Genomic DNA, 103,974 nt, shown 5'->3' with positions numbered 1-103,974 from the left:
TTGAAACAGAGCACAACAGGGAGCCTAGGAAGGGGCAAGGAGGAGAGAAGCTCCATAGATACAACCATAGGTGGACCAAAAAAAAAAAAACACCAAAAAACCCCACAACCAAACTGCTCCTTCCAGGGCTCCCTAGACCCCATGGTCTCTGCTGTGTTGATGCTTCCTTCCCAGCACCTCTAAGAGAGTGAAGTGAGGAGGGGACGTGGCAGTGAAAGGGGAAAGAGGTATGTGTCATAACAGAATTGGCTCACCTTGTAAAGCAAATAAGGAGGAAGAAGGTCTTGCACATGGCTTTCCTGTGCAGTTTGTGCGGTCCTGATCAAACATTAACCCACTGCTTGCAGCCATTTCATCATGGGGATGAAGTCCAAAGGTGCCTGCAGGAGAAAGGATTGACATTCCTGGTGGAATTCTGGTCTTTCTGAGGAATGGCAGGGGGGCAGCAAGGGAGTGGATATGTCCTTCTTGGAAAGCCAGGAGAGATTTCTCTGGGGGCCCTCATACAGGGGACATAGGTCTGTGAGCTTCACCACAGCTCAGCACCAAATCCACAGCCCTGGGGAGCTGATGAAGTTTCTCACCCTGTGCACTGGGAGAAGCAGCCCAGGAGAGCAGGAATCACACCTGCTCCTATGTCCGCTGGATGGAGAGCTGTCTGAGCAAAACAGCCCTTAAACTGTGAGCAAAACTCTACCCTCCCAGCCCTTCAGTGGGCCTTGCAGTGAGCTAGGAGGTGCCTTCCTTACTTAGGATCCAAGGTCCTTTAACCTGGAGCCTGCTGGCAAAGGTCCACATGGCAGCCATGCAGTGGGGAGCAGCCTTCCCCCAGCTCCTACATGCCTCCTGGGAGCTCCGTACCCAAAAGTGCCTGACAACAACAGCTCCTAAAAAGCTCTCCTGGGAACTGTTGGGGCTCAGCACCTTCAAAAATCTGGACATTTGTGGCTATCAAATACACCTAACAGATTTAACTGTGAATCCAAACATGCAAAGCTTGATGCAGTCATTGACAGCATTTCCAGAGACCTCCTGGCTCAGAACCGAGAAAAGTATCACAATTTGCTTAGATTTGGAAGACTTTCACCAATGGATTAGTATTTATAAGAAAACTAGCACTCTTTCAAAACTTGTCCTACACATGGTGCAGTAACAGCAGAAGGCAAATTAAAAAGGACGAGTAATTTTTTTGTAGTGTTTATTGACAGTTGCCTTTATACAGAAGGGACTGGTGCTCTGATGGTGTCACAAGTGAACCCAAATAAACCCTGCTCAAGTGTCAACAGGCAATTCAACTTATGGAATTTAAATTATAAATTTATTACATATCAATAATAAATTAAGACTATTGCCTAGTAGGTGCAGATAATTTAAGAAAATCCTTGTCAAAAGTAAAAAACAAACAACCCCCCCCCCAAAAAAAAAAACGCTCAAAAAAACAAAACCAAAAAAAATAACACAAAACAAATACAAGAACAATGACATGCACATAAGTTAACAGACAGAGTAGCACACGCACATACTAGTTTCCAAAAAACTCAGGGTGCGCTACCACTAATACTAAAATCCACTGCAAGTGCTGCAGGAGAGCTGCTGCTCTGCTGGGAAGGGAAGCCTGGGCTGCCAGGGACAGCGCCAGACCCCGTGCTCTGCTGATCACACCCGGCTTACCCCAGCCTCAAACTGCCTCGACTCAACTAATGTTGATTTGGAAGCTGCCTTTATCACTTCAAGCCCTTCCAACACCCATTTTGCTCATGAATTCTTACTTCCGACAAGTACAGAAGGGACTGGTGTAAGTCAACCTGGTATCACAGGTATCAGTGCCACTCAAAATCAGTCTGAAAACACTTCGGTTAAAGCAAGATTGACTTTGTTGACAAGTACGTAAGCAAAACTGAAACAAATCCTTTTTCCACCAAAACAGCACTAACTACTCAAGGATTTACATTGGTTTAACGCACAGTTGGATACAAATAAGTAATTGAGCCACTGACAATTGTGTATGTAGACAGAGCCTACTACACTTTGGTCCTAGGCAGTTAATTGCCTTCCAGGCCTGAACTTCTCCAATGCTGCCCACAAGTGGCATCTCTAATTTAGATCAATGCCTTAGGGGATCCGGAGGAAACTTGCATTATAAGAAAAGACCCAAGGGAGTGTGTACACACCAGAGCTTTCAAGTAAAGGACTTTGCACATTATTTATTGTCCAGGCTGTCTGCTCACTACACTATTAAAGTGCAGCGAAAGCTCTGCTGTTGTCATATAGGGTTCCTGCTACTTGGGGACAAAAATGGACTTAAAAGATTCCAGTCAGCATGGACATGTGCCCAAAACTGACAGACACAGGAAGGGTTAGCTGCAGGCATTAGCAAATAATGCTAAAAATTAAGCAGGCTAACCCTCTCTAACGTAATGTTGACCAAACCCCAGTGGGTTAGCCTTCAGGGAACCAGGCTGTGTTGAAATCAAACTTTGAGGAAAAGCCTTCACTGCCACAGCCCTGGATCCAGCTTTACTGTGTGGGACTCCCTCACCACATGGCACAGGCTGGCCACTGGTTCCAGGAGGAGCAAAGCTGCACATGACCTGATCCTGCTTTAATGTCCAGTGCTTGCCATTGTTACAGATCCACAGCTTCTGAAGCTCTCACTTAAGAGCAACCTCATTTCTGTCTGAAAAGAAGCTCAGTTAGTCTCCAAAGCGTAGGTAATAAAAAACAATGCTGTCTCCATGCAATCCTTTCTCATATTTCCCTTTCAAAGCACAGATCGTCAACAAATTTTATGGTCATCACTCCTGGCAAGATGGAAACTGCCATGAGCAAGGGTTTAGAGCTCCAATGCCAAACACGTTGCAGCATGGCAGAGCATTCCTGACAAAATTCTACACTTTTGAAAATTTAAGGCACCAAATTAAGCAAAAGTGAGGGATTTCCATGCACCTTGGCATCTTCAGAGCTGGTATATGCAGCCTGTAGAGCCCACTTCATGGGGACAGAACAAGCAAACTGATTTACTAAGCTGCTCCTGCAAAAGAGCATGTGCAGCCACAGGATAATTTCAGTTTGAGCCTACAAGTTAATCAAACAGCAGATTCAATCAGGAAATCCAAAACAGGAAGATAGACACTAATATACAGTACTGTAAGGCACTCCTACTGGGAAGGGAAAATTGGAAGGCAAATTATGAAGGAGAGAATGATCAGACTCAACTGGTTCAAAAGCAACACGATCAGCTATGAAGCTCAAAGCCTAGCTGTAGGCTCAGCACTGTGAGCCAAGACAGGGACAGAGAGAGCGAGAAAAGAGAGAGGACTGGCTTGCAGCTGAGCAACAGAAAACAAGAGATAAGATTATGATGATTACTCAATTACATTTCTTTTACACAGATCAACAGTCGGCTGCAATCCAGACCATGACCTTGGAAAGCCCAGGAAACTCAATGGCTTCTGTTGCCACAGGGAAAAAGCAAAATACAACTGGGCAGCTTCCCCATTTCATTGTAACCAGACATCCTCTTTTTTGTTGTTGCTTTTTGTTTTTTTTTTAAAGCCTTTCAGGACATTATCATCCACCCATTACAATGCACACAGTATCCCTGTACTAATTATTAAGAGAAGTCTTGACAAGAGCAGCTCTTGAGGTACGCTGATGATTCACTCCTAGCAGGGCTATCACGGTATTGTGAAGAATTCTTCACCAAAAAGTGTGTTTTCTCACTTATTTAAGAAACCTTCACAACTGCCAGTTGCTATCAACCCAGCAATGAGCTCCTATGTGCATGTTGGTACGTGCCAACCCGGACATTGCATCACACCACAAGACCATTTTTCACCACCTAAGAAAGACGAAGAAAAGAAAGATTTCTGCATAAGAGATCCAAATTTCTCTTTCTGTAGGTTGATAATATCAAAAAGCTGCATTTTGCATCCCCTAGGTAGGTCCTTATCTACATAAAAGAAAAGCTAGAGGGTTTGGGTAGAGAGGAAAAGAAGAATTGAATTAGTTTATCTACAGTATCCTGGGTTAAATAATCTCAGACTAACTAAACTGAGAAGATTCTAAGTAGTTGTAAAGTCAGGCTACAGTCCCTTGCAGTGAAGCATCCTATTTCTATAGTGATTATAAGTTCTGTACAAGCAAGTAAGAGCAGTAACTGGACCTACAGATCTATTCCTCCTCCATAAGTAAAGAAAGCACCTTCTTTGTGAAGGAGACAAACCGCATTTTATTTTTGATTCACAACGAAACATTATTGTTCAAACTTACTTCATATTTATATCATTTTTGTGTAGGATGGGACTAGAAGTACTACTACACAAATTCTACTGGGGGGGGTGGGGGTGGGGGCAGGCATGGAGGAGAGATGTGCGCAGTCTGGAAAGACCCCAGGTACTTTTCCAGCTGGTGCCCACCCAGCCATCTGCAGAGCAGGGCACGCGCAGGCTACAGGCTGCAGAATGGGAAAACAGTAGCTCTGCGGACCAGTGTGCGGCACTATGTTAGTACAGCAGAGACAACCACACAAGGGTACAGTGCTGTCCAAAACCCAAACCACCTCCAGAAGTATGAGCTGTGTCTCCTACTAGCAGCTGGCTCTTGCATGAAAACCATCCTTTTAGAGTTGGGTCTTTTGAGAGTTAGTAACATGAGCAGTAGTTTCTGTTTATTCTTCTATCTTGCAGTGCTAAAAAATGATCAGGGCTCGTTCCTACTGCACCCACAATTCCTGAGGGCAGGACTAGACCTTGAATTATGTTTTTGAAAGGCAGAGATAGAAGACTGCACCCTACCCATCCATATGGAATAACTTTTTTTGGACAGGAGCTAGGCATCCCTGAGAGGAAAACATCTTCCACATTACAGCCAGCTCCTGTAGCTACAAGAAGAAGCTATATTACTTTTTCAAGGCGGAAAAATCACATCTGATTTAGGAACTGGCTTACTTACAGCTACACTGGATTAAAAAAAAAAAAAAAGAAAAAAAAAGAATCTGATCTGTATTGTACATTATCCCTTCACAAAAAGCTTTGGATGCTGCCAGCATATTGTAAAAACATGCTTTTGCTCTTTGCCTTTAGCAATGGCAGTGGTTCCAGACTCACCACTAATTCCAACAGGTCTGTTGACAACATATTCTTTTTTTCCTGTAAATCTCAGTTAATAAAGAAACTCTGTTCTGTAATACCTGCACAAATCTAGAATAACTCCAAACTTGTCTGTTGTTATTCCAGAATTTAACTAGAATACCTAACTACCCACATCACTGGCATTTTGGAGATCAGGGCATCTGACAAAGTTACCAATACCTTGCAACGCCTGAACCTTGATTTCTTGATGCCACAGGGTACTCAACAGTACACACAAGCACCTCTCTCTAAACTGGGCTGGATGTGAACTAATGCCATAAAATATCTTAAATTCAAAAGCATTATGATATGGAAAATGTCACTTCTTTTTTCTTTCATGACCCACCATTACGTCTAGAGCTAATTCAAAATAGTACCTGCCAGATTCTGACAGTTTCAGAGCTACTGGCTTTGCCACAGGGCTGGTTGTAGTGACACATGCTGAAAAATATGGGAGTGTACTGTTTATTCAGCCAGTACCACTGCAGTTCCTGTTTGCATGACTAATTCCACAAGACTTCCCCTGTGTTTGCATATGTGAACGTGCAGGGAGTTCTTTGCATGGGAATGGACTTTAAAGGAACATTATATCCTTAAGGATGATAGCTGAAAGCAACTCATTTCATATGAAGAACAGTGAGCTGAATGAAACAAAGATGCCTCTGTGTAGGGGAAATACTAATTTTAGTGACAAAGGTGCATGATTCACCAAGTTCATTAAATATGGGAATCCCTATACTACTTTGCCAAGAACATGGAAAACCCCCTACTTTCTTCCAAAGAATCCCAATGGGAGGAGGACTTCTGAAAAAGAAAGGCACTGGTTGTCTAATGAATACAGATATAAACATGCTTCTATATATATATACACACATAAAGTTGCGCTCAAATTTGGGAAAGCTCAGATTCAGCTACTTTCTTCAACTGGAGGCTGGAAAAGGCAAACATTTGTACTCCAATACAAGTCCATTGTGTAACTTTCTGCCCTTTAATGCAAGCATGATGTACCCCATTCTTTTATTTAAAATACTTAGCAATTAGTGAGCTGCTTCAATGATCAAGACTGCTTTCTGCCTTGAATATAATAACAGCCTGCATATTATATAGAAAGCAAAGATCAGTAGTCTGCATTTTAACAAACCTACATGAGAGAAGGAAAATGCACATGCGACTGGCTTTTTTCTTCTGAAATCATATTTGCTTGCTGTATATATATATGTGTATATAAATATGAATGTATTCATATGCATCTAATACACATATTACTGCAGGGTCTGGAGAAAAAGTTAAAAATGTGGACTGGAGTGAGGAGTATCCCTAAGTGTTCACTGACAGTGAAAACACAATGAACTGAACACTGTTAGTGAAGACACACATCTCTCCAGTCAAATCTTTCACAATATATGTAATTTACCATGTTTAGTACTTCCCTATGTTCCAGGTTTGCAAGGCAGAACCATACCTTGAGAAGTTCGCTCTCCACCACACGAATCACCAGAGATGTATAGAATCCTCTAGTGCTCCCAGAGAACTCAGGACACAAATTGCACATGAACACAGCAAACTAATGTTTCACAATTTTGAGGGTATTTTCTAGCAAAATTGGGCAAGTTCACTTTCCCAACTATTGGTCTACCAGGATCAGGTTAGAAAAACATGTAAAGTAAACTTCACACGACAAAAACACAACCAATGTAGACAGTTGAAATGTCTTCAAGCCTAGCAGGAGATTTGAAAGTCACGTTACTGGAGTTGAGGATGTGGCCCCACATAGATCAAGAATAAGTAGCATAAAGCAGAATGGACTTCAGTGACGGAGCTTGACAGATATACCCAGCCTGAATAAGAACAGCAGCAAGTACCCTGCTTATCTGCTTATGTAATATTCCACTGGGGTGGTTATAAATAAGCACAGCTAAAGGAATTATTCTGCATCTTATGCTTGCAAACATCCTGAATAAGGTTTGATGGGAGATACTTTTCTTTCCTCGGGGAGGAATGACATGTAAATGTGCTGATTCTTTAGAAATAGCTCTCTGGAAACATGAGGAAATGGAAACATGTCCATGTCAAAAGTAGCAGGTAGGCTTAATATCATTTCTGCCTTATGAGGTTCTGTGAAACAAACACCTTACCAGAACCTCTGCCAAGGCTAATAATAAATAATACACATAAATAAGTAGATGATTCATCAATTCTAAATGAACAACATCAAAAATAATGTGTTCATGGCAGCAAATATTTTCTGTCTTGAGGAAAAGTCTTCTCCAGAGGTGGAAAAGAAAAAGTTAGGTGCTCAATTAGCTAGACCTAAAGCATTTCAAGTAAATCACATTTTGTATAAGAGCTAGCGGCTGGACTTCAATGCAAAATGCAGTTGAGCCATTGGTATTTCAAAGCCAACAAGGCTTTATGGCCACTTTGGCAGCTGCTATTCACAGATGAAGAAGATCAGGTACTATTTTGCAAAAAGATTTCTGCCTGGCTAAGCTGAGAGGTTGCTTGACCTGGCAGCTGGGGAAGAGGCTCTCTTCAGGCTGGCCACTGCCTTAAGGAACTCATGTGTTCTGATACGACAACTCAAACATGTTGCAAGACTCTTCGAAGTTTTCATCCATATTCAGTCGCCTCCAGAAGGATTTCTGCTTCTTCTGCAATTCTTTACGCACGCACCTGGGGCATGGTACGGCCTTCACTTTGCATTCAGAGTGGAAGACAGCACCACAGCTTTCACACCTGCAAACACAAATTAGCGTCAAAATTGAATGACAAAATTGGACCAGAGCATGCAATGGACTTCACATGGATTGTGGACATCCTTCAAACAGTTCTGGTAGCTCAAAGTGCTACATTTCAAAAGAGTGGAATATCAAAAGGCAGTGGCTTGTCCACACCTCTGCTGGTGTAAAGCTACTCAGGACTAGCAAAATCTTGCATCCTTATGCACTTGCTGAGAATCTATCACAGTGCTTCTGCTTCAAAGACAGACATTGTTACAAGGATTAATAGTTATGTCTTCTTACTAATTAGCTTTCAGGTCTATCACAGAATAGACATAATTTTTGTTTTATGAAAGACAAGTTTGCTACTTTGATCTGTAAATGAAGATTAATGGCATTCATTCCCATCAAGATATATTTCAGCATTTGGAACAGTCAAGATATGACAGTTTGGGCAATGAACTTCCAGTGGTGTGGTCAGCTGTTCTGGAAAGAGTAAAGCAGGAAAGCCAATTTCAAAAGCAGGAAAATAAGTAATTCCACAAAGTAAAAATGAAACGCAGAATGGTAGACAGACATTCTGTCCGTGGCCTGTGAAAGACCAGGCTAGATGGTGATGGATGTAATGTCATAGTAGATCAAGCATCCAATTCTAAATGGCTGTGGAGCAGTGAAACATCTGGTTATGATGGAGTGGGTTAGAGCTGAACATTCGGACATTCTCAGCCTTTCAATACAAATGACTGTATAGCAGACCAGTAAGTCACCGTCTTACTGCAGTTCTGTAACCAAATAGAAAAAAAAAAAAAAAAAAAATAGAAAAAAAAAAAATAGAAAAAAAAAATAGAAAAAAAAAAAAAAAAAAAAGGTCGACAGTGTCAGGAATATGAAGTCTTAGATTACAGTTGTGTAATCAAATAATGAAAGCAACAAAAAAACAAACTTCAGAGCAGCTTTTAAGCATAAATGAAGGGTGAGTTGGTGATTTTGTGGGAAGTCTTACAATGCCTCACACTTTCCTTATTTGCAGTTATTGTAGTCCCATGACCACATGAGAATCCTAGCGTCCATTGTTATCCTTACTTTTTGTTTCTTTGGGTGTTTTTCCTTTCTCTTTCTTTCCTTTCTTTTTTTTTTTTTTGGTTAGAAATAAGGTTACAGTCTTCAAGATTGTGAAGAAAAACTGAAATCATGAAGCAAGAAGCCCTAAACCCTGAGAAGCCATAAGGCAAATAAAAGCCACCTTTAAAACAAATTGTAGTATTTGGCATGCAGTCTGGCAACACTGAGAGAAGTCCATAACACAACGTGTTTCATTAACTATGTTAGCTGCATCTGCATCTTACCTATAACTTTGAAAAAGCAGTTCTCGAGCTGGCTTTAGCTTTTATGCCTGGTTCTGAACAACCAAAGATGGTCTGAATTTTAATAACTTTGAGAAGGCTATGCAGAAGTTCAGGGGCAGATTTCTAGGTGGCAGAATTTGATAGAACTCAACAAGTATGAAAAGTACGGTTAAAGAAGCTAAGTTAAGCAAAATGCTCTGTTGGCTAACTGCTATGTTCTGTAGCACCAGAACTTGACACATTCTTCTTTTTTTTTTTTTTAATGTCCAGCTAGTGAGTCTGAAACTGTTTTTGAATCAAGAAACTGGCTCACAGAGATATTTATCATTGTGTGCTCAAAAAAAGAATTGGTATTATGGCCCTGATCCAGTGAAGCACATAAATACATACTTAGGACTAGTATCCCAGTGATTTCCTTGGGATTACTGATCTGCCTAAAATTAAACATGTGCTTACGTGCTTTGCTGGACTGGGATCTCTATGAACAGACGCATTAATGGATGAAGGAGAGACAGAGAGGACAGCCGTGTCTTTAAAACTTTACATCATTCGGACCTGACACTAATGGTGATTTTATCAAACTAATTCTCTCTTGTTAGTCAGCAATTTACAGTGCCCTGGAAGTTGCTAGAGGGTAATGATTGATGAGGAGTGTAATTTTGTGCTCTTGCACTGCCACTCCCTATGCTCACTCAATATTTCTCCACAGTACTCAATGAGGTGACAAAACTTATCAAAAATTGCTGCTGAAATGGATGCCAGCAGGATGAGAGAGGAGCCAGCACACCTGTTCCTCCCAGTGAAAGGCTATCAACAGAGAAAGCAAGGATTTATTGTGTTTAAGTTAATATGAATTCACGTTTCAGAAATAAGCTCATTGGAAAAAAAAATAAAATAATAAATTTCTCTCCTATTGCTCAAAGCCAAAAGAGAGAAAAAATGTCTGCACTGTTATTTATTAGTGGTGGTACAACAGCTGAAGCTCTGACTGGGATCCCACGCTGTGAGGCTCTAACCATAGCAATGCAAACAGCCAGCCCTGGATCTCACAGCCCACAGCACTGCTTCAATACGGGAACAGCCCTGGCAAAACTTGCAGCCATCAAGACCATAGTCAGTCCATTCTGGCGCCTCAGCTGCTGACTGCAGCTCTGAAAGATCTGTTTTCTCCTGTGAAGGAGGATGTACTCCCAGTCCCAGCCACGGTGTGCAGATGATGACAAAACAGCAGCCTAAAGACCACTGCTCTGAGTTGGAGTGCAAAGCTGCCTCTTGCTCTCTGCAGGGACAGGCAGAGAGGATGTCTGGGTCAGCCTTCACTACATGCTTGTATCTCCTCACTGCTAAAGGAACTCAGCCACATGTGGGCTAATGCTGATCCTGCTCTGTATTTGCGTAAATGGTAAGTTACTCCTTTTAACAGCGATGGAGCTATACTAGCTCAAGCCATCTATGCCATAGCTTTTCATTATATCGATACAATCAGTCTTAACTGATCCTGAAAATGTCAACTGGTTGACCATTCCTAATCTTATTGGCAGAAATTTTCCAGTGATAACAAACAAAAACCCACCAAAATTATATTCCATTTTAGAATATTGCAAACAGATTGCTTCTTATTTAATCCTGATGTATAATTTTATCTTCATTGTAGCATCACAAATGGAAGGGCTGTTAGTGCTAAGAACACCAGCCTACTGTTCCTGCTTCTTCATGTGTTCTGAAGTCGTTTCCTTGTCATTAAGAACTTGGACAGACAGACATGGCTCTTCAAATAATGCATTTGTGTATTTAACAGGACAAACATCTTTCTCCATATGATATGAAACAGAGACCAAAGGACAATGCAACCTAGAAAAGCTGCAATGAGGTCTCTCACCCAAATGATTTGATGTAAAATGCAAACTTCCAAGGTCAGATGGTTAAACATTGCCAGAATGTCCCTCTTGGTGCAGGAACCTGCACTCCAGAACAATTACCAGGCACTAAAGTGCACATTAGTGCTGTGCTTCAGGTGTTGATCCCATATTCAGTTCTGCATCGCCACCTTCGGAGCTGCAGATCTTATTCTTAAAGGCATTCTTGAGCTCTGTCTCTGTGATTAGACTGACTTTTCCTCACTGTATTTGAAGCTCCAAGTAAGCCCCTCTTTGATGCCGTTGGTGCCTTTAGCTATGTTAAATTCAAATAAGTGCAACAACTTAATTGCTTAAGTTGCCTTTCTGCTAAAATGCTATCAAGAAGCCATAGGTACAATGATGGGGAGAGCAACACAACAGTGAACAGAACTGATCTGAACTTGAACTGGGTTCTAAAAGTAAAACCCATCTTACAAATATTGGAAATTATAAGGCTCTGATTGATCCGTCAATGACAGCTGCATATATGTAACTCAGTCCATACCACAATACAGCCAAGACAATACAGTTGCCTTCCTCACTCAGTACATCTCTGTGGCAAAAACAGGCATCCATGAGCTGCATTAGCAGCAGCTGTGTTTTGTGAAGGCAACAGCAACACCTGTGTTAGGAAAAAGGGTGTTCCACGTGCACTTCTAAATTGATACTCCCTTTTGAAAACTGATCTCACAGAGCTATTTCTAAGGCTTTCTTCAGATCCTTTTGCAGAGCTTCTGACAAACAAAACAGCATGGTTTTTTGTTCTGACAAACAAAAAAATACAAGAACTACCTTTGCTACTTTTCAAGAAAGTGGAGAACAAAATATTTATTTTTTTAAAAAACATGTTTTTTGCAGGCTGCCAAACTGGGTATCTAAGCAACTGTGTAGATGCACGTATATAGCTGAATGCTTTCCTGCTGAAGGATGGAGGAGAACATCAATCTTTCTGCCTGTAACTGCTAGCCAGTTGTTTTGTCTTCCTTGATAGGATCCATCACAATGCCTTACAGAGGCCACTACCAAGAACTGTTCTCTAAAACCGGTCTCCAACTAGCTCTCCACATGTGAGTTTCAGAGTTTTCTTTACTGCTGTTTTCATGCCTCAGTATTCCCAAATGTTTTTCTTTCCATAGGAAAAAAAATTACATTTTGTAGTCTACAAAAGGCTCATGTAAATTACTACACTTAGACATTTTTTCCTTAAATCTCATTGTCATAGGTAATTTACGGTTCAGGTACTACTTCTGAATCCCAACATCTTTGGCTATAGGCCAGGAAGTCTCTGGATCTTTTGTGAGATTTCTATATATCATTGTTAATAAGCTCATGAGTCCATAGCCATTCAGGCTTTTCAGGTTTCCTTCTGTAATGAATGATGCTGTGATATAGCATATTAACAGCACCTTGCTATTTTTCAAACCTTATTTGAAGAAGAACACCACATGTTGTTTTCCTACTGGCTTTCAGCCTTCTCAGATGGTGTCTGAAATAGCATCCTCTATTTTGGTGTTTTCTCTATTTTTTCTTTCTTGACCAACTCAATTTCTCTTAAGATTAAAGAGGGTGTTTCACGTTTTAAGGATGTTTTACATGGTTGAAAACTGGAGTAACAGAAATACAGAGAATTATTCAATACTCTAAATAATTTCTATTGCATTGAAAAGTGTGTGAGAGAAAGGCCAAAGCTCTCCACAGCCTGACAGCCTAGACAGGCGTTACAGTGCTCTTATTACTTTTATTACTAGTTACAAAAGAAAAGTCTTTCTACAATAAAAGCACAAAACCACTCATTATCTGCTGAAGAAATGCCAACATAACTATCTCTCACCAAGTCTGGGCATTTGAAAAATATGCATGTCAGTACTTGGTAAACTCTAAATTCTGGTAAACAGGTTGGCAGGCTGACCAGAGTGACTGTGCTGGGATGAAGCTGCTGGCACCACAAAGGTTTATTAGGACAGCTTCAGTACCACACACATGGGTTGCACCTGTCTGGCTTCCAAACACCAAGCTGGGAATCGAAGTGGACCATGGCTATGCTGATCATCCCTGGAATGAACAAACAGTGTATGACAGATATACCACAATTCCTGCTTCACAAATGGGAAATGAGGTGAACTGACTTGCTCAAGGTCAGCCAGAAGCAATGAGAAGAGATGAGAAGGGTAAAGAGCTCTCTCTTGTCTCACTGCAGTGCCATATTCACCTGCCATCATTTCTTTTGTAGTTTTATATACTAACTCTTTTTTTTTTTTTCACAAGAGAACCACTTCCTCTGTGCCAGGCCTTGCACACATTTGCTCAAGTAAGTAATCCCTTCAAAAGGAATGTCAATAAGGATTTGATGTAGGACCTAGCCCTTCATTACCTAAAACTCTTCAGATTATTATTTTTCTTCCCTCCTGCAGAGTAAAAACAAAGAAAAACAGTGTTGTTCATTATACTTTCTTTAGATAATGCTATACATTCATTAAGCACCTAAAATACTAATCCACCTGTAACTTGGTTACTAAAAAACAGCCCAGGGAACAAACCACAGTAGCTTAAGGAAGGCTTGCCTAGGGATTTCAGCATGATCACCATCCCATGCTATGCACACGTGCATGTCTACAAGTATTTCTGAATTACTCAGCTGTGAGTATCACAGATGTGCCCTTCAAAACTATGAGAGACTTTAGCAGAACACAAAGAAAAAAGAAAACGGACTGGCTTGTGTTCACTTACAAAACAAAAAAAGCCTCAAAGGCAATCAATGCCTGACACATGCGTGCAGCAATATTATTACAGTTGCCTAGGAACCAACGCATGGAGCCTGCCTAGGGCCGGACACTTACGTAGTAAATGAATGGAAGAAAGTTGGCACTGATATGGCATTGATTTGTCCCTATAAGGAGCTTGCTAGGATAATTCCTTTTATGACACACTTACAGTCTACCCAGTCCCTGAAATCACTACACGTCTGGAAATTCACTCTAAACAATTAATTCAGTGCTTAGGGAGCTGGCATGAGTGGAAATGGTAATTCAAAGCATAATCATAGTTTTCTTTTCTAAATACCTCCTTGTCAGAGGGTTACTCTTGGCATGCTAACAGAGCCTGAAGGTGCTCCTCATTTATAAAGGAATGGCTGGGTCCTAGGCTGGCTCAGGAGCACACAGAAAGAGCATCAACAACTGTAACTGCCAACCATCAGCTCAGTTCGTGTGTTGTGGGAGCCAGTGCTGGTTACAGGCAGCAGCTAGCAAGGGGTGTACAGCGATTGCAAGCCTGCACGGACAGGGCTCAACGAGGACGGCACCCATGCAACAGCTGCACAGACATCCCTGACCACAGCCTGACACAGTGTCTGTGCCCAACAGCGCTTCTGCTGCTCTAGTAATGCCATGCTGGGATGGCTGAAGGACATGCTACCCAGTGTCCCTGCATGAAAACTCTAAGACCAGTGTCGATGCTCCCTTATAGCCAGCATGGGTCAGACTCAGCCCCTGAAGGAGTGCCCCAAGCAGGGGGGAGAGTGAATGAGAGTGAATGAATACCTGGCTCCGCTGCCCAGGGCTCACCCTGGGTATCCCCATCCTGTCAGACCAGCACACACTACCAAGGACATCAACTTGCATGTCAAATACATCCAACTGATGTTCAAGATAGTCAGAAATATTAAAGCCCCATAAATTAGGGGAAAAGCAGACAGCTCACTGGAGGGGACAGAAAACCACCAGTGCTCCACTGGCAGTGTGGGGAGCTTCAGTGCCAACTTCTTTACCAGACCCAGAGAAATCACAGACAGGAGAGAAAATGCCAAGCAGGCCTTCATTTTGGGTGCTCACAGAACAATTTGCTACAGGCCACGTCTGAACAAGAACTGCTTGATTTAACCATCCACTATCCTCCCATGATAGTTGTGTACACAGGCTGAGTTACTGCAATGAAGCGCGGCAGTGGGGTCAAGCAGGAGCAAAGAGATCCTGCAGGTCTCAGACACCTCTCTGCAGAGCTCTGTCACTCCCGATTAAGGAGAGAAGTGTGTCCTCAGCTTGTCCTCTGCTGTGGCTGCAGGGATTTATACTACTTACCTATGTATATTTCCAGACTTGTGGCTAGCAGGAGAATTAAGGACTGACTGTCCACCTCAGCACCGCACTTCGTGAGTAGTCTAAATTCAAAGATCCTAAACCAAACAATGTGGCCTGTACACAGCAATTCACTAGAAATCTGTAAAATCAGACATTTAATCTGAAACTGTGATTACACTTTAGCCAGTGGAGGCAAGTCATCTTGGAAAGGAGAAAAGCCCTACACATGCACTACTTGCAAACCACTGAAGGGGCTGAGATGCCACAGCGATTTAAGTGTTTACATTGCTCGGCCCTATATACCCTCTGCCAGATGCCACGCCATGATCTGGAACCTCTCTACTTCTTCTATTATTAATGCATTGTATTCACAAAGTGGTGGTTGAAAGCCTAAAAGCAGAGTCAGGCAATACTATTAACAGTAATGACACACTGCCCTCAAACATTGTAATTTTACTATATGACTCTTCTATTTCGCATTTTTCTGTAAGTCTCGAGTCTTTGAATCCTGTGATTACGTTAGAACTTTTGCTTTTAATAAGAGGAAGGCAAATGCACTTAGATTTCATAGCTCTGCTGTAATGCTGAAGACATGCCTGCCTGGACCCTTGAAGGAAAAAAAAAGGAACTTAATGTTTAAAAAATAAAGTGCATAAATAACAAGATTCTTAAGGTAATCTTAGAATTTCTGACCACTTAAGAGTTGTAGTGTTGGCTTTCAGGGACATTTGAAAAGCTGATATCTAGTCTACAAGGAACTGTACTTGTGAGATGGTGAAGGTCCATCTTAAAAAGGGATTTTGCATGAGAAAGTAGTAGTAGGAAACTAAAAGGTCTTGACAGACAAGTGGGATACTTAGAGTGAAGAAGGCGGCACAGGAGGGAAGCCATAAAACAGAAACTGGAAGTGAGATGGCTGCCATGTTCAGCTAAGGGGAAAGTGCACAAGGCAGCACTGTAGAGACCTTCCAGCTTGAAATAAGTATCTGCCTTTATACAGAACCTTCTAATTAACACCAATCTGATATGAGGCAGTTAAAAATGATCTCTAAAGCTAATCCAGTTCCAAAATACAATGACTGATGAAAAGCCAGTATACTCTCTTCCTTTTTATGTGTTCTAGATGAAATTACTGCAATGACCTGCACAGACAAAAATCAGATTTGGTCCAGAAAATTTTGACCAGTTTTGACAGATTCAGGTGAAATTAGATCATCAAGAGAAGTTAGCTTCTATTTAGGTGTCTACATTTCTTTAAAGAAAGTGCTGAGCAGATCCCTTCAGGGTGCTTCGAATGAGCTTTTCAAACTATCAATATCCGATAAGCTTGGCTCTTTCAAAAATTAAGTACTAAAATACTAGCACAGCTCGGGGGAGCTGGGTCTGGGGAAGGGCTGTCTAACACAAAACAAACCAATCAAAGTGATAGGGAAAATCATGTACTTTGAGTGATGCCTTTCACTTCTGCCAAGGTATTTTCTGGAAATGCTTTATGCTATGTATTTCAGTCTCTCCACCTAGTATCTATCTTTAACATTCTCCCAAACGCTCTGAGCTGTTTTTGTCCAGTGACACACCATCTATAATACAGAGAGCTGTAATTTTGCGAAGACTTTGGCATGTGCATAAAGCTAAGCACAGCCTCAGAGCCCTTAGTAAAACTTCTTGCTATGTGTAAAGTTAAGTGCATTCATAGGTCTTATCAGGATGGTGGCCAAAGATTATAGAGGCATCCAAGCTGCTTGATATAGTCAAGCCTGTTCTGTGGCATGTCTATTTTAAACGTGCGTCTTCTGGTTTGTATCTTTAAAGGTCTACATGTCTTAACTGATCTGCAGAACAAATTAACTTCACAAAGTGAAAAGAGTTTAGCCTTGATAAATGAATACAAACACAAAAGAATTACTCTCCTTGGTTCACACACAACTACAGTCAAAACATAAAAGGCAAGGGATCAACTCTCCAGGCCTTAACCAAGAGAGTAAGTTTTACTAGAGAAACACAACAAATTATCTGTGAGGGTAGGTACTCGGATACCAACACTTGGGCAAGATCAAGACATTATTAACTGGGTAGCATGCAATAATCTTAACATTAACTATAATTACTTAACTATCCAATTAAACAAAATCATTTTAACGAGTAATTCCATTCTCTCTCCAGTGGTATTTTTCTCAGTACTCCTTAAGATTTAAAACTTGTTCGAAATTGTTCTAAATCATAAAACAAATGGGATCACATATCATGGATGACTGTATCACTACACAAAATCTCTTTCTCTTTTTTCACTTCTGCTATTATTTTTTATTTTGGGAGAAAAAAAAGCAAACTTTTCACCACGTTAATGAAGAACAAGCAATACCAGAACAACTCAAGGGGCAGTGCCTGGCTGCTAATAAGCAGGCAAGGATAGCTCTAACAAGCCAGTTGATAACCAGAGAGAGAGATTTAAGCTCATTTCACAACACTTGTAAAAATAAAATTAGCAATATAATAGGATAATTTTATATGTTTATTTGGTAAATTTAAGCCTGAGGCAAATTTAGTTCAAGAAATAAAACAGGAGGTTGATGTGCAGGTTGTTTAAGTTGCCAGAGCTCCAGTAAAAGCAGAGCTGTGAGAGTTTACATTAGCAGGCAATTTGCTCCCTGAAATGTGTAATTAACTCAGTAGGCTTTAAAAAGACTCTTCATGATTTAAAGACCTTCAAAAAGATGCAGAATTTGTGAAATTTAGATGAACCCATATAAATATGTTAAAGAAAGACATAAGGGAGAAAAACGGAGGACAGAGGAATCAGATCGGAAGAGGCATCCAAAAGGATGAGCCAATTAAAAAAAAAAAAGTTTACCTACTGAATCATGGCTTTCATTAAGCTCTGTGCAGAATAACCACCTCCCAAGAAAAGCCACAGAAAGGAAATATCATTAGAAAGCTTATGACTTTGTGAGCCCACCCTTACATTCAAGGCAGCAAACTGTTGCGCTGTATTGTTGAGCAGGATGTAAAGAGTCTGCCAAGCACAGCCCACAGACCCGCTAATTAAGTGAACTGATTGTGTTTGTTTTGGAACCGTTTGCCAACAAAGGAATGTGTCACGCTGATTAGTGAGAGAAGGGTATGTAATATATGTGTATTCAAACCCTGAGGAGCACATAACCCAGGTATTCACTCTGTTTGCTCAAGGACTGACGAAAATGACTCTTAAGCAAATAACCTGACCAAAGAGAAACTCCAGCCTTCAAGAGAGGCCCCCCTTTTCTCTCAGATAGATGTATCTGAAGACCACCCATCCTTCATAAATTCCTACTGAAGACTGCCCTAGAAGCTGCTGGGAAGATTTCAGAGAGAAACGACCTCTCAAAGCTGACCTAAGAGACCACAAGGACGGAAAGGTAACAGCCAGCTGAGAACCACACTGGAATTGTAACGGCCTCTCTGACAGATGTCACTCTTCTCTCCAAAGAGCAAGAAAGGTCAGGGAGGTAGCCAGAAAAACAAGTGCCAGCTCAACACAGACACACACACACAGCCCACACAAACAGACTTCACTTTTCAAACATTCAACAGAGAGGTGACGTTTGCAAAAGCTGCCATGCACCCACTTTCAAATATTCTCAACCTAAGAGCCCAGTTTGCTGGTAGAATTAATAGCATGCTCAAAAGTGAATGAGCAACACGTGAGAACAAGAAAAGACAGGAAGTGGTTTTCAGAGCTCGGCTCCTTTTCCTTCTTAACTCAGCAGCTACAGTCAGGGTACTTCAATGTCTAGGTGGCCCCAAGTATAAAATGGGAGTCCTGTGTTGTAGACATCAATTTCAGAAAACCAAGATGGAGAAATGGAGTTGTAGTCAATTCTCACTGCACACTTGTGGACTCAGAACAGTACAACTAAATCACAACTCGGAGCTAACTGTTTATCCAGAGCTCGGTACGATACTTAACTAATAGCAAAGCTGGACATATGTCATCAGAAATTTCAGGTATAATTGCAAGACTTCATATAAACATTTCGTGGTTTGCCATTCCATCTGCTACAGGTTACTCTGTACATGTGCCTATGTCTAAGTAGCTTCCTCACCTTATACCTGTCACTGTAGTGGTCAGAATACCTACTGCAGAATCCCTCTGATCTGTATTCGATAGCAACAAATGTCAAAAAACCTCTACCTGGCCTTTTCCCTCAGAGCTTTGCAGCTGATGGGAGTTGCTCAGTAAAACACACAAGTTCACCTATTGGCACGACTAGTCTCCAGCATGAAGATGGAAAAGAGTAAAAATATGGAACTGGAATAATCTGGTTAGCTTCACAGGTGCATGTGCCCACATGAGTAGTAACGAGATGAGAAAACTAACAAGAAAGGGAAATGGAAAATGCTGGTGACAAAAGCTACAATTAGTGATAAGGAATACAAAAGGAGCAAGCATAATGACCTCTGACAAAATAAGAGAGAAATACTGGAGAACTATTCATGCTGATTGTGTTTTCATTAAAATCGTTAACAAAGACCACTGTCTTTGGCATGACATCAACCACGACTTCACATTTGTGAAACATGAATAAAAGTCCTTTCTGGCTTCTAACTCACACAAAAACAGGAGCTAGAGCACCTTCTTTTGGCATTCACTGAACTACTGACAAATACTATTTGATTCCAGAAGCTTTTAAACTCTGTAATTGCAAGGTATGTCCGATCTCAGCTGAAGGGTAAGGGAACAATATACACCCAACAATGTTTTTGTGAACAAAATTCCCCCAGGGAAATCAAATGCACAGACCTTCAGGTAAACTTGTCTTCCCAATTGCTCATCAGTCTTTTGGGAAGATCTTCAATTGCCTTTTATACAATCTCAATAGCCATCTTAGGCTTCGTGTCATCTTTTTAACTCAGCCCACCTCACCACACACCCTACATACATTTTTTCTTGAAAACTGTTTATAGAGCTCAGCTGCACACCTTGTTTAGCTTATGTTCTCTGCTTTGTCAATGCACTTTCTAGAATAAGAATCTGGAGAAAGAATGTGCAAAACAGTCACTGAAAGCCAAGTTAGGCTGAAAAACCCCAAAGAAGAGTTCTTCGTTACTTGTACTTTAACATCTTTGTACACACAGGGGAATTGGATTCTTAACGAAGGTCTTTTAACAGGTTGCTCCTGATTGTTTCTAAAGGTGGCTCTTCAATTGTTTTCCTTTCAATGGAACTTTTTGGAGAAAAAATTAAAATGACTATATTTGAAACAGCCAAAAAGTATTTATCTGTGGAGGAATGCTGTGCTGTCAGATACACTGTCTTTCTGTTGAGTTTAAAAAAAAAAATCCCCTTTATTCAAAATCCAAGACATTTTGGTAAAAGTGTAGTAACACTGCTGTGTTGCCAAGTCTACTATGGTTTTCTGCATTTTGCTTTTAGGTTTTCCATGCAACTCCTATCCCTGATTTGGCACCCAGAACTCCATATAATAAGAAATAAATGTTCTTGAGTTTAACTCAGGGCTGGTCATATATTTATTACATAGCCACGTGAGAAAAACAGTCATTAAAAGAAGAAAAAAACCACCAAACTTGTATACATATGCAGAGGAGTATGCACAGAGAAAATGGAGAATTACCCATAGCATTCCATAGGGAAAAAAATTCAGAATAGATGGTTATTGCTTTACAACATACAGTCCCAGTACATCAAGGGTCAAGTGACATCAGATACTGGAAAGATGACCGTGATCACTCCAGAGAATCTGTCTGGCATTTTAGCACACTTTGCAAACTCAGAAAAACTTTGAATAAATCACATAATGGGATTCTACTAGGTACTTTTCCCATTTTAAGCAGCTGTTCTGAGACTTACAACTACTCTGGGAAGTAGCTCCTCTGGTCTACTTCCAAGCCTGCTCATGGTGGCCTCCCTGGGCCAGGAATCTAGTGTAGCGGCCCAGGAATACGTATTAGTCAGATCCAGTCTGCAGTTATTTAAATAATAAGAGGTCACGAGGCTGGGAATCCACCAAGATGTTGAATGAGTCAAATGTTAATTTCATTACAGTACCTGCTTGTAGAAATGTCCTCAAAGGGATAGAGGATTTCTCCATTGTTGCAAATCTCACAGATGAAACCCTTTTGACTACAAAGACTGCAGCTATACACATGAGAGGTGGCAAACTTGATCACCTTCCCCAAGAAAGGAGCCAACTTTCCTTCAATAACCTGAAATGAGAAAATGACATGGAATGAACCCATAAAAAATTACCAGAACTCCCTGAAAGACGGAAAAAATATAAATGCAGATATGCAGCTATGCACAGCTGGTTAAAACAACAGGAAATTAACTTCCCAACAGTTATAGCTCCATGAAATCACAAGTGATAATAGTGGCCATTGAACTGACAACAATCAAAATGTGAAAAAAAAACAGAAAACCTACAATTTCTATAAATCCCTAGTGACACACAAGATTGCGGTTCATTTAAAGTAAAATAATACATTCATATATTAAGGCACAGAAGAGCAAATAGGAAAAGAGTTTAGGGCATCTGTATTATCATTTAAACTAACAACTATGGATACTGCCTTACACTTACAGTTTTCATTTCTTTGTAATTTTTATGCACAAATTCACAAATCAGTTTTGTTTTTGTTCTTCTTCCTACAAAGCACAGGGTATTTTGTGTTGTGTTGGGTTTTTTTGTTTTTGTTTTTTTTTTTCATATTTTTCATGAACAGAATCCTGCCTTACCTGCTTTAGTAACATTGCATTTCCCATTAAAAACCATTAAAATACATTATTTCCCTCATTGCCAAAGTGAATAAATTCTCAGATAAACTCTTGAATAGGAATTGTGTTTTTTTCCTTCAGTGTCCAGCTCTCAAATCAAGAAGTCTCTTACTGCCAGACAACCTTGATAGACCATTAGAAGTGATTAGCACTGCCTGTGTTGGTGTGAAAAAACTGCCATGTAGTATAGATTAAACTGCCAGCCACAACACTCATCTAAATTTGTGATTCAGTGACAATGTCTCAATAAGGGGTGCTATTCAGGCAAAATACTTTCCATTCAGATTGAACTTTCAGAGACTTTAAGGAATTCTGCTGGTATATGGAATAATGAAGATGAAATAAGGCCCTAAGTGTATATTCTCTCCTGGACTTCCTGTGGTCTGAATGGCAGCCTGCCAGATTAGTGATAGAAATGTGTCATGAGATTTGATAGTGACCTCCCATAAAAAAGGAAAAAGAATGTAGTAATTGCTGTTTGAAGGTTTATACAGGGCTGTGCCCTGAAACCTAAGAGTGGGGAGATTTACACTTAAATGTGTGCCAGATTCAGTTCAGGCACCCCTTCCCTCCATATCCCGCTTGTAAATGGCTTTAGTGTAAACCAATCTAGAGAAAGCAAAGGTCAAGGCAGAGAAGAACAACTGAGGTTTCAGAAGCACTCCTTCCCTACGTAAAGCAGAAAGGAAATAAACTTGTGTTCCAGGGCAATGTCCTGTCCACTAGCTGAGATACCCACTGTTAAAGAAGAGAAAAAAGGATAGGTAGCAAATGCATAGGTAGCATTGATCTTGATGGCACTGAATGGCATGGGCTGAAATGGGCCTCCTCTGCTTTCAGCTCTAGTCTGCTAACAGCATCTGCAACAACAGGAAGCGGCAGTGTTATTGCTAGTACTGCAGATAGGACATCTGCTCATGTTAGAGGAAAAATGACGTTCCTATTACATCCTGGTATAGGAAGATCCCCTTCAAGCAGAATATAAACAGTGCAAAGAGGCTGCTGCAAATGAAGCCACAGTTCAAGGTAGTGATATTTCTAACCTTCTGCCAGATGGCCAGACACTAGTTTAGCTCCCCTTGGCTGGGTTTTGTTTTTCATTGAAAAGGAAGAAAATTTTTTGCTTGCAGACTTCAGGGCTACAGAGGGTCTGAAAACCAAACAAGCTAGGATTAGGGGAAAGACACAAAAGTTGATGGTGTTCAGGAAACAGGAGGAAAGGAACAGTGTAGTTGCCCAGCTCTTGACACTGCTACGACAACACATTTAGCAGTAATGGATGAAATATGCATACAATGATAACAAGTAAACCATGATACATACATATTTTCCATAGCACTTTCATGCTATAGCAACCACCTCTGACAGGCTGTAAAAGCTCCGTTAAAATGCCAGGCTGAAGACACAGCTGCAAACAAAATCTGTACATCTGTACTAATGTCACTGTCAGCAACGACTTAAGAGTTAAGTCTCTGAATTAAAAACACATTTTATACAATATGATGTACAAAATTAACATAATCTATTACCATCTTAAGCACCAGGGGTGAATTTAAGTCTGTACAAGGCACAAAAGATTTCCTGTGCTGAAGAGCTCACAAACTAACCAAGACAGATTGATAGCCCCCAAGGAGATGGTGTTATTCATCCCTATTTATTTATTTGTATGGCTCACCATAGCACTGTAGTGGGTTGACTTGTAACTCTGGCCACTGCAGACATACAATGAAGATTATATCTTCAAAGAACTATGCATGCCAATTTTGCAATGTGAATTACAGGCCATTTTACTGTATTACAGGAGGAAGACAAAATGCAACATCAAACTGATGTTATCACTATTTTTAGCATCTGCAAATTTTGTGTCATTTTACTTCATCAGAGACCTCAAGGCTGTGCACAGGAAACAACTTTTCTTGCAGCCTTCTCTCATTCGTTTTTCTACCTAATAAGAGTAAAATCCTCATCTCCATTTATCTCAGCAAGCAAAAGGGGATACTTCTGCTTGCTGTACCCAAGAGGAATTTTGTGGTAACACTTCCACAGTGATTATTTTATGGCTCAGGGAATGGGAGCTTGGGACATAATCTATGGTGTCAAAGCTTACCCTGTGACTAAACACTCTCATGACAGCTGGATGTCAGTCAGTTAAGACATCCCAGAACCACAATGACAGAGTTCCAGGATGTTCTCCCTGTTGATGCTAGAATCAGGTCTTGAGTTTCAAGGAAACACAAGTGACAAAGAATAAAAGTGTCTTACAGCTAGCTAGGTATCAGGAAAATCAAAAGGAAAAAAAAAACCTCAAAAGGCTGTCTTGGCAGATCCAGCAACTTCTGTCATTTTTTACAGCTAAATCTGTTACCAACGCCTTTCAGTGACAGAGACTCGACAGCCTCCTTACAGTGTACATCTGTTCTCAGTGTTGGGTCACTCCCAAGCTTTAACCTGAACATTTCAGTTTAGGAAAGTAGCTGAAATTTCAACCAACTTGTTCCAGAAGCAGAGCACAGAGAAAACCCTTCTAAATCCAAGGAAACAAGCAATGCTTTAAATGCCACACGTCAAACAAATCTCAAATCAGACCTGTGGACCTGCAGGAGGTAGGTAACATTCAGTTGTCCAGCGCTCATGCACATTCAGATAAATTGTGTCACTGTGGAGAAAACACAAGTGGCCCCCTGTAACTCAACTCAGTTCTCAGGTGGAGGCTGAGACCTGAAGACTCTTAATGCAACACGAGTCACTGGCAGGCCTAGCTGGCAGGTTCAGCAGTGGGAAAGTCTCTTCTATAGTATACAGCGGATCTGGAAAACATGTCCATTAGCCCAGGGTGTAGAGGGAGAAAAAGTGGTTGAATTTGGTCTTTGAAGACAGCAGCTGTTACATGGAGCACTGAAATTGCAGCTTCATGTTCACAACCTGCAGCCAGTACCAGTCTGTGGGGGCTACAAAGTAGTGTATATAATCCATTCTTTTCCTCCTCTCTGGTATGTTGGTAGTATTTGCACCCCATTAACAGATAAGTACATCAAGAGAAATGGTAAAAGATGGTGGTTTTTTTTCCATAAGACCACACTTAACCCAACTAGATAATCAAAGGCTTAAAAATAACAAAGTATCACATCATTGGGAAGTGCCTATGCACCTGGAAGACAACTGTGTTAAAAGGACCTTACCAAACTAGAAAACCTGTTGCTTCTTAAGCAGCAGAAATGAGGAAGCTTTTGTGATCTATGTCCTACTTATCTCCACCACCATGTGTTGCCATCCACACCTCTGAAATCCCACTGAAATATTCCATCTCTTTTCCACATCACCCATTTATCTGATACATTGAGAAAGAATCTGTGTCCTCAAAATTACCTAATTACCTTTAATCTAATGAGAAGCAAGTGTCCAAATCCTTTCAATATTTGAGCTACAAGAATCAGCTGGCTCCACAAATGAAGTCCCCCATAACTGCAGGTTATCCTGTTAAGTCTCCAGAATTTACACAACCTAGACAGCATTAAGTCTAGAGAAACTGTGAAACCACATACTATGAGCTGCAGACCAGTCTATCACATTTCATAAGAAATACGGAAATTTAGCACAAAACCTCCTAAATTAAGAGTACGCTAAAAGAATGGAAACTAAAAATTTCACCACTGACTTATCCCTGTATCATAATGCAGCTTCAAAATGAACCTGTAAAGGCTTGAAAGTAAATTCCTGTCTATAAAAGAAAAAAAAAAAAGAGCATCAAGCTTAAACCAAATTAAAATTCTGATGAGTTCAGATTCTCTCCCACCTACAGATGCTGCAGCACACATGAAGAGCAAGGTCTGTTTTCTAATCCTAATTCTTTGTAGTGCAAGCAACTGTTTCATTGTCCAAAATTAAGGGTGAAAGAGGATGACGGCATCCTGGTCAATCAATCAATGAAGGGTGCAGTGCAGCTTTCCCTCCCTAAACCGGTCAAGGAACCCATCCCAGAAGTATTCTGGACACAGGGCCATGCTCATACAGTTAGCTTACCACTGCTGCAACTGTCATATTTCTTGGTCTGCTGCTTGGTGACAATGGGTGGAGACTACTTGTGTTTGGAGGTCCAAAGCAGGCTGTCTCTGAAGAGCCTCAGTATTCAGATCAGAGTTACTGTCCACCTCTGTGGATCTGGAAAAAGCCTCTAAGCTATCACCGTGGCTTTGCATGTTGCAGCTCCCGACTGTCTCACGTGATATGAATTGTATGAAAATACACACCCACGTGTACATAAAAGACGGGCCCTGCCCTCAAAGCACTTACAATTTAACCAGCAAATGAGCACTGCTTTTTACACCAACTGCCACTTATATCTCACCCTAAATGGGACAACCTTCCAGAAGTAAATGAGACAACTTTCAGGAGTAGCAAGTGTTGCCCAGGTGACTCTCACCAGGATCCCTGTCCCCCACCTTCACAACACATTTCTGCGCACATGAGCCTGCCCTGCACCAGAGCAGAGGCAGTTACCTCACCCCCAGTACATGCTGAGCTACAGCTCTGTCCTGAACCCATCTCTCATCCAAGCTCTCCAGGATGAACACAACACCAGTAGAAATCTATCTCTGGAGGCGCCTGCTCCCCAAACCCTAGCTTTGTCCTTAACTCTCCTGCTGCCCTGCAGTACAGTAGAGGGGAGCCAAAAGAACAGCCCATTACACACAGCAGAGAGAAGTCAAGTCACTGTGTCTTCCCTTGTATGAGAACATACTTAGCAGCATGAAGGAGGGTTGCACAAACTAATCCCACAGGAGAGCAATGTAGAAAGCACAATGTTGCAATATATGAATGCTTTCATAGTCAAAAAGCGAACTGGAAAAGTAGATGGCCATGGTACGGTGGCAGATCTCATCTGTGTTTAGAGCCCTTCTAACTCAGAAAGATGGCAAACTAAACTTGCAGTTTTTGAACTTTGGAAAACAGAACAAGATAAAAAATACACTGAAAAAGGTCTATTGCAAAATTATTTGTAAGAGTTTGTTCTACTCCATGAGTGACAGTTATTCAAATTAGAAAAGACGTAATAGCAGCCTCTGACTGGGTGTCACAGGAAAGCAATCAAACACGGATTAGGTGAGATAAAGATGGAAGTCCCCTCCAAAGTCAGACTGTTTTATTCCCAAAGAGGTAATATTACAAGGCTTTAAGGGGAACTAGAGGTGGGGGGGAGAGAAGAAAGAAAAAGAACAAAGAAAAATCAGTCATCTCTAAGCTTAAATCGCTTAATCGCTTCAAGTAATGCCTCCATAGCATAGCCTTCTGCCCACTTACTAGTCCAGGACCATAGAAATACCCAACTCTTGCATCATCACCGCATAAATCGTCACTGAAATCTATCAGACATGTGATAAACTTTCCGGACAGGAGAGAAAAAAACAGTACAGTTTTCAGACATTTCTCAGGGAAGTATGTGTTTGCTTTGAGGGCAGGGCACCTTTCAGCTATGCTAGCTAAGAAGTAACAGGTAAGGAGGAAGACCTCCATCCCTGCAGGAGCCTGTATATTGTGCATTTCTGCAAGGGTCATCAAACCTCCTACCCTATCTGTGCATTTATCTACTAACTACTTTAAAAAAAAAATGCAGTGAATGCTTACACAGCACAGAGATCATAGGAATCTTCAATCACTTACATAAGGATTGTCAAGACAGGTGGTAAAGGGGATATAGCTTGCTGAGCTTTCAGATATACTGTTGTGCTTGGTATGTAACACTACCAAGGCCAAGAAGTCCAAATTCTGAAGTGTTATGGTACATTAGACCACATCAAGAGTTTCTGGATTAAAGTAACTGTTTTATTTTTTTAGTCTAAGTAATTTCCAACATATGATAATGAAATTAAAATCGTACATTGTTAAAAAGAAAACAAAACTTTTGTTAATATCCAAGTTAATGTGGAATCAACAAGTACAGGATATTTTAACAAAGGATTTCTACAGTGTTTGAGAAAGAAGGGAAACCACACATCTGTAATATTCTGTGAGCTTGGACACAAGGATCAGACAACATGTCACAGCATGTCTAGGAACATAGTCACTTCACTGTGGCTAAGTGGTCAGGGAGTAAGCACTGAAAAGGGAAGTGGAAATGCCCCCAACTCTCCTAAACTCTCAGAACTGGACCTGTAGTTTTCCAGTGTACAAGAAGCACAGGAGGAAACCCTGGCTATTATTCTTATACAAGAGTATCTGCTGCTACTGTGCTGCTTAAAGAGTCCTTCTACCAGGGTTAAGTATTCCAGGTAAAGTGGTGAAAACACTGTAAAACTCGGATCTCACTGCCACTGTGAGACAAGCTAAATTTGCCATAGGGCTTTGTGACCCCACCCTTGTAAATCAGCTCGTTAATCATTATTGTCATAGAGGTGATAAAGCTGCTTTATAAGCCTACGCTGAAGCAGTAACATTAACTACTTATGTAGAGGCTGGTGTATTTCTCTGCAGATAAGATTTATTGGAAGGCCCTCTCTTTAAAGACACAGGTTTGCCTTATAACCCTCCTCTGGAGCTCCAGCGATCCGTTCCACTTCTTCCTCCAGTCTGATTTACATGTCAGACACAAGTGATGCCTGGAGGGGATGGGTTAAGCGATATGAAATCCCTAGAACACCTTGAACTATAGGTTCAAATCTCAACTGGATTGTCCCAGCCTCTCTTCCTGACAGAATAAAATTTATGATTATTTCCCAAGGCCAGACACACTTGCCTCTGTCTGAGATACAGACAAAATTTGCTAGGAGGCACTTACGCAACTCAGGAGAGACATGAAAAGTCCAAGAGGCACTGAGAAAACAGAAGGGGTGGTAGACATGAAGTTCATTCACCACCCCCAGTTACATACATGGAGGGGTCAGAAAGTCCTTTTAACTACTGGGATTAGTGTCACAAACATGCCGGGAAGAAGGAAGCTATCTGAAGGAGCAGTCAACAACAGTACACATCTTTTCACCGTCTTCTGAATTCAAGGTTTCTGCCTCCTCCTGGTAGTTTTCTTTCTAATGCTCTAGAAACAGCTGGTTTGAATCAAGCCAAGCCAATCACTAACAAGCTCAGAGGTAAGCTTCAGCTATGCCTGGACTTTGGAGTATCACAGAGAATGTACTTCCTGCACTGAATGAAAAGGAAAAAAAAAATCTTCTGAACAGGCTGGCTTAGCTTCAGCACTGTGCCCACCACCCTCCAAGTTCCAGTGATGGGAGTTTTGTGGAGGAAGACCAAACACCCAGGAATCTTTCTTCACCTCCAGGACAGATGAGAAGTATTATTTTGAAAGAACTATTAATGATTTAAGAAAATAAGGCTGGATAAAACACCTCAAGAAACCTCCAGTTTAACCCTCAGCCTACAGCCCAACCAACTGACAGACTTGCTTAAAAACTTCTCACCACAAGGATCCCCCAACTCTCCAGTACTCACAACAGCTGGAAAGCTTTTCCTAATACCCCTCAGATCTCTTTTGCTGCAGTCAACTTTGTTTCACGCTCCATCTCCTATCCTTACGTTGTGCAATACGTTTCACAAAGCATTTTCTGCCGAAGTCACTTCTCTCACAAGTAATCTCTGTTGCACGTGTGGAAGAGCACAAGCAGAACAGGGTGCAGGAAGGCTACAACAGTTACCTAATCTATCTGCTAATTGCAGAACAGGCAGGTATTTTACACGTGGAGATCGGGCATTAAAATGCAAAGGGTAAAATGGAATCTCCACCCTGTGACGGATTTCAGCAGGGTCAGAATTTCTGGCGTGAAAACATTGACTTGGAGACAAGCGCTAAAATATGCTTAGCTAAGGATAATACAAACTGCAGAGCGGAGAAAGGGAAAACACATTCCCTGGCTGGGAAGTTCCTAGTCATTTACATCTAGAGAACAGACAATGCTCCTGGACTGTTCATTTCCTTGAGGATTTTTTCCCTTCCGTTCACCAGATTCTTAACTCTGTGAATTCTTGTTACAATTTCAATGCACAATTAATCTTCAGTTCAGAGGAAAGGGAAACGGAAGGAGGAAGGATGACCATGAGGTAAAAGCCCCAGAGAGGCAGTTATCAGATCTCAGCTCTGCCCCATCTTTTATGCAATATACTGGTCTGATCAGCTTTCCTTGCTCCACTCTGACTTCCAGCCACCTCTTTCGGATTGTTTGCCTTGTTTATTTAAATTGCAGGTGACTTAAGGGAAGAATGATTTCTTAATATTTGTGTGCACATACACCAGAGTCACTACATGCTGCTGTAAAAGAAATAAAAACAAAACACAACAATAACTTAGGAGACCACAGCTCTGTACTTAGGCCCTGCTTGTGTTTGTGCTGAACACAACAGGGGCTGGCCAGCTGCATGGGGAGGGGAAACACGGTGCTTTGGTTGAGAACAGACGCAGCTTGACTGATCTGGGCTAACTGAAAGCACATCTTCTTTCGTTATGGCCATGCTAAGGGCCACAACCCCAGCTCCCAACAGTAAGGGTGATTCCACCCTACCTTTTCTTTTCCCTTTGCAACCTTTGCAGATCCCTGGCTGTCCCAAGGGCCTGTTCAGCCAGTGGTACAAGTGGTAGCAAGGTGGATGGGAGCAGGTGAGGCCAGGGACTCTGTTTGCCAGCTGCTGACACCCGTGGTGCTGGCTCTGACACACATGCTGCCATTTTGCCATTGCTGGCCTTGACACAGACAAAGTGACATTGCGCAGCCACGTATTGTGCCGTGCTAACTCATCGCCCACACAGGGCAGAGAACATCCCGAAAGGAAACCTGGGGATAAACACTGCGAGGAAAAAAAACAAAAAACAAAACCCAAACAAATCAAACCACAGCAGAAATGAGTGAGAATGTGAATAAACAGAAATCACTGTCTCTTTTTGACCTCCCTGCACTGGCAGTCCACACTGAGGGCAGAGCCATTTGCTATTCACGGTCCTTCCAAAAGGGAACACTTGAAATGCTGCACTTTAATTTTGCATTAAAGTGATATTCCACAAGTAAGCCACTGTAACTCTTAGAGGCTCAAGAGGAAAATAATAACAAATTCAAGAGCAAATGCTGTTAATCTCTGGCAAGCACATCTAGAGACAGGGTACAAGCAAAGACGGATTTACATTGGCTGGGGGGGGGAGAACAAACTGGGTATATGTTCAGGGTTTATCCTTCAGTCCAAGTGAATTTATAGCAGGAGGCAGAGAGGATAACAAGGTCTCTCCAAGCGCTCCCCGACTCCTCTCATGGAAAGGAAGAAAAGCCTGAAAATTCAGTGGGTCTCTCGGTTCAAGCTGACACAAGTGGGAAAGATAGAATTGTCTCAGTATAAGCAACACACTGGAAAATCACTGATGTCAGCTCTACAACCAGCCCTGTAAAGAGACTTTGGCCCTGCAGATTCTGCCTTTGCACTCCTGGCATTTTAGTCCTCTTCCCTCCTTTCTCCTTCCCCCAAGGTTTCCAGGCAGCTACATGTCAATTGTGTCACACCCTGAGTTCTCCTAATCTTGTCGCAGGGATGAATTATAGGTTGTTTTAAGAAACAGGTATTCAAGCAAAGGTTAAAGGCTATTTTAATCAAACAAGGTTGAAAGAGTAGCAGGAATTTGGCTGGTAGAGAACAGAAAGCACTTTCCTCAGCTTAAAAACTGTATGTGACTCTGTATACTCACACAAGTAAATATGCATTCAGGCAGAGAGTGTATGTACTCCTTTCTCTCTCTCTCTCTCTCTCTCTCTCTGTTTTAAGACTAAGCAGGCAATTGCATGCTGAGACATTAACTTAATCTACATGCCTACTGAGTAAGACATTATTTCATGAGTGACATCACAAAGGTAGAAACGCTTCTGCCTTGCACAGGACTGGATCAGTGCATTTTAAGGAGGAGTCCGCTGAGGGCTTTAGAGCAAGAAAGCAACATACCAGGAAAATGGCTAGGGTTACTCTGAAAAAACTCTGTGAGTACAAAGTATATTTAGATTTTTTTAACCCTTTTTTCATCCAAGCAGGTAATCCTGAGACAGTATTTTGTTTCTTTGGGAAATTCTGTTCCTTGGGATGTTAAGTCCTGGGACATGGCCAGCTGCCTCTCCTGAACAGACATTGTATGGGAAGCGCAGCAATGAGGTTAGAGCCCAACTTTTCACACAGCTAACCCTAATCTCCAGTTCTCGGCCTTTCATGATGCACAACAGCAACAACAAAAAAAGAATCATGGTTAGCACAAAGTAGTAGAAAAGGAGTAGCTTATATTACTACTGAATATAGTAGCAATATTAATTTATGGGGCTCAAAAACTTTAGAAGATCTCTGCAGATCTCAGAAGCTCTTGTGACCCACTGGCACCACTGCTGAGCTGTTTTAAACAGTTTCACGCTAGAAAGCTACACCCACCAGAAGTGGCCCAGGTTTCATATTCATGTGGAAAAGCACCACATGTATTTAATAAGGCCTGTTGAAAACTCTGGTTTCGAGCAGATGCAAACCCTGTCCTGCTGTTAAAAGCATTTATTAACAAACTTGCTGTATCTCCACACTTCTCCTCCAAGACTTTAACACATCTAATTGAACTCAGATGAACTTGTCTTCCTGGCTGCCACCTGCCAAAACACTCCTGGCCGGCTCTGCCATGCTCTCCACATGACCATGAGCCATTCTCAATGACAACAACTCCTTTCCCCAGCAGAGCTGTGGTAAAAAGGAAACGCCAGTAAAATCCTTGCCATTACCACTATGTAAGCTGAGCTGTCAGCAGTTTGGGGAATTGTACACACACCTGGAATATCAGCTAACCTGAAGAGTTTCCTGTTCTGCTGAAAGACATCTCAGTGCTAGCATACTCCAGGGAGTGACAGAAATGAGTGATAAACGAGCCACAGCAAAGTATACAAACTGTTTAATTGCTCTTTTGGTATCAGACCTTTTAATGTTTATGAAAATACATGTTGTGTATCTTTTCCCATCCCAAAATTATTTTCATAGTTTTCTGCTAATGCAACTACCACAGTCGTAAATACACAGGTCTTAACAAAAGGATATAAAGATGGCTACTAACATTATGCTGTTATGGTCCCATCATAGAACGGCCTGGGTTGGAAAGGACCTTAAAGATCATCTAGTTCCAATCCCCCTGCCACAGGGGGGTCCAAGATGCATCCATTTGCACAGAACTAAGAGCCTCACAACCTTCACACATTTAAACTGCATAACGCATTTGCTGTAACGCCAACACCTGACTCTAAGACTTAAATCTGAGCTGACTGGTCACCCCCAGCCCCCTTCACTTGCAACAGAGAAGCAGGCTGCTTCCCTCCTAAAATACACTTAAAATAGGTGAGATGGACTATCCCTCCAAAATGCTGTTTTCCTTACTTTGACTTTTATCATGTCCTGGATGACTGTTTTAAACATACACATAGTAAAGTGGGACCCATTTTACCTTAGTCCCATTACAAATGACTTGTCCTCTGTCTCTGAGAAAGCCTGCAGGAGAACTGCAAAGAGAGTCCAGATCTCCTGTGCCTTAGGTTGAGAACTGGACTGATGTGCAGATGAACTTTACCAATGCGTATGTTTCTCACCTCCCCACACGAACACCTGTCTCTGTCTCCACGCAAGCAAATATTTAAGAGCAGGGGCTGTACCTGACACATCAATTAAAACCCATCACTGCTTTAAACCAGTTCTACTTTGAGGATTGTCTTCGTCCCAACCTGTGGTCAGCTGAATACTGGTAGTAACGCATCTCAGGACTCGCACCTGTCCCACATGACCGTGTCAACAGCTTGCCTGGGAGGCTGGAGATGTAAATCAATGTTTTCACTACCATGCTGGATGGTGAACTGTGGCAGCTATGACAAAGAGGTGCCTTGCATTTTGCTGCCCTTGCTGAGCTCAGTGAACTCCTGCAGAAAATTGTGACAGACAAATTTTCAGCCATCTCAGCAGGATTTCACAGCCAGGCCTGCCAAAACTCTAATTCTCCTTCTCATCTGCCACCTCCTGCCCCTCAAGCAAAATAAGGGCTTGTCTAAACTTAAAAGGATCTGCTAGTACAGCTACATGGGTAAACCTCTTTGGTAAATAAATGTTTAAGCTGATACAGCTTATATTGATTCACTGAATGAAACAAATGATGCCACCAAGACACTTTCTTATTTATGTAACTGAGTTTGCACTAATGCTTGTATAGGTACAGCTATATCCATTAAGAGTGCGGGTTGTTTTTTTTTGTCACGCACCTATGCCAGTAACACTTCTAACATTAGACCAAGTCCAAAGTATTTTAGCCAAAACCCAGCTTTGCCAGTCAATATAGCCACATGCACACCACTGGCTTTCACCAGCACAGGCACGTGGGTTAGATGCCACATCCCATCACTTCCCTGACAGACACTGCTGCGTTACCAGAAGTTTGTAGCACAGACCTGGCTCCTAACAAGCTAACAAACAGTGAGATATTTTTTTTTAGAATATATGTCCTAGCACAGTACTCTGTGATGAACTCACATCCTCAGTGAGAGTTAGTATCATTCGGAGTCCATTGAGAAAGGTCTCTGATTCTTTTATACCTCAGTGCTCATATGAGAAAGTAAAGAGAGGAGGAAGTTAGAAAGCCAATTATAATGCCAGCAGCACCTCGCATCAAATGAGGATCGTGCAGTTTGCATATCTACGTGGGGGAGTGTTTTTATGGGTAAAGAAAAGGATATTGCTGAGCAAGGACAACACCACTGATGGATCTGGAAGTCATCATGCAGTATGTTATAAATCAAAGCCAAGCATTTCCGAGTAATGGTACAAGGACCAAGTGATCAGAAAACAAGTTTTAATTCTGAAAAAAAAAAAAAAAACCCACCCAGGAAGTCAAGAGCAAAAAATTCCCATATCTCTTTGCAGTCTTTGATATTGATGGGGCTCATGAAACAAGTTGTCTAAATCAACCTGAACTTTTTGCACCTGCAAAAGTTTTTTGCACCTGCAAAAATGCTAGAAATATCATCTCCAATTGCCTCCATCTCAGCCTAGGAAAATACATGTAAAACACATATTTGCCACTAGAAAAGGAGGTATGAAAAAAGTACAAGACAGGTTAAAAGCTTGAAAAAGTGAAGCCGCCCTAACCACTTCTTTGTTTTTCTAAGGCTTCCTAATCCTGGTCTAACAATATAACAGGCTCAAATTAGGTGCAACTTATGCTTCACTTGAAGTTTATTCTTCTTTCCCCCATTTTTTTTAGGGAACACTACATGTGTAAATTAAGATTTTCAAATTGGGAATGCTTCTGTTAAACCAATTTTTCATGTAGTCAAAAATCCTATCAGATGCTGTAATCAGTACTAAATATGTTAGAGGAAGACGAAATCATTGATCTGTCTGTCAACAGGGAAGACATCTCCCTAATCCCCTCAGTAAGTAATGTGTCTATTCTGAAACCTTATAATCTCTTTATTTTGTGTAGTGTAACTGTGGACATTCTCATTATGGATACTTAATCCTCTCAAATATGATAAACTTCTGGCCTCAGTAATATTACTGTGGCATTAAGTTCATCATGTTCACTGTGTGTTCCTCAAAGAAGCATTTCCAATAAGGATTTTTATGTGTATCTCACATTCTCTATGTGACCTGTGCTATCGCACTGTGAGAATGGGGCTGTCCTGTTTATCCTTTCTCTCCATGGTTCTGCACGCTGTCTGTAGGTTCATCTACAGGTAGATAGTCGGGAAAGTTGATCTGAATTAAATGGATGCTTTAATTAAATGTTAATGGATTATTATCTACAATGTAAAAATGGATAAATTAAATCCATTTCATTACATCCCTGTAAGGATATAAAAATTCAGAATGAAAATGGCTTTAATACAATTTAGCTCACGTTGCTTCCAAAGTAAATGGACATAAACCAAAGAAAAAACACTTATATTTTGAATAACAGTATTTACAGCAGTTCAATATAGTTCAACTCATTATTTAAAATTCCCGTATTTTGTCTTTTCGAGCACTTTTTCCTGAGTGTTGGCATATAAACAAATCTTCAGACTGTCATCTTTTTAAATCTCCTTTCTCACTCAACATTCCCATCCTTGACATCCAGTCATTTTTGCTGTTACATTGATCATTTTTATTTTACCGTATCTTTTCAAGGTAGTGCAACAAGGATGAAATAATTTCCATAACTAAGAGTGTTTCTACAGTAAAGAACATCACTGCATTAATCTTTGCACACTTGTATAAATTGCTATTTAACATAAAATCCAGGCAAGATATTAATTATTCTGTGTGGATTAAGCACCTAAATTTCAAGCTTGTCACAATAGCCACTTCAAGTCTGTTACTTGTAAAGCTCCAATTAATCTAGAATCAAGTTAAGTAGCAAGAATATTTTTCCTACAAAATGCAAGATTCTTGTCTGAGTCAGCTTCTGTACAAACCAATGTTTACCAGCATAAAAGCTGTTAGTCTCACCAAAAGCAGCTCCACAGTCACAGAAAATTAATAGATACTTTTGAACTCCAACTTGCATGACCTGTGTCCACATGTCCACAGTGGACATTAGTAATAGCAGCAGAGAACAAGTTCACACCTCCACTAAGTTCATGGTGATGCTACCCTTGACTTTGACTGTATCATCAGGGACTATACAGCACATAAGTAAGAGGAATTGTTTTTTCCAGTGTACAATGTATGCTTAAAACAGTAATTTCAAGAGTGAATACTTGCTTCCTAACAAGTAGAGGTCGTATTTCTTAAAGCTTTAGTTGATTGGAATAGCTCTGGATAAACTGGCTAACAGAGAAGCAACACCATTTTAATGGAAGGCTCAGTGGTGATGCAGGACAGATTACTCACGTGAGCACTATTAGGAAAAGTACCTTCTCACTAAGAGTTTAGCAAGTTTCCACAACTAACGACATTTTGTCTAATTTTCCCCCCTTTGCTTTGAACCCCAGTGAAGGTCTTCTCCAACAGAGCCCTCTCCAAATTGATCCAAGTGACAACCATCCCTAGATCATCAGATACCTCAAATATGTGTTCAGCCACACCCATAAGGTCTAGGCATGGAGATCTGTTGAGCTTGGAAAGAGGTTTAAACTGGATTTCCTTTTACAATAGTATTGTACGCTGCTTCATCTTGTGGCAAACAGGCATTTCAACATTTTTTTTTCACCTGAGAAGAGACATTTATAGAACATTTCTAAAATCCAGTTGCTTGGTAGAAAATGATTCCTTGTTTTCCAGGATCTTTAAAGAGCACTTGGCTTGGAAACCAATCAGAATTGAGCTTTGACTAACCAGGGTAAAGGTTGCTTATATCTGCAGATTACCCCTCTCTGCTTTTCTAATTCACTCACCATGCCTTATCTTTCCATTAATCTTTAATAAAACCTTTTAGTTAATTCCCCAAACACACACAATATACATGACAGCAGGATACAGTGCAAAAGCAGCCCATGGATACGAAGAAATAGGCAGTAGAGGAATCAAAAGGAGGGGAAACTTTCAGGATTAAAAAAAACACCCAAACTGCAGGTCAGTGGAAAATGATGAGCAATCAGGAGAAAGCAGTGGTACCCAGCGAACTGGGGAGATGGCCGTGCCTTTTAAGGGAGCTAGTGTTTCTCTAGCTGTCGGATACATTTTCTTACCAGGGCCCTCCCGCCACTTCCAATCTGGTTACACTTTGACAAAAACAGGCAATCCAATCTCAAACTTGGAGCCTCTGAAATGTGGAAAACCCTCCCTAGGCTGACAACAAGGATATGGCTAGATTAAAAGGTAAATCCAATTTAACCAACCCCAGCAGAAATGGTAATCGAATTATACTGCCTCTAAATATGATAAATTTGGGGCTGGGGCCCTCAGGGGAAGAGAAGGTGTCTTGCAAACACACAAACACAAAGAAACATGCTAAATGGAACTGCTAAATCAATGGATGAATTGTGACTTCTACCCTCCCTTCTTCCCTCCCACAGAGTGCTTGATAAGCTGCTGATTGCTTCTGAAACATCTACTACCAATGTTAGGAACTGATTATGCAGCTTACAAAGCACTAGGGGCTAAGAGACAGGCCCACCAGGGAGACTGCAGCTCCTGAGTTAAGTAGCTTGCTATTTCATGGCTTGATTATTAGAGATGAGATAGCAGAACATGCTGAAAAGATGTGGAAACTGTTTTAGACCTCAGATATCTGGCCTTTTTATTCTATATATGGAATCATTTCCATTCTGTCACTTCACTAGCCAACAAAAGCCATTTTTTTTCCTGTGGTTCTGTAGCTTCCAGCTCTGAGGGAAATCTGAACTACCTCACCTTAAGGTGTCAACTGAACATCCTGAACTGACTATGCTGCCTGCTACACCCTGCAGAAAAGGCATGGTTGGACAAGGAAAACATCAGTGGAAGAAGCTTAAAATAGTGTTTTACTTATCATAGATAATGGCATGAGAGCATGAACACAGATGGTGCCTAGGTCAGCTAGCACATCTTACCTCCTTGCTTCCTTCGTTGTGCATCTAAGTACTACAGCACGTTCGCCCTGAATTCCCTTTCCTTTCTTTTCATCTCTTTTTGCCAAATTCTTCTTGTTTAATCTTGTATGCGATAAAACTCTGCTGTTCAGGCAGACACATTGCAAGTTGTTCACTTAGCTCAATCAACACCAACACAAAGAGACGTTTTTGCTCGCACACTCTCTCTTCCATGGCCATGTCTGTCACACCAACATTGTGTGGTATAACTTTGTGTAGCATGCTTGTAGAGGTTTTTAATTTTTTTGTTTTTGTATTGTGCTGATGCCTAACAGACTTAGTAAATAAGCATGTTGCACCAGGGACTGTACAAACCCAAATTCCTGAAGAACAACTCTTTCAAGCAAAAAAGTAAATACTACTTGTCACTACTTGTCTAAGGTCGAGCCTTAGACAAGCCTTCACTGCTCAGATAAACATTTCTCCCAGCAAAGTTCTCTTTGCAGCCTACAGTTTTCTTTCACAAGCTCTTTCCAGCCCCATTTCAACATTGCAGCTCTAGGTTTTTACTCTTTCAACACTAAGTGATGGCCCCATTAACCCATTTTTATACCAAACCATAAACCAGAGGTGGCTTGGAAGTAAGGCTACTTGCGTTTTGGTTAGCTAGAAGGAGGAATGTACAGTTAGCATTGAAGATCTTTAGTAAGAGAAAAGTAGAATTAGTTGAAGAAACTTACCTGCTGGAGGTCTGCCAGAGAATAAAGATGGATTTGCTGGAGAAGATACTCTCTGGGAAAGATCCTGAAAAAGAGAAGAATGGATGCATTGACATGCTTCCAAAGGATGGCTTTTTGAATTGGAAAGTCAAAAGGTTTCCTCTCTTCCCAAAAGACTGCAGAACAATATTAGAGAAGGAGCTTGTCAGAAACTGGAATTACATTCCTCTGTAAGCATCAGCAACTTTTCAACATTCCTGAAGGACACAACTCCACAAGTTCCACAATGAAAATTTATGCCATGCAGGGGCAACTGTAGGTAAGCACGTACCACAAGATTTCCAGTTGTCAAAAGGTCATCCAGAGCACAGAAGGTGTTTCTTTTAAAGAATTAACCCAGTAATTACAAGTAATTCAGGGTACACATTATAAATATTTCTGATGGGTTTTAGCCAAAGATTCCTGGCCTCTTAGAAAGCTGTAACTCAACTTCAAGTGCAATTTCTGTTTTGTGTTTTGGTTTTTTTTTAAAACTGAAATAAACATATTAGGAAACATGTAAGTGCAGATAATTTTAGTCCAATATCAAGTTTACCGATATCAATGCCATTTTGCATACAGAAAATCTGTATTGGTATTGACTTTACAATGACTTATGTGACAAAAAACAGTTTCAGGCAACACCAATATCTTCTGACGGACCTGTGCTGTAAAGCTAAATTATGGAAACTGGAATAGAGAAGAGATGCCCTTAGGGTGACTTGCAGTACAATTAACAACAGGGTTAAAGTAAAGTTACAGAGAAAAATGGACTTTGTAAAGTTAAATGGATATTAGCAAGAAAAGTTTATGAAAACCTATGCATCTGCCATAAAGATACTGGGAAGAGAGAAAGTGCATCTAACTAAAATGTCTATCTTTGTGTAAACACACAGAAACACAACCAGCCAAACAGGTTTTTTTTGTGGTGTTTTTTTTTTTTGTTGTTGTTGTAGTTTTTTTTTTCCATCTGCATAGAACAAACTTAACACCATGCTCTGGTATCCTACAGAGAAGAGAATCACATCAGTCCTGGGGAAAAAACAAACAAACAAACACAACCAAGTATGTGTAAAGATGATGAGCAACTATTTTACAATACATGTTGCTTAGAGAAGAAACTGTGAACTCAGTTTCTATGTTACCATCATGCAGTTTCAAGGTAAAACAGAAACAAAATTCATGATCTTACTAAACATATGAACAAAGCTTTGACAAAGATCAGTTTGTAAAGGTAGAACTGAATGAAAAGACAGACTACTGGACAGGTACAAAAACACCTCACGATACTGAAAGGTTGATATGAACTGACATGATGATAATATAAGATTAATAAGAAACTACAGAGGAACTCAAAAATTTTAGAAGCTGGGACAACATTAGTTAGCTAAACCACCAATCAGCAGGGCCAATAATATCAACTGCAATCATTAACAAATCACTGAATCTAAGAAATAATGGAAACAATCTGGTTCGTTCTGCTCTTAGCAGTTTTCTTAACTACTTTAAGCTGATGCTTTCAAAGTTGTCTCGGAGGGACTTTTCGCTGCTGTTAAAGTGAGTGGCGTGAAGCCCCATCCTCCTTTTTGTACTTTTGAAAAAAAACTAAGCTTTATCAGGCTGGGAGAGGAAGAGTCCTGCAAGCAAGGCACTGACAACTGGGTACTGCCAATTTCATGGCAATCTTCTGGAGCAACTATGCCCTTGCTCCTTCTGACTCACCAAGCACATCTGCCCTACCCACCCAATTCTCAGCTGTAGTCTCACTGGGATACTGGATTTTCCCCCTTCAGTTCTGTACGCTATGCCATTGCTCCATTAAAGATGATTGCGTTGCATTGGCTCTGCTGCATCACGCCTTCATAATGCATTTGGCACAATGTCAAAGACGGCTAGAAAACAGTCAAAATCCAGGTATCAGACAACATGTGACATTGAGCTTCCTCATTTGCACATAGAAAATTATTAAAATTGATTGCTAAGGAGTCAACTCTGAACAGCATTTTGAAGCTATTAGCATTTTTCAGCTCTGATAGAATTTCTCTCATTAAAATTTCCCCATCATTCTCCCCTGATCACACAGGCAGGCACTAAACAGCATGGTAGCTTTGCCAGGAACTCTATTATTTGCTGACGCCCTTACAGCACTATTAAGGAAAATAATTAGCTAATGAAAGATTTCCTTTTTCAGGCTACAGAAAGTCTGTAGCCTGAATAGCCTATAAGGCAGAAACTGTAAATGACTAATATCAATGACTAATATCACGTTCCCTTGCCTTCAAGGACTGCATTTTATTTCCTGCAAGTTCTAACTCCTAAAAAGTGTGCCGATGAAGAGCAAACCCACCTTTGTCAGGGAGGTCTCAGCCAGCACAGGCCCTGGTGAGTCTTGCTCTCCCTGTATCCACCCCTCTGGCCCTGAAACATGTTAGCTTGCAGTAGCAGTTCTGCAGACCCAGCATCCAATATTCCTCCTCCCTTCTAAATCTATTTCCAGGAAAAGAAGTCGACACCGCCTTCCCAGTCTTATGTAAGGCACAGGTACACGCACGGACGGATGGCACTCCAGTGAGAGGAGCACCTATTTGCATTGCTATGGAAACTGAGGCATGAAAAGACCCTCAGTAAGTAAGGCTGATGGGGCTTCAGATTTGCAGTCCTTTTATTGACTCAAAAATTACAATTCTTTGGTTGTGGTGGGCCACAGAAAAACAGCTGAGCAGCTAGAACTTGCATCAATACCAGCGTTTGCAAAATTTGTTATGAAGCAACTGGACTAGTCCCTGTGCAGAACTCGCGAAGCCACCTTCCCAAAATGGATCTGCTTATCACCAGTGTTATCAGCCTCTAGTGGGTGGGGAACAAGAGCACAAAAGGCACCAGCATATCAGGCTCAAATGCATATATATTAAAAAAAAAAAAAAAAAAAAAGCACACTATAAACCAGAAGTAAATCAGTTGGGGCAGGAAATCCATGCAGACTAAGCAGTCCAGTGAACAAGAAAATGAACACCACCTGGTTTCTACTGCCTTGCCTGTCCATACAGGTTTTCTGAAACTACTGCAGTGATGGTGTATATAAAATATTTTTCAGTAGGGGCACACAGGAATAATTCAATGTCTCTTGCTTCTTGACTCAAGACACCTTTTCTTATGCAGCTGGTAGGAACTTGAAGTCTTTACCATCTCCACCCTCTGCCAATAGCGATTGAAACTGGCCATAGGAAACCAAAGACAGAGCACAGCAGGTGAGACAGGGTTCTCACAACCACTGTGCTACTGCATTAGCATCTGGACAAAGTACTACATGGCAATCATATCAACTTAAAAACACTTTTTTATCTAAAAAAATTAACATAGACTGCGAGCAGGCTGGGATAACTACACTTATAAACAAATCACTAGAAAATATATCTTTACTTTTTGCATGAGAAGGAGCTTTGAACATGCTAGCATTAATTTAAGGCCTTTATCCAAAAAGACTAAAACATGTGCTTGCATTTGGTGCTCTGAGTTTTCCCCTTGATATAAAGGTCCTTTACAAACACCAAATGGGAAACCTCTGATAAGTCATTTAAAAGCAAAATAAAAGATGTCAGTTTTGTAAATCTTTTGATTGATGCTCTATAAGGAACTGGATTTTTTTTTAAGTTGGTCAATTAGAAGCATTCAATAAGCAGTGTCCTTTCAGTCAAATTTTAAAGCACAGAAAAAAACTGGAGTGAGTTAGGCAGAGGTCAAATGCAAGATGTTAGGACTCATCACAATAAAAACTCAAACTTGTGATGCTTCAGAATGTGACCTGTGACCCCTGAGAGGCAAATGGTATCGAGCACACGTCCCACTAAAAGCACCTCCTAAGCTTTCACGAGGTCTGGAAACTCCCAGCCCAGTTTCATCATTGATGCAAAACAGAACAGTTGTGAGTCACACGACTGCTGTGCTGTAAACGCTGGCTACCAGTCAGATTTAAGTCTGCAGTGAACAAACTAAGTTCAATGCTAACCAGCCCTTTAGCTTTGCCAACTCCCATAAACAATGAAATCCAAAGTCCTAATGGTTAAAGGTCTCTAAATTGCTTTACTGGAGTGTGCTAGAAACGAGAGCAATCTATGCAAGCAGGAAAGAAACTCACCATCTGAGACTCTGGGTCCAACTAAACAGAGAATTGAACATTCTCAGTTTGTGATTATTATTTCTTGTTTGATATACATTGTAGTCTAAAGCACAACCTTCAGGCAAGATAGAGCCAGAAATTTCATCCGTTCCCTTTCAGAGGATCTTATCAGGTAAGTATTTGCACAAACAAAGGTTATCTTTTAGTGTCCTCCTGCAAACAGAATCACTGATAAGACTTTGCTTTTTGCATTTGGACAAAGTGTGTAGTCATGGTGCTTTGTTAGCACTAAGTAATTGCTCTGCATTTAAAGCCTGTTTATCATCAGCTTGGGTAATTTTTCTCCAATGGGTTAAATACCCTGACAGCTCTGCTAAGGCTACAACCAATTAATCTGCCCGAGCCTGACACTATAACCAAAGTACAAACGCGATAAGCAAAGCGAACTCTTCTTTTTGCACCACAATCAAAAGAAAATCCAGTTAGCTGGCAGGTGGGCACAATCAAGTCTCTTGTACCACAAAGCCTGTTGAAAACGGTGACGGGGGCGGGGAGGGAAGGGGAAGCTGGCACCACGATTTCCATGTGCCAGCCAGGAGTGTCTTGTTTGACCAGGTTGAGAATTGTATGACTGAGCTCTGACTCACGGGAGATGCAGATGCACCGGTCTAGCACACAGCCACAGTCAGATGTCCTCTCCACCCCTTTGCAGGAAGCTGCTACACCCATAGCTGGCACAGCACCACAGATACCAAGTCCATTTCCTCAGCCAGCACAGTTCATACCCTGGCACTGCAACTTACACCACGAACAACTTACTTTTAAGCTACTGCACCAGCTGACAGGCAAACACATGCTGCTTTCCACTGTTCCCGCTAGACTGAACACATTTTTTTACCCCTGAACGAGAGGGAACAGAACCTCTCAAAGCCCTGCAGCGTGCACTGCCAACAGCTGTGGTTGTGTGTGTAGCACACAGGAGGAGCAGCACACGCTCTGATCTCGTTGACAGCATCTCAATTTTTTTGGAGTTACTATTTGATTTTTAAGAAGTAGAGAGGGCTGTAAGCAACTTGCCAGTAATGCCGAATATATGTGGCAGGGTAACAACATCTCTTGCTAGGTTTTCTCTTGCAATTCACTTGACATTAATTTCAGTTAGAGAACAGCAACACAGATGAGGGGAAAAAGGTAGAATTCTTTTCCAGTGTTTCTAATTCATATAGTTTGATTCAAGCTTTTGATATACCACATTTCCTTGGAAAACCCAGCTACTGAAAGGTGGGAGAGGAGAATTCCAACATTCCAGTCAAATCAAAAACTTACTCAGGGAAGTGGAGTCCTGGGAAACCTGGTGATTCAGAAGTCAAAAGGTAATAATACATTAATAAAATAAAAATAGTAATGCATTTTGAAAGGCACCGCTTATTTAATTCTTGAAGTGTTTACATCAGATGAATGATTTTTCCCCCTAATTATAGGCATTTGGTAAAAAAGCATTTGTGAACCATTTCAATTTTGTGAGGTATGAACACTCTTCTAGTTATGTTCTGGGAGCAGCCGTTCCCTGAATAACTTCAGCCCACACTAAGTGCTAGATTTATTGTCAAGCATGTCCAGGTAAAGTAGTGTTTCATGCCATTACGAAATGCCCAGTGAGCATCCCTAAAACAGTTACTCTCATCATTCATCAGCAATCCTGAACCAGGATATAAACTTCAAACTAAAATGCAGTGCACAAAGTCTCTCTCTATTCTGAAATTACTTCTGTAAGTTTGTGGTAACATTGTGAAAGGCAAGAATTACTACAAATCAAACTCAGGAATCAAGTACCACTGACACTAAAAGCAGGATGCATAAAATTAGTTAGAGGCACACAGTTTCATCTTGAAATCAAAATAGCTTAGATCCCTCCTCAATTAACTTGAAATGAAATGAAGATGAAGAAAATGTTCTCTGTTCTTGTCAGGTATATTTCTGAATCCTTGCAGTTTGCTGCTGCAAGTTCTGATATAAAAACACAGGAATGAAAATGGTAATATTTAATAGTAGCATCCATAGGTAATATTTTATGTGACATCCACAATTAACAGGAACTTTTTTAATCAGTGTACTATTTTTAAAAGTAACCCAGCCTCAAAAAAAGAATGAAAACTACCATTTTGACAGGTGTCTAATATTACTGATCTATTTGACAAGGAGGTGCAGATGTGCCCCTAGACCAGAAAATGCTAACACGAACCTGAAGACCCACTGGAAAACCTATCACATATGCCCTGGCATGCTCCTCAGCTGCATGCCTACCATGGTAGCACACTGACTTGTGTGCTTTAATCTACCCTTGGCTTAAACACACAGTAGAGTACTGCCTCCGCCCATGGCTGCTCTGTCACACCTCGTTGCTCCAGCTGTTACCTCTAGCTGAAATGAAAGCTCAAAGAGGGCTCCATTCTGAGCCCTCTATAGTTTTAGCTAAGTGCTTTTTATGATGTTAACTTGGAAGGAGCCTGAAAATGCAGTCACTTCTTCAAAAACACAAGAATTAAAGCAAAGAGGTGGTGTGTTTGTAAGAGCTCCACAAACAGGACATGCTTGATGTTAGCTAGTACAATGACCACACAGATGCAGTATCAATATAAAACAAGTGGCACATGCATACTTTTCTGCATTTGTTTTCTCAACTTTCTTCACTTCTAGATGTTGTTTGGTCTTAAGACCGGATCTTCTCAGGATATCCAGATATCCTCTTTAAATGCAATTCTTTCCCTCCTTTCCAATTACCTGTGCAAAACATTTTCTTTTCTTGTTGGTGGTGGTGGTCTCTCTTAACTCAAGAGCCCTGTGCTATTAAATCACATCATTCTTTTCCTCTCCTGCTCGAACTTTCTTTGTACAGTCTACTGCTTTCACAAGCTGTGTCTTTGTTCTCTTGCTTTGGGATTTTCCACTCTTCAAATGGCCTACCCATTGCAGAGAAAATGTACAAAAACACTCCTTTGACAGTCTGAATATGACTTAATGACCTTCTGTTGTCCTTGGCCTGAAAGATGACCTGCCATAGCCCCAGTTTCATGTATGTGAGGTATTTGGTGGTATAGTGATTGCATAAGATCAATCGGGAATCCTGTGATGTGTTTAGACAGGTTCCCCAATTGCCACACAAATATTTTGAAAGTAATCTACCCCTGTGTCAGAAGTGATATGTCTAAGGCCACACTGTAGGAAGTGACAGGACTCTATTGTTCAGCATGACTGAATTTGGGCTTGTTCTGCTTCGTTCTGACAGACCAGCAGGCTCAGCCAGGACCACATGTCTGCAGCACTAAAAGCGTACCTTTAACTTCCTCCTGCAACAGAAAGCTCTGATTTGGTCTTTTTTTAACACACTAAGAAATACATCCAGCACTGGAGTTCTGCTAGGCAGGACCAACACATTGCTGTTCTGGAGATGACAGGAGACAACAAGTAACGTCTATGGGAAGTTTTTCCATATAGTTTCTCATCACCGTACAGAATGTCTGCTTACAGAGAAAGGGCACTGGGATGAGCACTTATGTACAGGGGAATCTGTTGCAGAGAATCTTACCTCATGCCACTGCTATCTGTCTGTAATATCTGGGCTAGCAACACTTAGACTGCAAGTTTAGGCTGTAACTGAGAGAGCAGAGAGCCCAGACAGAGCTCCAAGGTTAACATAAGTTACCTTACACTACAGTAGACATGGAAATACCTTGAAGATTTCCCATAAAACCACTCTGGCAATACTTTGACCTGAAAAGCCTTCAACCATGGCAAGAACAGATGAAGACAGACTACGGCATAGGAACACATTGTTAGTGTGTATCATGCCTAGAGGCTAAAGGGAGAGAGCAAAACCAGAGTAAGACTTGCACCATTCTTCACAGCTTCATGGAATAACTTAATCAATCATTTAGTGGACGTGGTGATTCTTGCTCCCTTCCTAGCTATCAATTTTAACAACTCAATCTTGTTTCCTTGTGCCATTCAGTCATTATTCTTCAATCAGCAGGCTGAGGTGGGATTTGCACAGCTCCACTTGTATTAATTCTATGTTGGCTCTAGGTTTTGGTCTCGTATGCTTCAGTCTGAACAGCATCCACATAAGCAAGGCAACCAAAACAAGAGAGAACTTGTCGAGTAAAGACATTTGAGGCAAGTTATGTCTGTTGCAATGTTGAAGTGACAGCCACAGCAAACTAGGCATAACAACATCCCTTGTAAAACAGGGTGCTCACCAACAGGCTCAGAGTCTTAACTGGCTAATCTCTGCAAAATGCTGCCGATATGCACCGGTGGAGGGCCTTATTTCTCCTCTCAGCCAAGTCTGGTTTCCTTTATTTTTTGTAAATATAAAGAGTTTAGAATCCAGTGGAGCAGTAGGTGAAAACTAATCATTATAACTGATGAAGACCACTGTTACTGTAAGCCTTCCAGCTACTTTTAGGATTCCTTCCACTTCTTTTCCTTTCTTCCTTTTTTCTTCCTTTCTTTCTAGTCACTTGCTTCTTTGAAGTTCATGCTATGGTTCAGCCCCAAGTTCCCTGCTAGATGCCAAGTTTCATGAAGTTCCCAAAGTACCTATCTATGCACACCAGGCATTATAAATAACATTTCCACATTTAAACCAACTGGATCCTGAGCTAACCTGGTTTATAGCCATCTGGAATTCTTCAGAAAAAGGGACTTGTAAGCACTGTAAACAGTTTTGTCTTCCCAGAGGACACCAAGAGTTTCCAACTTCATTGCCATCTTCGTTTTGTGATCTGGGTTCAAGAGCAAGGTATAGATTTAAAGATGATGATAATGCAAATAGTATTAATAAAAGAAACCTCAGAGTGATCTGCTTTTCCCTAATAAGGCAGGCTCTATCAGTGTCCCAAAGGCAGCAAGGTGCCAATACAATTAATCAGTCTGTTTTTAGTTCTCCCTAGACAGCAATATTAACAGTTTGTTTCAGTCTGTTTATATGGGTCTGACAGGTCTTCAAGATGCTGTGTTCACTTGCTTGTGATTAATAGTCATTCACATACTAAGGTGAAGACCAAGCAGAAAAAGAATGTTTTTAGAGCTGGACAGATAACTGCATTCTCTCCCCCCGCCTTTCATTTCTAACTCGGAAACAGTACTAAATTTAGGAATGCTGTCTCACCATATTGTTTATAAACTCCTCCTTCTCTTGCAACTTGCCCATGTGAGAACCAAAGGGAATTTTAGGTCCTTTATTTTCTTCATTTACTTGTCAGTAGCCCTCTGCAAGGCCATTACATTTATAGTGAGGGTCTGCATGCTGTGATACTACACATATAAAGCGAAGCCATTGGGACCAGTCTAGAGCAAGGAATAATCGCTTCCTAGAAAAGGGCTTTTCTTCCCTTCCATCTCTGCAAACCTCTTTCAGGAGATCCGAGGAATCAACTGAGCACCAAAACTCACTCCAACAGAATTTACAGTCTGAGAAGGAGCTGGACTCTAAGGTGCGTTTTGTGCTTTTAAAACATTCCTTCATTGCCTTTTACAGCACTTTTAGCAAGTCCAACCAACGTGGAGATGCTTTCCTTGTACAAAATCAATGCCTCAACATTCTCACCCTTCTTGCGCTGGGGTCCTTCTCTCTACCACAGAGAGTTTTAATTTGAGACAGTGCAAAGGAACCCTTAGATAAGAAAAGGAAGAATCATCTTGCTTCATCTCCCCTCCTGACATTTTGGGTGTTTGTTTCTGATACAGAAAGCAAGCCTCCAGTAGCACCCAGCCAATACATCAGTAAATACAACCACCCAGCTACAGCCACCAAACAGGAGGAGGAGGAGGACTTGATGAACCTTGTTGGTCCCTTCCAACTTAGGATATTCTATGATTTTCACGCACAGGGCGGTGAGGCACTGGAACAGGTTGCCCAGAGAGGTTGTGGATGCCCCATCCCTGGAGGTGTTCAAGACCAGGTTAGATGATCCCCTAGCGTGTGGCATCCCTGCCCATGGCAGGGCGGTTGGAACTAGATGATCTTTAAAGTCCCTTCCAACCCAAACCACTGATTCTATGATATTTGCACACACTGATACTACTTCTCCCTTTTTTCCTAAGCAGAGGTGGTGTTAAATGCTTACCATAATATTTTAATGATTTTTCTCTCTCTCTCTCCACCGAGTCCACCACTTCAAGAAAAAAATCACACACAGATTTCTGTGTTAATTTTTGTCTGTTCTCCCTTCTGTCCATTTCCTGAGCATTTGTCATCTCTCCTTTTTGGAGGAAAATTTCTGGGCTCCTTCTTTGTCTTGGTTTCTTTATTAACTCTTCATTTCTTTATATCCTTTCCTATCATCTCCTTCCCTCAGCTCTAGCTCTTCAAGTCTCCTCCTTCTCCTGGCTTTCTGTCATCCCTTTGTCTCTAGTTCATTGATTTCTCTGTTTAGACCTCCTTTGATCTTTTTTCTTTCATTCTCATACCCAAGTCCCTTCAGTCTCTTCTGCCTCCTCCTGTCTATTTTAATCAGGGCATTCTTTTCTTCAGCATTAATCAGAAGGCATAATTCCCTTTCTGCCACTTTTCCTGAAGAGCAGCATTCACAAGTCTTGTTCCCCTTTTAGTTTTATTGCAGTCAAAGATGATGGCATAGGAAAAACTATTATAGCTGAAGAGCAAGACAGCTCTGCATGATAATACTATCTTCTTCACTAACAGAAAAAGCATCCTAATTTTTAAAATGCTGCAAGCTGCCCTATCAAGTAATAGGAACTGAGCAGTAAGACACACAAACACATACTGACGACCCAGCGGGTCTGCTACAAGAACTCAGTAGTGCTCTCTCCAGAAACCTGCTGCTACATCCTTCTCTTTGTTGTTTTTGAGGTAGTTACTCGAAGCAATGACACAGGTTATCTGCTGAATAGCAGACTTTACCTCACTCCTCACCTGGGATAATAGTTCAGTCTCCTGTTCCTCTCAGAGAATTCATGTCCCCCAACCCTAAAACATCATGCTCAAAACACAGTCACTGATGCCACCTGCTTTCTTGTCCTTTGACAGCTCATAATTTCAAAACACAGGCTTTCCTATTTGTGGATTTGTCTTACAAAAGCTTACAGATGCATTAACGACTGAGTCAGATGCTTGCACATGGAACCACTCACCTCACAGCACTGCATAGGCAGAGCTATCTCCCCAACTCTTCAGGAGAACCATGCAAAAGTGACTTGGCTTTTTTAAGGTCACAGTCATGGCATGATGGTCTTAAGAAGACTGTTCATTTTTATCTTGTTAGAGAAATGCTGCAGCAGCTGAACAGACTTCCAAAATGAAGTTCACTTTTTATGAAACTCCTGCTTCCACTGAGGAAAACTCAGAACTCAATAGGAAACACCTTCTGCTGTGTTGTGACCATGTTATTTTCCAGTAAAAAAAACACTCAGCACAGCCATGTAATGGATGGAAAAGATGGTGGCTGGGCAAGAACATGACTGCTCTAGTATCACATAATTCACAAGTTAGGTCACTTGCTAGGGGACTACATCTCCCTCTACGTTTCTGTGACATAATATCACAGAGGAGAGCAAAAGTGCTCAAAAGCTGTTTGATTCCAGCCTCTCTCATGCTCTGACATACCACGAGCTAGTTCAAAGGTGCTGACAGGGGCTACTATACTGTGAGTACTTGAAAGCCAGATGCTGTGGCAAGGAGCACGAGGTATCATATCTGACTAAAAATACGCAGGCACAGTCAAGAAGCCTGAGCATCAGTAAAGGATACTCACCATAATGTGTGACCTCTGAGGTAACAGTTGTCAAGAACAACTGTATAGACCCTATAAAATCTACTAGAACCATTTTTTTTGACAGTAGATATTCCAGCTGCCCAGGGAAGTCCACTACAAGCCATACATGCACATCTTTCTAAATGGGTAATGTCTTAAGGACTAGATCATGAGAACAAAAAAAAAGTGACAAGACAAGGAAACTACATCCTTGTACTGCATGTTTTCTGTGGTTCTGCGGTTCTTACCTTCTACGCAAATCTTCAGCCACTGCTGCTCTGCAGCTGAACAAATAGGCTCGCAGAGATTTTAGCTGCTGTCTCAGGCGGACAATGGTTGCCAGAGGTTCAGCATGCTTATACAACATGGGATTTTCCTGCTGAATATCAATCAATGGCTCCTCATACACATATTCCAAGAACTCTTTGGCTTGCTTTGATACCTGAAAAACAAAACAACCAATTTAGATGGGCGTTCCTCCCAAATCTTTTTAAGCGGATCTTCCCTTCTGTGATTTGTCAGCCATTCTCTGCATTTGCAATCTTATTCCATTACCAACTGCAGATGAAAACAGAGCTGAGAGAGAGACAACTGTCCCTGCTCATAGCCAATTCAAACTTCATCAAGCCCATCAAAGTTGAGTGCGTGAGATAATTGCTTACTTACCCAAAGTACAGTGATATTTGCAGCCACATTTTCACTGCAGGGTAACATAGCTTACTAGATTTTTATTTTTTTTATGTCTAAAAACTGTAATCATCAAGTTTCTTCCCTGTTAATATTTTTGTGTTTGTGTGCTGCTTTCTTTTTGGCAAGAAACAAGTGATTGAGTAAGTGCCAAGGCACAACACTGGAAAAGGAAACACGTACACTGCAAATCCAGTCATACTGTGCTGTCACAGGATACAGAATTCCAGTACAAATTTCTATACCCATTTGTTTCATGCTCAGCCAATATGGCTAAAATAATGTAAAAAGAAAATAATCGGAAGCACATCTATCAAGGTGTTTTTTTTTTTAATACAGATAAATACAGTTGGGTTTTACTGGTATTACTCATTTGCAATGTTTCATCTGCAATAAATTCTTCTTATGCCATTTTCATCATAATGCTCTGTTCTATCTCTACCTGTAAAGAGCTACCGTAATCCTGATAAACGAGTGGGGCTCTTATTCCCACTAGAAAAGATGCTCCTATTTGCTGAGGTGAGATGACGAAATTCCCACTCATTCCTAATTTCTGCATTTCATCACAGCTGGAAAAGAGATGGTGGGATTGCCTGAAATGAGCTGTAAATCACTTGAAACCGTGCTATGGAAATACTATGTGTTCCACAATTCAGTTAGTCCTCCTGGACCTTTAAACTAGTATTTATGCTGAGTTGAGGGAGGGATGAATTAGGTTAACTGTACTACTTTTTATGAAGTTAACGAAGAGAGAAAGGGCACATCATAGGCTCTTGAGATACAGGATGTCATTTCCTTTCTGGTGGTGTAAGGTAGGAAGTAGGCAAAAGAAATATGCATCCTTATAAATAGCACCACTTCCAGTAACAGCACGGGTTACTAACTATTCACAGGGGAAGCTAGCCCTAAATGTAACCTTTCCACAACACATAAATTAACATATAATAAAGAATGCCAAGGACAGCCTTACCACCAATAACTACACAGATAATAAGCTGCATAATTTTAAATACATCAGATCATAACCCCAGAGATTCCCCAGGTCCTGAAGCTATATTAAACAGCTCACTCCTTTCTATAAAATGTTCCACTTGTTTCTTTTTCTTTTTCCAAAACAACGCATATACAAGGAATTGTGCAGTCTGAATGGACACACAGGTGACATGCTGTGTAAGGAGCAGCACAGGCAACTTGGATTTTATAGACCCAAACCCCATAAACTCCAAATATGTCACATTTTTGAACACTGGCAATGTTGAAGTTTTATTAGACATGCTAATTGAAGTGTACAAGAGACCACAGTCAAACAACTACTTTCAAACTGCTTTTATAATCGTTAAAACTATTTTGCTGCAATATCTCAGCCACCTCCTGTTAACCATGGCATCTACAGTAAATATTATTCATCTTTCACTGATGAGAAAATTAAGCTACCTATGCAGTGATTCCCTAGGAGGCCCATGAAAGCTTGGTACAGCGAGTACCACCTCCCACCAGGAAGAGCAGGTGCTCAGCATAGCCTGGGTAGTCTTAGTGATGGGCTCTTCATGCACCTGCCCTGCTGCCTCAGGAGCCAGCGAGAGGGGATTACTGTCTCAGTGCTACATCCGTGCCTGTGCACACTGGTACCCTTGTACAGGGGAACTCTCCTGAGTCTGCATTGTACCAAAAAAAAAAAAAAAAAAGAAGCCAGAACTGCAGACACCTGAGTGACTCTGCAGTACATATGCACTACAATTTTTTTCCCTTCACAAGAGCTCTGCTTTATATTAGTGCAGAGGCTGGACAAAGAGCAGCTCCACTCCATCACTCAGTGTGTAGCCCCATGTGCTTTTTATTGGGCAAACAGAAATCCCAGAGGACAAAGTATTACTGTTCAGCTCTGGTGCTGCGTGACCTGAGGGAAGAGTAGAGAAGCGAACCTTTCTCCTTGTCAACACAATGTACCTGCAGAGTTTGATTACAGGAAAAGCAGCTTTGCCCAGCATCACTGGCTGACAGGTAGGTGTTGGCTTCACTCTGCAGGCCTGACAGAGGCACATAGCTCACGTAAAACATTAACTCACGCTACCAAGACTAGCAAAGTTACAAGATGCTGAAATGCAACCTTATAATGGGACTGGTCAGGCAGTCATAACAATGCAGGTTGCTATCAGCCAGTAACACTAGTATTTGTATTAGCATCCTCACACTCCCTCAGTTTTATTAGGCAGACTGACGACACTACTAAAAATGCCAACACGAATGAGAAGATGCAAACTGCAAGAGGGTTTTAGCTTTAAATGTCAAACAAGGATGGATGCTAACATTTCCAGACCTTTCTCTTCTAGAGGCTGTGAATTTACAGCTCAGAACTCAATTTACCAGAGTCAGCTTCCCTTGAAGCTTTTGGCACAGGGAGTTCATTTCCTGCTATGTTTGTCTGGCATTTTGCACAGGCTGGAATCTACCTGAACCAAACTGCAGAACTTACTGGGTTTTGTGTGTAACCAGGGAAAACAGTTGGCATAAGTAAAAGGAAGAAGGGATGTTCAAAAGATTACCTCCTTTCTTTTTTCTTCACACAAACATGAAAAACACGAATAGGAAAACAGTAGGGAGACAGGAGAAAAAAAAAACTACTTGGGAGTGAACAGCTGCTTTGGTTATGACAGAAGACCCACATTTAACCACCAAGTGCTTTCAAAGAGCTCTTATTGCAACCAAGGGGATTTTTGTTTTCTTATCCACATGCTTTCAGGTGTTAAGTGCATTGTTTTTCAACACAGTATGATAAGACAACTACAGATTTCTACTGCTTCTGTTTTTTCATGTCCTGTCTTGCCAAAAGCACACAAGAACCTCTCCATTTACAAAGCTTAATTGATGCAAGATACTACTCAGGTGTGCAGGACTTCACGAAACACAGCAGAGAAACATGCCCAATTACATTATATCACCATAAAAGTCCCTGTCCTAGAGTATGCTGTGGCGCTTGTTTTGCCTGAGACAGATATGACAGACCCCAGCAACCCCTGCAGAGGGGAAAGAAAAAGGCAGTGGGAAGACATGGGAAGAAGTGCAATTTTTCAAACTCTTCATTCACTTTTCTTCCATTTAGTGAACTGACAGGTACATTTTAGACTGTGCAAAATACACAAGTTTTTGAAGACTGAAGGTCTCTTTCAGCTCTGACCATCATACACTGTGTGTACCTAACACACTCACTTCCTGCAGGCCCTCTCTGGGGTATGCTACAAGGCTGTCTGGAGAGAGTCACCCACTGCAGCAGCTCCACTTTCAGACATCACTGCACCGCCTGAGAGCTGCAGGGCTGAGTGTTTAGGAGAAGCTCTGTTGCTTAGCTTCATTTTGGGACATTGCTGCATGGCTTTATGTAGGCACATTGGTCAATTACAGGAGGTGAAATGCTGATAAATTAAGTGACCTTCCTTTGAAAATGAGCCTAAAGGAAATTAATACTACCAAGATCACCTCAAGGAAGTGGGACAAGATATCTGTCTTTGCCAAATCAGCACATTTAATCAACACACTGCTAAGGAATCAAGGCAGTTTCATTACCAATATTAAATGTGGCAGCCAGCACTAAATTGCTTTTTAGACCATACAGAAGAAACGAATATCAAACCTTATCTCTGAATGGCAAAAGGAGATGTGAATGTAAAAGTGCAGGTAATGTGTGGCCTACCTCAGAAAAGCACTGCTCAGTTGACATGGGCATAGGGCAAGGACAAAATAAAAGCACACACGCAGAATTGAACAGAAAAAGAAAAAATGATTAAAAAAAAAAGATTTCATAAAAGTAACAAGAACTATTTGTTACTTTAGTCCTATACATGGATGGGATGGACTTGAGGAGATCCAACTGGTGATCTCAGCTCAGTTGCAACACTGCCGCTGTGGTACATGATGTCCCCTTGACCTTCCCTCCCTGTCTCAATTCCCACTTTAATAGGTGGGGATGCTGTACTGTTTTTCATACTAAGCAATGGTGTTCCTTACTTAAAACCACCTCTCTCAGTGCTTTGGCAGAGAGACTGGCACAGAATTTGGTGTGTTCCCATGCTACCTCACAACTGTTCTGCCTGTCAACAAAAAGTGAAAATTAATTTCTCACTGCAACAGTTTCAGTAGGTTAGATTTTCAATGAAAGCTTAAGCTTAAAAGTCCCATTTCATTTTTTCCCTCAGCTGTCTATACCTAAGACCACAGGAAACAGAGCATAGAGCAGTTTTTATCCCGCAGGCTTAGAAACCAAACCAGTTTATTTTCTTGGCAGTATCACTGACACCTTGATATGAAGTCTCTTCATCTTACCGTCCACTTGCTCCATATGAGAGCTACCTGTAATGCTCTGGAGTAGCAAGCTTAGTCCTTAGCAAAAGCGTCCAAAGAAAGAACTCTTAAATATTTATTCCTAGCTTCTAGGAAAGGGAGTCATTTTTTGTCTCCACATGTAGGAGCTTTGTAACTCTGAAAAAACTTGCATTTCACGGCTCAAGACTATCATTTTCCTGATGGCAGGCTCTGGCTACCTTTTAATAATCTCCTCTTCTGACAAATTTTCTTCCTCAAGAGAGCTGCTTTTCCTCTAATAGGGCACTTACTGGTTATTTTTTTCCTTTTCAAATAGCCCATAATAATAATATTCGCAGACACAAAACATCAAACAGCTTCTGCTAACAGTGTCTGAAGCTATAGTATGATCTGGTTTCCTTATGAGTTCATTGTTGCTTCAGCATATGCCCTCTGTGATGGCAAAACAACAATGCTCCCATGTTTTGTTGGCATAACGCTTTAAGGCATGTAATCAGTTTCCACTATCTAGCAACCAGCCACTGAGGTAGCAGCAACAGCAGATTGCTGAAGTTTTACAAAAGCTGCTTGTGTAGCAAGTGAACAACGATAGAATTTTTACTGTATGTTATTTTTGACTATCTGGCCCAAACAAGTGCTGGAACAATGTCCTCGTGTTCTGGAAATGTTTGTGCCAAAAGATGGGATATACTGGCCTTTTGCAAGCAACATGTTTGGGTTATGCTGGTTTCCAATGGGCATTTTCACAATTTTAGTATTCATCGCTAAGCAGCATCAATCTGTAGTCCCAATTGCTCATGAAACAAGCATTGTTCAAGGGCCTAATAACTGCAAAAGTTAGAAGTTTCAGTGGTCTGTCCCTCTGTCTCTTGAACAACTAGATATGCAAGGATGGAAAAAACGCCACCAAAAGGAGGATTACAGCTGCTCTTGTGGAGAAGTGCCTTGGGCATGGCTAAGGAAACTGGGATTAAAACATCCATCTTGTTGAGAGCACATGGATTCATCAGGCCAGGCTCACTCTGGCAAGAGGGACAAAGCAGACAGTATTAGCAGACAGTGCCTTCAACCCTCAACCTGTTGTGATGTCTGCGTTTCTATCTAAGCAGCAATTCCACTCGCTAGCAAACCAACCTTCAGGGAGATTACCTTGTACTTGGAAGTATCCCAGTTATGAACCAGCCGTGCAGGGATGAGGAAGCTGTCATCCACATGGCAGGTACTGCAGTAATACCATCCACTGTAGCTGCACACCTTGGCCTTCCCATTGGACAAGCCTATGGAGCGCTGACAGCCTGGAGAAGGGAGAGGAAAAAAGACTGTGTTTGTACAACATGCCAGAGGTGCACACTCAGGATGCAGTAGGAAAAGTAATTATTCCCTCATCTGAGGTCTTTTTAAACAAACAAGCAAAAAAAAAAAAAACAAAACACTCCACAATCAGTCATTTCTCTTAAAAACAGATAAATAAATCTCTCTCTTCTTGGACTAGTGCTGAAAAAAACATATACTAACTTGGGCATCTAAGGACAGTTCAAAGAGCAGTCACAGGGTACTTAGCACCTCTCAAGAAACAAAGGCAGAAGACCAACTGTGAAAGGATAGGCGTTTAAAAGCCACCGGTATCTGAGAAACATGACCTGAAGTCCAGACAGAAAATACCAGACCATGCTCCAGACAGCTCCCATTTCCCCCCCAGCAGAACGGCCAGCAGTCACAGCCTGGGGGAGCGCAAGCCAGCCCCTGCTGACAGCCAGACGGGATGCTGACTTGGCAGGTAGGACTTCACCACAGAACTGGCATGGACATGGCAAAGCACAGCCAGATCACGAATATTAACTGCGAGCAGCAGTCACACTGACTACAAGTACTCGATGACCTCTAGTAGTGGGGCAGATCAGTCCCCTGCATTAACTAATAAAGAAGAACTAATTGAGACCTCTTCTTCAGCTAACCACCCGTTTTCACAAAACACATATAAAACCACAGTATCTGACACCCTTCCCTTTCTCTCAGCTGTGTCTAAAATGGGCAAACAGGTTCAAATAATAAATATTAAAGTGGAGGGCTGGAAGACAGATGGCACAGTCACATTAAACTACCTGTTCAGGAAGTGAGGCTAAAAATGTTTGCGTAAGGCATAATGAGATGTCTGTGGTTGTTATTAACACCTCTTTCACACGGCACACGATGGTATTTCTGCTTTTCCTTCACTGCTAGTGTCCTCATGTGACATTTACAGCTATAGGCACAATTAGCACCAGAGCCCCTCTCTGGCACGTGCTGCAGGCTGCGAGTTTCTGCTGGAGCTGGTTAGTAATGCTGATTAGCAGAATCCTTGCACATTACTTTTACAGTAAAAATACTGGTTAAAGTTTCACAAGCAGAAGTAAACTGACTGCCTGCTTTTGTCACTATAACTGATTTAACGGTTGGACTTTTGGACTTGGTGATCTTAGAGGTCTTTTCCAACCTAAATAATTCTATGATTCTGTTTATTGTAATTATGCAACTTGTCTCAGAGAAAAAGTATTTATTTATTTTCCCCAGTAGAAGTTATTCTTATTTGGAGAGAGCTTGCAGCTCCACTACTGTAGTCACAAATTGAACTCCTCCTTATCCCCATTAGCTCATGCTACCATGTCCTCTCTGCTCTAATCAAAATCATTAGAATAACCTGACCGACACAATTAGTTCACTTCCTCCACTTCCACACTCCAGAGCCATTTGGCCACTGACTCTGCAATACACACTATCGAATAAATCAGTGTGGGACATGTCCTCTCTTTCTATCCACCCCACCTTTTTTTCCTGCAGTGAGGGTATGCAGTTTCTTATAAAATGCAAACATGAACAGAGTTCAGTTGATGAAATAAATACTTGAGCTAGTATTTCCTCCTTTACCATTCATAAAATGAGTGTTAAGCATAAGCACATATCAAGTGATATTACTCAAGATACATAATGCAAAAATGTGATCTCATCTGAGCTAATTATTAAAGAGAAAAGCCAAATATGACTGTAGATTTTTGTCATTATAGAAATATTTTTGTGTATGGTACACAGTGGCAGCACTTTTTGCAAGGCAGTATTTTTTAGGGCAGAAATGTGATGCAGATGTGCCTTTATACGGGTAAAGTCAAAACAAATAATTCAGCAATGTGTTACAAAACAAGATGACCTATGATTGTGGCTTGGGATCAGAATGCAGAAGCTAACAACCTCCTAGAGAGGCAGTTAATACCCCAAGCCTGTCAGTGTTCAAGAAATGGACAGTGCTCTCATTAATATGCTTTAACTTTTAGTTAGCCCTGAAGTGATCAGGCAGTTGGACCAAATGATCTTTGACGGTCCCTTCCAACTGAACTATTTGATTCTTTCCTAAAAACTTCATATTTCCCTCAGTGCAAAGCAAGCATTTTCCTGTCCTTTCTTTCCTTTTCTGTTCTGTACTTTTTTAAAAAATGCAATTTCCAGACCAGTCATTCAAAAGAATTCCCATGCAGTCCTGCTCCACAATGCTGTTATGCATAAAGTCAGCAGGCACACCTGGTAGTAAGCTCAGTATCAGTACTCGGTAGTGCATATAGAATTTTTCTTTTTATTTTTAAAATGTCTTAATACATCAAGGTGAAGGTTTTGAACAGCTGAAGAGACATGAAAAAAACAGTCCGGCTCATCTGACAAGATACTTGTCTATTAGCTCTGCAAGATGCTGGCAGAAGGTACTCACACTGTTGCTATGGAGCCCATGTTTTTAAGAGCGCAACAGAGGTAAATCCTGCTCCTCTGGAAGGGAAACAGAAAAATACGACCCCTCCTCTACTCATGGAGCAAGATGAAGTAATACACAAAAGAGAGCATTCCTTGCCCTTTCCAAAGCTAAACAGGAGCAAGCCCTCAGAAAGGATAATGTTTGTGTTAGCACTATCTTGGTACAGCATGCTTTTCTGCGCCAGCATGGCTGAAAGAAGTGGTGAAGGGTCTAAGTCTTTCTCTTCACAAGATGCCTCTGAATTTGGTATCACAGAAAAGCAGCGTAGCATCAGTCTTGATGCCTCAACTGACTCCAGTTGAAGCATTCATTACATACAGCAATCCCTTCACACTGGATGAAACAGAGGCTGGTAAATGACACGCAGAGTTTTTTTAGCTCAATGTGTTTGGGCCACCTGATGCAGTACAAGTGATAAAGCTGTGGCTGAATGTGACTGATGTCTCCTAACTCAACGCCATTAAAACTTTTATAAACATTCCCCACTAGCCAACACTTACCTTTCCGGGGGGTGAGGATGGCAATGGGACGGGATGCACCAGTTTCACCTAACTGCTAGTGCACTCCCTGCCACTCCACAAGCTGCTCGTTTGTCTTAGCACCCTAGCTCCTCTTAGTTAGACTGATGGCAACAATATGCTAAACTCCGACCTCTTAGCTTTGATTTGACATCATCCTAAATTGAAATGTTTGTAGCTGAGAAGGCCCTATTGTAAGGCCCAATATCCTACCATCTCCTAGAGCCAGAAACTTGCTCCAGTCTATGACGAGAGCTTCCTCTGGACATGACTGACAAAGCGCAGAAGTGCTGGGGGCCTTCCCTCCTCCTCCTGCCCGCAGAGGGCTACATGCAGCGCGTAACAACTGAAGGTCTCTGAGGTGAGGAGGGTCTCAGTAGGCAAGCATGGCTTTATAAGGAGGAGGAAGTGGAAGAAGTTTCTACCCAAGCAGCATGCATTGCTTTCTCCCTTATTCCAGTACTGCTCTGAGTCCATGCTTCTGTTTCTCAGAAATGCATTTTTACACAGAGTATTTCCCTCTGTATGAAGTATGGTGCTTCATATCTTCGAGTAAACCATATTCTGCAAAGGGAGTGTGGCACAGGCACCTACATTTTCCCTTAACTTACAAGCACTGCTTTTGGAAAATCACCATCCTTTCCATCCCTATCTGTTGTGATTCATAATGATGGCTATTTCTACAATTCTTTCAAATCAAGTTATCAAAGCACTGATTTTCTTTGATGTTATGCAGTTCAAAGTGATGTAGTGTGACAAACATATTTCTGTGGCATAGACCATTTATGCTACTTTGCTTTTTTTTAAGATGGGTAAAAAATGAGCAAGAGGAAGAGAAAAAGAGGAGGAGGAAGGAATAGCACATGGCTTAACGCCCTTGGAAATCCTGTACCTGGCCATTCAGGTACATAAACTTGCCATCATGTTTACCAGAAGCAAAACTAGTACAGATTCCTGGCTTTAAACTCTTCAGCATCCTTCCCTGCAAGGCGGTCAGATGTAGCCAACCACCTCAGAGATCAGTAACGCAACTCAGCTTTTCCTGGGGGGAAGGGACCATTTTATGTTTGTAGAAACAATACTTGCCTGTAACTAGACAAAGCAGCTTCCACAGGATGGGGGAAAAAGCAACACTACTTTCAGCAATCTTCTCTCACCTATTCCTAATGCTCATACAGATTATTATCCACATAACATCTGTACAAAGGTCTGGCAAGCCCTGAGCCTAGAGTGAGAAGAATACTCTAAAATTTACTATTACCTCAAAATCATCCCTGCCTTAAGGATGTTATAGAGCAAGCTACAGATGGAAAAAGCGTGGCTGTCGGTATACTGTTAGCAAAGTGAGGGAAGGAATAATCCCAAACCTTTCATCACAGAAAATATAACAAAACAGCACTAGAATCAAGCAGAGAAAAGAGGGGTTAGAAAAAATAGCACAAGAAAGTGCTGCTGGGCACAGATGAATCTCTCTCAATGATAAATCTGTGAGCAGAGCAGGAGTATCAACATCAAGAGGCTCATCTCCAAACGTTAAGACTTTAGGAGGAAAGAATTACAGGAAGACAAGGTTAAAATACATATATATATATATATATATATTTAACAAGTCTCTCCTTGACTTATGGTGGTGGTGAGGAGATAGCATGGAGGAGGAATCCAAGATACTTCAATACAATTCCTCTTCTGCAAAGTATAGAAAACACCACTTCTGCCACTTTCAGGGTGGTGCAGAACTCTTATGGTCATGGCTGACGCAGAAAACTTCTTTATCCAGATACCTTTTTCTTTATCTGTCTAGCAAGAAAATACTGGAGCAAGCTACAGACTGAAACAGAGAACGTGGAAGACCAAACTAGAATTAAGTACACAACTGTTTTCCTTATTCAATAAAGTTCCTTGCTCAGTATCAGGAAAAAGCAACTCCCTCATGATTGTGTACCATAATTAAATCTGTGACAGATTAGCTTAGAAGCTAATTCATTTAGAAACAACATACAATATGAAGAAAAGAAAATCACCCACGGACTTCAAAAGGCTTTCAGCTTGATTAAGCCATAGAGCAGACTAAGCAGAAGGTGCACAGCAACAAATTTTCTAAGTGTTAGAACAGACATACAACATTGCTGCTTTGCACAAACAGAAAGAGAAGGTGAGAATTATACTTTAGTTGCTGGCCTTATGTTTCTGTGCATCTGCCCTAATTCACTCCACCATGGGAACACTCAAAATCACAAGAAAGACAGAGATACAATCTTAGCTCCCCCTGTGCCTACCCAGGTTTGAATTTGCATCTACACTTTGTCCTTTTCAGAGCATTACTTTTTTTTTTCCACAGCAATTCTATTTCTAAAGAAATAATCAAAACTCCTAAACCTCTAAGCGAAGTCTGATCTTCTATTCACCTTGCCTACTACTCTCTGATCTTACTGACTTTTTCAAAAAAAGCTAAAAGATTAAAGGCAGAAATTTTTCCCTGTTGAAGCCATGTGGGTTTGACCCTTATCCAGTTGCAATTACCTAAGCAGTATATAAATCCCACATTATTTACTTCAGCAGAATACAAACTCTGCTTTAATTATAATCCATACATATCAGCTTCTCCAGAAATAAGAAAGTGTTCATTACTCCCCCATTCCCAAATTTTATTTTTTTTAAAGTAGATAGACTCCAAAGGCCTCCTGAGTCTATGGAAACCCTGACCATTAGTTGGAGCTTAAAACTAAGCCCTAAATTAACAGCCTTCCCAGCTTCACCAGTGCCACTTAAAGATATAATGCATAGCCCCGTTCCCCACAGTCTCCAAGACAGATGGGACGGATCAGCCTCTAGGCACCGAGGCCTTCTTCCCAGCAATGACAATTGGTTTAGGTAGTCATCCGATATTTAGACTGCTAGGGTTAGGTGCAGTAAACAACATCCTTTAGGTCAGTCATGTTGAACACACAGGTCTGTGACCCTCTCCAAGAAGATGAGCAATCAAAGGAACAACCGCTGGAGGAAAAAAGCCAGGTGACAGCACGCACAGGTGCACACACAACATTCCGTACCTATTATCCTTATGCACTGCAGAAGACAGCATACAATCATGCTGCAGGTTACACAGCTAAATTCCACCTTCCCAACAAAACTGATAGTAATTAAGCCCCACAATAAAACACAGAAAAAAACATGAATGTCAAAGTCTAAGATCACACTTCGCAATATATAAGTCAGGATTAAGACTTCATCAACAAATCAGGACCCAAAATACCAGCTGTGTTTCTAGTGGCTACAACGAAAACTTCACTTTTAGAAACTGGCTTTTTATTTGCTTGGATCTCCCGACTTGAATTTCAACAGAATACAGTTTTTTTCACCTTTAGTGTCAAATGCTAAGGACAGCCAAGATGCCATTTTTCCCAAATAACTTGCTCTGAGGGAATTAGAAGCAGTGATAAAGACACGCTTCACATGCAGCTGTGGCTTGTGACTCTTCTAACAGATGCCCGGTTTGCATTCTCCCCGGTGTTTTGAAAAACGTCTTTCTCCTCATTCCCAGGACCACAGCACCGACGAAGAATAGCACACACCTCAAGTAATTTGCCGTTCTTTCCCTGTGTCCCTACAGGATTATTCTCTGCAATACGTGGTGCTTTGCTGAGATTCTGATGCGCTCCCTGACAGAAGGGGATGGGAGTACCCATGGAGGGACTTAGTGGCAGGAGCTGGTAATTCACCAGCTCTTTAGTCAGGGATAAGGACTCAACACACTCTCTGGGCCAACTCTCGAAGCCTGTCAGCTAGGAGTAAGCTGATGATTTGAGGATAATTAGTAATGGTATTCCTAATCTTACAAGTCATCACACTCATGCTTGGTTTTCAACGCTGAAGAAGCAGACGAGAATACAGAGCAGGCCAGCCATTTGTGTGATCAGAGCTAGCGCCAATGTCCGCAGCTGCTGCCAGGTCATTCAGCAGAAAGAGTCTCTACTTAACTCAGTTTTCATTCCTGCTCTGCAGTTAGTTTGAATACCACTTAACCCTGCACTGTTCACTCATTTACTTGCACTGAAGGCTTCTGGTTTGTGGAGCTTCATTTACTTGATACAGTGACTATTAACATACCTAGAAATCATCAGCCCTGTTTCTGTTCAAATACACAGCTGCTTTTGTACCTCCTTCTAACATGAGCAGTGGCTGTGAATTGAGTGCGGATACATATTCTTCGCCAATGTTAGTCAGCTGAATTTCTTCTTGGTCGCACATCACTACCACAGCACTACCTTGAGCACACGCACGGCTCAGAGTGATGCAGCTCAGGTATGTACCAGAGTCCATTGACACTGCAGAAGGCCATACGCAGAACCTGGAACCCTCCCGGCAGCTGGCCTCTGGTTTATTCTCTAACTTCTTTTACGTTCCTTCTGATCTCATGAACATGTAATAGTTTTGCCAGTAATACACTGCTTTGGCATGTGAGCTGCCTTGATTGATTTTAAAGCTGCTAACCCAACAAATGAGGTCTCTTGTGACATGATCCATGTGGAACCTCTGGGATCTCCAGAGAAGAATTTGCAGAGTTTGGACCTTTCGGGGCTGAAAACACTGCCACTTGTCCAGATGTAGTTTTTACCATCCTGACACGGATGAGACTTAGACGTTCAGACTTCCTGTTTTTGATAGTCTCTTGTTTGAACTTTACACTAACACATTCATCAAGACATACAGGTGGACTGGTTTCACAGGACAAATGGACCAAAAAAAAAATCAAAAGTTCATTGGGGGCAGTAGAATTAATACTTAGCACCCACAAGCCTGGAGGAAACAAGGCACAGCCAAGGAGCAACACAGAGGCTATGCTAAGTGTAGGTAAATGCTCATATACAAAAGAACTGAGCTTGTTCTCCCAGCACCATGGGTAACAGTAAAATAAAAACCCACATATTTTATGTTGGAAACAAACAAACAAACACCACCAACAACTTGTTGAAAACCTGCAGAGTTGTTCACAGACAGATTAGAGTTATAGGGTCACCTATCCCAATACTTGGAGCACCCCTTAAACTTCCCAGGACAAATACACACGTTTATCAGCCAAACCCCTGTTCCAGCTTTTCTGCCTGCAGGGCTGAGGCAAAGAAATTAGTACAACACCAGTTGAGGATCGCAAAGTGCATGTACGGGTGCAGGACCAGCACTGAACTGGCCAGGTACTAATCTAAACTGCCCTTCTAGGCAGCACCAGGCCAACTTCAAGCCAAGTCCTATGAAGGGGAAAATCCCACTGTGAAGAAGCCAGCCAGATGCCAGGAAGGTGAAGGACCTAACTGCTATGGGCTTAGACAAAAGCTAAATGTTTTCACTGCCATTTCCCCACAGGCAAGCCATTTTAAAACTGGAGTGAAGAGCTCACTTACCTTACCTCTGAAAATTAAATGGCTTCTGTGATCATAACTGATCAACAGTAAGAGATTTAATCAACTCAAACAAGCAAGAGACACCATGCAAGGTCTTCTGATCTCTGCCCAAATGAGCTGTCACATGATCAAAGGCACCTTGGACAAGCAACTTCATGTTTTGAAACATGCAGGTCCTCCATAAATGAGGTACTCCCTGCTACACAAATTCAAGTCACCCCTGCCTAGAAACATTCTTCCCACCCCTCCTAACAAGTCAGTGGCCTTGTTTAGACATAGTGTATTTTCCAAACACTACTTTAGCCATAGACAAGGGTTTCTTTTTGCTCAGCTGGTTTTGGCGTAGCTCAGGAGAAGATAAGAGTTTAGAAACACCACTGTTACCAGTTAAAGTTTTACTTCTGAATCAATAGAAACAGGGCCTGAAAGTGACATAGAAGACGGGAAGACTGTGGTCTAAACTAAAGCTATTTAAATAATAAAACCTTTACAATACAAAACACATTCTTAGGGGACATTACAAAGTCTCAAGGCAAAAAGGCAGCTGAAGACTTGGAACAAAGAGATCAACTGAAATGAAAACAAGCACAATGTACTTGCAGCACTTAGAAAGCACAATCCTAAAAGCCCTGGACAGGTGAGAACAATTGTTATGTGAAACTAAACAAGTGAGGAGAGTGCTGACAGCTTTCCAAAGGACCTTCTTGTATTTTAATATTGTGCCAAGTTTGCTAAGATTTGTCCCCTACTATTTCTAATTCAGCGACTTGCTGCTATCTAATAGGTGCTGTGTATGATGACAGTTCACAAGGCATTTGCTAAATTCAAGAAAGGTGCACCCTTACTTTTCAACTACTTGTTTTTTGGGGGGAAGTTGAACTAAGTCAACATTGCATCTGGCTTTTTTTTTTTTTTAATCACACTTGCTGGCTTGCAAACTATTAGGAAAACACTTTCTTTTTATTAAGAAAAACAAAACCAAAAAAAAGTTTAATTTTACCCTAGCAGGAGGTGGTTTTAGACCAGCGGAGTGAGCAAGAGTAGACACTGCACGATCTGGCATGATGACGTTATGTTGCGCTGAGCCCTCCCCATCTACTCGCAGGATCACAGCACTAGAGGCAGAGCCTTGAAAGCCAACAGCTTTCCACCTGCTGCTCAGTCTGACAGGGCTGCAAGCTCAGGAAATAGCCCATTTACTAACCTTGGCTTCTCTGCTCCTGGTATTCAGTTCAGCCAGGCAAGTCAGTGGTGCTATAATAGCAGTATTTATCCTTTTGGCAAGTGAGGAAACACAGAGAAAGCAGGGAAAAAAAGACAGAAGGCACCCCAGAACAGGAGTGAGGAAAGCCACATAGACAAAAGAGTGCAGAGCACATTTTGCAGAAGGCAGAACTCCCACATCCATTAGGACGTGCTGTCAAAGCAACAGGCATTCCTGGCAGACGCAACTGACCACTGAAAAAATGTTTGTTTGTTTTAATAAAGAACAGAGAGGGAAAAAATAAAAGGTGAAAAGAAGGAGAGATGTTAAAAGAACAGGAGCTATGCAAAAAAAAACAGGAGGCAGGGAGAGAGGCTGTTTGTCTTTTTCATCTACAGAAAAGTGAAGACACAAGCCAAGGGAAAACCAATAGCACAGGCCGCTGGGGAAATCTGCTCCTGACAGACCTTCAGAGAAGTTCCTCCAGGACAGACAGATGCCCTTCCCCGGGAGCCCGTAGATGGCCAGACAGGGAGACAGCTGCCACCAAGTGCCACCTCCGCCTGCAAGATGCTGCACCTGCCAAACACATGTTTTGATGGAATCTCACCCCAAATTTGTAATGTGAACAGTTTGGGGATTTCTCTTGAATCCTGTTGAAATAAAGGAATAAAAAGTAAAACCAAACAACAGATCATCCTAACAAGATGTGTCTCATTATCTACATTACTAAAAAACAAATCATAAAGCCTAATGTTTACGAGCTTGAACGTAGAACCAACTTCATGCCCATCTGAGGACATGAGTTAGGTCCCTCTGAAGTCTCACCTGAGCAGATCAGTGCTCACAAATCTCCCTGCAGCTTAGAGCCCCTAACACTTCCCACGGGAACACTGGTAATACCCCACACAACAGCCTCAAAGCAAGATCAAGCCTGCAGTTATGTGAACATATGAAGTACAGAGGTGGCTGCCATTCCAGTGCCAGCAGTTTCTAGCTAACTCAACTTTCCAAAACGTATTGCTGTTCAATGCCAAAAATATAAATAGTCACAGCAAAGGTAAAAGGGTCTATAAAAACACATCTCACCACTGTTAATCAGTAGCCTGTTAGTTCATTTTCTGAGATTATGAGGAATAATGTCCTGCCTTCCACAGTTAAGAGAAAATTAGAAACATACAGAAAGGCTTTTGTATCTGCTGACCAAGCAAAAGACAACTTTTTCTCAGGCTACCCTGCTGACTCCAGTGTATCAACAGTTTGTCCCCCTGCCCCATGACTACATCTGACACCACCGCCCTGGCTTATATCACGAGTTGAAAAGTGCTAGTCAGACTCCAAGATAAACTTGTCAATAGTGAGGTGCAGACATTCTTCCCTACCTGCTTGTGAGTGTCAGCTGTTTGTCTGGGAGCAGTCCCTTGAAAAGGTTTTACTAAAGCAGAAAGGGAAAGGGGGATGCAGAGGGCAATTCAAACAGAAAAGAGAAAAAAAAAACGCAGAGGGGAACCCCACAAAGACTGCAAAGAGGAGAGAAAAAAAAAAAACACCCTGTCCCCATCAGGTCCTCCCAACAACCTTCTTTATCAGAGGTTCATTGTCAATCAATTAGCCAAGGCAGCAGGGGTCTGTAGGAAGGGGGGTAGCTTGAGAGACAATGGTCTGCCCTGTTGTATTACTATTTAATCACTTTTCCTAAATAAATAAAGCAGCCCTGAGGCGCTGTCATGTCAAGGGAATTTATAACAAAAAACCCTTCATTTTTCATTGGTCATTACTTTTCCTTCCCTCCCACCCCTGCACGACTAGAGAGGGTTATTACTGTAGCCTTAAGTTCCATCTTTGTGTTGCTTGCCTTTGATTCCCACTCGGACCTTGCCACTTTCTGGCACTAATTTGTCAGGCCGAACAAAGGAGGGATTTGTACCTCCTGTAAGGTCTCAATTAGGAAAGGCTTCTGCTGTATTATGTGCCATTGGGACAGGACACAAAGACGGTAATTACAGGAATTTGCACTAAATGGCTGAAGAATTCACAGCAAAACTTTTCTTCCTCCCCCCTCCTCATCCTTTTCCAAGCTTACCCCTCCCAGTAGCCCTGGGGAAAACTGCTCTCAATGCCTGCAAGATGTAATTACCAACAGCAGGCCCCTTAGGTTAAACAGCAGCCCACGCAGGGGAACAGCACAAACTGCCTGCAGGGAGCAAGGTACAAGCACAGAGCCTCAGCTTGCTGGTGTGCCTCCAACGTCTCCTCAGCACAAGCTCTTCTGAACCAGACAAGATTTCCCAGTTTCTCCCAGTTATAAGTATTCACTTCTTTGTGCTGTGGTAACAGCTAGAAGTTCCAGCTGACTCTTAAAGACCAACTCTGAGGGTCTCAGGGCACACAGCAAAGGGCGTGCTCCCAAAGTGCTGTGTATCCCCAGCCTCTGGTACAGGTAGTCCCACTGGCCTGCTTCTCACAGACTCATCACAGTTTATATTTTTCTGAGCAAGCGTTTTTGTTCAGTTCTGCAGACTAAAAGGAGCGCACACGAGCACTGGGAATGCCTAACGTATGTCAGGAAAAGACTCCGTGCAACCCTGGCCCAGTCAGAGCACTTTATTTTTGTGGGGAACACAAGTGTTCCATATTTGGGAGAGAAAATCCACTCTTTCCTACAGAAAAGTCTCCTCCCCTACCATATAACGCAACACTAAAACCTATTTCACATTGTAAACACACAGTGTTGTCATCCTGGGACCTCATCCTGTTGGAAATCATCACTGGATCACTGGAAATGACCATTTGGAACTCTCCTGAGCCTCAGTCAGAAGATGAAGCAAAATGACAAAATCTTCCTCTCCTGAGCTTTGAATGAACAGAAATGAGAAGAAAGGGATAAAGTTTGAATACAATCTCGGACACTGTCTTAAAAAGGGGCTGTTAATTCTGCAGTCTTCTTGGCTTTCACAAGGCCTGTCTGCTGGGTAACACAACAGGTTGGATCCAACTCGGGGATGCTTATTTGTCCCAGAGTCCCCCTGAAGCTTTCATTCTCACAACTGTCCTTAAAGGTAAGACATCTCTGTTGTCTCTGTTTTAGAGGTAGTAGATTTTTTTTAAGCTCTTAGGTACCCAATGGAGTTCAGTTATTGTAGTACCTGGGCACCTTCAGTTTCAGCAGGACTTTGGCACATAATACAAGGAAAACAAGACGTGAAGTCACAGAGAGAGTTTGTAGCCAAGAACAGAATTAAATTCAGACAGAAGCCCAAAAGACATGACCAAACTGGTAACTGCAGTGAGGCCCACCTTCACCATGCTCCTGCTACCAAAGAAGTAGCGTACACTGTGGAGAGGTGAGGAGGCACATGCAGGTGACCACTATGGAGCGGCAAAACCAGATGGACCCTTAGCCAGCTCTGAGGGCAACTCCATGTTTCTGGGCTTCAGATCTCCCTTGGCAGGGATTCAGGCCAGCCAGCTGGCCCTGGGCCTGCACAGACCCCTTCCCCCAGAGCCATGTGTGGTTCCAGAGCAACAGGAGACCCCCACATCAGACAGCTCCCACCCCAGGGCAAATGCAGCGCCTTAGCAGCTTCCCTTAGAAAAGAAGAAAACCCTACTGAAAAGCTGTTTTCTGATGCAGCTGGCAGTTTTAAGTGAGTATAACTAAACTTAGTCACAGAGCTCAATTTTGGCACAAGTTTCTCAAATTTGCTCCGCAAAGGTGCCTTTACTAAAGTAAAAGGACAATGAACTGCATTCACATGAGTTCACTCTCTTTCCCTTTCACTCCCAAACAGGATAAAATCATGCTCCTGCCTAGGACTAGAGTCAGCATTCAAACGATCTGAGATTTACAATTAGATGCAGAGGCTTCAGGTCATGTTTTCAACTCTGCTTCAGGAGAAGAACGGAGCGGGTAAGTTCATGCCTGAACCTCAGAGTATGTGTCTATAGAATATGTGTTGCTAAAAGATGGTATGTCAGGGAAAGCATAGGCATGGCTTTGAGAAGTGTCCCCAAAAGGTTCAGAACTTAAGTGGAGTTCCAAAAACAAATTGAAGGAGACACAATAATAAAAAGAAACACAATTGCTTGATGTTGGACACGTGTACTATCCAGAATTCAGACCCCTTTAATTCTGGACCACCTTTCCAGACTCCTGAAGCAAGAAAACAGCTCAACTGCCCTGTAAGGAAGCCCTGGCCCACCTATGTATGCCATGCGTGCACGGTCTAACACTTCAGATCTCATCAAATGCTGCTGAATCCCTGTATATCTTACAGGTTTTTCTCCACATTTTAGAGAGCAAAGAAACACTAACACACCAAAGCATCTATGGCTGCAGTAAGAGGCAGGAGCAGCTGTATGCTGCTAAAACAAATATAAGCTCTACCAATTGACTTTTTTTTTCCCCTGCAGAAGGTGAGTGGGTGCAGATGCTGCAGTCTGGTTGCTTACCTGCACACTTGAAGCTCTGAACTGTGAGCCCTCTCTCTAGAGACAGCGTGGTCAGGATGCTCAGGAAGCTGGTGGTCACAGACTGGCGCTTACTCTTTCTAAAATCATTTCCAAAGGGCCGACCTCCAGGTTTGTTCCGAAGCGTGACCTGCAGGTTCTGACCTAAACTTCTAGTGGCATTGGCTGCTGTTCTCAGTGCCTCCATCCACTCCAAGGCCCTCTGACGGGTCTCTGCTCGCAGGCGGAGGACATCTTGAGGAAAAATGACCTGAAAGCAAGAGTCACAGCCATCCTGAGTATCCGTCTGGACCGACAGGCACACATCGATATTGTAGCTCAGCAGAGGATCTTCATCAAGCCTACCCGGTTGGAATGCCATGAGATAAGACCTGTTCAAGACAAAAGTAAATGCCTTCCAGTTATTCTGGACAGTTAACCTGTAAAGAGTCCCTGATTTGAGAATATTTTGGTACTCTTTATTATTTTCAGTTAAATTCATGGACAGCAAAAGTTCCATGGGCTTCTCTACCAATCCATTTGTTTGAGAAAGGTCACTGCTATTGTCAGGCTTTGGCACATTCTCCAGTTTCTCCTGCTGTCTTGTGAAAGTAGACACAGAAGCACGCACCGCTTCCCAGAGTTTCCGTCCCCAGTCCAAAGCCTCCCATGGGGACTCCGCCTTCAGCTGTAGCTGAGAGCTGTCTGACAGGGCAGCGTCCACCACCTTGGCTTCAATGCTACCAGTAACAGTGACCCTTTGAAAATGGATGAGCGGATACATGGTGGGAAGAGTCTGGTTGCCACTGCTGTCCAGGCAATACAGGTACAGTTTGTATGGGGAGAGCTCAGCGTAACAGGTTTGCCAGTAGCTGTCATTGTTTCTTCTAATTTCTAAGTATCCCTTCTTCAGAATATTTGGAAACGTTGTCTTGTGTTCTGGAGGAAACAAAAATAGAATATTACCATTAATTCTTTCATTTCACTTTGCTCAGTCATTCTGGCTTATACATCCCTCCTATTATGAACATATTCTGAGACTAAGATCATGGAAATAGCCTTAACTCAGTAGGCTATAATTATCAAACACAAGCAATGACTACCAAAAAAAGCAGCATTTCCTTCCCCAGAGATGCTAAAACACTTTACAGAAAGGGGATGGGGAAACAGTGACACAAACACCAAGCAATTTTCCATGTCCGGCAGGGGGCAGCCCCGGCCTCACCTCCTGGCCTCTCCGGGCACTCCGCACGCAGCCTCACCCCAGAGACGGCCATGGGCAGTGGGTTTTTTTGGGGGCTTTTTTGCGTGACCTGGGACCAAGATGTTTTGCGTTGCTCTTTTTACTAGAAAGGAGTTATGTTGATTTATGCGAATTAGGCTCAGGGCCTAAAACTGAACAATAACAGGCTGTCCAGGCTCAAAGCCACATATACCTAAATGTCTCAGCACCGCTGATGTTTGGATCGGACCCTTTCAAAAATCCTGGCCCAAGGCAAAGTCAAGGAGAGCTTGCTTTGTCCTGAGAAAACCAGCCAGTGTGGGCACCAAAGGAATACAAATTTAGGAGTTATCTAAAGCATTGCTGAGCTTTAAAGCAGGTTTCAGTGCAAAATTTGTTCCAACCTGATGTGCCCTGCTTCAGCCACTGTCAACACTTGTGAGCATCGTATTTCTACCTGGGCTGGACATGACGGTCTATGCAAGTTTTGTTAGTTCCTGTACAAATTCAGCAGAGTTCACTGTTACATTCTAATGCCAACTTTAACATTTGGCATCCCAAAACAACGCAGGGAACAAACTCTTGCTCTATTTGACTTGTACTTCACCTTCCTAGTAACAGAGACCTGTTATGGGTCTCGGCTTTCAGTGGCAGAATTAAGAGACAGGTGATGAGGTTTCTGCCTCTGGTTGCCCATCTCCCTTGGAGGTTTCTGTTCCTAAAGCAGGAGCAAGGAAACCACTTGGGAACAGCTCTTCATCTGCTGCCTGGCACAATTAGGCCAAAAAAATACCCAGCATCAATTGACCTTAATGCAAAATGTTAGGAACCACAGCGAGAAGGAGCTCTTTCACTAGCAGTCTGTACCCTCAGTCTGTGAGCTTTCAAAGAGGGATGGGGTAGGCAGCTGGAGGCAGAAAAAGTTTTCAACATCTCAGCTTAACCAGTTACCACTCTAGTTATCAGCCCACACTCCAACAAGTTTTAAACATGATCACCTTTGAGTATGCCTAGTATGTCTTCAATGCAGAGCTCGGACAGCAGAAGAACCTGGGTTTGACAAAGCCCAAGATAACCCTGTATATAAGGTACTGCATCCCCACTCTTCTGGGCTTCCCAGGATGGCTGGCAAAAAAGCTCTCAGCGAAGACCAACTTTAAATGTTTATAAGGATTCAGTAAACAAGTTTCAACCTCAATGAACATCCATAAGAATTAACTGGCTTAATATACTTAATGTGAGTATGCAAACCTAAGACAGTTAAAAATGAGGGAAGGATGCTACCTCCCATCTACACTAACAAAAAAGGACACACTTAGGTTTTGCTTTGCCAGCTCAGCCTCAGCTTCCCCATGTAGCCCACATACTCAGAATGGAGACGGCATTTAACATCGTGTTCAAAGCACTCTACACTTTACCTAGAAAGATTGTCTGCATATATGACAGAAGTCATAACAATTTTTAAAAAATCATTACTTTGGCACTGTCTGAAACAGTAGAAAACAATATAACTATATCTTGCAAACAAATATGCTACTGGAGAATATTTCAGTTAAATATGAAAACTGAAAACGGTAGAGAAAAAGCACACTTTCACAACCCCAAATGGATACACGCATGCGCGCACACACACTAAAAGAGAACCAATTTAGTTCACCATATATCTCTGGCCCTGACATTCATTAGTATTTCTGCGCTAACTCAAAAGCCATTAATTTCTCTGAAACCCACACTAATCCCTTTGTAGTGCAGATAATGGGCAGCCATTCTAGAGTCATCTTCCCTTTCTATTAATCCAATCAGGGAGGCAGCGCTTCTGCAGCTCCAACTGCAATCTCTCTCGCTTCCATCAAGTACAGATGACAGTTCAAGCTTCTCCGTAATAAGACAACTCGTAACCTTCCCCCAGCCACCCCTCCTTCATCTGCATGCAGGTTTGCTTGTCTTTTGTTGAGTTACAGAAAGACTATCTCTCCCTGCCTTTCACAGAGGCACCCCCTCTCCCTCCTTCATCCCACTCTTTCCCTCAAGCCCCTGTGAATCAGCTCCACTGGCTCTTGCCCTAACTGAGACAAAATCAGCAGCCAACTTGATTAACATTCAAATGTCTCCTATAGTTTAGTTTAGGGCAGTAGATGCTGGCAGAGAAAGGCTGAATCCATGCACACACACCCCTTAGAGCCCTCTGCTCCTTTGTCACCTCCATGCGCAGTATGCTAGGTAATACCTTTCTTTTTGGAGAGTAAATGCTACCACCTCTCCATCCACCTTCCAAACAAAAACTGCATTTCTTTTCCTCCCTACAGAGAGGCAGGGAGAGTAAATTGAGGAAGAGTTAAAAAAAAAAAAAAAGTGGAAATAATCACCGTAAATGGCCCATGTCTGAGCCATTTGGAGTTCCAATTTCAAGATAAGAGGGGGAAGGAGGCAGAAGGAAACAAAGGGAGACTCAGCAGCTGAGGACAGGGCAATATGCTCCTCAGCATCTCTCCTCTCCTTTGGGAACTCCCACCTCATTCCAGCTGGGCACTCTGCACCACGCACACACCTGCTGCTTTCCGTGTCTGGGAGCCTGAGAGGGAGCCCAAATGTTGTCTCAGCACATCCAGATTTATGTTCCTGAACAACTGACTGTACTTGGGTCCCTGTTGGTAAGGTAGGACATGCCCTGCTCTGCACTACTGAAGCATTTCTGATTACAGCAACACCAAGTAGCTTGGAAAAGATCAGAAGCGGAGATGCTCAGTTTCTGAGGGACTTGCCTCTTAGGTGGTACTCCTCTCTGGATTCTCTAATGCTTAGTGAGAGATGAGCACAAGTTACAGAGCTTTCGTCAGTGGTCCTCCTCTCAGATTCCCACAGTACTCAGCAGATGCCTTTGTGACCTAAAATGCTCCCTCAGGTCACTGGGTTGCTGCACCACAAGCTCCATAGTTCTTAGAGATGGCACTAACAGACATGTGGTCAGAGAGTACAACTGCAAAAACCTGTGGAAGTCACCTTAAATACCAAAACACTTTTCTCCAACAATTTCTCAATTCAAACACAGTTTTAGCATGGCAGTCTTGGCCAGAGATATGAGCTAGGAAAGAGGCCTCTTGGGTCCTGCCACTGCAAGTGAAGTTGGCCAGCTCAGTTTACTTGTACTTTTTGTCTACCTCAATTTTGCACATCGTTTTCCACCCACTCTCCTGTAAGCTGCAGCATTTCTCCCCATCAGGAAGAAAATTCACTCTTTTCATCTTCCTTAGGCTTAGGGAAAGTAAAACGTGCTTAAAATGTGCTTTGAAAATGTTGAACTTGGCAACTTGTTAATTTTAGATTTGTGCATTTGCTGGTGAGGTTGGCTTAGCTGTTCAGCAAAATATGCTGAATGAAGTGCCTAAAGATATGAATAAAGAACCTAGACAAATTATTATTTATATCTTTCCTTTCAGGTGTGTTATTTTATGTTCTTTTAAACTATATGAAACTACTGAATTCTACATGATCCCTACTGCCCAGCCATTCCATCCAAACCTTTTTGTTCCTCTGCAGTAAGTGAAACACTTGTGAAGTGCTTGCTAAGCAGACCACCAGGACCCTGTACCTACTGACACAGAGCCTGCGCTGGGAGGCAGTGGAGAAGGTGGTTGGATTCAGTCAAACGGACAGAAAGGTGCAAGGCCAACCCCGAACATCTCTGGAACGAACAGAAGTATAATGTGCTGAAAGAGATGGTTACCTACCACCAACTAGGAGATGCATAAAGCAGCAGAAATTGCAAAAGAAGTGAGAATATCAAATGAAGATGCATTTGCTGATCTTTGTGTAAGTTCACTGAATTCAGCCTCAAAAAGAAGGAAGAAAGGGTATAAAGTGACTGACAAACCTATGAAAACAGGGTCAGTTCACATTAGGAGAGTTAACTGACACCACTAAAGGAAAAGTCTCATACAGTGTAATACCAACTAACCTGAAAATTCAGTTATGAAAGTCATCACGACATCACTGGAAGCAATCAGCACTGCCCCAGGAGATGAAGACTTTGTTCATTAGCTTTATGGAGTGCTGTAACTCCAGAGCAAGAGTCTGCATAGAACAACCCTCCCGACCAGCATGGCCTCACAACCAAACTCATCGGTGCTGCTTGCTGTAATCCTCCTGCACAGTGAAGTTACTGACTACGTGAGCCCCTCCCATCGCCTCCCACCGCACTCCCCTCTCCATGCCTCTGCACCCTCGCATGGCCTCCCAGGCAGGGCAGGGGAGCCGGGCACGCTTCCCTCCACCAGACCCAGCTGCCTAGCCTAGCTCTCTCTGCCACCGCTCTCTGCCAGCCCCCTGTGGCCCTTCCAGCTCGCGGGGTGCCCATGCCCAAGAGGCAATCAGGAGCAAGCCTGCAGGGAACAACTGCAGGACTCCCTGAGATAGCCGGCAGGGTTAGAGGGGAAGTATTATCTAGCAGATGAGATGAGGTGATCCAAATTACACTCCCGTGTGAACCTAGGCAAAGCACCTCACCTCTCTGTCCCTGCTCACTCTCCCTATCTTTACTGTGTGGTTTATTTAAGCTGTAACCTCCTGGGAGAAGGGGCTGTCTCTTGCTAGATGCACAGACAGTCCCTGGCACTTACGGACCCCAGTTCAGTGGAGGGCATCCAACTACATCCAACTGGCACTGGATTTTAAATAACAATTTTGCCTCCTCAAATCTTGAAAGGCTCCAAATCTCTGCAGTACAGCTATTTCTTGACTACCTTTTAATGCTGAAAATAGATTGGCCACAGGGGGCACCGGCTCTCCAACTGGCTTGTTACTTCTGGGATTATTTCCAAGTAGTTTGAGGCTTCCTGCTCTCCAGAGAGGAAGGTGCAGAAGCGTTGTTTCCGCACATCTGCCTCTCAGATGGCAGCACCATTATCTTCTGCACAATGCCACACAGCTATAACGTTCTGCCATCCCAGTGGCAATTAGCAGCATATTGGTCTGCCCTGGCTGCGTGACTGCTACTTACCACTGACAAAAGATAGTGCTATAGGAGTGGTTTTGCAAAACCACAAATGGCAATTAGACTTCAGAAACCTCCCTGGTAGATCAGTGCGGAGCTAGGCTTTACGCAGAGGGGCAGTGTGAGGGCTCCGCAACTCCACAAGTCACACCTTCAACATTTCACACTGCTCAGGATCTCTGACCACTTTCACCTCTGCAGCAGCTCATTTACCTACCACAGCACCTCGCTGTTCCAGCTAACTGTCTTTGCAGCTCCTTCCTGAGGAATTGAAAAGATGTGAAGAGGGGGAAAAAATGGTAAATCAGTCAGCAGAGAGAAACAAGTGAAATCCTCGCCCCAATCAGAGTAGACTTTGGCCTTGTTAGCCAGTTCTAGAGCAGTCACCTTTCTCTGACATGCCTGTTTTGCCATGCCACAGTGCTGCAACCAACCCATAGATGCAGCATCCTGACAAAGCATACTGCCAAAATCAATGGGGCTGGCTGAGTACGGGCACAGCTGCCTGTTGGTGAAAGCTCTGCAGTTCCCCGAGCTCACAGGCATGGCAGGCGCACTAAATAGCTACCCGGGAAAAATACTATAGCACCCACACTCTTAGGAGTGGTTGTGTTTGAATGAAAACATCCACATGACTGTCAAAGATAACTGCTCACACATTGTGTTTTAATGATCTAAGCCAGCTTTCGCAGGATACTACAGAAGCAGTATTCTCCCTTTGTTTGCCAGGCCACATGCCCAGAAACACAAAAGCCTGCCTTGAATTTGCTTACAACTTTCTTCTTTGCTAGCTCCACTTACTGCTTGACACTGCTCTGTAGCACAAACAGTGCTCATTTCTAGTATACTAGCTGTTTTGCCAGCAGGCCTTAGGAGATACAAACCCAAAAGGCACAGCTTCTTTTCAGAGCCTTTTCTTTCATAGCACATGGAAAGGATCCAGTTTCGTTTTATTTGTGTTATGAAAAAGCAAGCAGCAGGAACAGATAAGCTCATTGAAATAAATATACTATGAAGATAAAAAAATAATAATTGTGAAGAGCTAATCTATGCAGCAACTCAGCCAGCCTAGAAGGACTGGGAGACCTCTGCAGGCTCTAGAGGAAAGTCCTTTACCACAGTAAGGACTGAAAGGAGTGGCTGGAAGTTGCTCTCAGTACCTCGTACGCATTGGCTTAATCTGCATTAAAGCCCTGGAAAGGGATACCTCCACAGGCTGAGGCCATTATGACTCCTCCAACTACTGCGACAGCTTTTAGCCAACCTTAAGATACATTTTTGGTCTCCTGTGGAGAATAATTACCAGTCCTGGATACACGTACCTGCAACACCTACTTTCTTGGTTTTGTTTTTCTGTTTTCAGCTCAGCTAACAGTAGCAGCAAACTATGGCAAGCTCTCTAGTAAACAGAGAGGGGAGAAATACCACAGCTACCTTCTAAACCCTGCACACCAGCTGAACAGAACTGGTCAAGGAAACAGACTAAAAGAGTTCATTTTCAGAGCACAGTTCTCCTTCCTCAAAGCAGGTACCACCACCCTCAAACCATCCCACGCAGAAAGGCTCTTGGAGGGCACATAGCAAGCACTGACAAATGCCTTGGACTGCTGCAAAAACCAGTGGAAAAGGGTGGGCTCAGCATCTTAGAGGTACTGAGTGCTGCTGGGCTACGGGAGGGTCCTGACAGAAGTTCTTCAGCCACTCTTACTAATCCCTTTCCTGCCCTTGCTCAGTTCACCTCCAAGATCCCAGAACTCTACCCTACTGGGTCTCCTGTACAAAAAAAGCCATTTTGAAGAGACCTATGCTGCTGACAGCTTTGAGCCCAGCAATGTGACTTGCACCTGTGTGTAAGGAGAAGGGGTGTAATTTGCTTCACCCTGGAAAGAGGTGTGATGCATCGGGGAACACATTCTGCATGCAGACCAGAGCCCCCACTCTACATGAAGCAAAATATCTCCCTAAACAAAAATAGCAGCAGGTATATATCCTTTGCACACCAAGAGCACCTACCTTTCTTTGGGTTACAGAAACTATGCCCCAACATAACACAATAATCAACAGCTTTGTGTGTGTATACATGTGTATTACATATACATTTATATTTTTATCTACAAACATATCCACAAACAACCATTTAAGCGCCTGCTTTTCATGCCCCAAAACAGCTGACTTACCTGGAAAACCTAACCTAAAAGTCTCCTTTTAACCCTAAGCAGCCTACCTGCTCATAACTGGAGTCATTCCACCACTTGTTCCCCCTGCCCCATGCTTTCACAACCCCTTTGATTTTAGAAATTCCTTTGTTAAGCCATGCCTTTATTTATATCATAAAACCTTTGTGACACTGTTTTTCCTTTCTGTGCCCAGCTCACTGCTGGTATCTATAAAACAAATCATAGAGACAGAGACAGTGGTTCAGTGTTTCTGAAGCTCTGAGCACAACCTCTTCCAGTGTGCTGCTTGAGAAAGAGAAAGGAAAAACTGTAACTTGGTAAAACATCACTCCTTACGGCTCACTGGAGATGCCTGCCTCAATGTGACAACAAGACTTCCTGCACCCCATACAAAGCTGGCAGAGAAGCCTTAATATTGACAAGCACAAATAGTGTGCTTGAGTTTTTGTTAAATGTTTATGGACTGAATAGGCTGCATTTCTTAAAGAAACACAGCAGCGATCTCAGGCCTCACAGTAAAGCTTTGTATACCCTCTTTTTAATGGCCACTCATTAATTTCTTTATAAAAACTGACTTTGTTTGCATTTGCTATTCTCCCAATAGTTTTAGCATTTAAAGTTTTTTTAGTATAGGAAAATCAGGTAAGAAAACTATTGTAAATGCAAACAAATTATTTTTTCCTGAGTCATAATAAATGAAGTAGGAGCAAAAAGTAAAACAAGCTTAGTTTTTCAAACCATCAAAGGAACAGAAGTCAAGATTGTTTTAAAAAATGATAATTAACCAGGCAAACAGCTAGAACCGTATCAAAGATATGAGAGCCATGCTAATTTCTATCATTTTAAGAGCTAGCTCATAGGGTTTTTTTTGCTTAGTTGTTTTTAAACGAGCAACTTCTCTTTCAAGATAAATATTAAATACAAATATAAAAGCTTTCACATCAACAGAAACAATAAAGCATCTGTACAAACCTGTGTTTCCTTGGATGTCCTCTCCCTTGGTTAATGCCAGGTAAGAGAGCAGAGCGCAATTATTGTCCTGACCAGGCAGAGGTGGCTGCTGCAGAGAGGTGCCCGTGAAGACCATTCCCCAGTTCACATGGCTGATATCGGAGCGCGACCTGTTGTGCCCTGGCTTGAACTTGGAGGATTCCTCATTCTGCACCAGGATGTCGTTCACTGAGCGAGGCCTGTCTCTCCTCCGCTGGCAGATACTGAAGATGTTAAAAGCTGCAGTCTCCCCTTCCCCTGCCCAAGCAAGGCTGTCAGCAGCTGTTCCCCTCTGCACCAAGCGCTGCTCTTTGGCAGGGAACGCTGTCTGAGCTTTGGTTTCCAACAGGCCATTTTTGCAGTGATCCCAGATGAGGTTACTTTTGGCTAAGGAGGTGACGTTCCTCAAATTCCTGCTTTCTGTTATCTGATCAAATACCTCATGCCCAACCAGCTCAGGAACCTCCTGCACACCATACACCTCAGAGGGCTGAACGATCTTTTCAAGCTTAGTATCAAAACTATTGAAGAAGTCTTCAGTCACTTCCAAGGCAGGGCTAATGTCATCAACTTCAAGAGCCTCCATATCCTGGGCTGCCAGGAGGGCCAAGGGAAAGAGCTGCTTCACGCCTGTCCTTGGCACACTTAGAGATTAACAAAGACATGCACCAACCACAATCCTTTGTGGTGGAAAGGAACCAAACCAACCGTTGTCTTCAGATGCGAGACTTAACACCCACCGATCGAGTTGGCTATAGTCACTCTATGAAGTAACCTCATCGTGACAGCAGGTTACCTGTAAAGCAAAGCAAAGCATCATGTCAGTACAGGCCTTTTCCCAGATAAATGTGTTTTAACTGCACCACTCTTTCCACAGTCACAGTGTTTTATGTCTTCTTGAACTGGAACCTGCAGAGAGCAGGGTGGGGCACCAAATAAAGAGGACCCAAAGTGATCCAAGTTACTAACCAAGCTGTAGAGATCTGCACTGGGAGGCAGTACTGACTAACACTGAAAATGCAGCCACCTAGGGAATGCTTAGCACAGGCTGCCATGAGGCTGCAAGAAAAAGTTGATAGAAGAAGGGTAGCAAAATAAGGCAACAGATCTCGAATACTTTGCCTTTTTCTCCTAGATTGCTTGCACTCCCAATTTTAGGAAACTGGCATTAGTTTTGCAGCTGCTACTTTGCTACTTTTCTGCATAAACAGATTATTGATTTATTAGATATCACAATGCTAATAGGCTGCTGCAGAACAATGCATTAGTGCTGCACACTTCTCTCTAGAATATTGCTGGGAACCTGTGTGAAATAGTGTAGCGCACTAGGTCCCAGAAAGACAGTGCATCCTACGAGCAAAACAAAATACACCATAAGCCATACTGTCATAAATCTGTCGATCTTTACTTCCAAGCAGCTGACTTGGCAGAACATAATAGAGAAGGGTTTTAAGGCTGGAACTATTGCAGAACTGTATTGACCCACCTGAGCTCACTCCAGGAAGGAAGGGAGGATGGTTATTACACTCCCCGTGGTGCAATAAGGGGGTGTCTCACTGCCAATTTCTGTCTCACCAAGCCTGCTGCCTTTCAGCCTCTCCCTCTTGAAGTTCCATCCACAGTGCTGCCATGCCCAAGGGATGTGTTGGGTAGTAATGCTTAAACTGGGGAAACCAAATACACACACATTCTTGGCACCCGGGTGCCAGTGGGAGAACAGCTTTCATGGCTGCTAGAAAAAACTACAGCACCTAGAGCCTGTGCAAGCAGTGCAGTCCACAGTCAAGGAGATCTATGTCCCAGTTTTGACCACATCAGCTCAAGTCCTAGAAGCAGCAAAGCTGCATTAGCTCAGAACTAGATTAACACACTCTTAACAGAATTAATTAGCCTGGACAGGACTGATAATTAGCAGCTCATTAGCTTGTGAATGATGCTGAAGTGCTACCAAAACCCATAAAGATTTACACCCAGCAGGAAAAAACATCTATTAAACAGCATCAAACATACATAATGCTTAGTTTTAAGGTTCTTTCTTTTTCTTTTCTTTTTTTTTTTTTTTTTAATCCAGAACAGTCTGTTTGCTTTGTCCTAACTTAAAATAGCAAAGTTGTTTAAATAGGCACTCCTTCCTAAAGCAGGCCAGAGGGAGGAAGGAGACCAGCACTCCCAAAAAGGAGGGGCTGCAGAGTCCTGGAGCACAAAACTCAAAGCTCCTCCACAATCATCCGCTGGCTTCATCCCATCCCTGCTTCTCCTGTGGCCAGCCACAACATGCTCGTGTTTGAAAGTAGCAGCTTGCCCTCCTTCGAAATAGATCAGCAGTTCAGACCATGATCTCTTGAAACGCATTCCAAGTAAATTATTTAAAAAAACAATAAATAACCGCATGCACAACTCTGGAAGCTTGAAGGCTTTACACTGGGATCTTTCTCCCTTTATCTCTTTGCAAGGATTCACATCACTAGTCTCACAGCAAACCAGGATGAGGATCAGCTTCAACAAGCAGATGTAGAGTGAGACACTAATGGCAGAGCCAGAATTGCAATCAGAGCACTGAACAGAATGGATATGGCGTGGTTTCAAATCAGAACAGTACGGGAACAGACTCTTCGCAAAGCTGTGCAGCTGTGCCAGTCGATGGCAGTGGGAAATAAAGTCATCCTGGGCACATCTGCATTGTCAGCTTCATGCAGCACGATGTTCAGTCTCAAAGCTCATTCCTGCCAGCAACCCTTGAACAGCGTTCTGCTCCCTGGTGCCTTACAGCTCCAACAGGCTAAGGGACACGATGCGGTACAACCTATCCACTTATTCCACATCCTCCTATGGTATTTTGAAGTTGCAAAACCACAACAGGCATTCACTTGAACAAACCCAGCACCAACATAACCAGACGCCAACAGTGAAAGTTGCAGGCTGGCCCATACAAAGACACTGCTTCACAGGGGTTGGCACAGAACACAGCCCACACATCCCACACAAGAGACTGGAGCAGCGATCACTCCAGAAGGGCTTGTGACATGCCACTGAAGCACTTCAGAAGAATTTCAGTGGTAGCAGAAGCAGCGTTGCTCTGTTCATTATTTTAAATCATTAGGAAAGGAGGGAAGGGAAGGGGAGAAAATTGACACTTACATTTAACAGTTTGATCTGTAAATGCTGGAAGCCGTGCTTCGTGTGGCTGCATGTTTCTCTGGATCCGGTGAGACTGGAGTTACCCAGTGTCACGCAGCCACGCGTGGTGCTGAAGAACTACAAACTGACCTCACTTCCGTTAAGATGCTGAATCACAAGGTCATGAGAAGATGACAGGCCCCTGCATTATACGGTTCACAAAAGCCAACACTAATGACTTCTAACTTGGTCTGTTTGCCCTGCTCAATAAATACAAGAAATGTAACTTCAGTGGAGGCAGGCTGATCCCTTTCTACACCACCAAGAACCTTCTTAGGTCAAAGAAAGAGTTGTGCCAAGTGTGCAGCCATTCCCCCTGGTACTGCGATTCTGCAAGCCTCCATAAACACAATTTGGCATTTTCTGACAGTGACACTCAACAAAAATTTCCTTCAGACTTTTGCAGGGATTTGGTGCCAAATGAAAGCAACCTTTGATATGCCAGTAAACAGCTCCATCAGAATCTCCTCCAGGAGGGAAAGCAGTGGAAATCACTCCCTTCATGTGAACGACAGAAAAGGAAAACAGTAGGCTAGGATGAACTCCTTTAAAATTATTATCAAATGTATTGCGTGATGGATTGTTTTTTGGAAACACTTGACATTTTCCAAAGACGTTCAGCCTAAGGTAGTGAATATGAGGAAGAGGGATGTATCAACCCAGACTATTAAAGACTGCTAAAGCTACAGGCAAGCATAAGCAAGGCTTTGTTATGGGAAGCAGAAACCTAATAGCTCATCCAGACCCCTGGGAACTAGTCTGACTGAAAATAGGTGAAGGAACATGGTGAACTGTTCTTAGCAAAAACTGCTCAACATGGGGCTTGCAGCAGCTGAAAAACATGCTTTTCTACACATCTGGTGCAGGTACAGCTCTTGTTCGTGAACATGCAGCAGTCAGATAATTAAGGGTCACTTACAACATGAGTAAAATCTTTACTATCATGAGTGTGTAATGACCACGTTACTCACATGGCTGAGGTAAACAGCAATGATTGCTGGTCATGCCACACGAGATGCAGAAGCTCAGTTTAGTTAAGATTACACAAAACCTAAAGAAGCCACAAAGGCTAACCTAGCTGACTGAGCAATCTGATGAGAGGACAATCATGGCACACAAACGCCTAGGAAGGTACACTGGAAGAGATCGCTTAACTTCCCGATGGGCTTTTGCCAGGGAGAATAGCCAGGCACCACACCACAATATAAAAAGCATGGAAGAGGCAAGAGCAGAAAGCAATCTTGTGGGCAACACATAGTACCCCAACAGGCACTAGCTGTGTACCCCCATCTCACACATTATGGTCAGTAGTGTCTTTAACGACACAGTTCTTGCACTTGTTAAATAGGGACAGGAAACAGGCCCAAATTCAGCCTTCTGCTAAAGGAGAGGTAAACAAAACACAGTCCCTTATCCTTTCCAGAAGACCAGTGCCATGACACGGGTCTCTCCAAATTAACCACTACACAAGCGGTTAATGTCAGATAAATCTGGAAACTGGGAAGCAGAGGGGGAGAGCAAGAAGGAGAAGTCACAAAACTTGATAAGAAAGCAGCCTGGTTGGTTTTAGCGCTCACAAGACCCCTTCTTCAGAGAACAGATGATAGAGATGTATAAAACAATGAGTCATACACAACTGATAAATAGGGGCTTTCCCTTCTTTCTTGTACATGGAGAGAGAACTAGAAAGGAACGATCGATGATATACACAGGTAATGTGTTCAGGAAGAAATGCATAAACAAGAGGAGCTCCCAGCCACCCAAAGGATAGCAAAATGTGAGCAATATTGTTAGAAGCTCTCAAGTTTCACGGATTCCCAATGATTCTTAGGGTCAAATTTCTGGCAGTCCATGGGGCATTTTGAGAATTCTCTCTCAAGACCACAAGAGGAGATCCACAAGTTACCTGTATGTGAACAGAGAGCAGCAGTGCCTCAGTCACTGGAGGGCTCGCCCTAACCCTGGAACCTGCTGCGGGAACCAGCTCTGCTTATCTCACGCTGCGTAGAAATTGCAGGCTGAAACTCCTATGCTAGCAAGGAAAACAGAATGGGACATTCTTCCAGTTCGGTAACAATTTGGTAGCAGAGCTAATTCAAACAGCCACAGGAACCTTTATTGCTGGTGTGTTGCAGTCCTGGACCACTAACAGTTCAGCTTATGGGCTGTGACAAGCCTGGTCTGAATAACAGGTCATCTGAAGAAAAGATAGACCTACAACCACCTTGAATACAATCCACTGGGGCTGGTGCAGCTAATACCTAATGAGCTTTCCTGTCAGTCAGACTCTGAGCAACCTCAGCCTGTGACCCGACTCTCTTCAAGTGGCACCTTGAACAATCACGGCTTACAGGTTTTGCTGCAACAAGGACAAGCCCAGTGGGTCACATCGGCCAAGTGTTGCCCAGAATCTAAATAGGATGCCCTTAGGTCAATGACGGTCCCTGAAAACCAGGCTCTGCGGTACAGAATCCATTAAAAAAAGAAGACATTATGAAGCTGAAGACTTAGGAGTTACCTCTTAGTTAAGAAATAATGTGTATTTGTCAGGTGGCATACCAGGCTGGCTGAAAGAGAGGAGGATGATACACCAGTAGCTGTCACACAAAGTCTTTATCACTATCTACACATTTTTATACACTGCTGGCACAGACTGATTGCAAAAAGAAGTTGAAAAATTCAAAGTGGCAGCAGAATGCAAGGTATCGTGCAGTGCCATCTTTCCAGCATCCCCCTGCTGTAACTAGACTGCAGATGATGTTTTATTTATTTACAGTATAGCAAGGCCTACTCAGCAAACATTCTCAATCTTTTTCTGACCAGGAGCTTGTTTAAAGGTCTCCCTCCCAGCCAGGAGCCCTCTTTCCCTCAGTCGTCCAGGAACCATAATGTTGTAGCTATTGTGGCTGAAACCTCAGCATTCAGCTTCCCCAGTCATACCCACTGCACTGCATGCCATCCATACATAAACAAAACAGTCCTGGCTCAAAATGCTTATACTCGTAGTGATTACAAATCACGTGTATACACTGGCTACTTCTGTGAGTAGTGATTAAAAGCCACACTCCTGCTTGCCTCTCATACACAATTTGGAGGTGCAACCGATAACAAGAAACTTCACAAGGGACGATTGTAGGGAGTATAAGCTGAAACCCTGTCCATGTGCAAACCAGCACATTTTCTTGTACCATGGCTGTATTTTGCTCCCTGGCTGTATTTTGTTCCCCCAGCACAAGGTCAGCCTTCTCCCCAGTCCTTTCAAAACCCTGGATAACCTACCGCTATGTATGCTGAGCGAGCAACACAGGACACAGGCTTCTTAGATTCATCATTTAAATGTCTGAATGAAATTTACATTGCCTCACAAAGAGGAGACGAAGTTTTTTTTTTCATATGGAACAGAGAATCAGAGTTTCAAAGAGATAGCCATATGATAGTCAATTGTTGGTTCACATGGCCTGAAGAATCGTCTTTAGATCACATTTTTAAAACACGTTTTGAAAAGCCTCTTCCGCCAATATTCAAGTGAGAAATTAACTGCTTAAAATTTTCACACAATCCTAGTTTTATAGTGGCTCATGAAGGTACTTTCTGACTGATATTCCTGCATGAGTCACTGGCAATATTCAGGAAAAGCTTACAAAAACTGAAGAAAAAGGCCTTCTGGTCAGAAATGCTTGGCCACAGGGCCAGGTGCCAGAGGAGAGAACTATGAATGTAATCAGAACCGTTTCTGTGTTTCAAACCCACCTGTTTGCTACAGCCTCCCTGCCTTTAAGGATGAAATTGACTGCCAACATTTATCAGTGAAGAAGGGCTCCCACATCCTGTGTGCTAGACCCACAAGGAAGTGAAGAGCAGGAGAGCAGGAACAGCTGCTCTTCTTGGTGCCTCATCTCAGTCAAGCTAAAGGACAGCAGTGATACCGTCCACTAAAAAAAAAAAAAAAAAAAGGACAAGACGAAGAAAGAGGTGAAACCAGGGAGGAATCAGAATGGCATATCCTGTGAGGAGAAGCAGACCTTTAACAAGGATGCGTGTGCCTCACTCCATGAAAGCACAAATTTCCCCAGCTACTGATCTGCCCCATTGTTTTAACAAGGAAGCTCCCCAGGTATCCTCACCCTGCATGGCAAACTAACACATCACAGCTATAAACACCTCGTCCAGTGATGAGCACATTAATGAATAATAAGCAGTGCTTATAGTACACATTACCTTTAATTTTAACTGCACTTTGGAAACAGTAATTAAAATTCAAACAACTGCAAGCTGGGGAGTGCAGAACAGCCTGCTGCACCACAACAAAGTGGATCTGGAAGGAGAAGAGGACTGGGCAGTGGAGGAAGATGGACCACAGAAAGCTTGTCTTTCCCAGAGGCAATCTGCTGTACAGCCCTCCCAAGATCCTCATCACTGACTCCTTTTCCTTACAGCCATCTGACACACACCTCTCCAGGCTGGGGAAGGATTTCAGGCCCAGGGAAACAGAGGGTCTCCTGAGACCCAGCCCCACCCCTACAGACCAAGGGGCAAACACTTGAAACCCACACTTCAGGCACAAAATCCACAGGAACAACGTGAATGAAGCAGTGCAGTGATTTGGCCTTAGGCACAAATGTGTGGTCTTAAACATACCTGTAGTCATAAATAACCCAAAGGAGGGTAAAAGATTTCTGTGCTCAGGTTCATTTGCTTTTGTGCATACAGATTTGTTTAAAATTATATAACTTTCACTTTACATGCTGCCCTTGACTACAAGAACTCCTGCCTGTTCCAGGCACCACAAGGACAATAAAACAGGACTGCCTGTGACCTCCTGAGCTCAGCACAAAGAGTGCAGAGGAAGTCAGGGAGCAGGGTATCTGACAGGCATGACACAAACCTCCTCCAGTAGAAGAAGAAATGTGACTGAATTGCACATTGCCACCATGACGCACCAGCTTGTCTCCTTCTAGGAAGTCAGACAAATTTGGATATAACAAGTGACGGAAAACATTTTTAATAAACATTTCTGGTTAATGCAACTGAAATTATAATTATCTCCCCGTTCCATATTTTCTAGAACTACGCTGAAGAGGAGAGGCAGCATTTAAAAGCTTGTCTTTTTCTTTATTTAACGGAGATCAGAAATGAAGACATTTTCAGTTTGTCCCCATGAGTTCTCAACAGAAATGAAAGGCATATTTCGCTACTCATTTACAGACTGCTGGAAATCAGGCTGCTGAGCTTTCAGCTGTTGTGTTCTGCCTGACATGCTTCCCCTGATGCCCAGAGGTGGCTGCATTTAAGTAATGAAGGACGTACATAAGGGGGGGCTGCCACATAAAGACATTTATCTCATAAGTAGGACTCATGGACAATAAGAAGCTTTGGGACTTTTCTAGATGAAGCACTAGCTGGTATAAATAGTAATGCAATAACTGAATCTCTTGCCATCTATGCCAGCCTACACAATTAATTTTTAGTTAGCACTGCAGGGTAGTTTTTTTGAGGCACACCAAGCAGGAAGCAATGATCAGGCTCCAGTTGTCCCAGCACAGCCCAGTGCACCCCCATCACCGGGAACAACAGCTGCCATTGCACCAGAGGCCAGGAGGGCAAGAAACAAGACCTCCCACAAGAACACGGGAGACATTTCTTCTCTGGGATTACAGCAATGCCAAAAGAAAATACAGACTTGAATTTCAAATTTGTTCATCACATGGCTTTCTGAGTAACCCTGATCTGCAACTGCAACCAACTCCTCTTTCTCATCGTGGTACCCAAAAAGCCTGGCTGGGACACTGCAAGCCTTTCCACAGTGAGACCCTGGACTCCCCATAACTATCAGTGGTTGAATGCTGACATTGATGGAACTACACGATTAATAACAAACTCATCTTGAACCTCAAACTAAGCCCTCTTGTCTTTCAAACGGCCAGGGCCACAGTGGTTTGGCACATTCATTATCAGGGAAAAGGGGCAAGGGAAGGAAAGGAAGCAATGATCCAAATAATGCTAAATTCAGCAGACTACCACAGCAATCCAAACCCCCAGGTCCTGGCAGCCCTGCCACAACTGCTAAACCCTGCAGGCTGGTTCAGCTACACAAGCTGCTATAGAGTCACTTGACTCCTCCAGCACAAACATCTAGTGTTTTCTAAAATGAACTAAAAGTTCATTACGAACGATCTTTGCAGAAGCCCAGTAGAAACCTCAGAACATCTGATTAAATTGAAATATTAACAACACAACACAACTGCAGTCTGATATGGTTCTGCGGGTATGATGCACCTAGCTGCTGTAGACTGATTAGATTCTTCATTCCACTACACAGTGCCATGTTTCACATTTTAGATTTCTGATTTCTTAGTCTCAAATTTAATCCTTTATTTTTTTTTCCATATAGGATGTACAAACTATGAAAGCAGTAAGAGGGCAACTCCTGTTGCTTAAAGTGTATGGGTCAGTACGTATCAGTCCCATCAAGATTCAGATGCTTTCTTATTCTTACATACAGTGACTTCTTGTAGTCACTCAGTGGGATGACGCAGTGCCTAAAATTAGACTTGGCCCTAAGTCCTCGTAGGATCAGAGCTGTAAATACATATTTGCAGAGCAGAAAACAGATCAGGCACAAGCCACGATTCTTTGTGCTAACCTAATCTCGACTTCCTTCCCTTCCCTGGCAATGCCACTGACCCCAGTGTTCACGTTGCTCCTCCAGCTGGCACGCACACCCATGCAGCCGATACTCTCCTGCCGGGCCTCTTTAACTCCAGCAGGTTTAATGCCACCGACTTTGCTCGCCTGCTTGCTCCATAAGAGAAGCAATTTCGCTGCAGCGCGAGGCCACTACAGCATTATGTCACCCTGTGCTGTCAACGCAGAGAGCGATGCCTGCGCGCTGTGCACGCACGCACACACGCCCTGGATGTGACTGCACCGACCGGGAGCGGCCGAAATTCCCGCGGAGAGCTGCGGAAAGGTGCGAGGCCGGGGCCTGCCCCGCGCAGGGGCGGGGGCCGGCCCGGGGCAGAAGCCCGCAGGCGGAGCCGCCAACCTAGCGCCCACCCGGCCGCGCTCGGGCCTCGCCCCGCTCCGGGCGGCCCGGGGGAGCCCGACCCGGCGGCACGCGGAGGCGGTCCCGGCGGGCTCGCAGAGCGCTCGAGCCCCGCGGCGTGGGGGGGGGGAGGTTTACCTGGCGGCCCGTGCTCCGAGGAAGGGGCTCCCCGCTCCCCGCACCTCGCCCCCGGCCCGGCCCGGCCCGAGCCGAGCGGAGCGGAGCCGCCGGCGCGCAGGCCCGGCCCGGCCCGGCCCGGCCCCTCCTCGGCGGGGCCGCGTCCTGCCGCAAAGCCGGCCCGGCCGCCGCGGGAAACGGCGCCGCGGCACCAAGGTTCCCCCCGCCGGGGGCCGCCCGTGTCCCCCCCCAGCGGGGAGAGGCGGCCCGGGGCCGGGACCCCCGGGCAAGGGGCCCGAGGCCGGGCGCCAGGCGCAGCGTCGCCCCTGGCGGGGTAAAGCGGCCGGGCTGACCTCGGCAGGGAAGGGAACGCCGCACGCCGAGGGGGGTTTGCAAAACCGCCGAGGGCACGAAGGCTTACCCGGGAGTGAGGTGAAATCAGCATCGCCACAGGGCAGCAGAAAGATCCCCGGTGCAACCTGTTACCAAAGAAAACAAAAAAGTTGCACGACAATTGCGAATTGTTTATTCCATTGGAATGTAGCGTTGGACCCCGCCCAAAGATAGGGGTTGTGCAAAAATAACCTCCAGGCCAGACATACCTACGTGCGGATTACGGACGTACCTGATTTTGGAAGCCCAGCACACCCCGAGCCGCTCTGCGCAGCACCGTGCACACCTGCAGCCCCCAACACCGCGCTGCTACGCACCCGGGGAGCTGGTGCTTGGCTGAACCAGGCTGGATCAGTGCTGAGACATTGCTGCACTAACGGGCCACGTTGAAGTGAGTCCATGAAGGGGACTCAGTCATCCGTAAGAGAAAGGTGTTTGGTTATCTTCCATAAGCAGTTTTTCTTCTCTTCATCACATACCAACAATTTAGCATATACTCCAAAATGTGACCAGGTTGCATTCGTGTGCATTACCTGATTTCAGCAACGGCAAAGATGAATGAGCACCTGTGGCGCACAAACGTACCAGTTTGTCTGACTGAAAATCAGTTAATCCTGGCCTTTACAAACAATCTGTCAGTAGGGCACCACACATTTCAAGTTTGGCTCATAAAGATGAATGGCATGTTCACTGGATAACGGGCAAAGAGTTTTCTTTTTATTCTAATTCGATTTTATTCACCACAATCCCTCCAGTGCAATATCATCACCTGCTTCATCACTATTTATTTCCAACCACCCTTTTCTCATATGGTGCTGAGACATTTCTCTCTCAGGCTCCTCTGAACAAGAGCAGCCCGCTGGGTCTCCCAGGCCTGCCAAGGCTTCAGGACTTTGCCTCTGCCAGCCATGGACCCCCAGCTCCTGTTCTGGGTCCTGCAGACACCCATAGGGCATGCAGGCATCGCATCTGTGGGGACATCAATGCTGGGAGAGGGAACAGGCAAGTGTATGCCCTTTGCTCAGCAGGTGTGGAACCCATCTTCTCCTGGTTCTGATGGGTACTGCAGTGTTAAAGAAAAATTGCTCTTGTTTAACATTATGCACATACTTAGGTAACTTTCTGGCAAGTGGACCCTATCTCATCTTCCACCCGCAATGGAAAAGTGACTTGGTTGCAGGAGGGCAGTGGACTTCTTGCAACAGCTGGAGGAGATCTGCTCAGGGATATGGCATGGATGTCACTTCTTTTTAGGGGAGGGGAGAGGACATTGAAGAAGGAAGTGATTGGAAGACAGCAGAGCAGCCTCATTCAAGAAGAATCATCCTTCTGCTCAAAAACAGACTGCCAGAGATGCTTGGCAGCCGTAGATCTGGAAGGACAGCAGCCATGTGCCATGAACCCAGAACAGCTTCAGCTGTCTTAGCCCCAGGTCCTCAGCATTCAATGCACTCAGCCATGGTTCCTGCCTCCCTCTTTTCTACAGCCAAAGTACGTCCAACAGGGGCTCCTTGGGACCTGGTCTGACAAATATGTCCAGCCACTCGGGCTTGCACCAGACATCGACTGCTGTGCAGCTGATAGGAAATGTGCCTCCTCCCAGTGCTCCATGCCTTGGTAGATGCTTCCTGGGGGCTGGCCAGTGCCACGGCTCCTACGTCATCCCAGAATGGCCCTGTGCTCTGTGGAGGCTTGTAGAAAACACCATGTGTTCCCCCCAGGACAAAAGAGGCACAGTTTTCAGCTCCCTAAAAAAACTGTGCTCTCATCTGCTGGAAACCCTTTGCAAAAGTTCTGAGATGGGTAGCGCTTTCTCTTTTCTGTGCAAAATGCAGTTAGGGTGCACCTTTCTTATGCTGGCTGTTAGGGAACAGTTTGGTTTCAAGTTTTTAATTCTCTTTTGTGAGAAGTACTTTTATGAACAATGGTCACCATTTTATTGACAGAAGGAAGGGATTCCATCCCCTTTCCAAATGGTATCTTTTTTTAATCTGTAAGCCCTCACATATTCTTCTGCCACAGGTTTAAACAACTTAGTCTTTCTGGGCAGGTGGTCTACATTTTCTTCCTTTAATTTGCTGGAGATGTCTCTGCCTGCAGCCTGTGTGCTATTGGAAAGAACAAATGACCAGCCTTATCCTTTGAAGCTGCAGGATGACAGGCTCGAATTCTGAAGAAATATGAACCTTGGAAAATGTTGTTGTGATAACTTCACATATTTAAGAATATAAATTCCAGATTTAGCAGTTTTCATTGTCTAAGGGTATCACCATCCTCCAACATGTTTCAAGCAGGTTAAAGACATGGTGGTGGCTCTAACAAAACCTTCCACGCAGCTTGACTTCCAGCTTTGTCCCCCTTGCTCATCAACCAACAACATATGGCCTGAAGCTGAACACAGTGCATAGAGCCATCTGGTGGTTAACCGCACAAGTAAACAAATCATGCCCTGTACGTCCACCCGATGAAGACATAAATGAAGTCATCTTCCTTCTATCCGAATGCCTCAAATGTCAGCTTTTTCTCAGCTTTTAGACTGAGATTCTGGAAGATTAGAGAGTCAACACCAGAAAAGGGAGAAAATGGCTGTATCTGCTAGCACTGGAAACTTCACTTAGCTGCTTTCCTTGTGTGAGAGCTTGCAGGACTGAGTGCTCTTCTTTAGATCTGAACATCTCCCATGAGTACTGCAGAATCCTTTTCCAAACCCAGATCACTGTGCCATGAATTCCTGAGTTTGGCTCCTTCTGATAAGAATCCAAACATCTTTACCTTTAACTGGGAAACTCTCAAGAATCCTTTGGGCTGTCATGATGTGGAAGGAGGAATGCCAGTTTACTGTAGCCATTGACAGACTAGCCAGTTCACACCAGCTGAGCATTAGACCCACCGTCTTTCCCCGCTGCCTCTGAAGCAGGGGCCTTTTTTCACACATTTTAATTACTGACTCCCTGCATAGAAGCTATTACCTCACAGAAAGGCCGTTAACTGGCACGTTCAGCACAAGATGAAACCTTTCCGATAATTGTTCCTTAAGTTCATGTTTATGAAAATAAATATCATCAGATGATTAAATTAAACACCGCAGCCAGCCCAGCTATACACTATTCTCACTTATCACGCAGAAAGGGAGATCAAAGAGAAAGGCTCAGGTAGAGTTATTCCAACTCCTCCAACTTGGGTTGATAGCTACCTATTGAACACACTAATTAGCTTCCTGCTCAGGGTGTGCAGTGCAGAATTAACCCTCCTGAAATTGGCCGGTATAACCATTTTCATGCCTTGTATGCAACTGGATGCAGAGGGACGACTGCCACCTCCTTTTCTCTGCACTGTAAATCAGGAGCACAGACGGATTCTGATTTCAGAGACTCTTGGGCCTCTGTCCCCTTTGGTGTCTTGTGTGGGTGTGAGAGCTGTGCCCAGGAGGCAGGAGGAAAGGGTGGACGAGGCCCTCCTCCTTGGTCTCCTTCTGCCCCCAGCTCTCCCCTGACCTTTCTGTGACCGGACAATTCCCGTCCTGGCACTCCAGCAGCGCCGGGCACCGCGTTGTCCCTTCGCTCGGGCGCTGCTTAGATGGGGAGACGGTTCCTGAAACGGGCTTTCTCCCAGCGCTTCCCTGCTTTGCTTCCGTGGGTCGCGGCGGGTGGAGGAGGAGGGCGCGCCCGCTGCCCTCCCCGCCGCGCCGCCCCGAAGCCCCGCTATTCTCCCGCTAATGGGATTGGCACCGCTTAAAGCGGTCTGCGCGGGTATTGTCTGCAGCCGCAGCAAGAGAAACATTATTCAAAGGCCATTCAGGCCCCAAAAGAAGCGGCAGAGCAGAGTAATTATCGGAGACTCTCCATTAACGAGGGCATCTTTGCTCTTTGTCTGTGTTGGTTTAATAAGGGCCACTAATGGGGCCGGGGGAGGGGCAGGCTAACGCTTCTAAACAAACCTCCTTCCCTCCCCCTGCCTCAGAGGACAGCCGGCCTGATGGGCGCTGACAGCCGAGCCAGGAGTTACCATATTGCGGAGTGACCTCCAGGAAACTCGGTGTGAACCCAGCCGCTTTCAGCCCCGTCCCCAGCGAGCCGCCGGGAGCATCGCTTGGCTAGCTGTTCTCTTTTTAGCCTTTCCGTAGTTCCCGGTGCTTGGCAGGCCCTTTTATACACCCCCGCCCGACCTCTCCCATGTCATCTCGTGACCCCTCATGGCTGGGCACAACGGCACTGAGTGGCAGTAATGAGGGACGACAGTGCAGATTAAGGTCTCGCAGCTAAAAACCGGGCTGCTGTCCATTACCCAGCAGCTGCGGCTGGGAGATGCTGCTGGGAAGGCAGGAGGGGAGCAGTGCTAGAGGTAGCAGGCTGGGACCTAGCAAAGGCCAAGTGGCTCCTACCTTCTGGCTGCGGGTGCTTCTCTAGCGATAGAGGGAAAGCCAGCAGGAAACTCCAGCCTGCGATCCTTCAGAGTAGCTCTCAGTAGCTTGAGTTAAAATTCTTCCAAGGACCCCCAGTCTGTCCTCATCTTCAAATACCAGTTTTAAGAGGCCAGCTTCCTAGGTACTTCACAGGATGAGGCGTACACTGGTCACTTCAACAGTGAAATATGGACAAGCCATCTCTGGGTGTCAAGCCATCTCTGCAAAAGACAGCATTCAGACAGTGTACTGTAACAATACACATATACGCAAGTAATTAACCAAAGGAATTTTGGTCTTTATTAGCCTTTTCTAACTACAATATAAAAAGTGTTGTGGATATAAGGCTGACAACTGCTAAACTCATTTTTAGCCAACTAAGAAACCAAATAATAAACAAAATGAATCCTACAAGTTGGTGCAGGTCTTTTACTGAAGCCAAGCACTGTTCTTTCACACTGAACTAGCTCGTCTTTGGGTGACGCCACCCTAACAGATGGTTGCACTGTACAGCTAGCCCATGGGCCACAGAGACAAGGCAGTGACTGCATGCCTGCACAGCTGCATGTGTGCATGTCAGCAGCCTCAGGAACAGCACTTGAGGGCCACCTGATGTCAGTGCTGTCTGTCATTATGAGAAATGGTTTCATTCAAATGAGGTATGTATGGAACAACAAACTTCTCCATACAGGCACCCACCCATCCCTCTCCACTTAAGCAAATATCCTGGCGCTAAAGGTTTATCACAAGCAGACAAAGAATGATACATGAGAAATCCTCACCGCTTAAACCAAAAGGCTTTGGTTTGAAGAAGTAAACTTTGAACAAGATTTCACCCTTGTTTCATGAGAGCTTAGTAGTTTTGAAATTTTCATGACTTTGGGCTGTTTCTTTCAACATTTCACCAGCACATGCATCTCTTGTAACAAAAGAAATTCTTCATAGGTGCTCTGTGTCCTCTCTGTGGGATCAAAACATCTCAGAACAAACTTGCAAGAAATCAAGAGAGAGCACTCACCCTTTACATGAAGAGAACTAAGTTACAGGGAAATTAAATTGGCAATACCTGGCAACACTCTTGCCAGACAGAGCAAGGAAGTGATTACAGTTCTTTCTCCTTATTCTTAGTGCAGTGTTCTGTGCTCAGTAGTATTCCTTCTCCCTGTTTCAAAACATCTGGAGGATCACACTCCTGAAACAGAAAATCAGTACTCTTTTCAGTATTTAATTCTTCATGTTAATGACTGTTACTATTCCTATTCTTTTTCTTTTTAGAAAGAACATACAGATGAACACATCCAGAGGAACTGCCTTTGCCTATGGATTCTGCAATCCATACACTGATTCAGAAAGCAGTGGGTTACTAGGAGCACATGACCTAGCCTCTGATTAGTGCAGGTTTTGCTTTATAAGTATCATTAAGTATTATCCTTCTTTGCCACTAGCAGACAATATAGATGGCTTTGTTGTAAATGCATATGCTAACATGAGATTTTAACAAAAAGAATATAGTGACTCAGAAGGGAGAATTGAGATCTAGTTGACACCTAAAGAAAGGAGAAATGAATGGAGAGATGGAAAAAAAAAAGCTTAAAAGCATGGGAAAGGAGAGATGGCTGAAGATTGGACAAATATTTGTCACAAAAAAAAAGGGTACTTTTGAGCTTCAGCACTGAAGCAAAACTGAGTAGTTTGTGCAAGCATGCTGAAATGAGATGGTCCTGTGGCAGAAGGGGGCAGACCTCCCAGCAGCAATAGCAACGGGATGGGTGATAAGAGACTGGTGCATCTAGTTCTTGGAACTTCAGCCAGATAAGTACAGCTGAAGATGAGGTATCTAGTATGACAGAGATAGGAACACAGCCCAGTCAGAGTCATCAGTGTAAAGCAACCTCGTTAGCAAGTCTTTGTCCAACTTCTCCTATAGGCATGGTTCTTACTGGCAGCAAGAAATGACTACACCCACCCTGTGACTTGTCAAGCCAGTTCTATTTACATTGCTTGTAGTTTAGTACTGAGATATTTACTACCCAGTTCTCCCTACTTTTTTTTTTTTAATATTAATTCTGTTAGTATTTGGAGCTATCAGAAAATAAATGTAAAGTGGATTCCCTCCAGGTTGCTCTACTTCACTCTGCTGCTATCATCCTGTCACACTTCAGTTAAACTGATCTGAACCCCACCAAAGCAATGAATAGGTAGGTCTGTGTTACAGTTTTGGATTGTACCCCAAATTGTGTTTGAGTTCATTTATGTAGATTTCAGCCATTTTTCAATTGCATCTGTGCCTTGAAACCCAGGAGAAAATGAAAAGGGGGTAAAAGATGCCTTTCCAGAAAATCAGTTGTGTATGTCTACAAACTATTGTGAGCAGAAAACATATTAAAATATGGGACAGGAAACAGCTATTAATCTCTGTAAGCACACCCCAGTTTATTTCAGTGTAACTTCCCTGCTTTGTTTCCATATCCTTTCAGCTCTTCTTTTTGTAGAAAACATCTTGCATTTTGCATAGCCAGCTAAGCAAAAATGTTTCCCTCTAAGGCCCTCAGCTGGCAGTTGTCGCACCTGCCCTCCTCCTTACTTCTGCTGGCCATTCTCTCAGCAAGTGGGACAGTGTGACTCCCCAGTCACAGGCATTGACCTGATCTACTCTCAGGACACTGCTCACTCTCCATAAGAAATCTTTAATATAGCTGACAAGATGCGTATCTATGCCAAGACACAGCTTAGTACAGTGATCCCCTCAGCCAGTACCAATCCTGCTGGCTTGGGGATGGCAAATAATACTGACACCTCAGTGCTGTGGATAGAAAGACCCCAAACTGATCCCATCTAGAAGAAATCTGAGATGACAGAGCTTTTACAAGTGTAATTTGCTGACTCTAATTAAAAAAAAAGTTTCTAACAACTGGCCTATTTCGTTACTGCTACTAGGAACTGGCTCTTGTTTTCTCCTCAGAAGCAAAGTTACAGCCAGACGTTCAGTGTCTGCTTCCATACACACGTACAGTGACTGTTCAGCTTAATGCTAAGCTCATTAGAAAACAGCATCTGGAAAAAGCAGCAAGACTGGGTTGCTACTGCATTCCCAGGATCTCTGGCTCATGTAACCACTTAGGTGCAGCTGCAGTTAGAGATGAGTTAGAGCAGCCCCAAAGCTGTCTTTCTTTGTAGTATGAGGAGTGGAGGTATAAATGTGACTCGCAGGTACCTTCCCCAGATCTTGCAACTCCTATACAAACACTGTCCTGAGAGCCAAAATCCTCTTTACCCTGTGTACCCATGACTGTATTTACATTCAGAGTACATTCATCATTTTGTAAATCCCAAATAGTATGTGCTATAACAATCTCAGCTTTTTCTCATTTCAGCTTCTATTAAGGTACACACACACACACAAAAGACTGACAGGACTGACAGCGAAGCCAGCTAAATAAAAATGATACCATTGGTGTCCATGGAGATGAACTGTTTAGGTGATAAAGGAACATGACTGCCTTTGCCAGAGATTGTCTACAGTGTCACCTGGAAGAGAGCAAAACACCTCTTGGTACTTACTGCATTCTTTAAGAGTAAAGCCCAAGCAATCTTGCTTTATGCATTGTGTTGCAAGATACTGGAGAAAAACTTCAGTCCTGTACACTTGGGTACGTCCTAGTATCTTCTATTCCACAAATTAGGGTAAGCTATTAATCATTGTAATCACCAGCCCTTAATGTTGGGAAAACTGTGGTCATTAAGATCAGGTATCTATGAAGTCAATTTGCTGTAAAGCCTTCCCATCTTCAGCACTTCACAAGAGCCACCTCGTACAGCTTCCTGAACAACATCTATGCCAACAAGATGACATGTTTCTGGCTATAATATTGCACCAAACTCCTACTGTGACTTGCTGTGACTTGCTTGCTATCTGATATATTGTATGGCTATTATGGTGAAAAGCAGGGTAAAGAATTCCAGCTACATGTTGCTGGCCTGACAGCAACCCAAAGACTCTCAGAAGGACATTACTCCCTCCTGGCTGATGTAGAGTTAAAGAGAAAAATCATGACACTGAACACTTCTCACCCCCCAAAATGGAAGAGTCAAAGAAGCCTCATACTTCCATACAGTGGTATCATACATGTTTATCCTGCATTAAACACTCCACTTTTAGAATAAACAAAGAAGAACAGTTCAGCTGTGCGTGCAGGAGATGGCTATTGAAGGCTTTTTATGCAAGCCCCCAGCAGCCTGTGCCCCAGTGTGTGTCTGTGCATCGCTGCCCTCTCCTGGGCAGATCTGCTCCTGCAGCAGCTCAGAGTCCGTGCTGACAAAACTCAGCACAGCAGGTATTTTGCCTCAGGCAGTGAAGGAATGATTGTCCACTTACTGATCGCTGCCCTGACACCTTCATTAACCTCACTGAGCACCACAGTGACGGCCAAGCTGCTGCTAAAGGGATACGGATTTGTTGAAACATAATTAAACACAATACAGGTAATGCTCACTAGGATTAGGAGTCTGCATGTCAAAAACTCCAAGAGATAACATGTTTGTGAGGTAAATTAAATTTGCTCTGATTATGTAAAGCTATCTTAACCAAGACGTTTAAACTAGTCCATTTCAGGTTTAGTTGCTTTTCAGCTCCTGAAGCCCCCAACTTCCAGTGGGTAATCTGCTCTCGACTACACTGCTAGTGTCAGATCCCTAGTGCAAAAAAACAAACAAACAAACAAACAACCCCCCTACAACAAGATAAAAAAACACTAAAAACAAACAAACAGAAAAAAACAAACAGTCAACATGTTTCAGGATATTAACTTGTGCTTTCAACCATCCTCCTGGTATTTCGGAAAATTCCCCTTGGAATACTTCTCCGTGCATATGTTTACAGTGTGCTTGCATCCACATGTGCATGTATTCTCTTCTCTGACCATCCAATCCCTGCACACAGCAATACTCTGCTATGCTGCTTATGCTCTTTCTACACTTCTTGCCCATACTAGGGCTCTTCCAGGGTATAAATCCTGCCTATTTCCTTTCCTCGTGTTCTGTTCTGGCTGTTGCTCTCTGTGGACACTTGGTCAACTGTTCCTCAGCCACCACCAGCAAGAGAGTGTTCTTTACAGCCTACTGCTGGCTGTTTGTCTTACTGAGGTTCTTCTTTGGTCTACCAGGCTGACACAGCCTTCATCATCTCAGATAAGACCTTAACAAGTCCGAGATATATATTCCTTTCAGCGCTTCAAACCCACCACATAGTTGTTTGCTGAGCTGTGTATATCTCATAGGAATGCACGGGAGATGCCTGCTGCTAGCTTCCATCCAACCCCAAGCACTCACAGATCAGCCCCCTAGCTTCTCTTCAGCTCTGTGACTACTGCTGGCTGAGCCAGAACTGGGAAAAGGGCACAACACAGATTTAAAGAGGCAGGCCTCTTAGCTCAGAGAGCTCTGGTACGTTCCCAATAAGCTTTGTCCACTGAGCAGCCTTCCCCAGCTGACATCTGGCTAGACTGGGAGACAGCGTTGTGAAGGGTTTGCATTTGCACCTCAAAAACCGTCTGAGCAGAGATGCAGCACATCAGGACTTCTCAAAGGAAACTTCTGTGGTTCTTTTCTACCTGTGTACAAAACTGATGCTCATCTGAATATCTATGTCAGCTATAGCCTGAAATCTGCACTACAGAGTGCTTCCTGAACAAATATTAACAGGGATATTTCCTCACAGGAGGCTGTGAAGATAAATCCAGCCATGACACAAAGGTGCTCAGACACTGAAGAAACTGAGGATACAGCATTTCATTATCTGAGTGTCCCTGAAAACCGTATGTGTAATTTCCTAAGCAGATAAATTCAGCCTTTGTTTAGCCAGAGATGGTAAAAGTGTTACAGCTACCAGTGACACTTTACTTCCCATCTGTGTTTCCTCAAGAATTGTCCAAGATATGTTTCACTGACTGCACAAGCCATGAGCTCCCTCTAGTATCACAAAAGGATTAATGCAGTTGGTAGCTTTGCCATACTAAGTGAACAAATGTTGTAGAAAATATCAAAAAAAATTAGGAATTATGCTCCTTTTCTCCATTCTTGACCAAAAAAATCCTAGAAGTCAGTTATGTGCACATAGCTAAGCACAGACATCTGAAGAACTAGGGGGAAAATATATGCACAGGACAGGAAATTGCAGTATCTCATTTTACATGCTTATCCACAAAAAACAGGTGTAATTGCCTAAGTCCACCCGGCCCATCAGCTTTCACAGTGCAACAGTCTAAGCTGACAAAATGATGATTCTGGTCAAAGATTTCTAAGGAGGGAGGCCACTGTGATCATTTGAAAACAAATGCATTGCCACCAAGAAAGAGGTAAAAGAAGAAAACTGAAAATAATGAATTTAGATAATAGGGGGTGAAATAACCCTGTAGAGCATCTTAGGTCACAATATTCAGGTAGCCTTTTTAGACTTCTCTCTAATCATTACTTCCACTTTATAGCATTTGGGAGCTGAACAGAAGGTTCTTTTAGTTGTGCAAGGGCTCTTCCCAGGAATACATAAATGGTCCACCTCGAGTGATTTATGTGGGTGGGTGAGTTTGTGACTAATTTATAATGTAGATTTCAGTGAGTGACTGCTTGGCACAGAAGCAGCAAGACAAAGCAACAGCCATGCTAAATGCTGAAAGCTCTTTCAACACACAAGCAAGTTAGCTGACACTTCAGGAAATAAGTATTTTAAAGTGACTGTCTGTAAAACAGCTGTACATACTATAAACAGTTCAATGCTCTTTTCTCATCAACTACAAGAGCTGTCACATTTGTTCATAATAGGATTGCTCAAAATGGGTTTGTACAGTTGTTTATAACAAGTATTAACAAATGACTGTTTGACAAAAAGACTATAAATATGTATAACTGTGTGTGCATTATGTGAAGCCATATATATGGAAACGAATTTCAGGTTTTTTGCAGCCTCCAGAAGTACAGCCACTTCCTAAATTTGCTATTTGCCTAACGCATACGGAGTGGCCTCCTGCCTAAAGAGATGACAACAGCTTTAGAAGAACTGCTACTGTTACCTGAACAGAGAGCACTGGTCCTTGCCCAAACCCCACCCCACTCCCTTTCAAAACTTGGTGGCAGAAGTAGCCACCTCCCCCTTCCTCCTCCCGCTCCCGCTCCCCCCCCCCCCCCCCGAAACAGCTGGATGACTTAAGGGAGTTCAGGCAGCTGCTACCACCAAGCTCCCACCTCTGCTTTCTCTTGCAGAGTTGCTCGCTGATTCTCCTAAAGTCTTTTGTTCTAACATGAAGTCATATAAGAAAAGTAGGGCTTGTGCCCATCTTCATTTTTTTCCTTGTTCTCTCACCTGCTGGGTATTGGGATGACGGCTGTGTCCCCTGCCAACACTCAATAACTCTGCAGCTGTTGTTTTCCTAACAGCAGCACCTTCAGCCTGTCTCATTTGCTTGTCCCTGTAGATGACAAAAAAATCTCAGCAGGGCATGGACCTTCCAAGGAAAGAGTGGATTCTTAAAGACGCTATTACTATTATTGTAATTCTTATTTAAGTCAGTTATCTACTGCCACAAAAAAAAAAAAAACACTAATTAAAAACCAGCAGAAACGTTTCAGTGGGTTTTGGATGCCTCACTGTGCTAGTTCCTTAATCCTTCCTGACACTGCTTGTCCCTGTATACGTGATAACGTCATAAACACAGATTAGAACTTCAAGCTGTGAGTTAGCAATGAGAACCCATGATCCAAAGCAAAAAATTGTCTACTTTTCTCATGCATTATATTAAAATACTAAGTCAAGCAAATACAGATAAAAATAGAAAACTCCTCTCTGACACAAATGAATTAGCCCACTGGCCCATTTAGTCAAATAGCCTGTCTTTTAAAGATGTCAGTACCAGACTATTTCAGCATAAAGTGCAAGGCACGTTACACTTCCTACTTCACTACAGAATTTATTTCCATCAGTTTATGGTTAGCTTGTACTCTCTACAGTAAGAGTTTAGATCACTTCTATAAAAAAAGACTAATATAACTGTGGATATG

General features: G+C 42.8%; 1 protein-coding gene across 6 annotated transcripts; it reads right to left on the bottom strand.

Moving 5' to 3' along the window:
- Nucleotides 1-1,299: 1,299 nt before the first annotated feature.
- PLEKHM3 (pleckstrin homology domain containing M3) lies at nt 1,300-103,385 on the bottom strand. Of its 6 annotated transcripts, XM_080600418.1 has the most exons (11): nt 103,280-103,385; nt 99,375-99,453; nt 96,992-97,117; nt 91,552-96,886; nt 80,774-81,587; nt 71,416-72,351; nt 57,217-57,362; nt 51,312-51,505; nt 39,154-39,217; nt 21,219-21,376; nt 1,300-7,868 (listed from the first exon to the last, which is right to left on the bottom strand). In XM_080600418.1, exons 5-11 carry the CDS (start codon nt 81,375-81,377, stop codon nt 7,691-7,693), a joined length of 2,280 nt encoding a protein of 759 aa, XP_080456544.1. In that variant the 5' UTR covers nt 81,378-81,587; nt 91,552-96,886; nt 96,992-97,117; nt 99,375-99,453; nt 103,280-103,385; the 3' UTR covers nt 1,300-7,690. The 6 variants fall into 6 exon arrangements, with proteins under 6 accessions (XP_080456544.1, XP_080456545.1, XP_080456546.1 ...); XM_080600419.1 differs by lacking the exons at nt 91,552-96,886; nt 96,992-97,117; nt 99,375-99,453; nt 103,280-103,385 and adding an exon at nt 91,152-91,516; XM_080600420.1 differs by lacking the exons at nt 91,552-96,886; nt 96,992-97,117; nt 99,375-99,453; nt 103,280-103,385 and adding an exon at nt 83,930-91,068.
- Nucleotides 103,386-103,974: the final 589 nt, after the last annotated feature.

The sequence above is a fragment of the Anser brachyrhynchus genome, assembly GCF_964034855.1.
Source record: "Anser brachyrhynchus genome assembly, chromosome: 7".
Classification (NCBI taxonomy): Eukaryota; Metazoa; Chordata; class Aves; order Anseriformes; family Anatidae; genus Anser; species Anser brachyrhynchus.
This window is presented reverse-complemented; position numbering and strand designations above follow the sequence as displayed.

Coding starts and splice junctions, on each gene's coding strand:
- PLEKHM3 (XM_080600418.1), bottom strand. CDS start 81,377: ATGGAGGCTCTTGAAGTTGATGACATTAGCCCTGCCTTGGAAGTGACT. Junction 57,363..71,415: donor TCAGAGCTTCAAGTGTGCAG/GTAAGCAACCAG, acceptor TCCCTTCTCCAG/GCTGTCAGCGCTCCATAGGC. Junction 39,218..51,311: donor GCTGAAGATTTGCGTAGAAG/GTAAGAACCGCA, acceptor TCTCTTTTTCAG/GATCTTTCCCAGAGAGTATC.